General features: G+C 33.2%; 6 protein-coding genes across 7 annotated transcripts; 3 read left to right on the top strand and 3 right to left on the bottom strand.

Annotated features, from left to right (window-relative positions):
* The first annotated feature begins 2802 nt into the window (after nt 1-2802).
* Hmgcl (hydroxymethylglutaryl-CoA lyase) lies at nt 2803-4021 on the top strand. The gene is made up of 2 exons (XM_065501483.1): nt 2803-2924; nt 2981-4021. Exons 1-2 carry the CDS (start codon nt 2871-2873, stop codon nt 3899-3901), a joined length of 975 nt encoding a protein of 324 aa, XP_065357555.1. The 5' UTR covers nt 2803-2870; the 3' UTR covers nt 3902-4021.
* Nucleotides 4022-13505: 9484 nt separating this feature from the next.
* Nucleotides 13506-34224, bottom strand: sip2 (septin interacting protein 2). Of its 2 annotated transcripts, none has more exons than XM_065501601.1 (5): nt 34133-34224; nt 15730-16277; nt 14606-15670; nt 14111-14547; nt 13506-13984 (listed from the first exon to the last, which is right to left on the bottom strand). In XM_065501601.1, the coding sequence occupies exons 2-5, from the start codon at nt 16082-16084 to the stop codon at nt 13661-13663; spliced, it is 2181 nt and encodes a 726-aa protein (XP_065357673.1). In that variant the 5' UTR covers nt 16085-16277; nt 34133-34224; the 3' UTR covers nt 13506-13660. The 2 variants fall into 2 exon arrangements, with proteins under 2 accessions (XP_065357673.1, XP_065357672.1); XM_065501600.1 differs by lacking the exon at nt 34133-34224 and adding an exon at nt 33981-34119.
* Nucleotides 34225-38704: 4480 nt separating this feature from the next.
* On the top strand, nt 38705-40240 carry Coprox (oxygen-dependent coproporphyrinogen-III oxidase). The gene is made up of 2 exons (XM_065501140.1): nt 38705-38835; nt 38897-40240. The coding sequence occupies exon 2, from the start codon at nt 38899-38901 to the stop codon at nt 40087-40089; it is 1191 nt and encodes a 396-aa protein (XP_065357212.1). The 5' UTR covers nt 38705-38835; nt 38897-38898; the 3' UTR covers nt 40090-40240.
* A 16480-nt stretch (nt 40241-56720) lies between these two features.
* Nucleotides 56721-59445, bottom strand: snRNP-U1-70K (small ribonucleoprotein particle U1 subunit 70K). Its single transcript, XM_065499486.1, has 2 exons — nt 59274-59445; nt 56721-59197 (listed from the first exon to the last, which is right to left on the bottom strand). Exon 2 carries the CDS (start codon nt 59094-59096, stop codon nt 57807-57809), a length of 1290 nt encoding a protein of 429 aa, XP_065355558.1. The 5' UTR covers nt 59097-59197; nt 59274-59445; the 3' UTR covers nt 56721-57806.
* Nucleotides 59446-79077: 19632 nt separating this feature from the next.
* Nucleotides 79078-143710, top strand: cup. Its single transcript, XM_065499496.1, has 7 exons — nt 79078-79304; nt 79375-79905; nt 86582-87607; nt 87674-87839; nt 117379-117734; nt 141718-142714; nt 142803-143710. The coding sequence occupies exons 2-7, from the start codon at nt 79396-79398 to the stop codon at nt 143708-143710; spliced, it is 3963 nt and encodes a 1320-aa protein (XP_065355568.1). The 5' UTR covers nt 79078-79304; nt 79375-79395.
* On the bottom strand, nt 129460-131577 carry LOC135952618 (uncharacterized). Its single transcript, XM_065502627.1, has 2 exons — nt 129944-131577; nt 129460-129879 (listed from the first exon to the last, which is right to left on the bottom strand). The coding sequence occupies exon 1, from the start codon at nt 131575-131577 to the stop codon at nt 130099-130101; it is 1479 nt and encodes a 492-aa protein (XP_065358699.1). The 3' UTR covers nt 129460-129879; nt 129944-130098.
* Nucleotides 143711-144179: the final 469 nt, after the last annotated feature.

Genomic DNA, 144179 nt, shown 5'->3' with positions numbered 1-144179 from the left:
AGCAATATCTATATACACTGATGGACAAAAGTCACCGCCATTTCCCTTTAGAATGTTTAAAGGACTACCACGTTATAAATATAATTGAAACACAAAATTTTATTTTTTCAACAAAAACAATAATTCATTTTAATTATACTTCTGTTAAAACAAGTCTTTTTAACTTGCGTGGCGATCCTTTATACGTCCTAAAGGGGAAATGGCGGTGAATTTTGTCCACCAGTGTATATAAAAGAGTAACGTTACTGACTGATTCATCATCGCACAGCCCAAACGGCTGAAGCTAGAATCATGAAATTTTAACTGTGGGTTCCTCCCTCCCCAAAACGATCCACTAAGAATAGATTTATGGAAATTCGAACGTTTAGGGGGTAAAAAATGGTAAATTCGGTAACCTTATATCTTCAAAACTAATAAAGATACAAAAAAACTTAAAATTGCATGTTACTCCATTTAAAAAATAAGCTGACAGGTGTTTCGTACTTTTTCGAAATACGAACCTTTTAGGGGAGCAAACGGGTAAAAACTGTATTTTGGTACTTTTTTAGCACCCTATGTATCTTTTAAACCAATAAGCATAGAAACAAATTTTAAATCGTATTCTTTACTTATCAAAAAATAAAAAATATAAGTTTGGTACTTTTTGGAAATTCGAACCCTTAAGGGATAAAAATTGTGTTTTTTTTTTTGGTACTTTTTCATAAAATAAGTTTTTCTATAATTTGACATAGACATACGAATATTTTATTATGAGCTCCCACAACGATACAGTAATTTATTTGAATAAAATTTTACCACCGCAATGGGGATAAAAAACGTACCAAAAAGGGGATAAAATCGGGAAAATACATTTTATTTGAAATTATTAAGCCAATTTGATAATTTTTTTAACTAACAGGGTGTTATTTGGAACTCGAATGCTAAGGTGTATATTGGGCCAAATCCGGGTAAACAGTTTGGTACTTTTTTAAACTTTTTCTTTATTCTCATGGTTACTTTTTTTGAATTTTCTATAAACCGAAGAATTTCAAAACTGCGGTTTCGGTTTTAAAAAATTGAAAACCGATCGGTTTCGTTCTTTTTTCGGTTTTGTGATAATTTATTAAATATTAAGTGCTTTAGAACCAAATTAGTTGATAATATAGGAAATGATATACAAATTGAATATTCAAACTTGACGGGTTATGGTTTAGTGAATGTGAATTTCAAAAGTGATAATCAGAGGTACTATTTATTCACTGCAATGGTACCTTTCGAATATTTTATAATAATAAACCTAAAAATTTAAAATTAGGCACACATGATTCTGAATGAATTTGAATTCACAAAAGGTGACTTTGGTGGTAACTTTATTTAGCATTTTCTATAATAATGGACCTCGAAACATGAAATTAGACATTTACAATTAGTTTCACAAATGGAGACTTAATAGTGCTATTTCCTTCTTCTAATTGGGGTGGCGAAGCGCACCGGGTCAGCTAGTCAGGTATAAATTAAGGTTGCCAAATTAATATATTTGTGCCGCATTATTGAAATTTTTTTCCCTACGGTCATTTTTTTTGCAGAAAATCCGTACGAATAGGGATTTTTCCCTGCGTATAACATCACTGGTTGGGTCTCTCAAAATAATTAATAATTGCAGGAGAATGGTCAGAAGATAGATCATAGAATTTTTCTGTGGATATTGCATTTCGAATAATATTTCCACATATGGCAAAGTCTATTAGATCAGGAATTTTTCTAGGATCAGTTGGCCAATAAGTTGAAGCAATTTTTGCGATCAACTAGAGCTTTATACAGCTGTCTACCTCTGGGATTTACCAATCGCGAACCCTAATATGTAGGTTTGGCATTGTAGTCTCCACATGCCAGAAACCGATCTCCTAGTGTTATAAAGGATTCTTCAAATTTCTCCTTGGTCATCGAAAAACGTGGTGGGCAATATATACAGCTCAGAGTTAATTCCCCAGTTGGGTATTCAAGGCGAATAGATGTTGCCTGCATATAATCCTTTGAAAACGCATCTAGGGCATAGTGTCTCAATCTCAAGCAGAGTTTGAGGTAGTGCATTAAATATTTAGTGCACTAAGGTTTCCACTAAATCCCACTATAGTGACAACATTTTGATTTTCCACTATTTTTCATCACTATAGTGGTAGTGTAAAATATTTTAACTATTTTAACTATATTTTAATTAAACATTTATGACCGATAAAGTCCAATTTAAAAAAAAAAAAACAAAGTATACATAGGTGTTACGAGACAGAAGATATTTCTATCAACCTCTGTATACTTTGTGAGAAAAACGCGGCATCTGGATGCCATTTATTAATTATATGAAATATGTACAATGTAATTAAACACAATTTTCTTTAATTTACGTTTAGTTTTTCATTTCGCGATTTTGATAAATCTGTTTGGCAATCTTCAATTAAATTAAAAAATTCGATATTATTATCGATGCCATTTTTCTTGACACTACTGTTGTCGTTTTATATTGATAAGAAACAGCTGTTTGATATACCACCACTAGTTGATTACTGAACATTTGCATCAAGGCGAATCTATAGAAGGTGACGACAGAAGAACAGCTGATTATTTTTTTTATTCAGTTGTTTAGACAAGTGAACTGTCAATTCACTTGTGTTTGTTGTGGCGAAAAATACAACAAACCCAAAAGCAAAAACAACCACAGGCAACTTTGACAGTTCACTTATCTTTTTACAAAAACAAAGTACCTGTTGTTTTTGTATATGTTGTATTTGTTGTAGTTCTGTCGTCACCTTCTATAAATTCGCCTTGATTTGCATAGTCAACGGACAGATTGTGCAATAGCTTAAATTAAAAGTTTTATATTTTAAGAAAACAAAATGTTCGGAATAAACAAGTTTCTTACAGTTGGAACTAGGCGTTATTTGGCCACGGTAAATGAAAATTTGTTCATATTTAGTTATAAATAAATATTAAATTATTTTTATAGCAAACTAAAACATTGCCAGCTCAGGTGCGTATAGTTGAGGTTGGACCAAGAGATGGCTTGCAAAACGAACCAAAACTTTTGCCAGCCGATGTAAAAATTTCATTAATTGATCAATTGTCCGAGACCGGCTTGCAAACAATTGAGGTCACAAGTTTTGTCAGTCCTAAGTGGGTGCCTCAGATGGGTGATAACGCTGAAGTATTGCAAGGAATTCGTAAAGTAGCAGGCATTTCTTATCCAGTGTTAACGCCAAATCTAAAGGGATTTGAAAGTGCTTTGAAGGCCGGTGCCAAAGAAGTAGCAGTATTTGGAGCTGCATCAGACGCATTTTCACTAAAGAATGTCAACTGTACTGCTGCTGAGAGTATTGAACGATTCAGACCTGTCTTGGAAGCAGCAAAACTGAATAATGTTAAAGTACGCGGTTATGTTTCTACAATTGTTGGATGCCCATATCAAGGCGCTATACAACCCAAAGATGTCGTAAAAGTTGTCGAAGCTCTATACGACATGGGATGCTATGAAATATCACTGGGTGATACTATTGGTGTTGGTACACCAGGTACAATGCGCAAAATGTTGGAGGAAGTTATTCGCGCAGTTCCGGCAGATAAGCTGGCTGTACATTGTCATGACACTTATGGCCAAGCATTATCAAACATACTTACATCTCTCGAATATGGCATTTCAGTAGTGGATGCATCCGTTTCCGGTTTGGGTGGTTGTCCTTACGCTCGTGGGGCCTCTGGTAACGCAGCCACCGAAGATGTCGTTTACATGTTACAAGGCATGGGTATAGCAACTGGTGTCGATTTGGATAAATTAATTTTGGTTGGGCGTTATATTTGCAACGAACTTGGAAGACAATCCGAGTCTAAAGTTAATCGCGCTTGGAAAGGTCCACAAGCTTCGATCAACTAATGATGTACAAAATATGTGTACAAATTTAAGAATATTGTGATAAAGAAAACGATGGCATTTAATTTTTTGAGCTCTTAGCGGAAATAAAATAATTTTTCAATAAATACTTTTAATTATTAACTGCGTTTTTTTGCGAAAGTTCATTTCCATGCAAATTCATTAACATTATATGGAAAATACCAAAGTATACCAAGTATACAGTACGATTCTTTGACAGCAGTACCTAACTCTAAACATGGGTTAGTGAAAAAGTACCTAGCTCTAAACATGCTTTAGTAACAAAAATGTACATGTGTTAGTGCCTTTTTAACCCAGCGGGAAAAATTATTCAGTTTGTAGGCCTTCTAAAAGGCATTCTTATTCATTCTAAAAGATCCGATACTCATTCCACTCTGCCTGCTCTTAGAAGGTGTTCATGAAGTCCTATGGAACCCCTTCTAATAACAAGTGAGTAAATGAAAATAGTCTACATCAAAAAATTTTCAACAATAACCCAGCGGGAAAAATATGCAGTAAAGAGGCCTTCCTAAAGCTGAATTCACCCATGAGTTTCTGAAACATTTTTTGTTCGGAACATTTTTTTTATATGTAGTTTGACGTTCTATTTTTGAGACTTCAAACTACATATAAAAAAAATTGTTCTGAACAAAAAATGTTTCAGAAACTCATGGGTGAATTCAGCTTAAATGCCTCATTTTGCAGACACAAGGACTTCTAGCCGCATGGCAAAATCATTTAAAATTTACACAGCGTGTCATTGCGAGCCAAGGCCCAGCATACTCGCTGCTGTTAGAGGGCTAAGAGAAGGCCTACTTATGACGGGCTACTGGATAAATTTCATTTTTATTGCTAAACATTACAAAAGGCGCATCAATAAATGTAGAAACCATGTATTTTTTACAAGAAATGGTAAAAAGTTGACAAAAGTCGAAAATAGTCGAAAAGTCGATTAACTAAAAAGTCGGAAGTTCGAAAAGTCGACTTTTCATAAATTACCAAAAGTCGAAAGTTCGAAATGTCGACTTTTAAAAAACGGAAAAAGTCGAAAGGTCGACTTTTTGTTTCAGCTATAGAACCCTATTATGGATGGCAACTGAACTTCAGTTGCGTTGTCAGTTGCCTAAATGGTATTACATATGGCAACTGGCAGCATCATTTTCTGTTGTTAAATGGCAACCAGAAATTTGTGGTTGACCTCTGGCAACGCAACTGAAGTTCGGTTGCCATCCATCAAGGCGAATTTATCGGCGAAGGAGCTATCGGACCACTCATCTACAGTGATCGAAAGACTCCCTTTATCTTTAGTTATTTGTCGAATTTCAGAATCAATACAATTTTTGTAAGTCATTATTACTTATTTAAATTTGGAATTATGAAAAATTTTAAGCAATTTAATAAATTTAAAAAAGGTACGGAAAAACTGTAAGAGGTATTGACATAATTTTTTCATATTTTTAAAAATTTGAAAATGGAGATTCGAAACGGCCGTTAAAAAAACTATTTTTGTTGGCCATACCTGCGAATAGGTTAACGATATCCTAAGAAGACAAAAACTCAAACACAAGTAAATACGGATATATTTTAAATAAAAATTAGCTTTTATTTTAATTTTTCCCGAAATATGTTAATTTTTTTTCTAAATTTTTTGTTCAAGTGGCCTGAAACACGTTAATGGTCTGGCGAATTTGTAATAATTTTAAAATTTTTTAACCAAATTTTGTCATTTGTATCTCATTACAACGATAATTGCAAAAGTATTTATTTAATAGCAAAATTTTTAAAAAAACTGAAAAATTTGCATTTTTCCGAATTTTAGCGATAATACAGTTAATTTCCATTTTTTTTTTATTTTATTTACATTAATATAAATAAATCTACATATTTCTAGAAAACAATGCAGAAAGTTAACGAGTTTCACCTATTTATTCCATATAAATAGTAACATTTTGCATATATCTGAACTTTGGACCTCGATGCGCGCCCAGATTTGTCCGATTTGGCTCAAATTTTCAGGATTTAACTTTTAGGCCTAGTGTCACAACATCCCACCCGGCACTCTTTGAAATCTAAAAAAAAAAATCGGCTGTCACTCTAATGTACATTTATGTGATTATTCTACATAAAATTGTTCGAATTATTCGTTATTCGAAAATGTTAATTTTTAAATTGTTCGAATAATTATTCGTAAGAAATTATTCGATTAATCGATCGATCATTATTCGAATGAATACCCTAGTAGAAGTGTAATAAAGTGGTTCGGTATATATTTAGTCAGAAAATCAAAGTTAAAATATCTAGCATAGTAGAAAAATAGAAGGTAATTTCATTCTCTATTTTTTCAAATTCTATTTCTGACATGCTTAAGGATTGTGAAGTTTTCATAAAAATAGTAATACCATATTAATTTTAAATTTGCCCATCCTTTGAAAAATATAAAAAAAAAAAATTTACTTTCAAATTGGGCTGAAAACAAAGCTAGAGGCGCAATTAGAGTTGTCAAATATTCGACATATTCAAAAAACCGGTTTTCGAATAATTCGAAAAAGCGTAATTTTCAAACACCGGTTTTCGGTTTTTTCTATAAAAAAAAACCTGGGGCCGAATTACCGCACTCGTGATCGAATGAACTATCGTATCGAAAAATAATTTCGATATCGTAATTATAACCAAATGTACTAAATTTCATGCTCGATATCGAATGCCGTAATCTCAATTAAGATAATTACGATCGATTTTACTCGATATCGAATGCGGTAATTCGGCCCCTGTTCGAATAACCGGTTTTTAGCCTTTTTTGTCAATTTAAGAATTTGGGTATAAATTAAGGCCCTAATTTTATAAAACGCAACGCCTCCATTTTCTTTGCGTTGCATTACATTACAGTTAGTAAATCACTGCGTTCAAGCAAGTGACTGCTCGCGTTGTAAAATCTGATTCTTACGTTATTGTGATTGTAGTTGTTTGAAATTGTACATTTTATACAACGCAACGCTTACTTTTTTTGTCACTTTGATTGTCAAAATTAACGCTTCAATTTTCATGGCGTTAGTTTAAAAAGTGGTCAAATATTCTTAAAAATAAAATAACAAATATTTAAACATTTTGAAATATAATTATTTCTGAAATAAACATACTTATGTAACTACTTTAGGCTTTGACTAACATCAAATGTCTGCCCAGTACCGCAATTCTGTAAGATTTTATATATTCCTACCGATGTCGTTAAGTAACGAAAAATATCGGTTGCTCTAACGAATTTAATATTCAGTATTTGATGTTAACGATTTCTCTCGGTAATACATATTAACGACGAATATAATTAAAAATATAAATTTCAATATTTTTAAAATTAAAAAAATCATTTTTATTATTACCCAGTAGGAAAAATCGTCGTAGACGACATTGTCTTTGACGATTTATGTAAGACATGTCTTATATCAAAGACAATTGATGACTAGATTAGCGACAATGTCTTGAATGTTGACGAAACGTTGAGCGACATTATCTTCAATGTGGTCTTCTATTAACTTATAGCCGAACATTTCATGGTTATGATGTAAACGACAAACTGAACGACATTGTCTCTCTTTTAGTCGTCCACGATTTTCGCGACATTTGTTCGAAAAAGTCTTTGACGATTTGTTCTGGCTGTCCCTCATATGTCGTCGACGAATATACATTGTCGTGCACCTATCATTGAGGATGTCTTGAAGACGTGCCCAACTGGGTATTTATTAAAATGTTCACTGTATTTTCGTGTTGGTAGATAAAATTGTAGTCGTGTGGATAAACAATCGCATTTATATTTAAAAATCAAACACAAGAACAAGAGTTTTTTTTCTAAAAATCAAAGTAACCCAGTGTAATCCATGTCTATGCCACCACAAGTGATCATTCAGAATTTAGATATTTGTTGTTATAAGGACCGTCGAAAAATTCGGATGAATTTCCTTTTAAGAAAACGGTCTTAAAAATGATTTTTTAGCTTTTATATAAGTTTATACTCGTATCACAACGCTAAATAAATTGCTCATTAAGAAATTTGAACATTATATACTCCAGAAATGTGTTAAATAAGGATATTATGCCCCATATAAAAGTTGCTCTTAAAATTCGAATACTATTTTTTAAAAGCAAATGATAATTAAGGCAAGTTGATTTGTATATTTAAAACTCAAATCAGTCTGTATCTAACGAACACAAAAAGGTTGACCAATCGTACTTTCAAAGAACGTCTTATTTCAAATATTTATTTTACAAAACTAACTTCTTAACAATTATCGTTATGGCTTAACTAGAACATTTTATTTGTTGTTAACCTGACAAATGTCGTTATTTACCGACTATTTTTAACGAAAATAATCCATATAATTCAATTCGGAGTATCTCTTAACGATAAGTATTGTTAATGCATTAAACACATTCAAGACAACAGGCTACACGACTACACGAACACAAATTCTGCTGGTTACAGTTGTAGTCGTGTGGCAGCTACTGAATTATTTTAAAGACGACAGCTACAAAGTAAACAGCTGATTAATAATTCAGTGGTGCCACTTTAATAAAAAATAACCGTACAACATTCCAAAGTATTTAAGACTGAAACAATTATTTTGAGTAAAAATATATATATGGATATAATTAATTATGTACCTGTTATTAATTTATTTCAATATGGTTATCAGAAACTTCTCTTAATTAAGTAAAAAAAAATATATTTTTTTAAGCACTAATTTGATTTACATTTTTTTATTATATTAGCAACACTATTTCTGTTTTGTAGTTGACAAAAATAGAAATTAGCCTAATTCGGCTACATCGGCATGAGTAGTCGTGTGGCCGTGTAGCTGTGCTGTCGTTAAAATAATCGTCTCCATATAAACGTGTGCATTTTATTTTTGACAGATTGAAGTTGGTAGCCTGCTGTCTTGAATGTGTTTAATGCATAACTTATGAATTTTAATAACTTAACGACAAAATTTTGTCGTTAAAAAGTTATAGAATTCCTGTACTGAGCTTCCACAAGTATCGTTCTCTACCCCAGCAGAAAACTTCACTTTTATGTTTTTAATATTTATTTTGTTATATTTTTATTTTATGGATTCAAAAATAAATAAACGCCATACAGCTGTTTGGCTTACAGCATTGCCAACACGATATAAGTACATCTTTTTTTATTTTAAATTTTAGTATCAACTTATAGAAGTAACATCGTAATATTTCGGCGTTGACTAAACGCAATGCCGTAGTGATTTATAAAATTTTATATTTTTTGTTACGCGTTCACAACAGCGTTGGTGAAGCGTTTAACGCAAGTGATTTACAAAATTAGGGCTAAGCTTTATTTTTTTTTATTAAAACAAATTTAAAAATCGTTCAGTCTTTCAAATATTAATTTAACATATAATTTAAATTTACACATTAAATTGCATTGTATAAAAGATTTAATTCAATATTTTTGAAAATTTATCCAAATAATTAGAATCTAGTTTTAAGTAGCTAGTTCTTGCAATATTAGTTCTTTTGTGTGGATTTTGAACTTCTTTTAATGTTAAACTGAACTGAGCTTCAATATATGATTTGATAAACTTTAATTTAGTTCTAACCAAAATGTATATTAAAAAATGTTACTACATACGGTATAACATGGTGAATTTATTACAGGTGACGTTAAAAAGCCATATTCACCCCTATCGTGAAAAACATGTGAAATTTATGTTCCCATGAAATATCCATTTCCCTCGAAGGGAAAATTGCTATCGTGATATTCCCATAAACATTTCATTCACAATAGTTGATTTTGTTCGTAGCAGCTGTTTATTGTTTACAAAATTCCATCTAAAAATTTCTCAACATGGGGAATTCAGTCGTAATTCAGCTCTGGGTGGAGAAAGAGCTCGCGCGTCATTGTCATTATCGCTTAAGGGCAATCAGGCCGTCCCTTTTTCGCTGCCTTCGAGAGTTTTGCGGCTCACTCTCGCATTGGATAATGATTGGCTTCGTCTAACTGTACCGCGTTACAGTTTCTCGAAGTTTGCATTGTCCACATGCAATCGTTTTTGGTTTTCATAACCTAACTTTTTAATAAATGATTTAAAGTTCCAGCTTCCTATATGAAGATATAGGTCGACTGGGAACTAAAATCAACGTGGGATAACCTGGCAATTTGAGAGTTTTTCAACTCCGCCAACCAAATTTAAAATTCTAAAAAAAAAACATGGGGAATTTTTTCACGTGAAAGTTGATGAACTGAAATGGGAACATATTTCATGTGAAATGTTGATTCGCGATAGGGATGATTATTTTTTGCTCGATATGTTTTCTGACTTCTATGTATCTGTTAAAGTTTGCTTACCTTGGTTTGACCCCTTTCACACTAGGCAAATTAGTTGCGCAAGTCTCTTGCCCAACAAGAAAACAGCATGCAAAATTTTCTTTTCCTTAACCCGACATTACCTCTAGCATCTACAAACACAAGAAACTTGCGCAACTAAAATGCCTAGAATGAAAGAGGTCTTTGTTAATTTAATTAAATTAACAAACGAACAACACGAACACCGGTTTGACAACTCTAGGCGCAACTGAGAGTAAGCTGAGAGTAACATACAAAATATACCAAACATACAAAACAGGTCTTAATTTTTTGAAAGCAGCTATGCGATTAGAGAACTATTGTCTAAAGTTGAAATTTGCAAAATAAGTCTACTTCGGAAGGCTCTGGACGACGCACTAAAACGAATTTTGATATTATTTTGCTTTTATAATATTTCAACAGATGTTATCTTTCAGAAAAATATAAAAACATTATTTATGTATCTTTTTCTTATTTTCTGTATAATTTAAAATTAATGTATGTACTTTTTTCGAAAAAAAAAAAAGGCGAAAAAACCGACTTTTATTTTTTTTTTTAAGTTTGAATACACATAAGGATTTTCTCTTTGCAGATGATATACAACTTTTATTTTCTGGTCATCTTCAGCTTCTTGATGTGTTTCAATATGATATAAATCTTATATTATCTAATGTTTCTGGATGGATGAGAGAAAATAATCTGAAGATAAACCCTGCAAAGACTAAAGCTATGCTTTTTAAACCGCATGGTTCCGAAGTGCATTTATCTATTACAGTTGATGATGAACCTATTGAGTTCGTTGAATGCATCAAATGTCTTGGTATTAAGCTGGATAAACATCTAACTTTTTCCCAACATATTAATTTTCTGAGCTCTAAAATTAATTTTACTCTAAGGAAATTATATTCCTTAAATTTGTATTTACCACTTTCTATTCGAAAAACTATTGCACATTCTTTTCTAATGTCTAACCTATTGTATTGTATTGAAGTTTATTCTGGATGTAATGCTCATGAGTTTAATAAGTGTTTACTACTTTTTAATAGAATAATACGTTATGTCTATCAATTAAAAATGCATATATTCTTTATACATCTTCTTAGAAATTTTTTTAGATAACTTAAAAAGAATAAAAGCTCCTTTTTCCCAAAAAAATAACGAAAAATCGCATTTTTTAATTTTTTGAAATTTAAGCATAACTTTGGACTCAGTCACTATTTTTAATCAATTTTTTCTTTATGTTATATATACATTTATTGTTAGTCCTATAAATTAAAAATAGAGAAAATCGGAAAATATTTGAAACCGCGGTCATCAAAAAACTGGAGTAGGGTGGGTAAAAATGTTAAAAATGTATTATTCAAATGCCAATATCTCTTACGCTATAAGAGATAATTGACAGCTACGAGGTGTTATATGTAGTACTCGACGAGAAGATTCTATATATATCTACAAACGAAGAAATATTATTATTTTTAAAATTGAACATACCCGAGGTCTCCTAGCAAAAGAGGTCTTGAGCTCCAAATCTTCTCGTAAAAAACCGGAAGCACGATTTTGATTTTAGAACCATGGTTTCTTCTAGAAAAGTTCTTAGAATTTTCCGTAGATTACGAATTTGCTATACGCTTAGTAGTCAAAAAAATTGACCCACCCTAATATGCATCCACTAATGTGATTTAATGTAATTATTACTTTTTTCTTAAAGATTGCAATGAATTTTAAAATTATACAGCGCTAATAGATATTATCATATATGAAGTTATTTACACACACATATGTACATATAAGCAATTCATTTTTGTAGTCAGCCTCTTATGTATTAATGAAATTATCTGTAATATTGATTTAAGTTGCCTATTTTAACATATATATTTGCTAGTCTACCAACTATATATGGCCCTATGGGCTCGGTTGGTTTTTCGTAAATAAATAAATAAAAAATATATAAAAATCTTTTAAATCGGATCGCAAAAATTTGGCATAATTTTTAATTTTTGATATACCCGAGGTGCCCCACTTAGAGGCATTGTGGCTCGGCGCTCCTAGGTGTTATAAGCCCAAATTCAGAACTGATCAACACGTCCTCTATAGCCATGGGAATTTTTATTAAAATCGGTCTATTCGCTTAGAAGTTACAGATTTATTTCCACTTTTTTTCTCAGATCCCCCACTGTGTGGCAATGATAGCTGTTGTCAAACTGGCAACCAGAAATTTGTGGTTGCCCTCTGGCAACACAACTGAAGTTCGGTTGCCACCCATTAATTTTATTTGTGGTAGAATTTAATTTATAGAACAGTTTCATTTTTTGGCATTGAAAATAGAAGAAAATTTAAATAAATTTAAATTTAAACATTTTTATAGAACTCTGTGTGTCTGGTGAACATTAAAAAGGCACCAATACAACCTCAAAACTATGTATTAATACATTCTCACGACTTAGGTTTTTGACAACAGACTTAGGTTTTTTCCCTCTCAGTAACGCTTCTATGGATATATTATTCTATGACTTTGAGTGTCTGGTGAAAATTTAAAAGGCACCAATACAACCTCAATACTATGTACTAATACATTCTCACGACTTAGGTTTTTGACAACAGACTTAGGTTTTTCCCTCTCAATAACTCTTTTATGGATATATTATTATATGGGAACTACCTTCTATATTTTTACCCCTTTCACACTAGGCAATTTTGTTGCGCAAGTCTTTTGTCCAACAACAAAACAGCATGTAAAATTTTCTTCTCCTTCACCCGACATTACCTCTGCCATCCACAAATACCAGTGACTTGGGCAACTAAATTGCCTAGTGTGAAAGGGGTCTTAGCAGTATTCACAATGTAGAGTACTTGGCCTGGTAAAAAAAGCAGAAATGAAATGATTTTCTCGTTTTACTTTCGAGTGATTAAAACCTGTTACCATGTACAAAATCTAGCAAATTGCAGAACATTATTTGACAGTAATTCTTTTTGAAATCGTAGAATTTATTGTAGGGTTGGCAATTCGATTAGTCATGACATTTGGGAAAAATATTTTGACAAACTAAAATAACATGAACCGATCATGTAGTCCTAATCCCAAGTAACGTTTTCGTTTTTAAAATTGCGTGGTATAAATCAAATAATCCACACGATTCTTTCGTTTTACTATCGGGAAAACAAACCTGTTTCAATATACAAAATCTTGTCAATTTGTCAATTATTCGTTTTTGAAAATCGGTCTATTTAGAAATCAACCAATCCACTCAAACATTCCGAACATTTAATTTAATATTTATTTCGTACTATATACATTTTTCCGATTAGAAAAAATTTATTAAAAAAGGTAAAGGTAAAACATCCATAAACAGATAAAACTACACGCTAACGCAATAATGCAAAAAAATGGGTGGAATGGATAAATAATATTAAAATTTCTGGGCATCCATTATTGTATACATGGATACATCGCCAGACATTACTGACAAATCAGCAAGACTGGCGTTGTTACGTCGTGGTATGTGCGAGGATGATCTTGATGTAATTATTGAATTTGTATCGGAATTTTTTAAGGGCAATTTAGAGGGGACTACTGGTGAAGATGATGATGGCGTATTTAACTTGTTACTCATTCCGCCTGGCATTTTAAATTTGCCTTCGTGACGTAATACAGCTGGCATCATTGCGTTTTCAAGATATTTTTGTATTTTTTTACCACCAGGAATCGTTATGGGAGTCCGTTCATCAACAATCTACATTTTAAATAAAAAGTTGTAATATTTGTTAATAAATGCCGACTTTATACTTGAATAAAATATATTGTAAAATAAAAAATGCAGTCATTTTGAACACATTGAAAATAAATAATCCATACGTACATGTTTCAAATCAGACGATATGTATGCCTTTTTCGGTAGTGGTCGTTTCGTATCACTTGTTAAACCAGGCAATTTAGGTAAACCCGATGCTTCGCTTCCGTCTGAGTCTTTTACAAACTGTGGCTGATACAAGCGAGATTCATTTTCCAGTTCCAGAATTGCAGTTGAGTTAAAATAGTCCTTAGTTTTGCAATTTATTGAGGACATTAGCGGTGTTTTGGCGGTCTTTTTCATATAGGCACCAATAGGACTAACAATGTGGGAAAACTTTTGTTGTTTGCTTGTTAGCTCTTTAGTGCGAGCATGTACAGCAGGCTTAGCAAATATATCTAATTTCGGAAATGGTCGTATATCGATATCATAACGTTTCGATGATGAATTGTGACCTTTGGTTAAGGGCACATTCTTGGCTGGTGTTGTATGTGTTGATGATTTCACTGGAGAATTAAAAAAAAATTAACGTTTTTTAAAAACGACTTGAAAATATTATTTTACCTTTTGAGGCAGAAGATGATACATGTGAACCCGGCTTCTTATGTGTCATAGGAGAATTCGGTTGAGTTTTGGAAACCTTAATATTACACGCCGGAATAGGGGCTTTTACTTTTGGCGGGCTTTTTTTGGCAGCTGCTTCAGCAGCCATATATTCCATACCCCTTTTGAGCATATACTCGACCTCTTCCATTGTGTCATTGAATTGCATAGACTTCTCCGATGATTGAGGAGTCGCACCACAATTTTCCTTATCATTTTCAAGTGACTCATTGAAACTATAGGTATCGTGATTAATACTGAATGAGTTCGTTTTTGAACTCATTTCCATTTTGATGTTTGTATAATGTATTTGTTCTTCTTCATCTTTACTTTGCACATCATCAGTTTCATCAACATCTTCTTCATCCGAGAGTATTTCAATAATAGAATCTTCTAATACGTCACCATCTTCCATTTCATTTTCATTACATTCAATATTTTGCTCTGGACCATCTTCTGCGATAGAAGAATGCGGAGAGTTTTGAAGTGGACCAAATGTTTTTTCCAAATCAATCAAATCAACCGATATTTCACTTGCATTAGAATTATTTTCACCATCACATATATTAGTTATTGGATCTGATTCAATAATAGTAGCATCCAATTGTTCATGGATAGGAATAATATAGGCTTCATTGTCTTTCATCTGTTGTTCGTTTTTCGCTATTGCTGCAAAAACGATGTTATCAACATCAATGACTTCCAGGTCTTGTTGGCGGCATTTTTTAGAAACATCTGTACGATTACTAGCTACAGTAGAATCATGAGCAGTTTCGTAGGCACTTGAGGAGATATCGCTATGGGCGCCTTTAGTAGCTGTTCGAAAACTCATTTGAGATGATACATCGGAATTTGTCGAGTCATCTGGTGCTTCCTCAATTATTGTAGAAGGTCTTAATAAACCCACCATTTTGATAGGTGAGGTTTGCAGGATAGTATCACCACATATGGTATTTTCCCACATGCGTGATGGTGCCTCAATATCATCCAACAATGTGCAATTATTTAGTTTCATTAGTAATTTATCTGCAAAAATTTTTTTTGTTCTTTATTATCACTTTTTATGATATTTTGTACAAACTTACCTTCTTGATGTTGCCCATCTAAAATAATTCCATCTGCACTACGCTTTTTAACTTCTGCCAAGACCTGTTCTTTGCGATCACTATTTAAATATTGAAAGAGAGTACTATTCGGATCAGATGCTGTTTTGTCACACATCTTTTCTAGGGCTTCAAAGCTTTCATCAGAAGTCTTTTGCCATACCACAACATTGTTGCTTTTTTGTTCCTCATCTTCGCCGTTAAGATATTTAAACAGTGTGCTGTTCGGATCAGATACAGTTTTTTCGCACATCTTCTCTAAAGCCTCGAAACTTTCATCTGATGTTTTTTGCCACATGGGCAGTTCTCCATATGCAGTTTCATCGCATCGATTCATATTTGATTCTTTTTGATGGCTTATACTTTCGTTTGTTGTATTAGGAATATTTATAATTTCTGCATTCAAATTGATTTGAACAGTTTTCTGGTTCTTTTTTTGTTCAATTATATTTTTTAAATCTTCCCCTATATCCAAACTATAGCGTTGACTTTCAGTTATTGTTAATGTTTTTTGGACCACTTCTGGTTTTCTATTTATGTTAAAATGATATTGAAAGCAAAAATATTTTCAGTTTGATATAAAAATCGACATTCTATCCATAGATAAGTACACTATGACATTAACTCTTATTAATAATTTTTATTTTATCTAAGGTTTATAACAGAGCTTCGAAATAATTAATTCTATTTAAGCTTAATTCTCAAAAATATTAATTCAGAATTTCGGCAAACCATTCCCGACATAACAAATTCTTTAGCTGCATTCAAAGGCTTTTATTTAAATAGAGGCGCAATTGGCAACACCTCCACGGCGACCTGCCGAACAATATTGGCGTATTTAGCACCTTCTATCGATCAGTTCTGTTGGTAGGAGGTGATCCCTCTGCCTTCTGAATGTTAGTAGATAACAGGTAATAACGTTCCGTTAATAAAACAATAGTGTATAATTTTTTTCCATTTCGAAATAATTGAGTTTAAAATTTTTGTGTTAGTAGACAACTGGAACAAAAATAATATTTCAATTGAGCTAATAATATTTCAATTGATCTTCACCAAATTTTGACCACATATAGAATCAGTTACGTAGATTCTTATTATGCAATAAAAAAATAAGGGTGTATATGCTTATACATACACTATTGTTTTATTGAGGGGACGATATCTAGCTCCTCGTTATAGAGCAGAGCCATCTCCGCGAACCTTTGAGTGGTACAAGTTTCATCAAGAAAGTCTTCCGACAATCCCCTGTTCACATCACTTAATGTTCCATTATCCTGCATTAATGTCCGTTAACGTAAGATCCTCTAGAGTACTAGCGTCGAACATTGCTACCCCTTCCTTAGTAGTCTTGTCCGTACTGTCCTTCCCTAATTTCTGTTATTTTCTTAGTTCATACGAGTGTGCTCGTTTTGTCGGACCATCTTACATAGTGGCAGCACAGCGTTTTGAACAAAGTCAATTGGCCTATTAGACGGTGCACAGTGGTATGAGAATAAAAAAAGAGGGAAATAAATCTGTAACTTCTAAACCCTTACGCCGATTTGAATGAAATTTCACATGCGCAAAGAGGAAGTGTAGTCGAGTTTAAGTTTTGAATTTGGACCTCATGAGCCCACCAGGAGCGGGACCAGGGGTTCCCAAAGTAGGACACCTCGGGTATGTTCAATTTTTAAAATGATCCTATTTCTTCGTTTGTGTTCCAATTTAAAAAAAATTACACATATAGAATCTCGTCGTCGAGCACTACATAAAACCTCGTCGTAGCTATCAATTATCTCTTATAGCATAGGAGATATTCGCATTTGAAAATTTAATTTTCAACATTTTTACCCAAATATTCCCCGATAGGATTAACAATAGATCTATATATGAAATAAAGAATGAAGTGTTTAAAAATCATGGCTGAGTCAAAGTTACATGCATTTGAATTTAAAAAAATTAAAAAAAGGCGATTTTTCGCAATTTTTTTTGGCAATTTTTTCGACTACACTTCCTCTTTGCGCATGTGAAATTTCATTCAAATCGACGTAAGGGTTTAGAAGTTACAGATTTATTTCCCTCTTTTTTTATTCTCATACCACTGTGCGGTGTTTAATTAAAGCAAATGAAATTAATGTATAAATCGTTAACTGTGTATTCACTACAGTGAAGAAGCATTCACGGAGTGAAGTTTATAACATATTTAATGATATTAAAGACAACGATGAAGTTATTAAAAACTTCGTTTATTATACACGTTGTAAGAACGTGTTTAAATTTAATGAAGTGTCTCTGAATCTTTCGCGGCATAATTGTTACAAAAATTATAAATCTTCAAAAATGTTCCAATGGAACAAATTCAACTGCCTAACGATCTGAAGAAAAATTATAGGCCTTTTATTGCGTAACTTCACAGAAAAATAGTTTTATAGTTTTTTATGTTATTCAAAAATGTTTAAAATTTTTCTTGGAAAATATTGATGTATGTACATAATTTTTTATTAATTTCAGCTAGACATTGAGAAAATATGGGCGAAATTTACTGCATTTTGAAGAAGATAAAATGCTCTAATGTTATTGGATTAATTGTATTCTTTACGTTTCAGACTTTTCGATACATTTAGAAATATTGACCAATATTGGGATATTATACAAAAATATTTGAACTACATAAATCATTGGGTAATGGAATTTATTATTAAATAGTAACAAATTTGTGTAAAAATTTCCTTCATGTACAATTTTATAATATTTATGAACATGTTCTTATTCTAAATGGAAAAAGTTTGGAAAAAATTCATGTTCGATTAATAATATTTATTAAAAAATTCATTCCAATTATGAATTTCTTTTTTCTGTGTTACACTTTATTATTTACAAACATATATTTTAAAAAATCCTTATATTATTTGTTCTAAATATTTAAAAAAAAATATAATGCTAAATAATAATATTTCTCAGATTTTCGCTGTTCAGCAGTTGTGTACAATTTCATTCTACTTTGCAATTTTATTCTGCCTAACAATGCGACACTTGTTAACATAAATTCAACTCAAGCTACCACACATAATAACAGCAACATCAATAGTTATAGGCATGACATGGTACAACACGGTTTTCGTGGCGCGATGACATTGAACAACATGATGTGTGCGTCGACACAACAAAACACAGCATCAAATTTTGAAGTAAGACATTTTTCTACAAAATGTTTACAAGACAACTTAAAATGGCTGGAGCAAAATTAGAAGATGCTGATTTAATTACACAAATTTGTTTGTCGTTGCCTGAAAAATATGATCCATTAGTGACGGCGTTACAAAACATAGATGACAACAAACTCACATTTGGCTTTATAAAGGAAAGATTAATAGCTGAAGAAATTAAACTAAATGATCGTGTTGAAGTTGGAGAAAAGACAACATTTTCAAGTAAAAAACATTTTAAGAAAAAGTTTAATGGTAAGTGTTACAAATGTAATAAGTTCGGTCACCAAGCTAAAGATTGCAAGACTCGAGAAGCTCGTGCTACCGATAAAAAATTCTGTTTTATGGCTGGTAATAGTTCCAATAAAAATTATGGAGGCTCAAAAGTTAGATTTATATTAGATTCTGGTGCTAGGGATCATCTTGCTAACGAAAGTTGGTACATTACTGAACTCAAGAGACTTGTTGTTCCTATTGAAATCAACATTGCAAAGGACAATATATCAGTATCAGCTACAGCAAGTGGTCAAATACATTGTAAAACGGATTCTGATTATGATATTGGAATTAAAGATGTACTATATGCACCAGATCTAAGAGATAATCTTATGGCAGTACGAAAATTAACAAAAGCTGGTGCTGAGGTAAAGATCGTTGACAATCGAGCATTAATTATGAAAGAACTGATTGGTACAGAATATTTGAATGGCAATTTATATGAAATTGAAATAATGCTTGAAAAGCCTGTAGCTAATATGTGCAATAAGGACGATGGAGTAGTGATGATGAAAATGGTGCTGCGGCTCAGTCAAGTACTGAAGTTGAATCAAATGCTGAAAATGGTACTTTTGCTGAATCTAATAGACGAAGTTGTGATGATGAACAAAATAGTCATGAAGTTAGATTAGATGAAGTTGATTCCAGCATTTTAACTGATGATTATGATGTGGTGGAAATTCAAGATTCCGTTTCTACTGAAGCATCCACTGCGCTCCCATCGCAAGAAGAAAACAGTATTGAACCTGTTAGGCGTAGCGGTCGGGAGCGCAAATTTCCAAGTAAGTTATTTGATTATATAACTGGTTTACAAGCGGATTCTGCTGTTAATGTTTTTAAGGCTGTTCCGAATTAGATGTCAAAACGGCTTTCTTACATGGAAATTTAAATGAAAATATATACCTTGAACCACCTGAAGGCGTGGAATTAAGAGAGGGAATGGTACTTAAGCTGAACAAATCATTATATGGTCTTAAACAGTCCCCACGTAGTTGGAACAGCAAGTTTAATGAATTTTTACTGACGCTTGGATTTCGAAGATGAAATAGGGATTACTGTCTATATACTAAATTTGATAAAGATATGGTTCTGATCATCGTTTTATATGTGGATGACTTATTGATTGCAGGAAATCAAGTAAAATCAATTCAGAAACTTAAAAGTGATTTATCGACCAAATTTGAAATGAGTGACTGTGGTACTTTAAACTATTTTATTGGAATTAAGATCGAATATGATGAAGGAAAAATAAAATTATCACAAGAAGCAAGTATTGAAAAGGTCTTAACAAAATTTCTATTGGCTGATTGCAATTCAGTAAAAACGCCAATGGAAAAAGGACTTCAACTGTTACCTGAAGATAAAATAAATGAAAAAGTAAATGAACCCTATCGTGAGTTTGATGTACACCATGCTCAGTTGTAGGCCTGATATTTGTTTTTGTGTGGCTTATATGGGACGTTTTCAACAAAATCCGGTCCAAAGATCAAGAAGCTGATATGTTTACAAAGGCCTTAGACATCAAGAGTTTCAGTGACCTTCGAGATAAACTAGGAGTCAACGATTGAGAGAGGGTATTGAAATATAACATGTTTTTAAATGAACATAGCAATCGTTTTTAAATATGTTTATGTATGAACATTTTGTAAAAATTTTGTTCATTCCGAATCAAACAATTACCTAATAAATAACTGAATTTCCTTTTATTAAATACTTAAAATACTTGAAGTCAATAACAAAAAACAAAAATAATTTGCCATCGGGCATAAAATTTTGCATAAAAAATGCCAAAAATCGAAAAATCGTTTCAAGGATTTACAAATGTTTAAATTTCCTTCGTCGGACATGATACTAGGTCAAATTTGGCGGGAGAAATGTCGAATTCCTGAGAAGGATTTTAATAAAAATCGCATTATATGAACTATGTACATACACATCTGCTCAAAATAATAGATACACCTAATTGGAAAAAATTTAAATGGCGGTAACATTGAAAATTTCCTCGCAAGCGTTAAGAATACATCATATTATTAAAATTTCTATCTGGCAATGTCATGTCAGTCAAAAATCTGGCAACTATTTGCTTTCATGTTGATTTTTAAAAACGAATTTATTTGAATTACAAAAAATTATTTGCTCATAAAAATAGATACACATCAGTAATTTGTAATTTGTTTATATACAATTTTTTTTTTGTGCAATTTTTTGTTCCTATTTACGTGAAACAGTAAGTATAATTTAAATTTTAGCAACAATTTTATAAAAAATAGGACTCTTTTGAAGAAAATGGGACGAAATCATCATTGTAGAAAAAAATTGTTCAAACGATGAGAAATCAAGGAAAATCATTACGGGAAATAGCAAAGAGCATAGGAAGATTATTACATTTTGTCCAAAATGCTTTATCTAAAAAACAAAAAAGAGAAACTCGCGGTAGACCAAAGAAAACCAGTCCAGAAACAGATAGGCGAATCGTCCTTATGGTTAAAAAAGACCCTTTCATATCATCGAAAGCTATTTCTGCGGAGCTATGTAACGAAATCAGTCCACAAACAGTTCGTCGTCGTCTTTTACAAGCTAAATTGCCGGGAAGAATTGCCAGAAAAGTGCCACTAATGCGCCAAAAAAATATCAAGACAAGATTAGAATTTGCTAAAGAGCACTTACAATGGTCCGGGTGTGAAGGCGAAAAAAAATGGAGAAATATTTTATGGAACGACGAAACAAAAATAAATTTGTTTGGAAACGACTGCCAAAGAAATGTACGCCGACCAAAAGGAAAAGAATTCCACGTTAAATTTACAAAAAAGACGGTAAAACATGGCGGGGAAACATAATGGTTTGGGGTTGCTTTTCATGGAATGGTGTTGGTCTGATATTCCGAATAGAAGATACCATGAATGCTAGTGGGTATAGAGACATATTGGAAAACGTAATGCTTCCATATGCATCGGAAAAAATGCCATTAATATGGACATTCCAGCAGGACAACGACCCAAAACATAGTTCAAGATTAGTTAAAAACTGGTTCTTGGAGAATAACGTACCTGTTTTAAGCTGGCCCAGCCAATCCCCTGATTTAAACCCAATAGAAAACTTGTGGAGTGAATTAAAGATAAGGCTTTCGAAGGAAGTTTTCAAAAATAAAGACGATTTATGGGAGAAAACGCAAAAAATATGGTACGAGATTCCATTGGAGAAGTGTCAGAACTTGATATCCAGTATGCCCAGAAGAGTGGAGAAAGTTTTACAAAACAAAGGTGGATATACTGGATACTAGCTTTACTTTAATAATAAACTAATTTTTTTAAGATAAAATTTATTAGCTTTTGTTTAATAAGAATTTTTAAAAATGTATCTATTATTATGAGCACCAAATTTTTCGAAATTTAAGAAATTTAATTTACTTTATAATATTTATTATTAATTATGAAATATTTTGTTTTTGTTTTTTACTCTCCTTTTAACTATAAATAAAAATCGACTGAATTTTTTTTATAATTTTACAATATACCATTATTTTTTTTCGTTTTTAAAAAATAAATTTTGGTGTATCTATTATTTTGAGCAGATGTGTATATACATACATATTTATATTTAAGAACAAACATTTTATTTTTGTAAATATCTGTTTTTACATTTGTGAATAGAAATATAAATAAATTAAATTTATTCCGAATATATGAGAATTTATTTCATTTCCAAACAACATGATTAAATAAAAACCAAACAAAATTCTTTAAGAAGGAATAATAATATGTTTTATTTTAATCTCTATTAAAATATCTTTAATAAGAATATTTATACTGCACAGCTATGAAATAAATATAAAGACCCCAAAAGCATTGGCCACACAACGCTTTAATAAACATAAAATATTTTTTATGAACAAGGCAGTTTATGTTGTTATTTTTATATTCCTATAATTATTTAATTTTATATAAAAACAGCATCTGAATTTCTGTGCGAATCGATATAGTTTTATCTGTACAACAATAAACACATACTCTTGCCCTACAATTACACAATCGGTCACATTTGCTTTTAAGAAGGTTATTTGCACAAAAACAGCAAGAAACTAAATTTTTTATTTTTTTTATTTATTCAAGTAATACAAAGCCTTCAAGCCCAAACTTACATATTACTTAGCAATAATACCTAAGCACAAAAATTAACAAAGTGTAAATGTAAAAAATGTAAAAATTAAAAAGAATTTATAAAAAGCAACAATAATTATAGAAAAAAAAACAAACAAAAGTTCCAATAGCAGCACTAAAAATAGTACTCTATGTAAGAAAAATAACTTAAATTAAAAATTAAGCATGTTCGATAAATATACATTTAAACAGCTCCATAGTTTGCAAAAAAATTCAAAAGTTTAATTCGGAAAACATTATTGGAATGTGAGAAAATACGCAGATCAATTGGTAAGTAGTTCCAACAACGAGCAATTCGAATTAGAAATGATTTCTCATAGAATTATTAATTCTAGGCACCAAAATTTGGGGACTTCTATTCGATCTACTAAAAGTAAATTCTTAAACAACGGTAATGGACTTCCAGTTCTCATTATCTTATGAAAAGCAATCATGCACCGAAGTATAACAAAATTAGAAAAAGTGCATTTTAAAAATTGTTTAACATAAATGGATATATGATCCCTTCGACCTACATTGTATACAAAACGAACAATGGTATTGACAATACGATTAATTTTATATAGATCAGTGGAATTAGTACCTGATACAACCTCAAGTCCATATGTGACTTGAGACATTAAAAGGGAATATGACAACTTATATCTAATATGTTGAGGGTAATATACAGTATTGGCCATAAGTAAAGCACCCCCTCAATGGATTTTTTCAAATCATAATTTTTTGGATAAAAACGGTTTTTTTGGGATGTAGTTTGTATATATTTTATTAACTAATATTGTTAATGTTCATTTAATATTCATTTAGTGAAAGATAATTTTATTAAAAATTAATTTAAAATGATAAATCATATAAAAACTCAAAACGCAACGGACAAAACAAAAGCACACTCTTATAAGATGTTTAAAAATTTGACTCGGTACTGCATATTTGCAATGTGAGTTATCGGGAATCACAATGAATGGACTTAAAAATTCCAAAAGATAAAAATAAAGGAAAACGTGTGCAAAATTTAAGTTTTATACAGTTTATTGTGAAAAAAAAACAATGACAAGGAAAAAGTACTCCAGTGAATTTAAAATTAAAGTTATTGAAGACTGCACGACGGGCTTATAACTACATGAATTGAGTAAAAAATATTCAATTAACAGATCAGTTATTTCCAGGCTTGTTTCAAAATTATTTACAAAAAGATCCTACAGCATCAGCTATTCAAGTAAGAACAAGTTTAAGATTATGCGTTGGCGATAGAACAATCCGTAAAAGAGTAGTAGAAGCCCGATTATTCAGCTGATGATCAGCTAAAAAAAACATTTATATCAGCTAAGAACAAGAAAGCTAGACTGAAATTTGCCAAAGCCCACATCGACTGGAGTGTCCAAAAATGAAAGACAGTACTGTTCCCTGACGAATCCAAATACAATTTAAAAAGTCCCGCTGGAATAAGGCGTGTACGCAGACCAAAAGGAGGAAGACTGAATCCTAAGTATTGCAAAGGAACAATTAAACATGGAGGAGGCAATGTAATGGTCTGGGGTTGCTTTTCTGGTCAAGGATTTGGGCCAAATCATAAAATTTATGGGATTATGGATCGGTTCATGTACCGTGATGTATTGAAAGCTGTAATGTTGCCTTTTGCCAGTGAAGAGATGCCAGTTATAGGGAGCTTCCAACAGGATAACGATCCTAAGCACCCCTCCAAAGTTTGTAAGACTTGGCTACAGAGCAATAAGATTCAAGTTCTTCATTGGCCTGGTCAATCTCCCGATCTCAATCCTATTGAGAACTTGTGGCACATTGTTAATATGAAAGTAAATCGTGAAAATTGCTGAAATAAGGATCGGAAATTTTCACGATTTATTTCATGCCGTTAAAATAGCCTGGGAAGGAATATCGAAAAAAAAAATGTATAATTTTTAGCTCACTAAATAGTTACGCAAATGGTGTGCCTCCACTGATAGGGAGTCTTGAAACAAATTTTATACGTCATATCAAAGAATCAAGGGTGTACATTTCAATTTCAATTCGAATGAATTTAATCAAACTTATTAATTTTTATTTACGTTTTGTTTAACAAATACTTTTGGCTTATTTAAATTGTTTATTAAAAAATATATTGTTAAAATAATATTCATGTAATATAATGTTATGGAAATAGATGTAATACGTATTTGGCCTTGAAGGCTTTTTGTATTACAAACAAATAAATGAAAAATAAATGAAAATGAAATGAAAAACGCCATAAAAACATATTATTTTCTATGCCAAGAGATGTTCTTGTGTCATCCAAAACAAAGGATTTGCAACAAAAAAATTAATTAAATTTTTTTTTTATAGTATATCCTTGAAGGGCTGCTTTAGTTTTGTCCGTTTCATTTTCTACCTTAAAATATTTTTGGATTTTAAGTTACCTCTTATAGAAAGGTTAACTTTGAAAGTATTTGTTTATCAATACTAAACATATTAACAAATGAAAATAATACATAATAGATATTTAAAACTTTGATTTTATACAAAAAAATACCATATGAAAAAAATTCATTGAAGGTGTGCTTTAGTTATGACCAATACTGTACATTAGTAGAAAATATTTTACGTAAAGTCTGCAAAACCCTGGAAACAGTAAGGTTTGTTAGGTTTTTGTTTTATTTTAACGTTTTTAACCCTCTAACCGGCAAGGCTGCCTTTAGGCGGGTATGTTAAATGTATGTAATGCTGCTTTATTTGTTTATTTTTCCCGTTATAACGGTAAATATGTGATAAAGAAGAACGTGCACTTGTCTTTTGTTTGTTTTTATTCCAACGTATTTCATTTTTTTTAAACAATAACCTGGTATATTATTTTACCTCGAAATAAAATTGGCCTGTTAGAGGGTTAATACACACACATACATATACAATAAACCTCTGCATGAATGGATTTGTAGTTAAGTAGTACATGTGTACTTGTAAAGTATGTGCTCTTACTCGAACTATATTTAAAAATAATGTTCATATTTTTGGGAACAACAAAATTATCGAATATGTATTTGTTGTTACTCGCCTTTATGTTTACTAGTTAATTACAGGCAGTGATGTTAACTTTTTAATTTCGATTACCGTACAGTCCTAAAAAAATTACCGTTTTTTAGGTAAAATTACCGTATCCAAAGTCTTATACAAAAATGCTAATATTTTCTTATTGAAACAGGTTTATTTTTATAATTCAATATGTCGAGGGCCTATATTCAAAACTATCTATCTTAAAAAACACTACTTTTCAGGAAAGCCAAAAAACTCCCGTATTACTTGAGTAATTAAAATTCGGTATGCTACAATTATTATAGTAAAATTCATGTTCAGCATTAAAAGTTAGTAAGAAAACATGAATTGCAAGAGGAAATTATTCCAAAAAAATATTTGAAAATTAATTATTTGAAAAGGTAGAGGCTTTACATTCGGAAAAAATTAATTGTATAAGATAGAGAAATAACAAAAATGAAAATAAAGCAGCAAAAAACAATATGTTTGTAAGAAATTCACACCATACACCCAGAGAAAAAATGAACACATCCGTGTACGAATTGACACCATTCGGTCTCAATAGTGTATCAACACTGTATGTGCACAAATTGTACACGAACGGTGTCAATTTGACAACGAAAATATTTCACCATTCCGTTGCCGAATTGACACCATCCGTTGTCGATTTGACACCGTTCGTGTACGATTTTATAACAGACCGTTGACAATTTGTCACCGTTCGTGTACGATTTGACACCAGACCGTTGTCAATTTGATACCGCACCGTTGTCAATTTGAAACCATATGTTGTCGATTTGATACCGTTCGTGTACGATTTGGCAATTGAAATAAATAATAATTCCTTTATGTTTTACATTTATTTTTAAATACAATACGAATAAATACTTAAATATAAAATACATATAAATATTAAAAAATAAAACAAATACTATGTATTGTATTCTACATTGCTGATAATTACATATATACATAGCTCAACTTTCCTTTTATATGTACAAAATCTGAAGGCATGTTTATTGTTTCCAGGAATTTTTGGAGTTGTATGTCGTCACAGGATTCCGTGATCTTCTCATTTCTTACACTGCCTGGATCTTTATCTACATCAACACAAATTCACTATTAAACAAAATTATACTTTCTTTTATATTTTCGTTTTTAAATATTTTCATTTTTTTAATGTAAATAAAATTAAAACTCACTTATAAAAACAAAGGAGAGCAGAGTTTCGCCGCAATTTGACAATGACTTGTCGGCAACTCATGTTGAGATGCGTCGGCGAATAATTTAACAACATTGCGTTGTCGATTCGTACCCGTTTGTTTACAAATTGTAAACGTACGGTGTCAAAAAAAGTGACACCGTATGGTGTCAAAATGAAACCAACAGTTGTCGATTTTGCAACGTAATTTTTCCCTCATCTATAGATGAGGGCTGTTTTATTGAATATTTTACCATCAAAAAGTAATTTTCGTGAATATCAAAAATAGAGGGTTTTGAATATATGACCAAGTTTGTAAAACAGCAGAATGCCATATTTATCAACATCTTTTATTTGGCTTATAAGCATAAATTCCTTATCAATTTCATTAAATTCATCCATTTGAACAGCTTCTGGGAAATGCAAAAAAAAATATTTTTGCAATCAGTTTTAATACTAATTTTTATATTGAAATATCCATACTTGAAAGATTACTTTACCGCCTAGATATATTTTGCCTAGCGGTAGTTGGTTATCATCATCCTCTAAATTTTATGATTATTTTAATGAGAAATGTGTATATCATATGTTAGGTGAATCGCCTAAGCTCTTTGTATCCAATTGTAGATTATAAACGAAAAGCACAACAATTTTTAGGAACAAATTCAATTATTTATTTCTTACACTTTTACGTTTAAATTCCTGAAATTCACATAAATTAATAAACTTATTTTATAAAATTAAGCAACTATGATTGAAATGATTACTAACTTTTTCGTATGGAAACCAAGAGCTGAACTTCTTAATATTTCAAACACGATCTACTGTATTTTATAATAAAAATGGCTTTTTATACGATTTAAAAATGAATTCATTAAAATACCGCGTGAAAATATAAAATAATGCAATCCAAATATTTGCGAATGGGAATTAAGCGATAAGTAATAACTAAACAATAATAACGATAATCGATAATTAGTAATACATAACGATTAGACTGTGGCGCTAACACCCCCTGGTGTTTCCACCCGTGACTGTTGATCCATAGGTCGGTTCAGATCCGATTCGAAGGACCAGATTGTTAGGTGAAGCGCCCAAGCTCTTTGTATCCAATTGTAGATTATAAACGAAAAGCACATTATGGAAATATAACTTTTGGTAGGTATATAATTGATTTTCTCCATTTTACTTTTATTGGATTAACAAAAAATGTATATGGCAAACAAAAAAAGACTTGTTTAAAAATCGTGACTGAGTCCAAAGTTATATGCATTTTAATTTGAAAAATAGAAAATAGGTAATTTTTCGGTAGTTTTTTGGGATGAAAGTATTTTTTATGTTTTTAATTTATCTAAAAAATTTCTTAGAAGATGTATTACAGATTTATACTTTTTGAAAAGCTTACTTCACACCAAATATCATAAATGAAAAAAAAAATTAAAATTTCCTATACCGATCGAACCAGGTCCATCCAAAATACGCCTATTTTTTAAGTAAAATTAAAATTTATGGCAAAAATTCTTAAATCGCATAGTCGGTATTAAAATATAGTAATCCATTTTATATGGCCCAATATGTTCTTAATTATTTTGTAAAAAGGTTTCGATCCCTCCACCCCTATTACGGATAATATAGACAAAAAATTAAAAAATCCCATTTTTGGGATTTTTCAAGACATTTTTTGGGAATTGCGGGATTCCTGATTACAAATTTCAAAATTTGTTTGCCATATACATTTTCTGTTAATCCAATAAAAGAAAAATGGAGAAAATCTTGCAATATTTGGACCCGCTGTTATAAAACAACTGGAGTAGGGTGGGTAAAAATTTTGAAAATTTAATTTTTAAATGCGAATATCTCCTAAGCTATAAGAGTTAATTGATAGGTAGGACAAGGTTTTTTTTGTAGTGCTCGACGAGGAGATTCTATGCATGTATTTTTTTTAAATCAGAGAGCAAACGAAAAAATAGTATTGTATTAAATATTTAACATACCGAGGTGTCCTACTTTGGGAACCCCTGCCCGCGCCCTAGGTGAACTCATGAGGTCCTAGTTCAAAACTTTAATTCGACAATACTTCCTCTTTTCGCATGTCAAATTTCATTAAAATCGGACCAACCGTTTAGAAGTTACAGATTTAGCCCTCTAGCGTGAGTTTTAGGTAAAAATAAATATCAAAAATAGATCCCTCGACCCCAAAAATAGTAAGATACCACAACTTTCCGGGATAATCAAAATAAATAGGCATTGTCTTATCAAATTTTTAATGATTTTTTCTTGTTAGCCAGCGTTCCAAAATCACTAACTTCAAATGCGTGTAAAAAAAATCTAGCGGTGAACTAGAAAAAAGCCTTGAGAGTTTTGTTATGAAAAACGTAAGCTTTCATTTGCTTTTGGTTTCATCCCATTCCGATTCGAAAAGTTCGATTTTGTGTCACAGTGTTATGAATAAAAATTCCCCGGGAGTTTTTCCCCTTTTCTCATTTTTCCTATTCAAATTCAATGGGAAAAAACTCCCGGGAACAAACTCCCGCGGAATTTTTTATTCATAATTGGACTGATAATTTTTTTTTTTTATTATAGAAACTTAAAAGATTTTTTTAAGGCATAAAACTTAAACATTTTGTTTCAATAAAAAATTAAATACAGTACACTATGGCCCATAATCATAGTCAGAAATCTTCAAGATTTTTTGATATTTTTCTCATTTCTTTGAGTTCTAGGAAATTTTGTTCAAATATGTGTTCGCCTTTCGAATATGTACTCTTTAATGAAACAAAAATACGGTTCTTCCAACATATTTTCTATTAAACACTCAATTCAAAGAAAACTAAATTCCAGACTAACGGGACTAGGAATATATAACAAAAAGACAAAGAGTGACAAAACTGGATAAATGCGGTTATGGACAACATATATATTTTGTTTATGTATCTTGAACTAAATCATTTATTTTTTTACTTATAGGTATATAGTAGATAGTACAAGATAAACAATGGAAAAATTACACTTCGATACCACAAATTGATCAAAAGTTATTAATACAGTTTTAAAAATATTCAATTATGTATTTTCTTTAGTCCACTACTGTATATCAATAATAAAACTACATATTTGCAAAATATGAAGATAGCATTTTCTAAAATATTTAGTTTAGTCAGGTAAATGTGTATTTATTTAGTAGTGTTGAGTTCAAAAAATGCCTAAGGGCTCTCAAAACTTTTATTTTCTAATAATATGTGTTAAACTCTGCTTCAATATCATTCTTCCTCTGGATAATTTTATAGCAGCAATAATATAATTTTAACTATTAATTTTGAAATGAATTCATATAGCATTTCTCAAATATTTTAAATTTGGTAGGTTTTGGTAGGCTTTGGTAGTTTTTAATTAGAAATTTGGTAGGAAAAATATTTTATGAGTGGCAACGCTGATCCAAACATCCGTTTAATTGTATAAAAAACAACAACGCCAAAAGAAACAAAACACAAAAGAAAAACAAAATACGCAAAGCATACACAACCAAACAAACGTTTAGTTGTATAAAAAACAACAACAACGCCAAAAGAAACAAAACACAAAAAAAAACAAAATACGCAAAGCATGCACATCCAAGCATACGTTTTATTGCTTTTTTGCCAAAAAAAACCAACACACAACCAAACAAACGTTTAGTTGTATAAAAAACAACAACAACGCCAAAAGAAACAAAACACAAAAAAAACAAGTAAGAAACTATGGTCAGTCAAGCCCGACCATATAATACCCTACACTAAGTAAAAGAGCAAAAACATTTTTCTGTTAAAATTTCAATAATTTATATTATTGAGTGATTTTCGGAAGTGGGCCTTATATGGGTGCTATGACCAATTATGGACCGATCAGCATGAAATTAGGTCGTGTGATTTGTCTATATGAAAGTTTAGTATGTTGAATTTTGTGAGTATACCAACATTTTTAAGCGATTTATGCACGTTAAAGTGATTTTCGGAAGCGGGTCTATATGGGAGCTATGACTAATTATGGACCGATCGTAACAAAATTTGGTGACATGAATTTTGTATATATAAAACTTATTTGGAGCGCAATTTGTAGAGATACATTTATAAATTAAACATTTATGACCGATAAGTCCAATTTCGAGAGGACATTTGTATGGGGCCTAGGTGAAATAATGGACCGATTTCAGCCAGTTTCAATAGGATTGGTCCTTGGGCCGAAAAAATAACATGTACCAAATTTGATCGAAATATCTTCGACCTGTATTCTGCGCACAAGGTTTACATGGACAGCCAGCCAGCCAACCAGACGGACGGACATCGTTTAATCGACTCAGTGATTCTAAGTCGATCGGTATACTTTAAGGTGGGTGTTAGACTAATATTTTTGGGCGTTACAAACACCTGCACAAACGCATAATACCCTCCCCACTATGGTGGTGTAGGGTATAACAAAATACGCAAAGCATGCACATCCAAAAACATACGTTTTGTTGCTTTTTTGTCAAAGCATGCAATACATTGTGTTTTTTGATGAAATTTTCAGAGGTTGTCTCGGATTTTTGCTCATATCTCCGTTATTTATGGACGGATTTTGTTGATTTTAAATAGGAAAATTCTCGAAAGTATGTCTGACAGAATTGTTGAAGATTTGGATCCCGGAGATATCTGGGGCCTTCAGAAAATTGATTTCAACAGACAAACTTATATATACCCTTCTCACGAAGGTGAAGGGTATAAAAAATTTCAAAACTTTTTTTCCAATTATTATTTTCATGTTAAATAAATAACTTTGAAGCCTCATAAATATTGGTGCCATTTTGCTTCATCTTTCATGTTTAAAAAAACTAAAATTCTTTTTTTTTATTTTTTTATGAAATTTGCGCCCCCCTGTTGTGGGTTTTTGGAACTATTTTTAAGGATTCAAAAAACATCAATTGTATTAATTTTTGATGCAGAATGGACTGGTGAAATCAGATTTGCAATATATTCAACCGTTTTTGCTCTACAGAAAAATGTGCTCAAAATGCGCGTCTTTAGGTGCGTTGAACCCACCACAAGGAGTGAAAAATTTCCAAAAAAAAAAAGGACGCCATTATTTTTATTTACGCAAATACGTTCAGAAAAATGATGATACCCGCAAATCAGATTTTTGAAATTAACTCCAATGTACATGCTGCACAAATTTACAGAGAAGGGCTGACTTCATAAACGCAATTTGCAAAGCAACACTGCAAAGAAAATCGTTTACAAGGCAAAGCAATACTGCTTTATCAAAATATATGACATTTTATGTAAATACATTTATGAACGCATAAAACTTTTTTGTTTTGAATTTAACAATTTGAAACATTCCAAAAATTACATATTTACATAAACAAAAATTCAATTTACCATAAATCCGTCATTACTACTAAAATATTAAATTCTTGCCTCCAAGATAATTCTATAAAGAACTCACAAAAATTATTAAAGAATCATAAACTTATCATAAATAAAAGCAATGCTCAAATTTGACAAATGTTGCGCATTGAAAAGCATTGTCATGCAATAATGAACTTGCGTTGCGACATTACCTAAACAAAATCTATTGAGTTTATGAACACTATTATGCATTGCAGTGTTGCTTTGCAAATTGCGTTTATGAAGTCAGTCAGAGTGTCCAATTGTGAATTGGACAAATATGTATGTATTGTTGTTGTAACAAACATATGATTTGTTTTTTGTTTGACAAATCACTATTAATAGTGAAAAAATAAAAAAAATCACAGAGTCTATACAGATTAGATACCTTACAGCAAGAATATTTAAGCCTTAAATCGGATAACATCAAGGGTCTGGAATCAATTTTCGTAATTTTATATCAACAAGTCTAAGATTTTTGGCTATGGGACCTAATTGAATTAAGTACCGAATTAAACGATATACTATGTAAAAGTGGTTCCACTTGATAATAAATAAATTTATGTCATTGCATGTCATCACAATTGTCCTTAATTTACTAGACGCTAGCTACTAATAGTTATTTTTAGCATGGTGTACGTAAATGCATGTTTACAAAGCTGAAGTACTTGAAAAGTAAATTAATTTTTCTTGTTTTATTTAAAGATTACATGTTAATTTAGGCTGACTTCATAAACGCAGTAATGCAAAGCAATTACAAGGCAAATCAATACTTTGTGACATTCATGAACACATAAATGTTTTGTAGAGAATCATAAATAAAAACAGTTCACAAATTTGACAGATGTTGCGCATTGAAAAGCATTTCCATACAATAATGAACTTGCGACAATGCCAAAACCAAATCTATTGCGTTTATGAACACTATGCATTGCAGTGATGCTTTGCAAAATGCGTTTATGAAGTCAGCCTTTATATTTTCAAAATTTACCGTTCCATAAAGAGAAACTTCTTAAAATTCGTGCGCCAAGCTTCACTTGCTTGAAATTTTTCCAAACCCGACATGATTCACAGCAAATTTTAGTACACCAAATGAAAAAAGACAAACACAATACACTGTTTACTATTTTAGAAAATGCTTACTTGAATAAGGGTATTGAATTGCAACTCTTTAATACAAAATTCTTGCTTTTTTACTATGGCATCTGCCTCACACGTTAAAAACTTTTTTGAAAGTGCCACAAAAAAAATTAAAAGCACTGCTGCCAACAATGATACAGAAAATATCAACATACAGCGTTGCATTAACTGAGATGTGTTCATTAAATATAACAATACACTGTAAAAAATATAGAGTAGTTTTCGAATCATAAGATTACAGGATTATTCGTTAAACTGAAAAGTTTTATTTTGGAACAAATCAAGAGTAACAGTTTATATTTTTATATATTTTTCTGTTAATATTTATATTTTCTGTATTGCGGGCCTTCGTCCGGCCGGAGGGTCTTTCAACTCTGAGACTTTAAATTTCTATAACTCAAACAAATAGACAGCGGGCAAAAATTCTAACGTTTTTGTGCTTATAATTATGAGACCTATCAACACCAAACAAATTATTAAAATGCAAGCTGTTTCAATGATCTTGATTTCTGCCCAAATAAGTCAGCTGGTAAGAAGCTATTCAGCCACTGCCTCCAATCCAGCTACCACATATATTACCCAAATTAATATACTTGCTTTGGACAAAATATCAACCCAGTCCAGCCGTCTACAGCAGATATTCTTTTAACAAATTCGTGTCTCAATTTTTCATGAACCATGTTACATACCAATATTTTGTATTATTTCTGGATATGTTCAAAATATGACATATTCTGTTTCCCTGTATTATCTTGCAGACTGGTCAGTAATCAGATGATAAAATGAAATCAGGTGTCAGAACATTGACCAACCTGTTACTAATAACAAAATTCTTGACAGATCAATCTTGGAATTTACCAATTTATCTGAAGTTAAATGGTGTATATTTTTATTGATATACTAGCTGATCCGACAGACGACCTGTCCAAATAAAACAAAATGTTTGTGTACGATTTGTGAATTTATGAGAAGCTGTTTGAAATGTGTAGAAATAATTAAAACAGAAAAAAATTTATTTTTGAATTTAGGCCAATGTATCTTAAGGCATAGACAACAACTAGATAGGTAACTGAAAGCCAAAAACCTAAAGGCCCAACTATAATATGCATAAGCTAGCTTAAGTTAATGTCAAAACCGAACGAAAAGACTGTCAAATGCTTAAGATAATTCGAAGAAAGTTTTAGGTGGCCATAATGAGCATTCAAAACAATTTAGCCCCATTTGCACATTTATGTGCAACACGTAATTAAAAAAAATACGTATTTCTTATTATTTTATGAAAATAAATTAATTTTCTTTATCCTTTAAATTTTTTCTTTATTTTCTTTGTATACAATAAACATTACGGAATGTGCGACCAGCTTCGCTCTTTGCTTAAGCAAATAAAATTTGACGAAACTCTCTTAAGTACATTATATTTTGCCAGATACGTTTTATATGTATTCGAACAGTTGCTTAAGCTGACTTAAACTAGTGTATGTATATTATATTTGGGCCTTAAGTCTGCATGTATTTTGTTTTTGTATCACTTGTATGTGTGAAAAGAGAGTAATATTTTCCTCTCTCCTTCCGTTCTATGCGTTTATTCTATGTCTTAAGGTGTTCTATTTACATTTTGATTGATAGGTCGATCTTCAGGTAAAGGCCCAACTATAATGTGCATAAGCTAGCTTAAGTTAATGTCAAAACCGAACGAAAAGACTGTCAAATGCTTAAGAAAATCCGAAGAAACTTTTAGGTGGCCATAATGTACTTATGTGCATTCAAAACAATTTAGCCCCATTTGCACATTTATGTGCAACACGTAATTAAAAAATACGTATTTCTTATTATTTTATGAAAATAAATTAATTTTCTTCATCCTTTTCATTTTTTCTTTATTTTCTTTGTATACAATAAACAAACTTACGGAATGTGCGACCAGCTTCGCTCTTTGCTTAAGCAAATAAAATTTGACGAAACTCTCTTAAGTACATTACAGTTTGTCACATACGTTTTATATGTATTCGAACAGTTGCTTAAGCTGACTTAAACTAGTGTATGCATATTATAATTGGGCCTTAACCAATTAAAATAAAGAAATACTCGATTGCTTTGCTGTGTTATCATAATATCGTTCATTGCAATGCTCTATGATACACATTTTTTGTTTTGTTGTCTGGCGCGTAAACAAATAATGCGAGAAGCATGGATTTTCAAGGTTAAGAGAATTGGTTCCCTTAAGGCATAGCAATCATCGCTACACAAATAAGTCGGTTTTATTGGCATGTTTAGATAAATATCGAAAACAATGTTCGTATTTGATGAGCATTTGACGAAAGCATAGCTTATCCGAGCGGTATTCCCAATGCGTGTCATTCTCTAACAATCCCAAGCGTTGACACGAAAATCTATACGTGTCTAATAGCAAATTGAAACACTCATCGTTTCTTGGATGGACTGTGTAAATGCTACCTAATGCATCGGTGAACAATAAATAGGGGAAACCTGGAACTGGATTTCCTTCTTTCCGCCGATGAAATTTCTTTGACGATTGAATCCAGAGAGCGCGCAAATCTGGTCATTGTTGTATATGGCGATCGATCAACACGTTCTAATACATTCTCCTCAGTAAAGTACACTCTTTGACCATTTTCCAAATGTACGGCAATATGAACAACAGTTGGATGTCTTTCATGAATGGCAAATGAAAAAATGCATCAAAAAGGTTCGTTACTGCTAACATAGCGGCCCATTTGAATTTGAGTGACTTCATCGTTGGAATTATCCGCACTAACTCAGCCATGTCACTGCCTTTGGTTACATATTTGCAGATATGTTTGATAAGTGGGCGTACACAATTTTTCTTTCTGTAAAAAACGTTTATGGACTATTGCGAACATTAAAAAAAAAATTACACAAATCGGTCCCAGCGTTCTGCGATTATAGATATATAGAAAAAAAAGTGGGCCTGGTCAATTTTTCATTCAGTATAAACATAAATTGGATTACTATGAACATTTAAAAAAAATTGCCCATAATCATAGTCAAAAATAAAGTTCATTTTAAGAGAATTAAACTAGACTTTACTTAAGAGTGGGCTTTAGGTCTATCATAGACAAGTTAAAGTATACTTCTGACGCTGAAGTCGACTCTAAATATAAAACTAGCTAAAGTTGTTTTTAACTCGTTTAACAACAGCATCAGCTGTTCTTCGCCGAGTAAAAAAGTTCTTCACAAAGTAAAAAATTATTAAGATATTGGTAGAGATTTTGCAATTATTTAACAGTTATCAATAAAATTAGTAAAAATATCGTAATTATGATATTAATCTTATCTTTTCCATTTTTCCACCACAAAGTATACAGAGGCGACACGGGGAAAAAATATATTTGTCTCTTTCGCTCGAAACAATTTTAACTGGTTTGGTTATGTGCTTATTTATATAGTTGTTTGTTTTAACGCACTATCTGTATTAAACCGCAAATTTGTTTTCTCTTTCTATCGAAATAATTTCAAAAAAAACTGAATTTAGTGTTTTTGAACTGTCAAATTTGACACCTCTGTATACTTTGTGTTTTCCACAACAAACAACTTTCTTTCTTTAGATGTCCCGGTTACCACAAAGTATACTTTGTGCCGGTTACGTTTATTGTTTACGTTTTTTTGATTTTTTGAATTTTGTATGTCAGCTGTTCAGCGTTGCCAATTGTCTGTTTTTTGTTGTATATTGTATGAAAACATTTTCTACATTTGCGGTGGCACCCAGTTAAAGTCGGTTCAGTTTAATATTTACTTTATTTTACATACATACTATAATTTTGACTATGGTTGCAAATTAATAAAAAACAGGTTTTTATTTTAAAGTTGTTTTTAAAAGAACCGACTTTAGTGTTTGAATATGATTATGAGCCAATGTTTCTAAATCGGTCCAGCCGTTCTCAACTGATGCAACTACCAACGAACGACATTTGATTTTTATTTATATACACAGAAAAAACTGAATTTCGTATAAAGCGCACCATACACTATCAAAATACTCATCAAGCACTATGGTAGTATTAGTGAAAATGTGTTTGTATGTGTGACACCGACAACGCTTGATGGAAAATCAAAAACATTTTGATTTTTAGCATGCTTGATGTCACTTTTTGATAGTGTATGGTGTTTTCTCATCAATCACGAAGTCATTTACAAAAATATTTCAAGGCGTGAGGTTGATGAGCGTGTCGGATGAAGAGAATAATTTTTTTATATTACTCGTTATTGCAATTAAAGTTGCATACGATATTGACATTTTTAAATACATTTTAGTGCAAATAAAAATTAAATATAATTCCCGCTATTGGTGTTAACACCACAAAATCGAAAATAAAATGCAGATTGACGAGTCATCAATCAAGTGTACATCAAAGCATCAAATTACACGTACACGAAAGTGACATCAAGCATTTTGATAGTGTATGGTGCCCTTAAGAAATAAAAATGAGTGAGAACGAAGAAGAAATACCACTGGGCTTCAGAAAACGTAACGCTTGAATATTTTATTTAGGTAAGGCTGTAAGCAGTTTTATTGACATATTTTATCCGGCAACACTTTCGACACCGGTTGCACATAATCTGTATTGTTTTTTTTTTTTGTATTTAAAGAACTTTGGAGCTAAAAAAGTCAAAACGATATCGATATATTTATAAAATATATGAAAATTTAAAATTATAAATCTTAGGTAACAAAAAGAATAAACGTATAAATATTTTGCAAATAACAGTATAAAATCGTCTTTGCAGCAATGTCTTTTGCAAATCATATTCGTCATGCGTTGCAAAATTTGGCCTCATTAAGTACGTACCAATTATCACGTAGGACAAGCAAGCGTCATGTAAAAGGTTTTCTTATCGGCACTGGATTAACAACTTTCGTGACGGTGTCAGTAGCACAATTGGAAAGTGGTCATCGCCGAAAACTGAACACATCAATGTATATGGCAGAGCCAATAACAGACGCGGCGGATTTATTAAATAGTGAAGATGATATGAAAGCAAAAATGGAGCTAATGATTATGAAGATACAGGCTGATTTTTGCAAGGCTTTGGAGGCGGAAGAATATGCGGGTCAAAAATTTCAAGTTGACAGGTGGTTACGCAAGGAAGGTGGAGGTGGTATCACATGTGTACTTCAGGACGGCGAAGTTTTCGAAAAGGCTGGAGTAAATATATCTGTTGTAAAGGGAAATTTGCCACCACAAGCCGTACAACAAATGCGTAGTCGTGGTAAAAACCTTAGCGAAGGATCTTCATTACCGTTCTTTGCTGCCGGTGTAAGTGCTGTCATACATCCTCGCAATCCAATGATCCCCACAATACACTTTAACTATCGTTACTTCGAGGTCATCAATAATGATGGATCAAAGCAGTGGTGGTTTGGCGGTGGTACTGATTTAACACCATACTACTTAGACGAATCAGATGTTGTGCATTTTCACAAGACTCTTAAAGATGCTTGCGATCAAAGTGACACCAAATATTATCCAAATTTTAAGAAATGGTGCGATGACTACTTCCGCATAACTCACCGCAATGAGAGTAGAGGCGTAGGAGGTATTTTCTTCGACGACATTGATTCACCGAGTCAAACAGAAGCTTTCAAGTTTGTCACGGATTGTGCTGAAGCGGTCATACCATCTTATCTGCCCATTGTACGACGACATAAAAACGATGAATATGGCGAAAGAGAGCGTCAGTGGCAATTGTTACGTCGTGGTCGTTATGTAGAATTTAATTTGATATACGATCGTGGTACAAAATTCGGTCTTTACACACCCGGAGCTCGTTACGAAAGTATATTAATGTCATTGCCCTTAACAGCTCGCTGGGAATATATGCATACACCATCCGTAAATTCTGACGAAGATAAATTATTTGATGTTTTAAAGAATCCAAGAGATTGGGTAAAATTAGAAGTTCCTGCTAGAGCTGCTTAAAGTTGTCGTAATCGATAGTGGAAATCGATTGAAACAATCGCATCCCTTCAATGCTGCACATAATTGTTATACAAAGGAAATAATGTTTATATTGGTTAAGTGCTGTTTATTTGCATAAGTTAAAAAAAATACACGGTTATACAGTGAAAAACACTTGCCAAATGATTTAATCAAGATTGACTATTTCGTCGCCTCATTTAGGAAAATATCCCCAAATTCTGGTCTTATAGTGCATTTACATACTTAATTTTACTTTAGTGTAATTTCATATATATTTTGAACTTTATTGACTACGAGATTGAACATCTATGGAGAAGAATTAAAAAAGATTTACACAAAATTTTAAATTGTGAATACTCTTGTTAATTCTTCAAAAAGTTTCCATTTAATTTTCACAATGTCTAATTGTTTTTTTTAACCTAAAGTTATACAGTTTTAAGTTAAGAAATAACCCTAGATCACTTAAAGGAATAAAATTTATTCGTTTTTGTTGTTTTTTAATGGTTTGGTGTGAGATAAACAATTCATTTGAGCTTGTTCTTATAACTGTTACTTTCTCTTTTATTTACATACAATAACATATTATTAGTAATTTTTAACAAATTATGGAAATAATATGATATGAAATAATTTTGTTTAAATTGTTATTAATCTTTTGATAAATTTTATATATTTAAGCGTTGATTTGCATCAAATACATTTTTGCGGTTTATTTTTCATGTTCGCAAATAAAAGTCACAAGCTGACCTTTACGAAAAAAATAAATTATAAATCACTCATCCAGATTATTTGTGTTTGTTTCTTTTCTGTTTCTCTCAACCCCAAACATAAAATTTTCTCGAATAAATCACTCTCTCAGTGATATCAAAGCGAATTTATACAAGGTGGAGTCAGTCAAACAGCTGCTAATTTTTTTTTCGCTTTTTGGTTTTAACTGTTGTCAAAGCTTGTTTTTATATTTAAATATCTACATATTCTAATCGTATTAACAAAATATTTATTTTTTACATAAATAAGTAAAGCCCTCACTATACAATTATCTACACTACATTAAGTTTTAATAAATATTTGTTTATTTTTTCATTTTTGTTTTTTGACATTTGTTAAGACCAATTGTTGTATTTGTAGAACTGATAGCACCTTGTATAAATTCGCCTTGAGTGATATGTTACAAAAAATTATTTTTAAATGGCTGCGAATGAGAATTTACCATTGAAATGAAAGTGAACCCGTTATTTTCGGTCTCTGAATGAAATTTAAAAACTAATTTGCTGTAGCATATTCATATGTAGGTATTATTTTTTTGTTCAATATTTCTTTCTTTACGCTAATGAACTTCGCTATTAACGAACTTTTTTCTCTGGTCACACAAAGTTCCTTGTAAGTGAATTTCACTTCTTCAAATTTTAGAAGCTTTTTTAAACATAATTTTAAATTTTCAGAGTACATACATATATGTAAAATTCTAAAAAATGTATGTACTCAACCTGACCCATAACATGGAATATGTCATTGGCGAGTGTATTTAATTTTTACTTTGTATCACCGTGTTGTTAATAATCGAGCCCTTAACGCCAAATTATCGTAAGCGACATTTTTAAATTTTTTTTGTTGCAAAAATTAAAATTTTATGGACCGACTGATGTTTTAGCGTTCTCAGAATATCAAAATTGTTAATAACTTCAAAATTATAGGGGGTAAGATTTTATCGTAAGTCAATGTTTACATTTTACAGTAAACGAATTTTATCGTAAGCGACACACAGTGGTATAGAAAAAAAAAGAGGGAAATAAATCTGTAACTTCTAAATGATTAGATCAGTGATGTTCAAAAATAAAAATGAAGATATTTGGTGAGAGAGCTACCCAGCAAACATAATGTCAAACACTTAAAATAATAACAAAATGAAGAAAGTTTAAATTTAGAATTTTTGTCAAATAAAACCAATTTATTAAATGAATATAATTTAAATTTTAAGGAAATGAAAGAATATACATTATACGGCCGAAATACTCTCAAATTTTTTATTTATTTTTAACTTTGTTTTTTTGTGTTCAATTGTAATTGAAACGCGTGTGTTTGCTATGCTTCATCCAAAAACCAACTAACAACAACAATTATTGAATTTCTGAAAAAATGAGACATTTATTACGCTCTTTAAAAGAGCGTAACAAATGTGTTTAAATTTTTTAAACAATTGTTGTATGGGATGAACATCACTGGTTTAGATCAGTCATGCCCAAGGCGAATTTATACAAGGTGGTGGTAATTCTACAAAAACAACAAATGGTCTTAACAAATGTCAAAAAACAGAAATTAAAAATTAAACAAATATGCATTAAAACTAAATATAGTGTAGATAATTGAATAGTGAGGGCTTTACTTATTTATGCAAAATATAAATATTTTGTTAATTAGCTTTGAATATGTAGATATTGAAGTATAAAAACAAGCTTTGACAGGTGTTAGAACCAAACAAGCGAAAAAAGAGTAATCAGCTGATTGACTGACTCCACCTTGTATAAATTCGCCTTGGTCATGCCCAAGCCCTATACTCTTGGTACTCTTTTGTTTTTGTAATTGCTCTTAGCTATAGGCTTTGTGTTTTGTATACTCACTAGAGCACTCAGCACTAGCAATACAAAATACACAAACAACTTTGTCTTATTATTTTTTTTGTCGTTCTTCACTGATTACACGCATGTTGAAAGCAACAACACTTTCGTATGCTTTGCTGGTAAACATTGACGACTGCGATCATCCATGTAGATTTTGTTTTTGTTTATCGTATGATATTTTAAAAATGTGTGTGTTGAAAGTGAGTTTTTTTTTCATTTTTCTTTGTATGAATTGGTTTTAGCAACAACAAATATTGAATAAAAAGTAGCTTTTCTTTAAATGTGTTGGTGTTTACTCTTCCATAAGGAACTTGTGGGCACCCCTGGATTAGATTGTTTTGAATGACATTTCACATGCGCAAAGAAGAAGTGTTGTCGAGTTTAAGTTTTGAACGTGGACCTCATGGGCCCACCAGGGGCGCGACCAAGGTTCCTCAAAGTAGAACACCTCGGGTATGTTACATTTTTAAAGCGATCCTATATCTTCGTTCGTGTTCCGATTTAAAAAAATTACACATATAGAATCTTCTCATCGAGCACTACAGAAAACCTCGTCGTAGCTATCAATTATCTCTTACCAGTTACAGTGGAAGTAACTGAACACATTTATACGTTTGCACTAACACAATCACTATGCATGTGTAAATTTACACAATTGTGTTAGTGCAAAAGTATGAATGTGTTGAGTTTTTGCAACTGTTACTTGCATGTGTAAACGCTAGGTAATAGCTTAGCAGATATTCGCATTTGAAAATTTATTTTTCAACATTTTTACCCACCGTACTCCAGTTTTTTGATAACAGCGTCTCCAAATATTTCCCGATTTTCTCCAGTTTTCCTTTATTGAACTAACAACATATGTGTCAAATAGAAAAAGAAATGTTTAAAAATAATGACTAAGTCCAAAGTTATATGCATTTGAATTTAAAAAATTTTAAAATTTTTTGGGAAAAAAGAACTTTATTTTAAAATTATGGCAAAAAATTTCAACACTTTTTTGGGAATTGCGGGATTGCTGATAATAAATTTCAAAATTTATTTTTATTTTTCCATTTTAAATAGAAAACTCTACATAACTTTGAAATTTCATTAAAATATTTATTTATTAGCATATTTCATCAGGAACATAAGCTGTTTACATAGAACCTCCATTCGTTTCTGTCTGTTGCGATGTATCTAAGTTCGTTAAAAGATTTCCCCGTCTCAAGGAGGATAGTGCGTCTCCAAGTAGTCTTCGGTATTCCTCGCAAGCGTGCACCCTGTGGGTTCCATTGTAGTGTTGTGTGGCATATTTCGTCGTATGGCTTACGGAGAGTGTGGCCTAGCCACTTGTATTTTCTTCTTCTGATTTGCGTATTGATGTCTTCCTGCTCAGAGATTTGTAGTAGTTGTTCATTTGATATTGTTCTTGGCCACCATATTTTTAAGATATTCGTGAAACTTTGTAGTTTACGTTTAATGGTTTGGTTTACCAACCATGTTTCGGAGCCATAAAGAAGTATCGATTTTATACAAGCGTTGTATATGCGTATCTTCGTTTTTGGCGAAAGGGCGTTAGATGCCCAGACGTTTCTCAGATTGTAAAACGCTGCCCTTGCCTTATGTATTCGCATATCAATTACGCCGCCGTCGGGTGTGATGTTGCTTCCAAGATAGCTGAAGTTATTAACATGTTGAATTGGGTTGTTGTTTAGAGTAAATGTTGTTGGTTGATTACTTTTTACTGCGATGCACTTAGTTTTTGCTGCGTTTATACGTAAACCAAATTGTTCTGCTCTTAGGGATAGGTCATCAATCTTCCTCTGCATGTTGTCCTTCGTCGTGGCAAGTAGGACAATATCGTCGGCGTATTCTAGGTCTTTCAGTTGCTGGTTTATTCTCCATTGGATACCCATGTTTTGATGATTAGTATATGCCAGAATAACATCAAGGGTTGTAATAAAATGGAGCGGAGAGAGAAGACATCCTTGCTTTACACCGCTTAATGTTTTAAAAGTACGCAGTACGCTCATTTTCGCATCGGTGTTTGGGCCTTGATTAGGTTAATTAGTTTCTGCGGGACGCCCTTACTTTCCAAAGCTCCCCATATTTTTCCTCTGTTTATCGCGTCGAAGGCCTTTTCAAAATCAATAAACGTTAAGTATAGCGTTGTATTATACTCGTTACATTGTTCTATTATGAGGCGTAGACTGTTTATTTGGTCTACACAAGAGCGTTTGGGGCGAAAGCCAGCTTGTTCTTTTCGGAGGTGTTCATCCAAAGGTACGAGCATACGGTTAAGTATCACCTTGTTAAATATCTTACATACAGAGGGTGTCAGTGCGATACCTCTCCAGTTACTGCATGCTTTTAGATCTACTTTTTTAGGTATTTTAATTATAATACTTTCTTTCCATTCCTGGGGGATAGTATCAGTCATCCATATTTTCTTGAATAAAGGAAGTAGTATTTCAGCGATGGTAATAGGCGCAGATTTGTAGAATTCGGCGGGTAGGTTATCGATGCCGGCGGCTCTTCCGTTCTTTAGCTGTGTAATGGCTTTTGAAATTTCTTGAAGAGTGGGGGGATCTATGCAGATTGTTGTTAATGGGAGTGACCTTCTGGTATCGGTTGTGTCATCACTTTGAGAGGAGCTGTCTGCATTACAGGTATGATTTAGGGTTTCCACAAAATACTCCTTCCATCTCATCAGTTGCTCATCAGTAGAAGTTAGCATATTTCCATTTTTATCCTTTATAGGTATATTCGTGTTGGGTTTCTTACCGGAAAGTTATCTGATCACATTGAAAACGGTTTTTATTTATTTTTTTATTTAATTATTATTTTCAACAACCTAGCTTATTGGCCATAATCGGTTATAAATTTCTACTTAATAAAAAATTTTTACAAAAAATTTAATTAATGAATTTAATTAATAAAAATATAAATTATAAATATAAATAAAGCTTCTGTGGCGAGGGTATTGAAATAGTTTCTTTTATCGTTTCTGGCTTGTCTCTTAACTTTCTTGATAAGGTTTGATAGTTTGGCTTGTAGTTCGTTTTTACGAAAGGGTCTTTTTCTGATAGCATCGATTCTCTGGTTTTATGCCGTTCCTCCAATACGTTCCAAAAGTCAACGGACAGCCATTCCTTATTTTCCTTTCTGGAAAAACCAACAATTTCCTTAGCGGAGTCACTGATAATGGCCATAATCTTCATCCATTCGTGATATAAGTCAGAGCTTAGCTAATATATTGGTGGGATATTTTCATGTTTTTCAACAATGCAAGAAACTAATCTTCTATTTACGTTCTCTGCTTCAAATTTCATTAAAAACTATTTATAAATAAAAATTTTATTTCAATTCGAAGAATTTGTATCTATGCAAAAATTCAATAAAAAACATTTTTTGTCACATTTTTCAATAAAGTATTCCATGATTTTTTAATTGTCAAAAGTTATAAATATTTTTCAAAAAAACCTTCTCCTGTAAAATTTGTGTTATGTCGCTTACGATAATTTGGCGCTAAGGACTCGATATTATATACTTTTCTTTATCTTACGCCTTCAGTAGAAGTACTAAAATTTATTATATAAAAAAGATTTATTACATAAAACGATTATAGCATTTTTTTATAGCCGAATGTTTTTTAGAGTCCGACCAAATCCTTTTTTGGGCTGAAACCTAACCTAATATTCTGCTTAATCCTAAAATAAAGGTCGAATTTGAAGGCTGTTTGTATGAAAAAATGAAAACAGACAATACGCAAAGTTTTTTTTAATTTTAACCAATGCACTATGGTTTCAAATCCAGTTTTTATGGCATAAATTAAAATAATCATGTCAGAGCTTTTAATTTCAGCACATTTAATGTACATGGCATATAAAAAATTTAAACAAAAAATATTCAATTGAACCACGCCCACACTCTACGCCCACTAAATGGGAAGGTATCCAAACTGAAATCTTTTTTTATATGTAAAAGAAAATTATATATATTTGTTTTATTTGATTTTTTTTGTTAATATTCAGATTTTTATTGATTTTTTTTAAAGAACCCACTCTATTAGTACATCATATTTGCGCCCGTTAGTTGTCCAATCCGAAAGCATTTCGGTACGGGTAATCAAAAATTGTGCAAAAATAAAATGAAAATTGAGGGTGTTTGCTGAAAAATGCTGGCGAGATATTAATATACACTCAAAATACACACTTTGTCGAACACTTCCACATTTAAACTTCCATGCAAGTTCGTGCCCAAACACAACTTTTGGTCCACGGAACTTATAGGTTATGGCTAGACTATAAAACTACACAATCACAATATCAAGAATTACGACAAGGACTCAACAAAAATAAAATTCAAAAATATGCCATAAAACTACTTAACTTGGGCTACATTTGTCATTTTTGAAAGACTTTATAACTTTATTTTTTAAGGTTTGCTCGTTATACAATTGTAATACTGATTTAACACTTACATTGCCGGACTTAAATATTCACACTGCATACAGATTTATCTTTAATCTTCCATATTTTTTAAACGAAGGCCACAACTTTCGTACGGCTTTCAAAAAAATATTTATTTACATATAACTTATTGAAATATATGGAAAAACTAAACATAAGTTGGAACATTTCAGAAAAAAAATTTAACTTATGTTTCGAAGTTCGATTTTAAGGGGACAAAAATATTCACACAGTTTCTAATTTTTAATAGGAATATAGTTTTATAATATTTTTTGGAGTAGCCTATCTTTTTAATGACTTATTTTAATCGTCTTGGCATTGAATCGACCAATTGTTGGTGACGTCAGCTCCAATATTTTACCATTCTTGTAACAGGACTTCTTTAAGTTGAGTCTTACTAATAATATGGTGCTTTCCTACACGTTCGGCCAATTTATCCCACAAATGTTCTATGGAATTCATGTCAGGTGGTTACGGAGGAGTCGGGAGAATGTGGGGAACTTGATGCACTACCCATATTCGGACGTCATGAGCAGTGTGTTTGGGGTCATTTTACTGTTGATAACAGAAATATTCCCAAGCTTTAACTTTAGAGCATATTGTAGTAGGTTTTCTTTTAAAATATTAAGGTACACTGTTTTGTCCATTGATCCGTCGATGAAAACTATGTTTCCTACACCAGATGCAGCCATACAACCCCACAACATGACCCATTCTCCACCATGTTTGACAGTGTTTACTACATTGTTATTTTCCAATTCAGTGTTTGGCCTTCTCCAAACTCTTACTCTGACGTCCGATTGAAAAATACTTACAAACAATCTTACAAAAATAAATCTGAAGATTTCTGGAACGTAATACTATTCTTAGATAATATTTTTCAATAATATTTTTAAATCGGACAGCAGGGTAACAGTTTGGAGAGGGCCAAACACTGAATTGGAAAAGTACAATGTAGTAAACACTGTCAAACATGGTGGGGGTTGTCATGTTGTGGGGTTGTATGGCTGCATCTGGTGTAGGAAACTTAGTTTTCATCGACGGATCAATGGACAAAACAGTGTACCTTAATACTTTAAAAGAAAACCTACTACAATGCGCTCTAAAGTTAAAGCTTGGGAACGTTTCTATTTTCAACAGTACAATGACCCCAAACACACAGCCCATGATGTCCGAATATGAATAGTGCATCATGTTCCCCACATTCTCCCGACTCCTCCGCAATCACTTGACATGAATCCCATAAAATATCTGTGGGATAAATTTGCCGAACGTGTAGGAAAGCACCATATTATTAGTAAGACTCAACTTAAAGAAGTCCTGTTACAAGAATGGCAAAATATTGGAGCTGACGACTAAAATAAGTCATTAAAAAGATAGGCTACTACATAAAATATTAAACTATTAAAAAAAACTATATTCCTATTAAAAATTAGAAACTGTGTGAATATTTTTGTCCCCTTAAAATCGAACTTCGAAACATTAGTTAAATTTTTTTTCTGAAATGTTCCAACTTATGTTTAGTTTTTCCATATATTTCAATAAGTTATACGATAATAAATATTTTTTTGAAACCCGTACGAAAGTTGTGGCCTTCGTTTAAAAAATATGGAAGATTAAAGATAAATCTGTAAGCTGTGTGAATATTTAAGTCCAGCACTGTATTTAAGAATACGTGCAAGGCGTATTTAACAAGGTGACAGCAGTGGCGAATTGAAATAAATACAGGCGAATTCAATTATTTTTTATATATAGAGTTTGACATACGGACGTACGGGCGAATATTTTTTATATATGTAGTTTGACATTTGTGCGTGCTATTTCTATAATCAGCTGTGCTGCCGATGGCACCTTATTAAATGCACCTTGAATACGTGTTTAAAGCAAGGTGCATTTAATAAGGTGCCATCGGCAGCACAGCTGATTATAGAAATAGCACGCACAAATGTCAAACTACATATATAAAAAATATTCGCCCGTACGTCCGTATGTCAAACTCTATATATAAAAAATAAGTGAATTCGCCTGTATTTATTTCAATTCGCCACTGCTGTCACCTTGTTAAATACGCCTTGGTTTAAAGTTTCAACCAAGGCGAATTCATATAAGGTGTCCTCATTAGCCCAGCTGATTGATCATCAGCTGTTTTATCCGAACTGTCAAAATTTATGTTTGTGTTGGTGCGCGCCATATATGTGTGTTTGTATGTGTGTGTTTTTAATGCGTCCACTTTTTTCTGTTGTTTTATATTCAATTTCTTCTGTTTCTCCACGCGTTTGAACTCATCATCGAACATTTTAACATCCTCCACATGAAATGAAGCAATAAAAATATATATTACACTAGTTTTTTGTTAAATTCCACTTTAATATTGAATTCGCCTTACTTGTGTTTTTTGACAGATTGGGTAAAAAGCAAAAACAAAATGTATGTTGTTTTTGTATTGTTGTACTTGTTGTAGGGATGCATACACCTTATATGAATTCGCCTTGGTTTCAACCAAAGTAAATTAATAAAGTAGCGACAGTATTACAACAAATACAACATTTGCAAAAACCATAAGCAATTTTGTTTTTGGTTTAAGGTCTGAGCTGTCAAAGTTGCCTGTTTTTGTTTTTGCTTTTGGACTTGTTGTATTTTTCGCCACAACAACCACAAGTGAATTGACAGTTCAGACCAAGGTGCATTTAATAAGGTGCCATCGGCAGCACAGCTGATTATAGAAATAGCACGCACAAATGTCAAACTACATATATAAAAAATATTCGCCCGTACGTCCGTATGTCAAACTCTATATATAAAAAATACGTGAATTCGCCTGTATTTATTTCAATTCGCCACTGCTGTCACCTTTTTAAATACGCCTTGGTTCAGACCATTGGTAGGCAAAAAGAGGCATTTAATTTATGTGCTCTTTTGGATAAAGAATAAAATATTCACAACATCAAGAAACTGAATGAAATGTGTGTACTTTTACGCTCTTTTGTTCACATTCGGGTTGTTTGACGAAAATCATCGTAACCTGAACAGTATGAACGCCTACCATGGGTTCAGACTGAATAAAAAAAATAGTCAGCTCAAGGCGTATTTAACAAGGTGACAGCAGTGGCGAATTGAAATAAATACAGGCGAATTCACTTATTTTTTATATATAGAGTTTGACATACGGACGTACGGGCGAATATTTTTTATATATGTAGTTTGACATTTGTGCGTGCTATTTCTATAATCAGCTGTGCTGCCGATGGCACCTTATTAAATGCACCTTGAGTCAGCTGTTCTACTGAGTCTACTTTATTAATTTACTTTGGTTTCAACTTTGAAAGCCTAGCACGAGGCGTATTAACAAGGTGAGTGCATAAAATCAGCTGTTTCTTAATTCGCTGTGGTTTTATGTACACTATATGTCAAACTTTGTTTATGTTTACATTTGTTATTGTAAATAACATAGTAATATTTTAATTCGCCTTGATTTTGACATTTACCGTACATTTTAACAAAAACAAATTGCCTGTTGTTTTTGCATTGTTGTATTCAAGGCGTATTTAACAAGGTGACAGCAGTGGCGAATTGAAATAAATACAGGCGAATTCAATTATTTTTTATATATAGAGTTTGACATACGGACGTACGGGCGAATATTTTTTATATATGTAGTTTGACATTTGTGCGTGCTATTTCTATAATCAGCTGTGCTGCCGATGGCACCTTATTAAATGCACCTTGGTTGTATTTGTTGCCGGGACGCACTCACCTTGTTAATACACCTTGGCCTAGCAGACCAGCAGTGTTGTCAACTGTTTTTTTTAAATATATTTTCTTGATTGCTTGGAGTATTGTCTTTAGGAAAATTAATTCTTTTTTAACAATTTAAAAAAAAAAAATTTTGAATTTTTGCCAAAAAAAAATCGATTTGGGACCATAGTGCAATGGGTCGAATATGGATGGCAACCGAACTTCAATTGAGTTGTCAGTTGCCTAAATGGTATTTCTTTTGCCAAACTGTCATAAAGAAATTTGTAACTAAAGTTCGGATGCCATCCATACAAAATGTTTAATAAAAATTTAATGATCCAAAAATTGTTTTTTAGTCTCGTTTTATTTTGTCAAAATTTAATTCATGTAATTACTCTAAAATGTGCGTTTTATTACATATAAACCAAGATTTTGTATATGCTACATAAATAAATAAAAATTTAGGATCGAATAACTTTGGAACATTCGATTTTAACAGGTTTGGTTGGATAGAAAAAGTATTCAGTTTTATTTTTACAAATATTTTATAATTTGTAAAATAATAACTTGAATTTCAATGATATCGGAGTTAGTAAAACTGGGTCGAAGTGAAATCACATGACTTGTAAATGTGAAGTATGAAGCATTGCTGTGTTGACTAACGTACATTGTTAGTTAGATCTTTAGAAATAATAAAATCGCAAGTTTGTGGAGATCCAAACACGTTTTCAAAATCCTTAAAAATTAAAATATCTACACGTAAAATGAGTCAACGAATGATCAATAAAACGTCTTCAGAAAAACGGAAACCTAGCCTATGTTACGCCATAATTGATTACTATAAATTAACATAAACAATACAAATTTGAATTTGATATACAGAACACCAAATTTGCGAATTCGATTTAAAAACATTACTCGAATTCGGTTTACAGAACAGAGGGGAACATTACTTTTCAGTTTTTTGGTTGTAGATCCCCTTAATGATGATACATACATATAACAATGGTCTTTGACTTCTCTGTATGTTGAAGCTAAACATATTTTTTGACATTTATGTAAGAAATAAAGATCATTTAATTTTGAAAATTGGAATAACTATTCATTGTACTTTGTAACCAATTTTTTTAATAAACCCCTTGGTTCTGTAAACCGAATCCGAGTAGCGTTTTCGTTTCTAAATAAATTCACATATTTTGGTGTTCTGTAAATCGAATTCACATGATTTACCTTGTTTTTCTTTCGAGTAATTATTCTACTATCACTCGATTTACAGAACAACAATGATTTAAACTCTTAAATTTGATTCTTTCCCTTTCATATCCATTGCCCTTTTTTTTGCATATTTAATAGTTTTGAGCTTTTTGAAACTTACAGGGTAAGGATTTCAGAAAATTCAATCGACAAAGTACCACCAATTATCGCCTGTGTTCACTAAATCGAGGGAAAAACGATTAATAAATTTATGTTGCAAATCTCACGATTTAGTACATTGAAACAGGTTTGTTTTTGGGAAAATAGAACAAGTAAATCACGAGGATTCCATTTTTAAAACACCAAAATAGTGAATTCGATTTACAGAAAAGGGGGGGTAGTATTAGGGTTTTTAATTTCCCGACCTTTTTTGATTCCCGGGAATCGGGAAATTTTTTTCTATATTCCCGGGTACCCTGCTATTCCCGAAATATATAACGATACTGTAAATTAGGAATATTATAGCCAAATTTCATATAAAAACTTAGTGTTATAATTATTAAATATCAGATCTTCGAATTAATTAATAAAATTTAAGCTTAATTCACTAAAATCTTAATCCGTAATTAAAGAATGTCAGCCTTTCATTCCATAAATCCATTCCTAATATTAAATTTTTTAGATTCATTCCAAAGCCTTTATTTAAACTGAATTAATTTTAAAGTTAATTAATAACAGAATTTATTCAAACTTTGAATGATTAAATTTTTGTTAAATCAAATCATTTACAAAATTAATTGAAAAAATTGTCTTAAGCCTTTTGTAATCATTTAATAAATTTTTGAAGCTATTTTGTTATGGATTTGAAGAAGATATCTATAGAAATTAGAATGATTCAATAAGAATTAAATTCTATAAATAATGAATTCTCTTTTTAAATTTTCATACGAAAAACCCCAAATAAATAATAATTGCCAAGATATAAAAAAATAGAGTTTTAACTTGTTTTCTATGTATTTTCGTCAGTTTTTAATTCCCGGGATTCTCGACTAAAAATACCGGGAATCGGGTAGTGAAAAATTGGCAAAATTCCCGGAAAATTTGTACCGGGGATTCCCGGGATAAAAAGCCTAGGTAGTATATATGTATACAAAAATTAAAAATTTATCAGTAAGAATATGGAAAATCGATCTTAACTTCTGTGAATATCTTCCTTTTACCAAAAAAAAATTCCGAATCACAGTATAAATGCAAAAATCATTCAATGCAGTAGTGAATCAAGAAGGTAGCATCGAAAATATTTAATTATTGAAATTCATAGTACAGGCAAATCCCGGTATAACGAACGATATGTTGTCAGGCCCATTCGTTAAATTGAAAAATTCGTTATATAGAGATGTTTTTTTTTTTTTTTTTTAATTTTGGACAACTTTTTAGTATTTAACCAAACGTATGTAGTTTTGATCCCTAGGTTGGATGAGCGGTGTGACATTAGGAGGCATGAATATCGTCAAAATTTGTATATATTTAGTAGTTTTTACTAATTGTTTTTCTGGAAAATGATTCAACCTGTAGAAAATTAAACTCAGGGACAAACATTTAAAAAAAACCGATTTTGAAAATTCCAGATTCCACTTAATTTGCGTAAAGATAATTTACAGGAAAAACTTAGTTACATTAAATTTTGTTATTCTATATTTCATTCATTCTACTAAATTTTTAGTTTTTCATTCAATGAAATTCTTCTACGGTTTCTCATATTTAATTCACGTGAATTATAGCCTGTTCCACAATATCAAGTGAAAAATTTCGTTTGCATTCTAAGCGAACGAAATCTTTCATTCGATATTGTGAAAAAAAGCAATTAAAACCACTATAGAAAAAATTACAGCACCTATTATTAAAGAAAGTAACCATTGAAAACGGTACTGTAACGACTTATTTTCTTATTTCTACATTCTTTACTACTTTTGTTTTTTATACTTTCTGTTCGTTATATTGAGTTTAAAATTTTCGAAATATTCCCTATATAAGGTTGTCAATGTTAAAAATGTCGTTTGTTTGATTTTGTTAGTTTTTTCTCATCATTCGTTATATCGAGCATACAATTTTTGAAACGTTCGTTATATAAGGTGATCAATGTTACGAATTTCACCGTGCGTTAAATCGGATTTTCGTTAAAGTGAGAGTCGTTATACCGGGATTTGCCATATAAAAATTCCCTTTGGACCAAAAGAGGCAATATTAAAACATTTTGAATACATAGGCTAAGTAACAATTATGCAGTTGCTAAACATTAATGTTCAGTTTCGTTGATTTAGGATCCTTTAACTAAAAAATAGGAATTTACAACTATGTATATTAATAAACTTGTATATCAGAAAATTTAAGATAAATTTTAAATTTATTAACCCCCAGTAACACGAAGTCTGGTTATGTGTTAACTAATAGTTATACTGACAAAAACAATAATTTTAAACGACAGTATAACTATTTGTTAGCACCTAACCAGACTTCGTGTTAATGGGGGGGGGGGTAAGAATAAAATATAATTTAAAGCTTACTTTTTCGACTTGAATTACATTCAAATTCATTGCATTAAACACTTAAATTTCTCTATAAGTCAAGACTTAAATTGACTTGAATTCAAGTTTACTTTTTACTGGAGAATTCTATTGAAGTGTATTTCATTCACCCCTTGAAATTTGAATGGATGGCTGGAATTCATTTGATTTACACTTGAATTCCAGCAAAAATGCTTAGATCAAATAAATAATTAACCTGTCTACGCTCTTATATTTATGTGGCTAATAACATTTAATGAATCATACTGGGGAAGGAATATGAAATTCAGTTGAACAACGCTACCTTTAGATTACTAAGCAATTTAATACTTATTACTAGTACTAACAATGAATCCACTAGAAAATACATTACCAAAACTTGCTGTTACAATATAGTAGTTGTAGAATGAAATGTTTTGTTTCACACGTTCGTTATATTACCTTTAACAAATCTTGTCTTGAAAGATAAATAATAACGAGATTGGTATATTATATTATTTATAAAACATTATTTTATTCAAGAGTTGATCGTTTTTAACAAAGATTTGAAATTTGAGAATAGTTTTTTTATGAAATGGAAAAAAACCTTACCAAAAATATGTATGCCAATTTGTTGTGTTTTTGGGGCCTCGAATAAGACACGAAATCTTACCATATTTGATTTAAAAAAAATTAAAACAAACCTTTAGTTTCAATACCTCACACAAATTAAAAAGTTTTTCTGTGTTGAGCTTCACAATTCATACATTATTTATAAATAACATTTTGTTTACCAACTTATTTTGTACATTTATAAACACAAATCCATTTTGGGAAGTTTAAAAAAAAAAACAAATATTGTGTGCATAGAAATTAAAAGAAATTTAACAAAATGCTTACCCTTGCATTAAACACAGTTATTACCTTTTTTAACAATTTACCTAGATTCTCTTTTAGGAACATATTTTGACTTATGATCTGATCACTTTATTTTAATGATCAATTCTCAATCAGGATCATTTCATTCTAGAAACATTTAAGGAAAACCTCATTTTTAATTTCACTTACATAATACACGCATGCAGAGTGGAAGTGGTGGAGATGGCGGACATAAGTATCGTTTAGTAATCTGCTTTTCCACAAGTGAGAACCACCAACCATCTGTCTATACCATTATAACTTTAGGTTTGTATTGGGTGGGCGGTAAAATGCAAAACACTCTGGCAATGTATTGGCAAGTCATAGAACGAGCCCCTAGAATAGGAAATTGTGTTAGTCAATGTTGTAACAACAAACAATTTACCTTTAAACGCAACCACTTTTGTTGATTGTCAAAACAAACAAAAATTATGCTTTTAGAATATTTTTACAATTTGAAATCGGATTTGATTATAAATCATAATTTAATTATTTTTATAAATGTATTTTTTTTTTTGACAAAAATATTTAAGACACAAATCAAAATTAAAACATCTTATTTCAAATTGCAAACATTCCTAAAATGCTTATTTTACCATATTTAGCTTTCAATATTTCTATCATTGCTGTAGGTCTCAACACGAAACAACTTTTTGAAGTACGACTGACTTACTGTTTTATCATTATTCCCCAGTGTTCAGTTAGATTAACAAATGAACAGAATTTCAGAACAAAATCTTTTTCATAAATATTGTACATTCAAATTTAAACTGTAAAAAGAAAGAAAAAATTGGATATTACTAAATGTTCTTATCAACAAAGACAAATTAGTTATTGGTGGACAAACATTTCTAACTAAAATTTAATAATTTTAATAAATATATTAAGAAATTAGGAGAAATGAAAATATTGAGTCAAATAAATAATCAAACCCACGTACCACCATGGGATCAAAAACAATAATGAGCACCAACCTGATCAATGTATTATAGTTTTTGTTTGTCTTTGTTTGAGACGAGTTTGTTTGCCAGACCTCTCTAAAATTATAAACGTAAGACCATATTGAATAGAATCGAACGTTGACCCCCTCCCCTTACCTGAGAGGGAAAACTAAATTCATATGTAGTTTACCACATACATATAAATACATACATTAAATATACACATACGACGAGGTTTATTTTCTTATATTTTTCTTTTTTTACTTACTTTTTGTTTTTGTTCACACTCACACACAATGTGGATTCATTACTTAATATTTAAATTTCTTACATTTGTTATAAACTATTTTTTTTTTTTGTTTAAGAATAAGATTTTTTTCTATGTAAAATAAGCTTTTAAAAAATCACCGAAAATCACATATTTTTGTGCATTTTTATGGTAGGAATTATTTTTAAGGAATATAAAATCAAGAACATTTAAAATCTTTTTTAATATGTAAAATTAAAAGCTTATTTTTTGTAGAAAACATTACAATTAAATGAAATTTGAAACACAATTGTATAAATAATAGTAAGAAGATTGTACGTAATATAAATACCCAGAATTACAAAACAAGCCGGTATGCTAAGTACTTTATACCATACATTGAAAATAAGTTTAATTTGCTATTACTTGATTTTATATCAAAAGCAAGTTTTGGTTTGCTTCACCTGTTAGGCTTCCATATTATTGTTAAGAACAGTTTAACATTTCTTCACAATCTATTTTTAAAAACACATTTGAGTTTCTTATTCAATAGTAAGGTAATTGACTTCAACGGTTTTTAACTTTGCGAAAATGTGAACTTTCGCAGAATCACAACAACAACATATATAATAAGTATAGGTGATTGTGCCAAAAAACACTTATATTTATGATTTAAAAGTAAATTTTGAACACATCTCATCTGGGTATGTATATATCACATAAAGCAATAGAAAACATTTTATAACCGATTATGGAATACAGGCTAGGGTTGTTGAAAACAAATAAAAAAAAGATTTAGTAAAATCAAATAGTATTTTCAAATTTCATTTTTTGTCTTCTGTTAAAAAACTAAAACTATCAAATCTTGTTTTTACCAAATTGGTAGGAGCAAATTGAAACTAATGTAAATGATACATAATAAAATATTTTTTGTTTGTCGTTTTAAATGTAACAATCAATTTCCATTTTCTTTTGTGGGTGTTAAGTTGTTATTGATGTTACTGTAATAAATAATGTTCAAATAGAGAAATTCAAGCCTTACAGGACTAACAATATTATGTATGATTGTTTTAATGCCACCATGATTGTTGGCTGTCACCGGTATTTTGACCATTCTCATTGGAGCCACTTGCTCCACTACGACCAGGTATGGGTGGTGGAGGCACACTGAACATATCGTGTGGTGGTCGGAATTTTTCTTCTTTCTCTTCGTCAGTTTCGCGCTTTATGGAGGCTGTTGGGTACATTGGATATGTTGGATATCCATCGTCTATGGGCTCTTCTTTAATCTTTATAATATCCATTTCACGGAAGTCTGGCTTACGTTCCTTGCTGTCACGACGATCACGTTCACGTTCTTTGTCACGTCGTTCACGTTTTCTTTCGCGTCGTTCACGTGATGGATCTCTTTCGCGTGACTTGGAGCGTTTCTTTTTGCGATCGCGTTCACGATCACGTTCGCGATCTTTTTCACGCCGATCACGTCTTTCGTAGTCGTCGTATTCGCGTTCACGACTACCGCGACGCTTTCTACGCTCACGTGACCTACTGCGTGAACGGCGGGGTCGTTCACGTTCTCTTTCTCGCACACGATCTCTTGAACGTGACCGACGGCGAACACCTTCGCCAAATCGTGGACCACCTCTCTCAATGACTCGAGCATTCTCGCGATCTTCTCTTTCACGTTCCAAGCGATAACGTTCACGTTCCCGTTCGTTGTCTTCACGACCCGAATGTTTAATGTTAACATCGTTGCCTCCACGACGAGTACCACCCAAGCCACCACCTAAGCGTCGTGGCAACCATCCTTTAACAGTCCTAGCTCTTTCCACGTCCACTAACACTCGTTTACCATCAATTTTTTTGCCATCAGCATGTTTGTAAGCAGCATGCATGTCACGTTCATGTTCATACTCAATAAAAGCGTAACCCTTGGGCTTACCAGTCTCCGGATCGGTGATCATAACTATTTTCTTGATAGGACCATAAATTTCAAATTCTCTTCTCAACTTCGACTCTGATGTATCGTAATTGACACGAGCCACAAACAAAGTGCGAAAGGGGTCTTCTGTTGCATTTTTAATTTCTTGAGGATCCCAAAGTGCTATTTCACGTTCCAGTTTATACGCTACCTGTTCAGCTTTTTCTCGTCGCCGCCTTTCGAGACGCTCTTGGCGTGTCTCCATCTTTTTGGGTGGTGGGGTATCCTTGGGGTCTTCGAAGTCATTGAGGAAATTACCTACACCCAAATAACCTCGAGATTTCTTTTCATGCGGCAACTTATCAGCCGGCGGCATAAACGGTATGGGGTCCCGTGCGGCAAATAGTGCCAATAAATTTGGCGGTAGGTATTGTGTCATTTTGGACTTCTTTAATAGCTTACTTTTGGTTCAGTTTTATTTTGTTTCAAACGCCCTTTGAAATTGTGGATCCTTTTTCCTCGCACAATATTTATACAAACCTGAGTAATGTTTTTATTAGTTACAATTTTTAGGTTAGTGTAAAGAAAAATTTTTTCATCGATTTTCTCATCTTACCTCTTCATTGCAAAGTGCAATACACAATTAGTTTATTAATTATAGAATCGATTCTATATTTTACACCCACTTAAGTTTTTCTAACTCAATTAAATTATAATACATTTGAATTTACAATTGTATAAAAAATACTTTTTTTATTTTACAAGCGAAAGAAAAAACAGAAATGGCTGCCCGACGTCAATCTATTACAAAATGTGGCATATCGAATAAGTGCTGCCAAGTCAACAGAGTAAACAATATAAAACGGCATTCCAACAAAAATTTTGTTTAGCTTTCATCCAAAAAATCTAGCGATTTTTAGCAGTAGAAAAAAACTAAATTGATTTTTTTATATCATATTATATATTAGTTTAAATGATACCCGAATTGTTAAGATAATTTGTTAATTTTAAGAAATGTTTACTATTTTATATATAGAAAATGTGACTGAATTAAAAGTTCAATTATCAATCAAGTTTTATAAATTCGCCAAGGCGAATTCATACAAGGTGGTGTCAGTTTTACAAAAACAACGATTGGTCTTAACAAATGTCAAAAAACCAAAATGAAAAATTAAACAAATAAGTATTTAAACTTAATATAGTGTAGATAATTGAATAGTGAGGGCTTTACTTATTTATGTAAACAATAAATATTTTGTTAATAAGATTAGAATATGTAGATATTTAAATATAAAAACAAGCTTTGACTGTTGTTAGAACCAAAAAGCGAAAAAAAAATTATCAGCTGTTTGAATGACTCCACCTTGTATAAATTCGCCTTCAATTAATCGGGTTTCTGGTTCAATCGGTTAATCGAGCAAATAATTAATTGAGGTTTAGATTTATTCGGTTAATAATCGGTTAATTTAAAATTATTCGATTAACCGAATAATTTTTATTTTCATTTTTAATTGAAAATACAACAACGAATTTTGGTTACAAAAACATAAAAAACAGCAAATAAGGTATTTGAGATCATTTTTGTAAACATATCGCCTATTTGCTGCAACAACGTCATAACTCAAAATCCGTGTTTTATGAACTGAGTAATACAAAATATGCGCTGTTCTATAATCATTCAAATAGTTTTAAAAAAAGTCAATTATTTTTTGTGTGAGTGTTTTTTTGTTGTTGTTGTAAACATCAAAATTAAAATTCATGTTTTCTCGTATATTTCATAAGTAAAAATACAGATTAGAAATATATTAACATCTACTATTTATATTTCTGAAATCGCATGATTTGTTGAAAATTTATTTAAGAAATAGTAATATGTCATAAAACATTCAAAGACGTTTTTCTCGAGCACGATAAAGAATATTCCGTTTTAGATTGTTTTAGATTTTGATTAATTTAAAAAATAAATACAAAAAAATTGTTTAAAGTGCAAAAAAAAAGGAATTTCGGTTAATCGGTTAATCGACTCAAATTAATCGGTTTATTTGTTATTTGAAAATAGGCAATTTCAAATTATTCGAACAGTTAACCGTCCAAAATTAATCGGTTAACCGATTAATGGTTAATCGATTGAATACCCTAGTATACACGTTACGATAAGTAGTACGATAAATCGTATAAGTATGAAATTAGTAACGTGTATCATGTTGTTGTACTAACGAAGCATGAAAATCAAAAATTTTTGATTTTTGTGATATTTTTATTACTTGTCATTTTTTTCAAAGGAAATAGTACGATTTGTAGTAACGTCTATCACAAAATCGTACTTCAACTCAAACTACGATTAGTACGAAAAATAGTATCGTGTATACCCAGCATTAGACACAACAACTTTTATAAGGTGACCATAGGTCCTCTTTTTTAGAGGACAATCATCTATTTTAACTGGCTGTCATCTATAAAAATTGTCTCCTCTTTCTGTCATCTTTTCCAATAACTTGTCATCTTAATTTTTAAAAGCATGATCAATATTTATTTTTATAAATTAAAAACTAATTTTATTTCACGCCGGTCATTAATTAATAGAGTGACAATTAGTTGTATGGAAAAAATGTTTGTTTGAATTTTGAAGGGCCGGAATATTGTGACACTAGGTCTAAAAGTTAAGTGCTGAAAATTTGAGCCAAATCGGACAACTATTTCGGGACGCGCATCGAGGTCAGATGTATGCAAAATTTTACTATTTACATATATGAAATAAATTTGTGGAACTCCTTAACTTTCTGCATTATTTTACAGAAATATGTAGATTTATTTATTTTAATGAAAATTACAGTAAAAAATCTTTTGCAGATTAACCCTATATCTCCAGATGAACGTAAATTTTTGGTCGCCTTAACTTTTACCCCCATTTTCTCAATCTCGGGTTATTTTTTATCGTGACGATATAGTATATCGAATCTCTGATGTACTTTCACTGCATTCCTATCCTTCACAATACAACTACATACCTCAGATTCTTCATTGTACAATTATATTTTTTTTAGCATTCTATACTTTTTTTATTTTACTCCTGTTACAAACGCTCAGCCAATCATACTCATTTGCATTTCAGATTGCGCAAGTTATTGTTGACTTTTTAATTTTCTACATTAACAGTAAATGCAATTAATTGTAACGGTACTCCTTCATATTGTGACACTAAAGGTAGGATCACACGATTGCCGCAATGAACCAATTTAATACAAATTTTATTGTGCTGAATTGGGGCCCAATAAAGAAATTGTCCCAATCAAATTCTCTGCAGTCACATGATTGCTTCATTTTATATAAATTTGATTGTCGTAAATTGGCGCAAAGCGATTTAGTGGCAATAATTGTCGCATTTCAGTCACACGATTGTTCTAGTTTACGGCAACTCAGAGAAACAGCTGTTGTGCTAGATGTTAAATTTTGTTTTGTTTACATAAATGTAAAACCAATGTTTTTGAAAAAAATATTTGTTAAATAAAAAAAGAAAATTGCGTCGGCCTTAATTATCATATAAAAAAATTAATAAAGAAATGTTAAAAGATGTATGTGGGTCAGAGAGTGGCTCACAAAAACAATATTTCATTTACAAAAATTAATATTGGCGCTAATTGTCTTCTTTGATTGCCGCACTAGAACACAATAAATATTGGTGTATTTTTAACTTTTTTATTGGTGCATGTTGCCTATCAAGGCGAATTTATAGAAGGTGACGACAGAACTACAACAAATACAACATATACAAAAACAACAGGTACTTTGTTTTTGTAAAAAGATAAGTGAACTGTCAAAGTTGCCTGTGGTTGTTTTTGCTTTTGGGTTTGTTGTATTTTTCGCCACAACAAACACAAGTGAATTGACAGTTCACTTGTCTAAACAACTGAATAAAAAAAATAATCAGCTGTTCTTCTGTCGTCACCTTCTATAGATTCGCCTTGTTGCCTATCAAGCATTCACATGATTGCCGTACCAGGGTTGCATTTGATTGGGCCAAATAAGCACAATATTGTTGTGGTTTGACATATGAGCCAATAAGTTGTGAAATCACACGATTGACGTATAAAATAGACCAATAATTGGTGCATTGCGGCAATCGTGTGATCCTACCTTAAGTCTAGAAATTCCTTTGCTTTGTATTTGTTCCTATTTTTTGCATGTGTTGTTGTTGCTTTATGCATTAAACACATTCAAGACAACAGGCTACACGACTACACGAACACAAATTCTGCTGGTTACAGTTGTAGTCGTGTGTCAGCTACTGAATTATTTTAAAGACGACAGCTACAATTAAACAGCTGATTTATAATTCAGTGGTGCCACTTTAATAAAAAATAACCGTACAAAATTCCAAAGTAATTAAGATTGAAACAATTATTTTGAGTAAAAATATATTATGGTTATAATCAATTATGTACTTGTTATTAATTTATTTCAATATGGTTATCAGAAACTTCTCTTAATTAAGTAAAAAAATATATTTTTTTAAGCACTAATTTGATTTACATTTTTTTATTATATTAGCAACACTATTTCTGTTTTGTAGTTGACAAAAATAGAAATTAGCCTAATTCGGCTACATCGGCATGAGTAGTCGTGTGGCCGTGTAGCTGTGCTGTCGTTAAAATAATCGTCTCCATATAAACGTGTGCATTTTATTTTTGACAGATTGAAGTTGGTAGCCTGCTGTCTTGAATGTGTTTAATGCATTATGCAGCAAGATGACACACATACAACAGTTGTATTTCACAATTAGTCCCCATTTAAACTGTAAGATTTTATTATTCTTCTTTAAACTTGCATTCGCGTTTAGACACAAAGATTTTTATTGCAGACAGTTTGTACATTAATGTGCATGTTTGTGTGTATGTAGGTATTACGAACGAAAACACAAAACGAATTGCAAGTACATCAGAGTGTGTACCCTTTTCTATGCCTCTTGCCTATAAAGTAAACTTTCATGCGAGGAAAATCTGCATGTGTAAACAGCGACTTAAGCCTAGTACTCTGTTCATATATGCGAAAAATTATGGTTTTTTCATACGAAAAATTTTACATGCTGTTTGACAGCTAGCTGTTGGTTTTAATTTCGTGCGAAAGAAGTGCTGCGTATAGCTAGGTACTCTGTTCAAAATTTCGTGCGAAATGCTGTCAAACTCCATATAAAATATTTGGAATGAAATATATGCGAAATAATTTCGCAAAAGCAGTACTCTGTTTTTATTGTGGAAAACATGTGAAATAAATCTGGCAACCTTATTTTTCCACACGAAATAACATACGCAGCACTTCTTTCGCACTTCTTTTACTAGCTGTCAAACAGCATGTAAAATTTTTCGCATGAAAAAACCATAATTTTTCGCAAATATGAACAGAGTACTAGGCTTATAGCTAGGTACTCTGTTCAAAATTTCGTGCGAAATGCTGTCAAACTACATATAAAATATTTGGAATGAAATATATGCGAAATAATTTCGCAAAAGTTGTACTCTGTTTTTATTGTGGAAAACATGTGAAATACATCTGGAAACCTTATTTTTCCACACGAAATAACATACGCAGCACCAAGGTATATTAATTATAAGGTAGTGTTATCAGACCAGCTGATCGTTTTTTGCTACTATGTTAATTTTTCGCCGTAATGCATTATAAATGTCAAACTTTGTTTACATTTTGTAAATGTCAAACTTTGTTTTGCTATTAAATTCGTTTATGTTTTAAAACCAATAATAATACTACAGGAAATTAGTTTTATTTTTAAAAACATCAAACTAAATTACAAACAGATTCAAATTTATAAACATTTTTTGTTTAACAAAAATTCGCTTTGATTTATTTGTGAGCTGTTTTTGACATTTTTCCCTGCCAGCCAATTCGCCTTCAAATGCAGGCACAATGTCAAACTACATATAAAAAAAATATAACCAATTCGCTCGGTATTCTGAATTCGCCGATGACACTACCTTATAATTAATATAGCCAAAGTAAATTAATAAAGTAGACTCAGTAGAACAGCTGACTATTTTTTATACTTTGGTCTGAACTGTCAATTCACTTGTGGTTGTTGTGGCGAAAAATACAACAAGCCCAAATGCAAAAACAACAACAGACAACTTTGACAGCTCAGACCTTAAACCAAAAACAAAATTGCTTGTGGTTTTTGTAAATGTTGTATTTGTTGTAGTACTGTCGCTACCATGGTGTAATGATGTACAAGGTGACATTATTCAAACAGCTGATTATTTTTTGCTCGAGTTTGTTTACAACTTCAATCTTGTCAAAATTTTTTTTTTCCTGTAGTTTGTATACATTATGTCAGTTGTTTTTGACACTATAAAAGTTATTTGTTTTTGTATTGTTGTATTTGTTGCCGTAACGCATACACCTTATAATCATTACGCCATGGTCGCTACTTTATTAATTTACTTTGAATATACCTTGCGCAGCACTTCTTTCGCACGAAATTAAAAGCAACAGCGAGCTGTCAAACTATTTCGTGTGGAAAATTAAGGTTGCCAGATGTATTTCACATGTTTTCCACAATAAAAACAGAGTACTACTTTTGCGAAATTATTTCGGATAAATTTCATTCCAAATATTTTATATGTAGTTTGACAGCATTTCGCACGAAATTTTGAACAGAACACCTAGCTTTACTTGAGGGTATAATTCATGAATGAAATAAACAAGATTGCGCCATCGACAATTCCGTTATTTTAGTGTACTCTTTTACTATTTTTTCGTGGCGTCAACAGTGCCCCTTTTCATATGTTTTGAATGTAAAATACTTTTTATATCAAATTTCAAAACAAATAGTGAAAAATAAATAAAAAAATTAATTAAATATTAAAATGTGGTGTGCAGTAAAAAATTGCAATAATAATTATAACTAGGATCGCCCGGTAGCCGAAATTCGACCACTTTTAAACGCTTTATACCAGTTTTATGAAAAGAACTTTTTAAAAAAATTATGTTCTGCAAATCTAGAGAAAATAACCTTTTAAACCATATATGTTTCATCAATATTGGTGGACAATAACATACTTAAAAGTGTACCACAAAAAAACGTGTGGTCTATTTATACAGTGCCGGACTTAAATATTCACACAGTACACAGATTTATCTTTAATCTTCCATATTTTTTAAACAAAGGCCACAACTTTCGTACGGGTTTCAAAAAAATATTTATTTACATATAACTAGTGTTTATAAAAAACTGACTTTTTAAAAAATCGGTTTGTCGGTTAACCGAAAAATGGTCTTTTTTAAAAAACCGGTTTTTCGGTTAACCGACATCGAAAAAACCGGTTAACCGTCATATATGTGTAGAAAACATAAAATGTACAAAAAAGTACTTTCTGATATGAAAGACAAAATGTTCCAAGTCCCAAAAAAATACCTATAAGATGTAAACGTACTTCCACTTAGCTGTGATTATTTGTTATTATTAAAAACTCCATTATCAGATTTCATAAATATTTCAAATAATGAATTTTAGAACGTTTTTTGTCTCTCCTGTAATATTTCTGAAAAGCTAACGAAATGATTAATAAATTAAAATTTTAAGAACAAAATACACTAATGAAGTCAAATTTATTGAAGGAAGGTATGTACATCGAATTCAATTTAACGTTTGGTAAGATTATCACTAAGTTTTTAATGAATCATTAGTAAGATTTAGCCTAAACTTATAGAATTATGCGGAATTTAATTTTAATTTTTAATAGTTTCATTATGTGCAAAAAAGTTTTTAAGTAAACTCATCGTCCTCTATTATTTAGAATCATTGTAATTCTTAAAAATATTAATCTAAAGAGTTTTGTATTGTAAATCAGCAGTTTAGGTTTCAAATCAGACCAATAATGTGTATACAATGAATATTAAAAATGCACAAAAACGTGAGATTTATCAATTTTAGTCCCAATTAAACCGAGTGATAAAAACCGGATAAACCGGTTAACCGAAAATCAACATTTTAATTAACCGGTTCGCAAAAAACCGAGATTTGGAAGAAAAACCGGTGTTTCGGTTAACCGGTTTATAAACACTACATATAACTTATTGAAATATATGGAAAAACTAAACATAAGTTGGCACATTTCAGAAAAAAAAATTAACTAATGTTTCGAAGTTCGATTTTAAGGAGACAAAAATATTCACACAGTTTTTTATTTTTAATAAGAAACTGTTACTCGTCCGTCCGATTAAAAAATATTATTGAAAAATATTATCTATGAATAGTATTCCTTTCCAGAAATCTTCAGATTTATTTTTGTTAGATTGTTTGTAAGTATTTTTCAATCGGACGGCAGAGTAACAGTTTGGAGAAGGCCAAACACTGAATTGGAAAAGAACAATGTAGTAAATACTGTCCAACTGGCTGCATCTGGTGTAGGAAACTTAGTTTTCATCGACGGTTCAATGGACAAAACAGTGTACCTTAATATTTAAAAAAAAACCTACTACAATGCGCTCTAAAGTTAAAGCTTGGGAACATTTCTACTTTCAACAGTACAATGACTCCTAACACACAGTCCATGAGGTCCGAATATGGATAGTGCATCATGTTTCCCACATTCTCCCGACTGCTCCGCAATCACCTGACATGAATCCCATAGAACATCTGTGGGATAAATTGGGCGGACGACTAGGAAAGGACCACGTCACAAGAATGGCAAAATATTGGAGCTGACGTCACCAAAAATTTTTCGATTCAATGCCAAGACGATTAAAAGAAGCCATAAAAAAATTAGGCTCTCCACAAAATATTAAACTATTAGAAAAAACTATTTTCTTATTAAAAATAAGAAACTGTATGAATATTTTTGTCCCCTTAAAATCGAACTTTGAAACATTAGTTAATTTTTTTTTCTGAAATGTGCCAACTTATGTTTAGTTTTTCCATATATTTCAGTAAGTTATATGTAAATAAATATTTTTTTGAAACCCGTACGAAAGTTGTGGCCTTCGTTTAAAAAATATGGAAGATTAAAGATAAATCTGTATGCTGTGTGAATATTTAAGTCCGGCACTGTATATAATATAATAAAAAATCAAAAGCGTGAACTAAAATATAGCAAAAATATTGCAAATTAATAAAGTAAAATATGTCTAATAACATAAAACCTAAAATACATTTTATTTTATTAAACATAAATAACTTTTAAACATAATTATTGACTTTTCCATTCTAAATCACATACAATTTTCATATATTACAATCAGTTTAGGGCAGCGAAATGCAAACTCACACCACTACAGTTTTTAGATCTTGTAGTTGTATGAGTTGAGAATTATTCTCTGGCAAAAACAAAAACAAATAGCTGAAATAATGAAATAAACAAACATAAAAGCGTAACACAACCTGCTTCTATCAATGCTCATGCGAGACTGACTGTTTTTATACAATGTGTGTGCTTGCGTACATGTGAAAATAAAAACAAGAGAGCTCATTTGAGAGCTCATTGCATTTCGCTGGTTTAGGGCAGTGATGTTCATCCCATACAACACGGATGTTCAAAAATAAAAATGAAGATGTATTGGTGAGAGAGCTACCCAGCAAACATAATGTCAAACACTTAAAATAAGAACAAAATAAAGAATGTTTAGATTTAGAATTTTTGCCAGATATAACCAATTTATTAAATGAATGTAATATAAATTTTAAGGATATGAAAGAAAATACATTATACGGCCTAAATTCTCTCAAATTGTTTATGTAATTGAAACGCGTGTGTTTGCTATGCTTCATCCAAAAACCAACCAACAACAATGCTTAATGAATTTCTTTAAAAAATGAGACATTTGTTACGCTCTTTAAAAGAGCGTAACAAATGTGTGTACATTTTTTAAACAATTGTTGTATGGGATGAACATCACTGCCATACAACAATTGTTTAAAAAATGTACACACATTTGTTACGCTCTTTTAAAGAGCGTAACAAATGTCTCATTTTTTAAAGAAATTCATTAAGCATTGTTGTTGGTTGGTTTTTGGATGAAGCATAGCAAACACACGCGTTTCAATTACATAAACAATTTGAGAGAATTTAGGCCGTATAATGTATTTTCTTTCATATCCTTAAAATTTATATTACATTCATTTAATAAATTGGTTATATCTGGCAAAAATTCTAAATCTAAACATTCTTTATTTTGTTCTTATTTTAAGTGTTTGACATTATGTTTGCTGGGTAGCTCTCTCACCAATACATCTTCATTTTTATTTTTGAACATCCGTGGTTTAGGGCACTCTTGACGTCACTGAGCTTAAGAGAACTTTTTTAAGAGAGCCATGTCGCCATCTGTGTTTATTTCTTTATGGGTATAAGTCATGAATGAAATAAAGAAGATTACGACATCGACAATTCCGTTATTTTAGTGTACTCTTTTACTCTTTTTTCGTGACGTCAGCAATGATTGTTTTCTTATGTTTTGAATGTAACATACTTACTTTTTATATGAAATTTCAAAACAAATAGTGAAAAATAAATAAAAAATTAATTAAAAATTAAAATGTGGTGTGCAGTCAAAAATTGCAATAATAATAATAACTAGGATCGCCCGGTGGCCGAAATTCGACCACTTTTAAACGCTTTTTACCACTTTTATGGAAGGAATTTAAAAAATTGTATGATGTTCTGCAAATCTAGAGAAAATGACCTTTTAAACCATATATGTTTCATCAATATTGGTGGACAATAACATACTTAAAAGTATACCACAAAAAAAACGTGTATCCTATTTATATATAAGATAATAAATAATAAAAAATCAAAATCGTGAACTAAAATATAGCAAAAATATTGAAAATCAATAAAGTAAAATATGTCTAATAACATAAAACCTAAAATACATTTTATTTTATTAAACATAAATAACTTTTAAATATAATTATTGACTTTTCCATTATAAATCACATACAATTTTCATATAATACAATCAGTTTTAGTCAATGTTGACGTCACTGAGCTTAAGAGAATGTTTTTAAGAGAGCGAAGGCGCAATCTTGTTTATTTTATTCATGGGTATAAGTAGTTGTTGTTGTATTTCCTTTTTCTCCTGCTGCACTCGTGCCTATGTAAAAAAATTGTTGTGCCTTCGTTGCATAATTTGTTCTCTGTTGCTTATTTGTTTTTTTGTTCTCCTGTTAGAAATACTTCGAATGGATACATATCGCACACCCAGTTCAAAAGTGAAACAATTCAAAATTAATTTGTCGGGTTATATAAACCCGAAAAATTAATTTTTCGCTTAAACTATGCACAATACACTTGTTTATCTATACAAAAGACGTCAGTGTATTCAGTTGTTGTTAATTGTGGCTAAAAAAACACTAATGTCTTTCATTATGTTTCAATTGGTATATATTGTTACGAAATTGTACTTGAATTCAAATATAACGATTTAAGGGCTGATTTAAAAGTAGCATAATGCTTTCAAATGACAGTGCTGTAATACCAAACTGTAACATATCTGTGGGCATTATTAAATAAAAGCTTTCAGTTGATTTGATCGTAAGTTGGCAACGCTGTATTCGAATTCGAATATTCAGTTGAAGAACATTGTAGAAAGTACACCACAGATGGCGTATGTATTAGTAAGATCTAGAATTATCGAATTTTGACAGTTAAAGAACAATCTAGAGTGCAGATGGCAGTGTTATAAATGGTGGCAGAGGTTGCAGTCGTGAGTGCCTTAAAGTGTGTTGTGTTTTTCAAGTAAATTCGTGTACATTATAAATTGTGTCTGTATTTCTGCGAATTTACAAACGTGTATAAAAAACATTGAGTGACTATTTAATTCTGTTGTTGTATATTTGAATAAATAAAGAGTTGTTACCATTTTCAAACTACTAAACGGCTTTTATTTGCAATCAAAAGTATCCGGTTTATTTAAAGGAAATAAACTAACGTTTTGAAAAGGTTAAAACGTAACAATATTTATTTACGATTTCTGAAAAATTTAAATTTTGAGTTGTGTCACTGTGCGATATGATAGAGCATTTAAATTTTAAAAACACAAAGTCTCACTTGATATTTGTATAAAGTAAAATTTTCTTCAATGCATAATTACATTTTCAGGAACTTTCTTAAATTTCGTATCTCCTGTTATTTATTACCTCTGTGTAATCATTTGTAGTGATAAAATTATTCTTGCTTTCATGCATGTGTCCTTCCATAATCTTGTTGTTACATTTTCTGTCCCTTTTTAACTCTTTTACTTTCTTTTGTCATATCATGTTGATGCTTACATTTTCTATCATTCCTCTTTATCCTTTTTTCTCCTGCTACATAATCACTCATGATCATCATTGAACCTATTTATTGATTTGTTTATGATTTTTGCATAAATTGTTGTTGCATTATGCAGTTACAGAACACATGTCCACACATACAGCAGTTTTCTATATATATAAAAGAGTAACGTTACTGACTGACTGACTGAATGACTGACTGATTCATCATCGCACAGCCCAAACGGCTGAAGCTAGAATCACGAAATTTTAACTGTGGGTTCCTCCCTCCCCAAAACGATCCGATAAGAAGGGATTTTTGGAAATTCGAACGTTTAGGGGGTAAAAAAGGGTAAAAACGGGTAAATTCGGTAACTGTATATCTTCAAAACTAATAAAGATACAAAAAACTTAAAATAGCATGTTACTCCATTTAAAAAATAAGCTGACAGGTGTTTCGTACTTTTTGGAAATTCGAAACTTTTAGGGGAGAAAACGGGTAAAAACTGCATTTTGGTACTTTTTTTGCACCCTATGTATCTTTTAAACCAATAAACATAGAAACAAATTTAAAATCGTATTCTTTAACTAACAAAAAATAAAAAATATAAGTTTGGTACTTTTTGGAAATTCGAACCCTTAAGGGATAAAAATTATGTTTATTTTTGGTACTTTTTCATAAAATATGTTTTTCTATAATTTGACATAGACATACGAATATTTTATTATGAGCTTCCACCACGATACAGAAATTTATTTGAATTAAATTTTACCAAAGCAATGGGGATAAAAAAGGTACCAAAAAGGGGATAAAATCGGGAAAATACATTTTATTGAAATTATTAAGCCAATTTTGATAATTTTTTAACATTGGTTCCTGGATTCGTACAAAAATTAACTAACAGGGTGTTATTTGGAACTCGAGTGACACCTTGGCACTCGAGTATATATTGGACCAAATCCGGGTAAACAGTTTGGTACTTTTTTTAAAACATATTTTTTCTTGGGCACATTAACACAGATTTTAATATTTTGAGACATGTCTGTAGCATAAACAATTTTGGCAAAATGGAATATTTTTAAAGTTCGAACTTGATTGTTTCAAGGATGAAAAGGGAAATTGGTACTTTTTGTTAATATTTTAAATTATTTCACTTATCGACATTAAAGTTAGCTGATATGTATCTGAGTGAAGTTTGTGTTAGGAATAGGGTACAATATTTAGGTACCAAAATGTGAGAACTGAACTATTGGTACTTTTTTATTCATCTAATGGTACTTTTTGAATTTTATATGACAATGGACTTAGAAACATGAAATTGAGCATATATGGTCCTAAGTGAGTGTGAATTCTAGAGGGAGACTTTTTGGTACTTTTTCTTTAATCGAATGGTACTTTTTGTAATTTCTTCACCAATGAACCTAGAAACATGAAATAAAGCTTATATGGACCGGAGTGAGTGGGAATCGACAAGTGCCTGATTTTTGGTACTTTTTATATATTGTAGCGGTACTTTTTTGAATTTTCTGTAATAATGGACATAAAAATATGAAATTAATCGTATATGTTCTAAAGTGAGTGAGAATTCTAGGGGGAGACTTTTTGGTACTTTTTCTTTATTCTAATGGTACGTTTTTGAATTTTCTGTAACAATGAACTGTAACAATGGTCCTAAGTGAGTGAGAATTCTAGAGATAGACTTTTTGGTACTTTTTCTTTATTCGACATTTTGTAATTTCTTCACCAATTAACCTAAAACCATAAAATTAAGCTTATATGGGAGTGAGTGGGAAACCACAAGTGGGTGCTTTTTAGTACTTTTTATATATTCTAATGGTACTTTTTGAATTTTCTGCAATAATGGACAAAGAAATATGAAATTAGGCGTATATGGTCCCAAGTAAGTGAAAATTCAAGGCCATTCTTCTTGGTACTTTTTCTTTGTTCTCATAGGTACTTTTCTGAATTTACTATAATAACGGACCTAGAGTTTCCAAAAAACCGAAGAATTTCAAAACCGCGGTTTCGTTTTTTTTCGGTTTTGTGATAATTTTTAAATAAACGTTATAGAAACAAAATTAGTTGATAATATAGGAAAGGCTATACAAATTTAAAATTCAAACTTGACGGGTTATGGTTTAGTGAGTTCGTATTCAAAAGTGATAATCAATGGTACTATTTGTTTATTGCAATGGTACTTTTTGCAATGGTACTATTTTATAATAATAAACCTAAAAATTTAAAATTAGGCACACGTGATTCTGAATGAATTTGAATTCACAAAAGGTGACTTTAGTGGTAACATTATTTTGCATTTTCTATAATAATGGACCCAGAAATATGAAATTAGACATTTACAATCAGATTCACAAAGGGAGACTTAATAGTACTATTTCACTCTTCTAATTGGGGTGGCGAAGCGCACCGGGTCAGCTAGTATATTATAATTACGTACTAGTGTGTATAAGTTGATGTTGTTGCAGTTAATTTCCTTTTGCTCCTGTTGTACTTATGCCTGTGCCTTTTTTGCATTTGCATATATCTTACACATAAAATTGTTCTTGCTAAATTATTTTCTATGCTGCTTATTTATTTGTTTGTTCTCCTGTTACAAATTTTACGAAAGGATACATTTGAATGTATAGATTGCATTTTATTTCATTGGCTGTTGTTGTCACATTTTGTTGTTGCATTATCAATCCTTTTTACATACAAAATTATTTTTTTTCTTAAGGTATTAATAGACGGCAATACTGAGTATTAACACTTTTAAAATTTTAAATATTGTTACGTTTTAACCTTTTCAAAACGCTGGTTTATTTCCTTTAATTAAACCGGATACTTTTGATTGCAAATAAAAGCCGTTTAGTAGTTTGAAAATTGTAACAACTCTTTATTTCTTTAAAATGTACAACAACAACAGAATTAAATAGCCACACAATGTTTTTTATACACGTTTATAAATTCTCAGAATTACAGACACAATTTATAATGTACACGAATTTACTTGAAAAACAAACACAACACACTTTAAGGCACTTAGATGATGTTTCTTCGAAAAGCGTCTCTGATCAACTCACTCACGACTGCAACCTCTGCCACTATTTATAACACTGCATTACCATCTAGAAAGCTCTTTAACTGTCAAAGTTCGAATATTCTAGATCATACGCCATCTGTGATGTACTTTCTACAATGTTCTCTAACTGATTATTCGAACTCGAATACAGCGTTGCCAACTTACAATCAAATCAACTGAAAGCTTTTATTTAACAATGCCCACAGATATGTTACAGTTTTACAGCACTGTTACTTTAAAAGTAGCATTATGCTACTTTTAAATCAGCCGTTAAAATCGTTATATTTGAATTCAAGCACAATTTCGTAACACTGCCCCCCGCTTAAGCCTGTTCATCCGGAATAGGCATAGATTCACTTTTCCCATAGGCGGCTAGTCGTTTCAGATGTTCAACTTTAATTCCCGATATCGGTCTTCCACATTTTCGTATTCTATAAACCATGTCGTCCAATTTCTTAATTGCCCTATGTGGTCCTTTGCAGTGATTCCTTAATTTGGATGACAAACCCTTATTACGTTGTGAGCTATATCTGGTTTTCATTTGGTCATTTGTCATTTTAATTCGTCTCCGAAAGAGTTCATGCATTTCTTTTTCTGCTGAAGCACCTTCACCCATCTTGGATCCCGGCCTGATGATCTTTTCTCTGCGGGACAGACCAAGCACTCCAACAGGAACCATTCCGTCGTTGCACTGTTCAACGAGGGCCTCCATTGTTACATGGCCACTTCTCACATCCGCTGGTTCCAACACCAACAAACCATAATCCTCCACTTCCTCACGGGCCCATACCAAATCCTCTGACTGCGGTGGCAACCTTTTGTGCTCAACAAAAACTAACTTTCTTACTTGAGACTTGCTCTCATATCCGACGTCAAGGGGTATTTTAACATTTCGCCAATTCATGACTTTTTGTCCCATATCCAAAGTAATGCTGTGATTAATCATAAATGCATTAAACACATTCAAGACAGCAGGCTACCAACTTCAATCTGTCAAAAATAAAATGCACACGTTTATATGGAGACGATTATTTTAACGACAGCACAGCTACACGGCCACACGACTACTCATGCCGATGTAGCCGAATTAGGCTAATTTCTATTTTTGTCAACTACAAAACAGAAATAGTGTTGCTAATATAATAAAAAAATTTAAATCAAATTAGTGCTTAAAAAAATATATTTTTTTACTTAATTAAGAGAAGTTTCTGATAACCATATTGAAATAAATTAATAACAAGTACATAATTGATTATAACCATAATATATTTTTACTCAAAATAATTGTTTCAATCTTAATTACTTTGGAATTTTGTACGGTTATTTTTTATTAAAGTGGCACCACTGAATTATAAATCAGCTGTTTAATTGTAGCTGTCGTCTTTAAAATAATTCAGTAGCTGACACACGACTACAACTGTAACCAGCAGAATTTGTGTTCGTGTAGTCGTGTAGCCTGTTGTCTTGAATGTGTTTAATGCAAAAGTCTGCACCAATGATTACTTCGTCCACAATATCGGCAACAACAAAGACATGATTTACGCTAATACCACCAATAGTTAGTTTCACATTAACTTTACCATGGACAGTGGCAGGCTCTCCAGTAGCGGTGCGTAGACTTACATTGCAAATTGGTTCCATCGATTTCTTTACTAAATCTGTTCTGATGATAGACTGCGACGCTCCCGTGTCCATAGTAAGGATGTGCTTCCGACCGTTGATGTACCTACTAGCAGTAAGATTGTTATTTTCCTGCTGCAGTACTGATATGGAGATGGTAGGGCCATCAGGTGTGGGTGTCAGATCCTGTCCCTCAGTGCAAGCTCGCTTTAAAGGTGGCTCCTGTAATGCTTGATGATTCGCCAGCTGGTTACTTCTTGATGCTGAAACATATCTGATTCGCTTTTTTGGTGCTCTGCAGTTTCGCTGAATGTGACCCATTTTTCCACAGTTATAACATTTAACTTTGGCTTTAGTTTGTCTCTTACTTAATACCTCTAAAACTGCCTCTATTAATTCCTTTAATTCGTTGACCATACTTCTATCATTTTCAGCGACAACCTCGATTTTCCGCACATTACACACCTGGGGTTTTGAAATTATCTTTGCTGTTTCTTGTACCAGCGCGAATGAGACGGTTTCAAAGAATGATGACTTTGGTGTGGCACATACCGCATATTTTATCTCTGGATCGCGAATACCATTCACAAATGCCTCTATCTTCAAATGCTCCAAAATCGGATGGTTCTCCCCAGGATAAATAAGCTGTAGCAAACGCTCGATTTCCATCGCAAAATCTTGTAGCGTCTCATTGGCATTCTGCACTCTACCACGCAATTCCATTCGGTATAATTCTTTCTTATGCTCGCCACCGTACTTACGTTGTAGCGCCTCCATTATGTCATCATAACAATTTCTGTTGCTTGCTGGCACGCTTTCAAGAACTACTGCGGCATTCCCTTTTAATGCCAATATCAATTCTATAGCTTTTTCTTCATTGTTCCACATGTTTCTAATGGCAACTGTATCAAACTGGAACTTGAAAACATTAAATGGTGTGCTGCCATCAAAACTAGGGGCCTCTATTCTGCTAGATGCTTCTGAAATAACTCGCACTGGTCCATCTTGGCATTGAAGATTATTAACCTTTGTTTCTAGGTCATGCAGTTTATTGTCGACACCAATCTCTAAGTCGGAGAGTTTTTTATTGACGTCTATGGCTTGTATTTCTAAACAGCTTTCTAAGTCGGACACCTTTTTCTCAATGCCATCCACTCTGCTGTTTATAACTTCCGACATTTGATGAAGCTTCTCGTCTGTCGCTCTAGAAGTTTCTTCAAATTTCATTTCCATTATTTTATTTTCTTCTTTAACTTCCGCAAGAAGTTTCTCGTTGTTTACTTTAGAAGTTTTATTTGTTTCATTTGCATTCCTTCCATCTTTTCCATCATAGCCGCAAACATTGTGCTTAAATCCATGCTGCTTGTTGCTGAAAGTGTAGAAACTTCCATTTCTTCCTTATACTCGAACTCGTAAGTTCCAATATCAATATCACGCCGCTTGAATTCATCTATGAGCCTCTTCTGCAATTCTGCTTTGTTACCTGCTGTTGGTAACTCCAACTTACTCAATTCTTTCTTGAGTTGTTCAACTTTTAGTTCCTCAAACTTCATGCTTATTATTTTGCAATCCCACTTCTGACACCAATTGTTACGTTTTAACCTTTTCAAAACGCTGGTTTATTTCCTTTAAATAAACCGGATACTTTTGATTGCAAATAAAAGCCGTTTAGTAGTTTGAAAATTGTAACAACTCTTTATTTCTTTAAAATGTACAACAACAACAGAATTAAATAGCCACACAATGTTTTTTATACACGTTTATAAATTCTCAGAATTACAGACACAATTTATAATGTACACGAATTTACTTGAAAAACAAACACAACACACTTTAAGGCACTTAGATGATGTTTCTTCGAAAAGCGTCTCTGATCAACTCACTCACGACTGCAACCTCTGCCACTATTTATAACACTGCATTACCATCTAGAAAGCTCTTTAACTGTCAAAGTTCGAATATTCTAGATCATACGCCATCTGTGGTGTACTTTCTACAATGTTCTCTAACTGATTATTCGAACTCGAATACAGCGTTGCCAACTTACAATCAAATCAACTGAAAGCTTTTATTTAACAATGCCCACAGATATGTTACAGTTTTACAGCACTGTTACTTTAAAAGTAGCATTATGCTACTTTTAAATCAGCCGTTAAAATCGTTATATTTGAATTCAAGCACAATGTCGTAACAATATTATTGAAATCTTTAGGTATGTCAAGAAATCGTTTCGAAAAATACATTTCTTGTTTACACGATAGTATTACAAATATTTTATTTGTTTGTTGATTGATATTTTTCTGCTAACTTTTTTATTTTAAATTTTCTTTACATTTTTGTTTACCAGGGCACACTTAGAAAAGTGACTGCGATGAAACAGCTGATTATTTTTTTTATTAAGTTTGAATTGTCAATTCACTTGTGGTTGTTGTGGCGAAAAATACAACAAACCCAAAAGCTAAAACAACAACAGGCAACTTTGACAGTTCACCTACTTTTTAACAAAAACAAAGTACCTGTTTTTGTATTGTTGTAGTGATGCAGTCACCTTTCTAAGTGTGCCCTGCCCGATACATATGAAAATAAAAAGTTTTTGAATTGTTTTAAACAAATTTTCAATACCGACCGTAAATCAAAAAAATCATTTGTATTTTTTGAAAATCTAATACAAATTTTGTTTAGACGATGAAATTGTATTATGATACTTGAGTTTTTGACAAATATTAATACTCAGTATTGCCGTCTATAAATACCATTACTAATTTTTCTGGACTCCTATTACCACCAGCATGAATACATTTGAATTCGTATTTCAATAAAAAAATTTAATAATAAATTCTCCGCTATCCTTTGTCCACAATCTTATTTAATGTATTTTCATTGTATTCTTTCACAATACAAATATATACCTCAAAAAATAAAACTGATAGTGTATGGTGCCCTTAAACGACCATCAAGAAAAAAAAAGCCTAGAATTAAAAATTTGTTTAGCATCTAAAAATAAATTTGGCTGGTTTTTAGCTATTTTAGTTAAATAAAGTTATCATCACTATTTGTATTATGAGATACCCTGTGAATCAAGAAGAATTTATATACAAGGTGGTGTCAGTCAAATAGCTGATTACTTGTTCGGTTCTAGTGTCTGTCAAAGCCTGTTTTTATATTTTATTATATTCATATTCTAAGCTTATTAACAAAATATTTATTTTTTACATAAATAAGTTAAGTCAGCACTATTCAATTACCGACTCTTGTTTAAGTTTAATACACATTTTATTTTAATTTTTCATTTCTGTTTTTGACATTTGGTAAGACCAATTGTTGAATTTGTTGAACTGCTACCACCTTATTTGAATTCACATTGGAATTAAGCTTATTGGAAATATTCGCATTAAAATTTGAAAATAATCTTATTCCAAGAAAATTACAAAAACATTAACGTTAAATAACGGCATCCTTATTTGTTCTAAATGTAAAAGTTGAAGAAACCTAATACGAATTTCAGTTTTTCGCGACCTTCATTTTGTAATTTACTAAAAATACAAATTTTAAGTTAATTTTGTAAAACATTACTTTCTGATAAGACAACAATCGTATTCATTAAAAAATTAATCATTTGTAATAAAAAATCTTATTGTGTTTATCTAAATATCTGTCTAGAACAATTTTTCGTACAAAAAATTGCTTGGTAAGTCTAATTTATTAAATTAAAAATAAAGTATTTTGTTTGTTCAATGACGTTTATTATATTAATTTAGCTAAAAAAATAATACGATAAAATGTCAACTTGTGGAATGTTGGAAAATAGTCTATCCAAGATTGACGAGAGTATAGAAGTTGAAAAACAACAAAAAGAAAATGGCGCAGGCGCCATGTCATCAAAAGATGATCATGTTGTTAATACACCACCAAATGTAAATCGAAAAGTTATTGGAGATGTTTCAAAATTTCTGCCCAAGCAGACGACAATTACTAAGGATGATGTACATATGACTCCACCGCCACCACCACCAACGACTCCAGTTCAACAAAAACATGTTGCAAAACAGCCAGTTGATGCAAATACATTAAATGCTCAACTAGAGTCTGAAATCATTGATGAAACTTCATCCTACGATAAATGGGAGAATACTTCTACAGTTCCACCGCCTCCTCCAATGCCACCAAAACAATTGACGTCTGTCAAGGATACAATAGTTCAAAGAAGTGTTAACTTTAAATCCGACATTAAAAAGGCCAAGCTTGCTTTGAAATCTTCTAACACGAACAATCGGATTCAAAAGAAAAAGGTGAGTTGTTACAAATAAAATTATCTATTCTGCTTAATTAAGTAAATAATTAAAATTATTGGAATAGGACTTATTTTGGAACAAATTAAGATCCCAGTAATACAATTTCATAATTTGTTTACATAAATTTACATTTTATCTAACTCACTGATCTTTAAAATTGTTCACCATTTATAGTAAAATTAATTAATTAAAATATATTACAAAATCCATTTATTCTATAAGTAAACTTAAAATCAATTATAAGGTTTTATTAAATACCCAGATTTTGTGTTTAATCAAAATAATAGCACCATCAAAAGAAATTGAGAAAAATTTAGAATATTCTTGATTCCGTTTTAAAAAACTTAATTTAAATGTATTTATTATAATTTGTGGTATTTACATTGAATTGAGCTAAAATCAAATATTTGGGGGATTCAAACGGTCTGCTATTAGGTCGTACTGTCATAATGTCGCAAAATATTTTTTTAGTTTAAACAAATTCTTGTGATGCAAACAAAAAAAGTGTTATTTTATGACAAACCAATAAACATAGTTCTAAATTATTAATTAGTTTAAAACTTTTTTGTTTGAAACCCAACAAAAATTTATTTAAACTAAAAAAATATTTTATGACAATACGACCTAATAGGAGACCGTTTGAATCCCCCAATTGTTTCATATGTATTTATTAACCATGCAGTGGATGAAACAAAATATTTCCTATGTGGGCTCTAGTTTAAAAAAATTATAATTTCTGAACATATAATGGGGCCGTGTTCAATAAAAATATTTATAGCTTTTACAAAATGACATTAAGGCCCTAATTTTATAAATCACGTCACCAAAGTGATATTCACCCTTATTCTATTTGGCGTCATCGACACCGTCGTCAATATCGAGTAAAAAAATGGTATATGTTACGCCGATATCGATAACAATTGGAAACTTTTGACAGCGTTTTCTACTTTAACACGACTTATAAAAGTATAAAATTCTGTCAAAAGTTTCCAAAAAAAAAATCAAAAATTGTAAGTCTTGAGTTAAAAAATATTTATTTTGATAGATATCCCACTCGCATCCCACTAAGCGACCAAAAGGGTCTTCAAGGATAATATCTAAGCTTTTGTTTGACCTAAAAAAAAAGATTAAAAAAGGGTCCATTTTGAAAAAAAAAGTCAACAAAGTTTTTGATTTTGCAAAAAAAGTCAAAAATTTTATGTTTTGAGTTACAAAATATTTATTTTGATAGATATCCCACTCGCATCCCACTAAGCGACCAAGTAGGTGTTCAAGGAAAATATCTAAACTTTATTTTAAGAAAAAAAAAAAAAAAAAGGACCCATTTTAAAAAAAAAGTCAAAAAAGTTTTTGATTTCGGAAAAAAAATATTAAAAATTTTTTATTTTTTTTTTTAAATATTTTTTTTCGAAAGATCGAAGAAATAGCTGTCTATACTATTTGGGACACATTTTGCTAAGAACAATAGGTAATAAGTTACATGGATAAGAAAAAACCCCTGTTTGACCCAATTGTCAAAATTTTACCCCCTATAACTCAGAGAGTTCTCGACCGATGTTGTTGAAAAATTGTGTCTGAGTTACTATCCAATAGAGCTAACCTTGGTGCAAATTTCATCCCGATCGGAAGACATCGATTTCAAAAGTTGGTTAACTTGACATGAAATGCCCCATATATATAGGCATTTTCTGGGGTCACCAGCGTACGTTCGTACGCTTTTGATGTACAAATAATATAGAAACCAAAACTTTTCCAAGCATTTTATCTTTTGCGATTCGATAGAATTGTGGTAGCTCTATGTTTAGTGCAAAACATGGATTTCATCAAGTTTAAGTTTCCATAATTATAGTTATAAACGAACGTACGCAAAATGGATGTCAACTTTGGCTGGCAGTTGTGAAATGCAAAAATCTGCGAAATGGAACGGAATATTCAAAAGCGATTAATTTATTTTAAAAGTCTCTATCCAGTAGCCCGTTTCTGTATTTCTCTAATCGTAAAATTTTCAGCATGAAACGATTGAATTGCAACAAAACCAGTGTAAAATGAAACAAAAAATGTTTTTTCTCACACAAGTGTTTCTGTATAATTTGAGAATTATTTTTATTTTATTTTTATTGATTTCAATACATAATTATTATTATCTGTAATTTAAATAATTTTTCAGCAATTATTGGAAGGAAGTGAGAAAAAGTGTTTCTGTAACATTAGTAGGTTCGCGTACTTGATAATTTTTATAATTTGTACAAATTATTACTGGAAGTTACGGGATTGCCTTCGTTTACTTTTAAAAACTTGTAACGAGAGAGCAAGAGAGTGTTATAAGTGACAGTTCATAGATAGAGAACAAAAAATGTTCAGTAAAAAATATCAACAAGTTTGCAAAGAAAAGATGTAAAATAACACAAAACAAACGATTTGAATTGATTTATAATAAAATACAACTTATTTTTACAAATTGTCGTTCGCGTACTTTTTTTTTTTGTAATTTTTCAGATTGAGAGTAATTTATTTTTACTCTCTAAAATAAAGTTACTGGATATTTTTTACTGGAAAGTACGCGAACACACCTAATATTATGCGAGAAGTTTCTCACAAGAACTGTCAAAACAAGTCACATTTCAAATTGGTGCCGGTCAAAATAATAGCACCACAGTAAAGCAATTAACATGGGTAAAATTTTTATTTCCATAGTAATTTTAATTAAAGTTTTCTTTAAGAAATAATAACCTTTCAATCAATTATTTGGTATTTTTGAAAAATACCCAGATTTTGTGCAGTAAAAATAATAGCACCATCGTAAGAACTTGTCGAAAAAATATAGAATATTCATGTTTTTGTTTTAAAAAATCGCCATAAAATTATAATTTTAATCTATTTATATCGAAATGAATAAAATTAAAAACAAAAAAATTAATTTTACTTTTCTATTTTTTTTAGTAACAAGAAAAGTGGTACATGTGAGCTCTAGTTTTAAAAATTATGATTTCTGAACATACAAATTAGTTTAATTCAGAATAAAACTATTTATAGATATTTAGAAATGGTTTTAAAAAACATTGCGTTGAAATAAAAATATAAATTTTAGGTTGCGCAACCGCTTATCGCTTTTAATCATAACACTCTTGGCCCACCGTTTCGAAAATCAGGCATTTAAGTTCTGCACAAAAGTGACGACTAGTGTTGCAGTTATTCGCTGACCATTGCAATAAAAAAATTTAAATTATTTAAATCCTAGAAAAGGTTCACCAATAACAATATAACATTCTCTATTGAAGTTAAAATTTCCGAAGTCGCATTACCATTTTTCAACATTCAAGTACCAAAACACTTTTTGGTCAAATAATTAAACAAATTATATTGTTTGATATCAGATTCTATAGAAAGTCCTCCGAATCCAATTTCAACCAAAATTTAAGATAATAATTCATCTTATCTTAAAACACACAGATTTTAAAATCATAGTTTTATTGTGGTTTTTCTATTATAACATTTGAAGAATATAATAGGAATTATATATCGAATGATAAACTGATATAAATTTGGGTTTCAAGCTAAAAGGTCAATGTCGTGGGACAGGAAAGTCACAAAAAGGGTAAAAGGAAACCAAAAATATTTAAGAATTTATTTTGGGGAATGAAAAAATATATTTGGCATACAAGTTCGATACAGAATTTTTAAAATTTTGGAATCTTTATGGGTAGGAGGTGTTCGAAAAACAATATTTTATTTTTAATAATAACGTGTTAAGAACGTTACAAACCATAATAATTGTTACTAAATTAAATTTTGTCCTGGTTAATTTTTGTTTATTTTAATCGATTTCTATCTTGGTGCTATTTTTTTGACTGATTAATTTCTTAGGTATTTATATATTATGAAGTTTTTTTTAAAAATTAGCGTCTAACTTTCAAAATTATATATTATATTATATAGTAACACTTATAACAAGAATAGACTATTTTATTTAATATTAAATAATGAAATTTTAACAATATGTATTTATGTTATTTTTATTTTTATTGAATAGGCCGTTAGAGCTGTGCTTAATTTAAAGTCCTCATCACAGAAAATCGAATGCATCATTCTGATACCTGGAATCAACTTGTGTAGATTTTTATTTTGGTCATTTTCCGGTTCGATATACACTCAGGTCTCGTTTTATGCGGATTTTTTTTTTGTGGATTCAAATTTATGCGGTTTTTAAATTAACGACTTTTTGGGAATTTTAACAGATTTTAAAATTTTAGATGTTTTTTTTTTTTAAATTCTAGTTATGAAAATGATATTTTACAATCTGATGATATGATTATATCATCCAGTGATGAAAGTGATGCATTAAACACATTGAAGACAGCAGGCTTCACGACTTCACGAACACAAATGCTGCTGGCTGAAGTTGCAGCCGTGCGGCAGCCGGTGAATTCTTTTAAAGACGACAGCTTCAAAGTAAACAGCTGATTTATAATTCAGTGATGTCACTTTAATTTTTTACTTTAATAAAAAATAACCGTACAAAATTCCAAAGTAATTAAACGTTAAACAATTATTTTGAGTAAATATATATATGTGGTAATAATTTATGTACCTGTTATTAATTCATTTCAATATGGTTATCAGAAACTTCTCTTAATTAAGTAAAAAAAAATATATTTTTTTAAGCACTAATTTGATTTACATTTTTTATTATATTAGCAACACTATTTCTGTTTTGAAGTTGACAAAAATAGAAATTAGCCTAATTGGGCAGCAGCAGCAAACGAAGTCGTGTCGTCGTGAAGTTGTGCTGTCGTCAAAAGAATCGTCTTCATATAAACGTGTGTATTCTATTTTTGACAGATTGAAGTCGGAAGCCTGCTGTCTTCAATGTGTTTAATGCATGACGTTGAACCAATTTCTAAACTATGGCAAATCACCAATCCTCAAACAAGCTCCACGTTTGTATAGGACTATGTCTTATTTAAATACGTGCAAAGTTATTTTACTATCGCACGGTAAATAATGTCACAGTAGGGTATTTTCTAAAAATGCTCTGTTTTGGAACACATTTTCCCCATTTTAGGAATTTTGGTATTTGAAAATAAAAGGTGTCAAAAATTATAATGCCATTGATTTAAGGATATTTCGTCCCCTTAATAAAACAATAGTGTATTTTTTGTTGTCATTTCGAAATAATTGAGTTTAAAATTTTTGTGTTAGTAGACATCTAGAACAAAAGTAATATTTCAATTGATCTTTTGACCCACTTTGTGGAAGTAGAATTTCACCAAATTTTGACCACATATAGAATCAGTTATGTAGATTCTTATTATGCAATAATGGCGTATATGCTTATACACTATTGTTTTATTGAGGGGACGATTTGAATCTACACTATTTTCAAATTTTGTTATAATATGATAAACCGTTAAAATTTTACATAAATTCAAATTTTATATTTTTGTTCATGAACAAACCCTATATTATAATTTTTTAGTTTCTAAGCTAAATGAAGTCCGAAAAATTCTTAAAATTAAAAACCTTGCTCACTTTTGAAAAATTTTAAGATTTTTTTATACATTCCATGCAAAATGTGTTTTGGAAAAAACGTAAAAAATACGGCCATTTTTTCTGTTCCAACTTGGATGCGTGTAACTTTTTATAGGGTCGAGATAACTGTTAGCAAGTTGTTTTTATTGTTTTCGAAATTTTATCGCAAATATAGTTGATATTTCGAACCTCCGTAGGCCCGCCATATTTAAAAACCCAAAAAAAGATCGAGCAGAATTAAAAAAAGTAAATAAATAAATGTAAATATCTCTTGAACTGAAAGAGATAACTTACATATGTATGCATGTTTTTTGTAGATCTCCTTAAGGACTATTTATATTGTAAATTTCTGATCATTCGGATCATACTTGGATTTTTGGAGATATTTTTAAAAAATTTTAGACCCGAGATGGCGTGTAATTTTGCTAATTAAGCATAAAGTTCTTTATTTACTACTTTTGTATCTTTGTATTTTCGTAGAATATTTTATTCCTTAAATGTCATTTTTAAAATGATTTTTTTTGATTATCTCGAAATAAGGGTTGACCCCTAAATAGAGGAGATAGAGGGTTAAGATCTTCCACGAAAATGATCCCCATAAAATTCCACAATATAACTCTGACAATAAGAATTGTCTCAGATATTATCTTACAACATTTTTTTTTCAGTTAGTATAATGTATAATGTATAATATAATAATAAAAAATTAAACTTTGACCCACTTTAAAAAAAATTCAGACCAGCTGGTCTATAAGTTTATTCTACAAAAATTATCTACTCAACATGCCCTTTCAGAATTATAAGATCGCTATTCTGTTCCAAAAATGCTGTTGGACAGTGTAATTAAAACCATAAAGAAATATACATAAATATAATGTTTTTAGACTAAAACTCTTACATTAATTTTTGAATTCTGGAATTTAAATTGTTTTTATTTAATTATATAAATCTGTTGCTGAGTGGACCAATTTTAAGCATCAAAGTAGTGTAAACATTTTTGAACTCATTCACGCCGAGTTAAAACTACTCAAAAATATAGTTTTTATAAATAAAATCATTTTACTAAAAAGTATTTTTTAAATGTGTGTTTTTAAATTTAAATTAGCTTGTTTTATATCACAATGGTTTTGTTTGTTAATTCCAGGTTGAAGTAATAGTGGATGTAAGCGAAAAACAGCATGATATACAATCGTTAGCATTGATGGAAATACCGAAAAAGTCTAAATTTGATGAGATTTTAAAATTAACAGAACGAACTTGGAAAATTCAGAAATTACTAGAGAAACAATCGATGATTAAACCATCGGTCATTTCTGTAGCGATACCACTACCACCACCAACATCAACATTGGTTTCTATGGACATTTTATTGACCATGAATGGCGGAGAAGAAAACATTGCAGTTGCCGAGAAAAATAGCAATGAAATATCGAAGAAGGCGATCGCATGCAATCAAATGCCGACAACATGTCTTCATCATCATGATAATAATCATCACAATGAAGAAGAGGTGTTGTCACTGCAGATTCTATCTGCTCGCTCTTCTACACCTTATACTCAGCCAATGTCCTGTACAGCCGCAAGTTGTGATTTGGAAAACGTTTCTGAACATGTGAGCCCAGTTAAAGATGATGGCGGTAATATTTGCAAGCACAATGTTAGAGAAATTCGTCAGAATCTAAAAGCAAAAAAGATTGCAGTTACTGCATCTAAATCCGTCCCATCTGTACCAATTACTAATGGTTGTGGTAAAATTGTTTCTAAAACTAAATCCGCTATGCATACAATTAACGTCGATTCAGTTATACACTACACACGACCTAATCTTCACATGATTCGTAACGAAATGTCTAATTCAAAATTAAAACAACATCTTTCACCTTTTGTGCCACCGAACATTGTTAATTGTGATGTAATCGAATTGGAAGCACGTCTCAAACGATTTAACATCTGGAAATTGCCTTCTGATGCTGATTCCGCCTTATACGGCACACGTAATAATAACAACAACACCCATAATAACAGTAACGTTGGTCATAACAACAATATTAATAATAATGGTAATAACTTGAAATCTCGATGCAATGACATGATGCCGTCTTTTGTAAAACGTAAATTTATGGATGAATCAATTATTAGAAGCCAACCGCCACAGCCACTTGATTTTAAGGCAAGTTATTGTTATTTGAAAAAGTCTCCATACATATTTATATTAGCTTATTGTTATGTGTATTAGGATCCTGCAATCATAACGAATCAACGCCGTATTGGCAGTGGTCGCCTATCACATAATAAATGGTCTGGTAACTACCAACCACAGTATGACAATCAACATTACCATCCAAAATTATCGGAATGTAGCCAATTTAACAAGCAACTGAACGGCGATAATAACGTAACAGGTAAATAAAATTTAATTTGAATTTCGTCAAACTAATAAGTTATTATATATATATTATATATATTATTGCATCTGCAAAAGAGTAAATGATAAAGAGGTAGGATGAAAAGAGGATGGGAAGTATCAAGTAGAATAGTCAGAAGAAGAGGAGAAAGTTCCAGTCACTTGACAGTGACTGGAACTTTCTGCATACATCATCTGCATAGGCAACAGTCTTACAACTTTTGATATCAGTTTTCTGAGCAGACAATGGCCAAATTTCACGGAATTGGTTAAAAGACGTCTCCCCTTATGGCCATTCTGGAGATCTTGGTCGTTCCTATTTTAGAACGGATGATCCTATTACAAAGTTCAAGTTCTCGTTTTGGTTAATTGTGTTTTATATCTAAGGTCATCTTCTCTTAACAATTTATATTTCTAGGAGTAATTGCACTTTTACCGCAAACAAATAACAATTAACGGTAAAAATTTGATTTGCTTTTAATGATATTTTAAGATAACGTCACGCCACACAGTGGGGGATCTGAAAAAAAAGTGGAAATAAATCTGTAACTTCTAAACGAATAGAGGATGTGTCGATAAGTTTAAGTTTTGAATTTGGGCTTAAACAACCAAGGGGGGGCCGAGCCACAATGCCCCAAAGTGGGGCACCTCGGGTATATCAAAAATTAAAAATGATGCCAAATTTTTGTTTGCGATCCGATTTGAAAGATTTTTATACATATGGAATGTACTAGACGAGATCTACAAAAAACATTGCCTTAGCCATATATTATCTCTTATTATTACGAGTTATTTGCATTTGAAAAGTAAAATTTTATTTTTTTTGCCTACCTTGGTCTGCCATTTTGCTAATAACGGATCCAATTCTTTCCCGATTTTCTTGAAGTATCTTTTTTTGAATTAACAACAAATTAATATTATAATCTTAAGAAAGAATTGTTAAAAAATATCTACTGAGTCAAAAGTTATGTGCATTCAAACTTAAAAAAAATAAAAAAGTCGTTTTTTCGCCATTTTTTTTTTTCGAAAAAAGTACCTACATTAATTTTAAATTATACAGAAAATGAGAAAAAAATAAATAATGTGTTTATATTTTTCTGAAAGATAACATTTCGGGAAATATTATAAAAGCAAAATAATATCAAAATTCGTATTATTGCGTGGTCCAGAGCCTTCCGAAGTAGACATATTTTTTTATGTAAATTTCAACTTTAGACAACATATTCTAAAATCGCATAGCTGCTTTCAAAAAATTAAGAACAGTTTTGTATGTCCCAATCTGTTCTTCAATATCATGCAAAGGGATTTCATAGCCCCGAGCTTGGTACCTTCAATAGATCCAAAAACCAAAAAAATCCCAATTTTGGGATTTTTGAAAAGTTTTTTGGGAATTGTGGGATTCTCAATAACAAATCTAAATCCAAATTTTCACTTTTGCATTCCGACAAAAAATGTCTATATAATTGTAAAATTTGATTAAAAAATATTCATAAACCAAAAAGTTATAGCAGTTTAAAAATTTAAATTTTCAACAAAAAATAAAAAAAAATTTATCTTTTTTTTTGCAAAAACTCTTCTATGAAGTTTTTAATTTTCAATATATTTAAACATTTTTGAAAAGAAGATGCAATTTCCAAAATATTGATGTATAATATGTCTACCTTATTTTGTCCACGTGTCACAGTAATGAACGAATGATTAACATGTTTAGTGAAATTTCATCACCAAGTTATTTTCTTCCATAACAACTTCAATGTTAGGTACTTACATATATAATACATAAGTACAAACATTAAGCGATTGCAACTCTTTTTTAACAATGAATCCCAGGTATAATATGAAATACCTGGGATATCCCTAAAACATATTTCATACATAATACTAATTTTTTACTACAGGTAATAGAACAGGTAGATTTCATAGCATACATTTCATGTGAAATATTTGATAAATAAACAAAAAACTAAAGAAACAAGTAATGTTTTTTTGGGAAATATTTTTTATTTTTAAATTTATAATTAGCTTAATTTAGTAAAATAATCAGAAACAGAGCAATACATATCTAAAAGATAAAGCAAATCTTTAAAGTCATGACTATTTTCAAACGTCAAACTTCTGTAGCAAATCCAACGTTTCCTCATAGATGATAAGACTGGATCTGATGATAAAATTAGATTATTCAAAATGTCTTCATTTTGAGATTGTCGAGAACAATTTCTGGAGCTGAACTGCTGAACATACTTGAAGTCCCTATTTCTCGATTCTTGGGGTTCTTCTGTAAGTTCTCCAAAGGGCAAAATATTATGTTCAATTATGATTTTTCCATGACATAATACTTTATGTACTGTTGGTGTCATTTCTTTCCAAGGGTACAACGATAATAGAAGTTTTGAAATTTCTGTGGAATACTCGCCAAATTTTGTTGCATTCACTTTGTGCTTACTATTTATTGCCATTAAAATAATATTGACTTTTTCAGTAATTCCATATTAATTCCCGTTATATCTGAGGTTGTTTCAAAATCTTTGAAAATCGTCTAGCTGTGTTTCCATCATTTGTGCTTCCATATCCTACGAGTGGTTTATCTATGTTTAATCCAATCTGCTTTTTGAATTCTTCTTTTCTCCGTGGCTCTCATTTCCATCAGTTCTTCATTTTTATTTACTGTTTTATTGATATTTTTTGGTATGCTTCTATATTTTAAATCATATGCCAGATGTAGAAAATGTTCAAGAAATCTTATACGGGCATGTAGAGGAGATATTCCGAATTTGAGCACTTCCTCGTTAATTGTTCTTTCATTGGATATATTCGAAAATTCCGATTTTTTTTCACCACATATGGAACAGTTCCAAGTAGATGATGTTCCTGTTTCTTTTGTATATTCGAGTTGAATTAATCCATATATCCTCAAAACTAGTTGATGGAGGATCACTGGCAGCATACTTCCGAATTCTTAATGGATCCAATGATGACATAAATACACTTTTATACTCTGATGATGTTTGACTCGATGTAGTTTGCTTATATTTCGAAAGTGATGATAAGCCATCACATCCCCACTTACAGATTAGTTGCAGATCATAAGTATTTATTTTGTTTAGCTGTTCTGTAGAAAAGTCGCAAGCAATCCTTAATGCTGTATTTTCGAGTAGAGTGGAGAGTCCAATTCTAGCTTTCCGATCAGTAACTTCAATAGGTGATGGTATAATACTCTTTTTCTTTTCCTGAATTGAGCCATAAAGTTATATTGTCATTTCCTTTCTTAAAGTTATATAATTATCACGGCTTACTCCCAGCTGCAACATAAGCGCAATAGCCTCTTCTTCGGTAAAAGCAGTATTAGATGATGGTGTAGGTATGCTCTTAACAATTCGTTTTAATCGTCTAGGCGATGCATTCGGAAGAATATCAGCGATTTTAACAGCTTCCAAAGGCTGTTTTTCAACATAGCCTTAAATGTATCCGAAACTTCCTCAGTAGACAGGGTTGATAGTGAATCCGATAACCGTTTTTTCTTGGATTTTGGGCACAATTCCATGTATTCCTTACGGGGAGCACCAAAGGCAGACGTGGACACATAAAATTCTATATTTTCATCCAACCAATCACAATATTTGGATTCAAATTTCGTAGCAGAAAATTTTACGGTTTTCCATTTTATGTCAAAGGATTTAACAAACTTTTCGATTTTACATAATTCCGTTTTATCCACTTTATTATTATGCGTACTTTCGACAAATTTCAATACGAGGTTGACTTTATCTTGAAATTGATCAGTTTTATGTTTAAGTAAAATGGAGGACAAAGTTTTTTTTAAGGTGATCGTCATCTTTAGCTAATTATAACTAATGTCAATTGTGGATTGAGTATGATTATGTATTAATTATTCTTCATGAGTTTCATATAATAGGTTACCTGTAGTCAACGTTTATATAGGTGAAGGTATATTTGGAAATTTACCTGTTCTATTACCTGTAGTAAAAAAATAGTATTATGTATGAAATATGTTTTAGGGATATCCCAGGTATTTCATATTATACCTGGGATTCATTGTTAAAAAAGAGTTGCAATCGCTTAATGTTTGTACTTATGTATTATATATGTAAGTACCTAACATTGAAGTTGTTATGGAAGAAAATAACTTGGTGATGAAATTTCACTAGACATGTTAATCATTCGTTCATTACTGTGACACGTGGACAAAATAAGGTAGACATATTATACATCAATATTTTGGAAATTGCATCTTCTTTTCAAAAATGTTTAAATATATTGAAAATTAAAAACTTCATAGAAGAGTTTTTGCAAAAAAAAAGATAATTTTTTTTTTTATTTTTTTTGTTGAAAATTTAAATTTTTAAACTGCTATATCTTATTGGTTTATGAATATTTTTTAATTAAATTTTACAATTATATACCCATTTTTTGTCGGAATGCAAAAGTGAAAATTTGGATTTAGATTTGTTATTGAGAATCCCACAATTCCCAAAAAACTTTTCAAAAATCCCAAAATTGGGATTTTTTTGATTATTGAAGGTACCAAGCTCGGGGCCATGAAATCCCTTTGCATGATATTGAAGAACAGATTGGGACATACAAAACTGGTCTTAATTTTTTTAAAGCAGCTATGCGATTTTAGAATATGTTGTCTAAAGTTGAAATTTACATAAAATATATCGTCCCCCCTTGGTTGTTTAAGCCCAAATTCAAAACTTAAACTTATCGACACCTCCTCTATAGCTATGGGAAATTTTATTAAAATCGGGCTATTCGTTTAGAAGTTACAGATTTATTTCCACTTTTTTGTTCAGATCCCCCACTGTGCGTCAGTCAAACAAACATTTATTCTCATATTTATGCTGATGATCGCAAGTGAGTGAAATGTGGTATTTTAACAATGCACAGTGGGGCAGAATCGAAATTTTTTGGAAATAAATCTGGCATTTCTAAACGGCTGGTCCGATCGGGATAAAATTTGAGTTGAGTGTAGCCAAGGAGTATTCGAGTTTAAGTTATTAAAATGGGCCCTACAAATAATCCAGGGGCGGCTCTATGGGGGCTCAAAGTAGGGTATCTTAGGTTAGGTTTAGAAGGGTGTACACTAAGTGTACTTCCACCCAGAGACCTTGATGTCCATTGTGATTCCCTTCGATAGAGATAGAAAAAGATAAAGATAATAGCATTAGAATAAGCAAAAAAAAAAAAAAAAAAAAAAAAAGAAGTCCAAAATTCCGTCTGATAAAAAGAAGAAGAAAGAAAGGAAAGATTAGTCTTTTCACGGATTTGGACCTGCCGTAGAACGTCCCTTAAATAGCCACCCTATTCCCTTAATGAAACCTAGTATGTTGCTTAGTTTGCAGCCAGCAACATTACCAAGTTCATCCAGAAATCTATTTCCTAGCCATTTAAGTCTATAACCCTGTAGCATAGGGCAGTTGCACATAATGTGCTCTACTGTCTCTATCTCCTCTGCATCCCCACATACTCTACAGAAGTCCTGTGTGTCAGTATCCCACTTTCCCTTAAAGGCTCCAATTGAGCAGTGACCGGTTATCACTCCTACTAGAATCCTGAGATTGTACCTATCCAACTCTAACAGTGTCCCAGTCGCGTTCGCATTCAGTCTTGGCCATAAGGCCCTGGACACTTTGCAATCTGTTCTACTGCACCAGGATCGATTCGTGCAGTCCCGGAATCTTTCGTAGATTACCCTGTAGTAGTGACAAATGGGTGGTCTAACAGCCCGTTCCCTAGTGTCATGGTCCAAATCGGAACCATGTCTAGCAAGTTCATCTGCTACCTCGTTACCCTGTATATCACAGTGCCCTGGCACCCAACACAATCTCACTGAGTAATGTGCCAATAGCTCCTCCAGAGCTCTCCTACAGTCCTCTACTAGGTTGGAGTGTATTAAATGACATTCCAAGGCCTTCAGTGCTGCCTGACTGTCTACATATATTGTCACTGCAGACCCCCTATTTATGTGTGTCCCTATCAACTCTGTGGCTTTCCAGATCGCGAAGATCTCTGCCTGGAAGACGCTACACTCGTTAGGGAGTCTATATGAGCGCTTGATGTCTTGGTCGACCAAATATTCCCCGGCCCCCGTACCAGAATCCATTTTGGAACCGTCTGTGAAAACTGCGCACCCATCAAACAGTTGATCGGATCCAGCCCACTTATCCCTAGTGGGGAATTCTACTGGGGGTGAAGCACCAAAGCTGAAGGTTGCGACCTTATAGTCAGAGATTCCAGATGGAGTAATGCCCTGACTAACAAGACCTGCTTCATACAGTATCATAGTGTGTCCCATCCGCAAGGATTTCACTAAGGAAGACTCAGATAGTCTGAGTAAGTTCCTTGCTGCCACACTTTCAACATATATCTCAATGGGTAGTAGGTTCAGGATTATATCCAACGCCGCCTGCGGGGTGCTGCCTAGGGCACCTGTGATATCCAGACATGCACATCTTTGAGCCTTGTTGAGTATAGCCCTGTAGCTACGTTTCCTCATTGCCTCCCACCACACTGTGCAGCCATAAGTAATAATAGGTCTAACAACAGAAGTGTAGATCCAATTAACCATACTCGGTCGCAAGCCCCAGTTTTTGCCAATTGAGTTCCTACATGTATAGTAGGCATTAAGGCCCCTTTTCAATCTTTCCTGCGTATTTATTTTCCATGACAGTTTATTGTCAAGGAAGGTTCCTAAATACTTGGCTCCCCCTGATAAACTCAGCTCGACGCCGTCTAGTTTCGGCAATTTGAAGTTCTCTACCTTATACTTCCTAGTAAATTCACTAGAAAGTCGTCGACCCCAAGTTCTACTAACGAGTTCCTAATTGCCTCTGTCCTGATGTTGTTAAAGGCACCTTCTATATCAAGAAACGCAGCTAAAGTATATTCCCTATGCTTCAGACTGTGCTCTATACAACCGACCACTTCATGAAGCGCACTCTCAACGGATTTACCCTTGAGGTAGGCATGTTGAGCGTTGCTAATGAGATGGGTATCTATATTGCTCCTTAGATGTAGATCTATCAGTCGTTCTAATGTCTTCAAAAGAAAAGACGATAGGCTAATAGGTCTAAAATCCTTTGGTTTCGAGTGGCTGGCCTTACCGGCCTTTGGTATGAAAACAACCTTGACCTCTCTCCACCCACGCGGCAGATACCTTCTACTGAGACAGGCCTTGAAGATATCCGCCAAAAGGAATAATGCCGTATCCGGGATATTACACAGCATCGCCGGAAATACTCCATCCGGACCCGGTGATTTATACGGGTCGAAAGATTTTACCGCCCAGGCTAGTTTTTCCCTAGTGACTATTCCCTCAATTTGTCTAGAGTCATGACTAGTTCCCTCAGGCATGTTAGCCCCCTGATCGTCAGCCCTAGTGCCTATACTTTCACAACCAGGAAAGTGTGTTTCCATAAGCAGGGAGAGTGTTTCCGAGCTAGATTCCGTCCATGAGTTATCAGCTCTTTGAATATACCCTATGACCTTTGGGTCTTTGGATAAAATTCTCCGAAATCTTGACATCTCATTGACGCTATCAACGGATTCACAATAATTCCTCCATGAAGTCCGCTTCGCTCTTTTCAGATCTCCCTTGTATTTATTGAAGCACACCTTGTAGTTGTTCCAGTCTCCTTGTAATCCAGTGAGCTTTGCCCTATTAAAAGATTTCCTAACCGTCGACCTTTGAACTTGAAGTTCCTTAGTCCACCATTTTGGCTGTTTACGCCTACCGGGAAATTTCATTGGGCATGATGACTCATAGCTCTCATTTAATAAACGGGTGAAATTGTTCACCGTTATTTCCAAATTGGGTGGTATCAGTTCACATAAATTAAACTGTTCAAACCCAGTACGTACCTTATCATAAAAGGTTCCCCAATTTGTCCGCCTAGGATCCCTAAATGGTACCCTTAAGGACGAGTTAAAATTCAAAGTGAAGGTGATCCTACTATGATCCGAAAAGGAACAGTCCGTGGATACCCTCCAATCTCTAACGAAATTATCATCTTGGTTCGTCAAGGTCATGTCTATAACCGCCTGCCTATCTTTGTTCCTAAACGTGGGCATATTGCCCTTGTTACAGATAACTAGATTATTGACAGTTATGAAATCATAGACGCACTCACCTCTTTTATTGATATCAGCACTGCCCCATTGGCTGTGATGAGCATTTGCATCACATCCCATAACCAGGATAGCACCTCTCCTTTTTGTATACGCCGTTAGCTCCTGCACCTCATTGCCTGGTGGATCCACTGCATCATACGGCATGTACACCGAAGCCAAAGTCAGCGTCCGCTCACCCCTGGTTTCCCTATTCACAACAGTGATGTCACCGCCCCTAAAAGAATGAGAAATTATTAGTTTGAGTTCTCTCCTTGCCAGGATACACGTTCTTACCTTGTCCTCAGTGGACGGGATAAATAACGTGTATCCCGCTATCCCTAACCCGCAAACCTTATTTTGGTTAATCCAAGGTTCTTGATTCAGGGCCACATCGGTCTGGGATTTGGTGAGAAAGTTTGCTAATTCTGTTGAGGCCGCTTCACAATGATGCAGGTTTATCTGCACCACCAGCAGCCTCTTTGGTAGTGTCATGTTTCGAATACCGAAACCTGACAGTGCCAAAACCAAAATTGACAACCCCTTTCACCTTGTCCAAAATCTCGAGGGATTTACGATCCACTGCGAACCGGAAATCCCTCCCGTTGTTCTCCTTACACACCATGGAGGCTACCGCCTTCCATTGGTCTATAGGGAGATCAACATTCTGTTTTTTCAACAGTGCCAATATGGTTTCCACCGGTCTTACGGGTGGAGGAATCCATACTGTCACTATTGACCTTAATGGTAATTCTGAAGCGCGTATCACTTCAAGTTTTAAGGCTGGATTAAGGTCGCCAAGTTTCCCAACTACGGTCCTTAAGAATTCAAATGAATTTTTATTTCCGCAGTTTATGACCTTGACTCCCTTAGCCCAGTCAGCACCTTTAAAAGATACGTCTTCAGAGCTACCACTATGGAAAGCCATCTCATCCAAGAGTCTAGCCTCAAGCAGCTGCCATTGATCGGTACTGATCTTCCCATCCGGATCATTCCGATCAATAATCGCTGCCTGAAGATATACGTCCTGACTCAGGGACTTCTTTAGCTTCTTTGTTGACGAGGAAGGCTGGTCGTCCCCAGATCTAGCCCTCTTAATGGTCTCCTTTTGGGTACCCTTAAGAGTGCTAGATGGGGTTACACCAGCATTCCCCGAAGCCTTGCTGCATCCTGGTGCCTTCGATGACGAGGTTTGAGGACCACCGGATCCGTTTCCCTTAATGTTACCCATACGGGCACCCTTAAGAGAATCGGCCGGAGGATTCTTCATTCCCTTCGCACCTGACCCCATTATGGGAGGCTTCTTGTTACCATCCACAGTTCTAGCCGAGCACCGATTTGTAGGATGGTAGAAGAGCCCCCCTCCTTAGTTGTTACCGCACTGCTAGTGGTTGGAGCTGTCGACCTTATACCCTTTTGGGTGTCAGCCAGATCCATAGCAGCTACCACTTGCTGCTCAACAGGAGAAGACTCTCCCAAGAGTACACTAACAGGGCCGTAGATTCTTTCAAATCTAGCGACGTCCTGTCTGTGTTTCTTGAGAAGGTACTTCTCCTTTGCAGTTAATGACCCAGGATCTCTCTTTCCCATCTTTGCCAGAAAGGCTAGAGATTTCCTAGTGCCATTTTTTGCCCTATCCTCTTTCGTTCGGCCTGGCTTATCAGTGTCTCGTGGAGTGGCATTAGGCAACTCCTCCACGGCGGCCTGCCGAACAAGATTGGCGACCTTAGCGCCATGTGGATCATCTTCTGCCGAACGGCTCCTTTGGTTATCCTTGTCACTAGCAGTGGGAGGGGATGTTTCCGTTATCTGATTCTGAGCAGCAATCATAGTGATCTCATGCTCATCATCAGATAACAGAGCCAACTCCTCCAACCTCTGAGTGGCACTAGTTTCCCCAAAGGAGTCTTTCGACAGTCCCAAAAGACCATCCACATCCAGTTCACTCACCTGTCCTTCATGCTCTAGAATCCGAGCATGTACGTCTGTCAGGGTTAATTCACCCTCTAGGGTGCTGTCCGAAACCCCCCTTCCGATTCCCTAGTTTCCCTAAAATCGGAAGTCTCCTCTGTAGTTGTTTTTGAATTTTTAGGATCTATTTTGTTCCCACGAGTAGGCACGTAAAGACGGACCATCCACGCAGTGACGGCGTGCGTGGACTGGGCAACTACATTACAACAGCGTATTACCCTGACGCTGAGGGGAGCTGTTAGCGGTTAGTTTCTTTAGACACTAACTAACCATCCAGGTCCTCGGCACTGCTACCACTCACCTTGACCTTAAGAGTGTATATGTTTCGTGACCCCCCAGGTAAAGCCTCTACTATACAAGTGGCGAACTCAAGCGTGGATATCACGAGACGATATATGTCATAATAATTGACGCGACAGCTACTGGACACACTATCGCCCCAATATCTTGACAAGATGAGTAACCTTTGGTTAATACGCTCCTTTGAAGTCGCGACCTCCTTTGCGAAAGTGCCAGGAAAACATGCTCAATCGCAAAGGAGGTCTAGACCACAGAGTGTATATAAGCCCTCGCATCGCTTCAAGATCGTTACCCAGGCGAAGGTAGGGTATCTTCGACATGTAAAATTTTTAAACACGTGCCATTTTTTTGTTTCTCATCCGATTTCAAAGAATTTTATATTTTTGGAAAGCGCTCGGCTAGATGCTTGCGTGTGCTATTTATCTTTTATAATTTCCTAGTTATAGGCACTTCAAAATTTAAATTTTAAAATTTTTGCCATACCTTGGTCCGCTTTTTTAAAAATATAGGGCGCACTTTTGGACCGAATGGACTCGAATTTTTTTTGTTAGTTAGACAACTAAATTACCAACAACATACAAAAGATTTCAGAGCAATATCAATTACGAATCCAAAAATAACAGATTTTCAATTTAAAAATTCAAAAAATAGTATATTTTTTGCTGTTTTTTGGACAAAAAGGTGACATAACTCTTTTTTTTTATTAAAAAACAACTTTCTTTAGAACATATAACAATTTTATGTTTTTGTATAAAGTTTCTTTACGGATAACATTTTGGTATAAACAACATGTCCTATTTTTCGAACATGTCGGCCCTACGCCCTTTGGAAATTGACCTTTTTTTTATCAAAATTTCAAATTTGGGCCACATGTTCTAAAATCCCAAAGCTGGGATCAGAAAACGGAAAGCAGTTTTGGAAACCCTGATGTGTTCCCTATTTATCCCTAAAGTAATTTCGTAGCCCCGAAGGAAATGTGGACCCTATAGACAGAATTGTAAAAAATACCATTTTTGGGATTTTCGCTCCAATTTTTAGTAATTGCGGGATTCCCTTTGACCTTTTGACAAGTTTTTTTACACCTTGTTATTTAGAATGAGAAACTTAAAAAACGCTGAAAATTTCATTGAGTTTCGTTAATAAATAAAGATTTTATTACATATTACATATTCATTGAGTTTCTAAAACTAAAATTTATATCAAAATTTTAATAGGATTGCAAATATTAGGAACAATTTGATCCATATTTTTTCCGAGCTATATTTTTTGTTTAGATAAGTTAATTTTTGGTCTTACAAAAAAAATTTCAAGTCAATATTTCAATTAGATTCAAAAATATGCCACTTTAAAATTCCGTGCTTTAAAAATATTGCACTTTTTCATACTAAATTTTTTTTATAATGTTCTTTCTTTGGCTAAAAAATGGCTAAAAAGTGGCTAAAAAAGGGCTAACAGTTTTAATTAAAAAAATACATACATTTGACACAAAAAACATTTGACACAACTTAGAATGTTACATTTGGCTATGCCGAATAGACAAACAAAAATGTATGAATAAAACATACGTTCAAATGCAAGAAAATAAGAATATTTATTCCTGTAAGTTGATTCTTAACTTTAAAATAACGTAATATGGGGCTACACGTATATCATATGCCAATGTTTTTAAAGCAGCGAGCTGCAGGGAGCTCTCAAATGAGCTCTCTTGTTTTTGTTTTCACATGTACGCAAGCACACACATTGTATAAAAACAGTCAGTCTCGCATGAGCATTGATAGAAGCAGGTTGTGTTACGCTTTTATCAGGGTTGGCAAAATTGATACCATCGTACTTTTTTTGATACTATTTGATGTTCAAAAGTACAGTGGTACTCCCGAGACTCATTTGATACGCACAAATCATATTGATAGGTTAGGTTAGGTTAGGTTTAGAAGGGTGTACACAAAGTGTACTTCCACCCAGAGACCTTGAGGTCCATTGTGATTCCCTTCGATAGAGATAGAAGAAGATAAAGATAAAAGCATTAGAATAAGCAAAAAAGAAGTCCAAAATTCCGTCTGATAAAAAGAAGAAGAAAGAAAGGAAAGATTAGTCTTTTCACGGATTTGGACCTGCCGTAGAACGTCCCTTAAATAGCCACCCTATTCCCTTAATGAAACCTAGTATGTTGCTTAGTTTGCAGCCAGCAACATTACCAAGTTCATCCAGAAATCTATTTCCTAGCCATTTAAGTCTATGACCCTGTAGCATAGGGCAGTTGCACATAATGTGCTCTACTGTCTCTATCTCCTCTGCATCCCCACATACTCTACAGAAGTCCTGTGTGTCAGTGTCCCACTTTCCCTTAAAGGCTCCAATTGAGCAGTGACCGGTTATCACTCCTACTAGAATCCTGAGATTGTACCTATCCAACTCTAACAGTGTCCCAGTCGCGTTCGCATTCAGTCTTGGCCATAAGGCCCTGGACACTTTGCAATCTGTTCTACTGCACCAGGATCGATTCGTGCAGTCCCGGAATCTTTCGTAGATTACCCTGTAGTAGTGACAAATGGGTGGTCTAATAGCCCGTTCCCTAGTGTCATGGTCCAAATCGGAACCATGTCTAGCAAGTTCATCTGCTACCTCGTTACCCTGTATATCACAGTGCCCCGGCACCCAACACAATCTCACTGAGTAATGTGCCAATAGCTCCTCCAGAGCTCTCCTACAGTCCTCTACTAGGTTGGAGTGTATTAAATGACACTCCAAGGCCTTCAGTGCTGCCTGACTGTCTACATATATTGTCACTGAAGACCCCCTATTTATGTGTGTCCCTATCAACTCTGTGGCTTTCCAGATCGCGAAGATCTCTGCCTGGAAGACGCTACACTCGTTAGGGAGTCTATATGAGCGCTTAATGTCTTGGTCGACCAAATATACCCCGGCCCCCGTACCAGAATCCATTTTGGAACCGTCTGTGAAAACTGCGCACCCATCAAACAGTTGATCGGATCCAGCCCACTTATCCCTAGTGGGGAATTCTACTGGGGGTGAAGCACCAAAGCTGAAGGTTGCGACCTTATAGTCAGAGATTCCAGATGGAGTAATGCCCTGACTAACAAGACCTGCTTCATACAGTATCATAGTGTGTCCCATCCGCAAGGATTTCACTAAGGAAGACTCAGATAGTCTGAGTAAGTTCCTTGCTGCCACACTTTCAACATATATCTCAATGGGTAGTAGATTCAGGATTATATCCAACGCCGCCTGCGGGGTGCTGCCTAGGGCACCTGTGATACCCAGACATGCACATCTTTGAGCCTTGTTGAGTATAGCCCTGTAGCTACGTTTCCTCATTGCCTCCCACCACACTGTGCAGCCATAAGTAATAATAGGTCTAACAACAGAAGTGTAGATCCAATTAACCATACTCGGTCGCAAGCCCCAGTTTTTGCCAATTGAGTTCCTACATGTATAGTAGGCATTAAGGCCCCTTTTCAATCTTTCCTGCGTATTTATTTTCCATGACAGTTTATTGTCAAGGAAGGTTCCTAAATACTTGGCTCCCCCTGATAAACTCAGCTCGACGCCGTCTAGTTTCGGCAATTTGAAGTTCTCTACCTTATACTTCCTAGTAAACAACACCAATTCTGTCTTTGATGGGTTTACACCCAGCCCGTTAGTCTTTGCCCAGGATGAGAGATCGCTAAGCGACTCCTGCATGATGTCACTGATAGTTGAGAGAAATTTTCCCTTAATCAGGATCACCACGTCATCCGCATAGGCGACTATCTTCCTACCCTTAGATTCGAAGGTCCTGAGAATAGGATTAACCGCCAGTAACCACAGTAGAGGAGAAAGAACTCCACCTTGTGGTGTACCTCTGGTAACCCGTCTTCTGATCACATCGTCCCCTAGGGTTGAATTGATAATCCTGCTTTCCAGCATTAAGATTATCCAACTCACTAGAAAGTCGTCGACCCCAAGTTCTACTAACGAGTTCCTAATTGCCTCTGTCCTGATGTTGTTAAAGGCACCTTCTATATCAAGAAACGCAGCCAAAGTATATTCCCTATGCTTCAGACTGTGCTCTATACAACCGACCACTTCATGAAGCGCACTCTCAACGGATTTACCCTTGAGGTAGGCATGTTGAGCGTTGCTAATGAGATGGGTATCTATATTGCTCCTTAGATGTAGATCTATCAGTCGTTCTAATGTCTTCAAAAGAAAAGACGATAGGCTAATAGGTCTAAAATCCTTTGGTTTCGAGTGGCTGGCCTTACCGGCCTTTGGTATGAAAACAACCTTGACCTCTCTCCACCCACGCGGCAGATACCTTCTACTGAGACAGGCCTTGAAGATATCCGCCAAGAGGAATAATGCCGTATCCGGGATATTACACAGCATCGCCGGAAATACTCCATCCGGACCCGGTGATTTATACGGGTCAAAAGATTTTACCGCCCAGGCTAGTTTTTCCCTAGTGACTATTCCCTCAATTTGTCTAGAGTCATGACTAGTTCCCTCAGGCATGTTAGCCCCCTGATCGTCAGCCCTAGTGTCTATACTTTCACAACCAGGAAAGTGTGTTTCCATAAGCAGGGAGAGTGTTTCCGAGCTAGATTCCGTCCATGAGTTATCAGCTCTTTGAATATACCCTATGACCTTTGGGTCTTTGGATAAAATTCTCCGAAATCTTGACATCTCATTGACGCTATCAACGGATTCACAAAAATTTCTCCATGAAGTCCGCTTCGCTCTTTTCAGATCTCCCTTGTATTTATTGAAGCACACCTTGTAGTTGTTCCAGTCTCCTTGTAATCCAGTGAGCTTTGCCCTATTAAAAGATTTCCTAACCGTCGACCTTTGAACTTGAAGTTCCTTAGTCCACCATTTTGGCTGTTTACGCCTGCCGGGAAATTTCATTGGGCATGATGACTCATAGCTCTCATTTAATAAACGCGTGAAATTGTTCACCGTTATTTCCAAATTGGGTGGTATCAGTTCACATAAATTAAACTGCTCAAACCCAGTACGTATCTTATCATAAAAGGTTCCCCAATTTGTCCGCCTAGGATCCCTAAATGGTACCCTTAAGGACGAGTTAAAATTCAAAGTGAAGGTGATCCTACTATGATCCGAAAAGGAACAGTCCGTGGATACCCTCCAATCTCTAACGAAATTATCATCTTGGTTCGTCAAGGTCATGTCTATAACCGAAATCATATTGATACCGACATTGTAAATAATTTCAGAGAAAATTGCAAACAATTTTATAAAAAGTTTTGTCAAATTCTAAGAGAACGTTTAGATTTCGTTGACTATATTTTGGTCTGGTTTAACAAATTTTCTCCAGAAAATGTTTTGAATGGAAAAACTAATAGTATTATTCCGTTTTTAATGAAAATGTTTCCAAACGAAAAAAATTATTTGAGTCAATTAACACTCAATATAGAGCATTGGGCTGATATAATTGAAATTAAACATTATCTAACGAAAATATATGTAATTTTTGTTTAATGGTATCGCAACTAAAAAACAAATTAAATGAATTAATATTTTAGTAAAATTGTTTTTATGCTAAATTCCCAATTTTATTGATAAATTCACTGAAATTTATTGTTGGGCGCATTTCACTGGGGGTTATTATGTAACTCCTTTCGAAAAGAAATTCGTTCGAATTTGTATACTTTATACTTTATATTTCGAAAGTGTTTTGATTTGAATCGAATTACATAATAACCCCTGGTTGCTTAGGCCAGATCATCAGGAAACCTTTTCCCAAAAGGCTTTAGAAAATTAATTTTTCCTGACATTTCTAGAATTGACTGGAATTTTGTCTATACCTCATTCATCGGCTAATGTCGAAAGAGTATTTTCAATTCAAAACATTATAAAAACAAAAGAAAGGAACAAACTTCATTGTATAATCTTATTCAAACCAAAGATTTACTTAAATCTTCAAATACTTACTGTTTCAATTTATTTTATGTGTGTAAGTTTTTTGAAATCGGAACACAAACGAAAAAAGAGGATCGTTTTAAAAATTTATCATACCCGCACCTCTGGTAGACTCATGTGGTCAAAATTCAAACCTTAAACTCGTCAACAATTCTTCTGTGTACATGTCAAATTTCATTCAAATCGGACTAAGGGTTTAGATTTATTTCCCTCTTTTTTGTCTATACGTCTGTGCACTGCACGATGTAGCCAATTATTACGAGTTATGTATTTTGATAAAATATTAGGGGATATTTGTATTAGTTTTTGTGAATAAAATGAAAAGTTCTGGACAGAATTTAATTATTTAGAGCTTATTTTATTTGGAACTTCGCTTTCTAAATGTGTAATAAAAATTAAGATCGTATATGCATATAAAGCTAAAAATTTCGAAATTTTTCTAAAAAATTATTTTTTTTGCCAACAAAATTTATATTTCTAAAACGACTGCGAAGATTATAAACATGTTAAGCTTTACTTGAAGGTAATTTCGTTTTTCTTCAGTTTATTCAATAAACTAAACTGTGTTTGAGTTATGCGACCATATGTTGTGCAACCTCCTCCATTTTCGAAAATACGAGCTAACCTAAAAAAACGGTTAGCACCACTGAATTCAGCGTACCCGAATTAGTTTAAGCCACTGGGTGCCCCTCTTGGCAGAGCTAAAGTGTCAATTTCGTTTATAGTGTTATTATCCAAAAATACATAAAAATTTTATATTTGTATTTAATATTTACAACTACTTATGATCTCAATTTGTTTTATGTTATTTATATAATTTTTGTTTTTATAAACTATGTCTATATGAATTATAAAAGAATATTTCATAAACAAAAATGTTATAATTATAATTAAACAGAACTGAATTAAATTTTAAGTTATTATTATTTCTAAGCTTTAACTGAATTATTATACGTTTTTCTTGTTTTTTTTGTTGTTAATAAATACTAACAAAAATTGTTTTAGTACCCTGGGGTACTCTAAATAAAATATTTTGATACCAAAAGAAAAAATCATTTACTATCCCTGGCTTTTATGCTTGTTTATTTCATTATTTCAGCTATTTGTTTTTGTTTTTGCTAGAGAATAATACTCAACTCATACAACTACAATATCTAAAAACTGTAGTGGTCTGAGTTTGCATTTCGCTGTTTTAAAGCCTCGTATTTATCACATGGCCTGCAAAATGCTCCTAGGCAAATTTTTTTATATGAAAGACAAATTTTGTATAAAGTAATCCTTTGTGATAACTTCGATGGAGAATATTTTGATAAGTGAATATATGGCATATTTGCCTCTCACGCAGAAAAAAAATTCTAAAAATTATACACGTCGCCGGACAGAATTGATTTTCATTGGCAAAAACATAAATTTTAACATTATGTTAGTAAACATTTCAAAACTAAGGTAGCCAAAATATGTAAACATAAATATTTAATTTAAATTTATCATAGCTAAATTATTATCGATAATGAACTGATTTTTTCTTTCTAAATTGGTTGTATTGTAGTCTTTGAAAACGGTATATTACATGACATGTGTTATAAAATATTTGTTAAAGTACTATATTTACGTCAATACATCGCCCAGATAAAGTTAAAAGTATTCTCTTTAACCCTCATTAACATATTTATTAACAATTTTTATTCAAATAACGTCCATTTTCTCTATATTAGTTATGGCATTTTTTTAATGTGTGGAAGGTCCAACAATTTGTATGTGCTTAAATTGTTAACTGGTTCAATATTTTTAGTTAATTTTTGTCATAATATCCCTACCAATTTTTTTGAACTGCTTTTACTAATTTTCAACAGCAAAAATTTCAGATCATTAGGTTAAATATATAAGTTTTGATTTAGGCATAAAAATGGCTAAATGAAAATAAAAAAGGCTAAAGGCTAAATTAATTTTTTTGTGGCTAAACAAGATTGAAAAGGGCTAAATTTAGCCTAAAAAGAGCTAAATTGTCAACACTGGTTCTGACTCAGTCACATTAAGAAAATTTATACAAATTCTTTAGTATGAAAAAGTGCAATATTTTTGAAGGACGGAGTTTTAAAGTGGCATATTTTTGAATCTAATTGAGATATTGACTTGAAATTTTTTTAGTAAGACCAAAAGTTAACTTATCTAAACAAAAAATATAGCTCGGAAAAAATATGGATCAAATTGTTCCTAATATTTGTAATCCTATTAAAATTTTGATATAAATTTTAGTTTTAGAAACTCAATGAATATGTAATAAAATCTTTATTTATTAACGAAACTCAATGATATTCAGCGTTTTTTAAGTTTCTCATTCTAAATAACAAGGTGTAAAAAAACTTGTCAAAAGGTCAAAGGGAATCACGCAATTCCAAAAAATTGGAGCGAAAATCCCAAAAATGGTATTTTTACAATTTTGTCTATAGGGTCCACATTTCCTTCGGGGCTGGGAAAATACTTTAGGGATAAATAGGGAACACATCAGGGTTTCCAAAACTGCTTTCCGTTTTCTGATCCCAGCTTTGGGATTTTAGAACATGTGGCCCAAAGTTGAAATTTTGATAAAAAATAGGTCAATTTCCAAAGGGCGTAGGGCCGACATGTTCGAAAAATAGGACATGTTTTTTATACCAAAATGTTCTCCGTAAAGAAACTTTATACAAAAACATAAAATTGTTATATGTTCTTAAAGAAAGTTGTTTTTTAATAAAAAAAGAGTTATGTCACCATTTTGTCCAAAAAACAGCAAAAATATACTATTTTTTGAATTTTTAAATTGAAAATCTGTTATTTTTGGATTCGTAATTGATATTGCTCTGAAATCTTTTATATGTTGTGGTTAATTTAGTTGTCTAACTAACAAAAAAGTACGCCCTATATTTTTAAAAAAGCGGACCAAGGTATGGCAAAAATTTTAAAATTTCAATTTTGAAATGATTATAACTAGAAAATTATAAGAGATAAATAGCACGCATGTTTTTTCAAGATCTAGCCGAGCGCTTTCCAAAAATATAAAATTCTTTGAAATCGGATGGGAATCAAAAAAATGGCACGTGTTTTAAAATTTTACATGTCGAAGGTACCCTACTTTGAGCCCCCATAGCGCCGCCCCTGGATTATTTGTAGGGCCCATTTTAATAACATAAACTCAAATACTCGTTGGCTACGCCCAATTCAAATTTTATCCCAGCCGTTTAGAAATGCCAGATTTATTTCCAAAAAATTTCGATTCTGCCCGCTGTGCAATGGTTAATAAAATAAACTTATTAAACAAATAGTTAATTTTATATTAATTTTCAAAAGTGTGTAACGCCTCGCCACATTGTGAGTAATTTTCTTGCATGGTGTTATGTTTACTTTAAATTTCCATTAAATTATGGAAAAGGCCATAAGCCGTGAAATGGCAAAAAAAGAGAATCGAGATATAGAAAAACAAGTAAGAAAGTATGGTCGGTCAAGCCCGACCATATAATACCCTACACCAAGTAAATGAGTAAAAATATTTTTCTTTTAAAATATCAATAATTTATATTTTTGAGTGATTTTTGGAAGTGGGCCTTATATGGGAGCTATGGCCAATTATGGACCGATCACCATAAAATTAGGTCGTGTGATTTATGTCTATATTAAAGTTAACTATGTTGAATTTTGTGTGTATACCAACATTTTTAAGCGATTTATGCACGTTAAAGTGATTTTCGGAAGCGGGTCTTATATGGGAGCTATGACTAATTATGCACCGATCGTAATAAAATTTGGTGACATGAATTTCGTATGTATAAAAGTTATTTGGAGCGAAATTTGTGTAGATACATATATAAATAAACATTTATGACCGATAAAGTCCAATTTCGGGAGGACATTTGTATGGGGGCTATATGAAATAATGGACCGATTTCAGCCAGTTTCAATAGGGTTCGTCCTTGGGCCGAAAAAATTATATGTACCAAATTTTATCGAAATATATTCAAAATTGCGACCTGTACTTTGCGCACAAGGTTTACATGGACAGCCAGCCAGCCAACCAGACGGACGGACGGACGGACGGACGGACGGACGGACATCGTTTAATCGACTCAGAAAGTGATTCTATGTCGATCGGTATACTTTAAGGTGGGTGCTAGACTAATATTTTTGGACGTTACAAACATCTGCACAAACGCATAATACCCTCCCCACTATGGTGGTGTAGGGTATAAACAGGTTAAAGTAAAAGCACAAAACCGTAACATAAAGAAACTAAAAGAAAAAGTCAGTCCGCAAGGCAATTAACCCTACAGATGCAAACAAAACTTAAGAATTTAACGAGGATTTAATGTACATATCCTCGGAACAAGTCTACTTGTTTTCTACTTTGATTACTGAAAAGTGGAAGGAGTTGCCGAAAATGCCAGGTATACATCAAATAAAATAAATAAAAGCAGCTAAACTGCATTTTCACTTAAAAATATTATATTATGAGGGTACAGACGGCAAATATTTACTAAAAAAACCGTAACCACTTTATTCAGAACAAATTTGTTTGACGTTGTTTACTCTTACAAGTGTTTTGTAAGATCAAACATCGTTAAATAAAATAAAACTAAATATTTTTTTGCGTTTTCCTAAGTAAATTGAGTTTTTGAAATAAATAAAGGAATTCAAATATATTTTATTTAGTGGTTACGTCTTTTTCGTCAAATATTTGCATGTGTTGACCCTACCTTAAGATATACAGTGGCGGCTATTTAAGACAAATACTTGAATTTTTTTCATCAACTGAATTTTAAATGCGATAAAGCCAAAACAAAAGGAAATGCCGATGATTTCAGACTACAGAGAGCCATGTTGAGACAAGGATATTCGGTTCGGGTTAATCGATGAACGAAGGTTCAGATCAATCAACCTTTCCATGGTTTTTAAGCGGAAGGACGATAGACTAATAGGCCTAAAGTCCTTGGGTCTAGTATGAGATGCCTTCCCTCCCTTGGGAATAAAGGCTACAGTGCATCTGGTCCATGACTCCGGAATATATGACCAAGTTAAGCAGCCAAGTTAAGCGGGCCTTTTGAAGTCACAATTATGAGAATTGTGGCCCAGCAGAAGATACCGCAGTGTTACCCTCAGATAGGGGAACACTGCCAGGGAAATGAGCGTCCATCAAAATCTCTAGGGTTTCCTTTCCGCTAGTAGTCCTATTAAAAGTTATTGAAGTATAAATGAATTCTTGTTATCAAGTTAAAGTTATGAACAGAAGTGAAGACAATTTTATTAAAACAAAATTCATATATAATTTTATATTCAAAACATATTTGATTTGAAATTAACTAAGTAGAAAATAACAAGTTCATTTTCAACATCTTCCCTGAACATGTTATTTGGTTTTAATAAAAAATAGCAAGTTAAAATAAAGAATAATAAACAATATTATTTTAGGCCAAACTTATCCGTGAGTATTTTTAGTTTTGGAAAAGGAACACCTTTGGTTAGTAAATCTGCTAACATATTATTTGTGGGCAAATATTTTAAATTAATTATCTTATTTTCAAAACATTCACGAATAAATTTTACCCTTACATCAATGTGTTTAGTTCGAGATGAATATGCATTGTTTAGAGCAACATGTATGGCACTTTTATTATCACAATGCAGATTCATCGTTTTCATAGGATTTAGAGAAATCTCATTTTCTAATCTTTTTAGCCATATTGCTTCTTGTATAGCTGCAACCATTGACATAAACTCCGCTTCAGTTGTGGATAAGGCAATAGTTTTCTGACGCTTAGTGCACCAAGATATAGCACCAGATTGAAGAGTAAATAGGTACCCTGTTGTTGAACGGCTTTCGTCAATATCACTTGCCCAATCTGCATCACAATACCCAGTCAGTTCATCATCACCTTTAGTGTATATAAGACCTTTATTTAAACTACCCTTGAGATATCGCATTACACGTTTTACTGCTTCCCAATGTGCCTTTCCTGGATTCCAACAATATCTGCTTAAAATATTTACATCAAATAAAATAAATAAAAGCAGCTAAACTGCATTTTCACTTAAAAATATTATATTATGAGGGTACAGACGGCAAATATTTACTAAAAAAACCGTAACCACTTTATTCAGAACAAATTTGTTTGACGTTGTTTACTCTTACAAGTGTTTTGTAAGATCAAACATCGTTAAATAAAATAAAACTAAATATTTTTTTGCGTTTTCCTAAGTAAATTGAGTTTTTGAAATAAATAAAGGAATTCAAATATATTTTATTTAGTGGTTACGTCTTTTTCGTCAAATATTTGCATGTGTTGACCCTACCTTAAGATATACAGTGGCGGCTATTTAAGACAAATACTTGAATTTTTTTCATCAACTGAATTTTAAATGCGATAAAGCCAAAACAAAAGGAAATGCCGATGATTTCAGACTACAGAGAGCCATGTTGAGACAAGGATATTCGGTTCGGGTTAATCGATGAACGAAGGTTCAGATCAATCAACCTTTCCATGGTTTTTAAGCGGAAGGACGATAGACTAATAGGCCTAAAGTCCTTGGGTCTAGTATGAGATGCCTTCCCTCCCTTGGGAATAAAGGCTACAGTGCATCTGGTCCATGACTCCGGAATATATGACCAAGTTAAGCAGCCAAGTTAAGCGGGCCTTTTGAAGTCACAATTATGAGAATTGTGGCCCAGCAGAAGATACCGCAGTGTTACCCTCAGATAGGGGAACACTGCCAGGGAAATGAGCGTCCATCAAAATCTCTAGGGTTTCCTTTCCGCTAGTAGTCCTATTAAAAGTTATTGAAGTATAAATGAATTCTTGTTATCAAGTTAAAGTTATGAACAGAAGTGAAGACAATTTTATTAAAACAAAATTCATATATAATTTTATATTCAAAACATATTTGATTTGAAATTAACTAAGTAGAAAATAACAAGTTCATTTTCAACATCTTCCCTGAACATGTTATTTGGTTTTAATAAAAAATAGCAAGTTAAAATAAAGAATAATAAACAATATTATTTTAGGCCAAACTTATCCGTGAGTATTTTTAGTTTTGGAAAAGGAACACCTTTGGTTAGTAAATCTGCTAACATATTATTTGTGGGCAAATATTTTAAATTAATTATCTTATTTTCAAAACATTCACGAATAAATTTTACCCTTACATCAATGTGTTTAGTTCGAGATGAATATGCATTGTTTAGAGCAACATGTATGGCACTTTTATTATCACAATGCAGATTCATCGTTTTCATAGGATTTAGAGAAATCTCATTTTCTAATCTTTTTAGCCATATTGCTTCTTGTATAGCTGCAACCATTGACATAAACTCCGCTTCAGTTGTGGATAAGGCAATAGTTTTCTGACGCTTAGTGCACCAAGATATAGCACCAGATTGAAGAGTAAATAGGTACCCTGTTGTTGAACGGCTTTCGTCAATATCACTTGCCCAATCTGCATCACAATACCCAGTCAGTTCATCATCACCTTTAGTGTATATAAGACCTTTATTTAAACTACCCTTGAGATATCGCATTACACGTTTTACTGCTTCCCAATGTGCCTTTCCTGGATTCCAACAATATCTGCTTAAAATATTTACTATATAGCAGATATCAGGACGTGTTACTTGAGCAGCAAACAGTAAACACCCAATTGCCTCCATATATGGTACATTTGACATTTGTTTTTTTGCATCATTGTTCTTTGGACAAAGTTCAGCTGATATTTTCTGATTACAATCGACAGGTGTATTAACAGGGTTACAATCTTCCATACCAAAACGAGTCAATACATTAGAAATATATTGAGATTGATCTAACTTTATTGAATTTTGAGTACGAGTTATTCGAATTCCTAATATAGATGAAGCTTCTCCCATATCTTTCATTTTAAAGTTGCTCATTAATTTTTGTTTAACATCGTTGATTGTTTTATTATCATTTGCAAATATTAAAACATCATCCACATAAATTGCAATAAATAATATTTTGTTTGCTGTTACATGATAATAAATACACTGATCAACTTCACTTCTTTTAACATCCAAATCTAATAAAACTTTGTTTAGTGTCTCATTCCATACACGACTTGCTTGTTTAAGCCCGTAAATAGATTTCTGAAGTTTACATACTTTTCCTGAGCCATCATCCATACCTTCTGGTTGCTTCATATAAATTTCTTCTTTTAATGTACCATTAAGGAACGCAGTTACAGCATCCATTTGGTGAATAATTAAATCATGACCGACTGCTAATGCAATTAAATATCTAATTGATTCATACCTTACTACTGGAGCAAAAGTTTCGTTATAGTCGATACCTTTTTCTTGGCTGTAACCTTTAGCCACTAATCTTGCTTTCCTTCTAATAACTTCACCAGCTACATTTGTTTTAGTTTTAAAAACCCATTTAGACGAAATTGCTTTTTTATTAGTAGGTAATTCTGTTAATGTCCAAGTATTATTATCCATCAATGAATTATATTCTTCTTTCATTCCTTGTGACCATTCTGCTGCATATGGCGATGATAATGCTTGCTTAACTGTAGTGGGATCTTCGGATACAAATTTTGTAGCACAAAAGTTATATGAATGTCTTGGTTTTTTAGAAATTCTCTCTGATCTTCGAAGTTCAATCACATCATCTTCTCTTGATCTTTTGTTAGTTCTCTTGGGTGGATTTACTATATTACTTTCGATAATTACGTCTTCTTGTTCGATATTGTTGTCTTCTTCAGAAAATCCCACGAAATCCTCACCACTAAATATGGAGTCTGTTTCAACCTCTGTAGTGTTAGACATATCAATATCCTCTTCACAATTTAATTCTTCATTCTGATTTTCGTCAATCTCATTAATTAAAATTGGAAAATAAAAGTTATTATTTTCGCATCTTTCTAATTTTTCATTTTCAAAGAAAACAACATCTCTGCTTGTTATAATTTCTTTTGTATTTGGATTAAAAATTCGATATGCTTTTGATTCTGAACTGTATCCCACCAGAATACCATTTAATGATTTCTTGTCCAACTTCTTCCGTTTATTTTTTGAAATGTGAACCATAGCTTTGCAACCAAATACTCTCAAATGTTTTAACGTAGGTTTCTTATCTGTCCAAATTTCTTCAGGTGTTATTTCATTTCCACAGCCATCACTAAAGCACGGAAATCGTCAGGAAGACCAGCAAGCATTAGAGATGCGGTTAGTTCGTCATCAATGTTAAGACCAGCATTTTTAACCTTCAATGATGTCATTACCATAGCATTCACATAATCTTGCATTGAATTAAAATCTCCAAGTTTTAGTTGCACAAGCTGTTTCAATAATTCAACCTTTCTTGTTAATCCGTTATCTTCATATGCACAAACAAGAGAATCCCAGGCTTCCTTAGCTGTTGTTGCCGTTGCAATGTGTGCAAAATTGGTTGGTTCAATCATCAGAGTTATTTCAGCAAGAGCTGGTTCTTGGATGAGTGCAAGCTCCTCCCCTCTTTCAGACATCCGGAGGAGCAGGGCAGCCGAAGCTGCTTTGGAGTCGTGAAGGTTAATTTGTGTGACCTTCACCAACTCCGAGTTTTGGTACGATTGTGACGTGACGTTGACGTTTTCTTGGTCCGAGGGACTCGAGTCCAAGAGGGCGTCCTCGTGACGTTGACGTCTTCTTGGCCCGAGGGACTCGAGTCCAAGAGGGCGTCCTCGTCAACTACCTCGTCCAATGGCCCAAAAAATTCATCCACCATTTCAGAGTTGGAGTGGGTGTCCTCTTGAGCAATAGAACTGGTAGTCTCATCGCAAGACATGTCTTCGGGGGTAGGTTCATTGTCATCCTGAACCGGTTTGTCCCTATCGTCCCCTCGGTAAACTCTAAGAAAGATCGACTCGAAACCGTAGTAGACCTTTCCCAGATTTTTCCGAAGAGGCGCCAGGGACTCTTGGTTCATAATGACCGTGATCCTTCTGTATCCACCTTCGGATTCGGAGACCCTGGCAACCATCAAGTTGGGATGTCAGGATATCCGATCCGAAGGAGTTCCAGAATTCCCCTCGGTTTCGACGGTTCGTCCGGAACACGGGCAGTGGACCTAGGCCGACGTGATATTTCGTCAACAGAGACCACATCCAGTCTAGCTCATTCCCAAAGGCCATCCAACAGGGCGTCCGCCTGCTTAAGAAGCAGGGCAGATCGCTCGTTTGAACACAGCCATTAGTTTTACCCGACCCCGATGCCAACCGGCATCGTCACACTGAGGGGGTCGCGGGTTCTCCTTGAGAACTCGCCAGAACACTCCCATCAGTTTTCTGCGCACCAGATCCCAATTTGAATGGGATATGGAGGAATCTGAGTCTCTCCGATCGATGACAGCGCGAACAAGATGACCTTTGGCCACCTCGCTGAAGGATCTGTCAAACGATCGTTGAGGCTTCGGCCGTTTCCTCTCGGGCTGCTGACTGCGTTTGTGTCTCCTCCTCAGAACGTTGCCGTTTAGGCGCGTCCTTCGACGCAGGAGGACGATTCTGCAGGTCAGCCAAGATGGATTTTGCCCAGTTGAGCGATGATAAATCATCGGACGAAAGTGATTCGGCAGGTTTATTACCTAGCCGATCGAAAAACTTCTCGGCGGCTCGCCGTCTCAAAAAGGCCCTTCTGGCTGGTGTTACGTGCCTGGTGGTGGGGTTTTTGTCGCCCTGTTGGTCTGGAGGCACATCTTGGGAACCCGAAGACTTGTTCGCAGTTCCTTTGCTGACAGGGAGAGGTGAAGCATGAGTACCCGAAATCTTGTTCGCAGTACTCTTGCTCACAATCGGCACTGGGTTTACTGTAGCCTGAGTTTTCAAGCTAGCAGCTCCCAAAACAGAGGTTTTTACCGATCCTCTGTCGGTACGGGCCAAGGCAGCTTTCGAGTTGTTTGGGTTGAAATTCAGAGGCACCTCGCTGCTTTTAGTCTTGCATCCTTTTTTAGAGGATGCATTTGTTGCGCATTCAGATGATTTAGGTTTCCCTAAATCTCCTGCTTGTTGTTGAGCGCCAGTAGCTAGCAGATTAGCTAGGCCCGGTGTCGCCACCGAACTAACCTGGATCTCAGTAGCTCTCGATTCACCGCGACCTGAAATCGTCGCCGCGGGAATAGGCTCTCCGGAGATTATGAGGCCCCCGACCGGATACATAGGGCTCTGTTTGTCGTCATTCATTATCGGACGGACAGACATAAAAATTGCATTTTATACCTATCTGCCAGGTGAAAGAACTGCCGCCCCACTGGGGTCAAACAGACCACCAAACCGCCCAATATGGGAACAGACGCTGGTGGATTTCGGACTCTGTAAGGTAAAGGGACAGAGGACCCAGGGGTCCAGAGGAACGGACATGTACTGTCAAAAAGGCCCAATCTCATCGAAAGGGAAAACCTCCTGACAGTAACGCACATTGGTTGAAGTTCATACAACGAGCGGCTAAAAATAGAAGAAGTTGTCTAAGGACAATGAAACTTGGCACATAGGCATTTTTTGTTTGAATCAAGAAAAAATTGAAAAATCAAAATGATCCGCCCACTTTTACGCCCACCTCCCATACAAAGTGAAAATAAAATTTTGACCTACGGCATTGTTTTTTGGCACATAGCATTCTTAAGCACTCAGAATCAGTTGTGTGAAATTTTAAAAATATCCGCACACGACAGCCGGTTCTACGCACCGGAATGACCCGAGTTCACTCGGCCAAGGTTTGTCAACTCAGCAAACACTGCTGCTACAACAACAACGCCCACTTCCCATACAACATGTATTGAAAAAGTTTCATAACTCCCTTGATTTTTAATGCATCAACTCAATTTTCTCAAAAAATAAATATTATAATTGTAGAATGGGCTCCTGAAAATATATACCTGATCCGCCCACTTTTACGCCCATCTCCCATAGAAAAAACATGAATAAGTAATTTAAGCATAGTCTTTTAATATTTTTTTAAAACCATTATCGTACTCCAATTTTTTGATTTGCAGCTTTGAGCGAAATCTATTTATAAATGGGTCTGAAGACAATAAAAGATTATGCATTACGTCTTCATTAGTGGCTACACTAATGAAGACGTAATAAAGACTATAGGCTCTATAGTCTTTATTCCTCGCTTCCTGAGCTTCCTCGGATAGCATACCTGATATAAATAATCAATTAAAATGTAAAAATTTATGCTCAATGATCTTTTGTTTTTCTTTGTCTCATTCTTTTACTTTCGTAATAACTCATGTTATCACTCAACTCTCATTTACTTCTTAAAATACCGTTAATCCTGTATTATTTTGAATTGATTTATTTTGAAGCTTAGCTATAAATATTTTTTGAAATAAAATTCATTCGCTTATGTACTGTCCACTGGTAAAGTTGACCAAATTAAAAAGCGGCGTTTTTTTAAATAATAAAAAATAATACAAAAGAGGACATATTAAGACTTTTATAGTCCGATTTGTCCCTTTAAACAAATAAATAAATAAAAAGTATTACCCAGCTTTGACATTGATCGACTGGCTTGGATTTACTTAATAATTTAAGTATAAAAAATAATAAAATAACAAAACACCCAGGAAAGGAGATAAATTTCTTCTTCTTACAACTAAAGAATTATGGCAACAACAACATGCATGAACGAAAATTCATGTTTTGTTACTTTATCACTATATCACTTTATAGTTTTTACTGTTTTTTTGGACTTTTATCTGAGACTTCAAGCTGTAATTTGACATCTTTCGTTAAACAGCGCTCCACAGCGCTAAAAAGATGCAGTCCACTCATCTTTTTAGCGCTGAGTTTTGTGAATTTGGATTAATTATTGAAATAAAAAAGAAACACATTTAAAATTTGTAAAAATGGTTTTACATCATTTCCAAAAAATTGACTAGTAGTTCTACTATTTTCATGTTCGAAACTGTATATGTTTCAAATTTACTGTGATGGCTGCATCGGTATATGTAATGAATTCTTGTTCCTTATAATGTGGAAATTTAAATTAACATTAATTAATTAACTTATATGGTTAATAAAAGCTACTAGCTATATATAAAAACTACAATTAACAAAAATTTCATTGTATTTAAAATATATTATAATAAAATTCATACAGTTTAAAAAATTATTTAATTTCATTTTGTTCATTAAGCTAAAAGAAATTCCAATATCTTTGTGTTTCCCTTTAGTTTCGAATGAAAAGTCTTGCAAAGATCGAACGGCTGCTGTGGATGTTGGAAAATCGAACTATGTGAAACGGGTCATGTCTGGATTTTTAGTTGTTTCTAATCCAAAGGATCGAGAAACGGAAGAAAAATACGAACAACATTATAAAAATCAGCAAAACGAAGAACCCGAATGGTTTAGTTGTGGACCAACATCACGTTTAGACACAATTGAATTGTGTGGCTTTGATGAAGACGATGAGCAACAACATTTAAATAGTGAAAATAATAGTAGCAGTGGTAGTACTGGCGGTGCTTCCGTTGACGTTGCTATAAATAGCGAAGAATGTAAAGAAAATCGCCAACAAAATTCAAATAAGGTAAATAAATACAGAATTGTGAACATCTTTCAACGTAGCACTATTACCATTTCAATGCCCAGCAAAAAAATTTTCTGAAATATGAAATACAGCATTTTTCATACAAAGTAGAATTACGTTCATCAGTTACGATTTAACTATTCTACTACAAGGGGATTATTATGTAATTCGATTCGAAACAAACACTTTCGAAATACAATGTATAAAGCATACAAATTCGAAAGAAGTTACATAATAACCCCCAGGTCTTTTTCACAACTTATAAACGATTTAAAATTTTTAACTGCAGTTTCAAAACTCCAATTTAAAATTTTTAAAAATTGTGTTAAACAAATTTCAGAATTTTTTGATCATCACATTGGGATTTATTGATAACATAATAGGGAATAAAAATATGATAAAATTATGACAATACCTCCTATATTTTGTTATCATAACATTGGGATTTATTGAAAACATAATAGGGAATAAAAATATGAAAAAATTATGACAATGCCTCCTATAGTTTTTCCGTACCTGCGTTTTAAATTTTGCGATTTTCGAGAAAAACTAATTTTTTCGACATATTTTGGCGAATAAGCCTAATTTCCTTACTGTTATGACTTTTAAGTAAAATCTATTCAGAATAAATTTTTAAATATAAGGAATTTCGACATGTATAAAAACATAATTTCCATTTAAAACTCATTTAAAAACAAATATTTAATGCATTATTGTAACAGAAATATAATTATAATTTTATTTTAAGTGTTTGTTTAATACTATTTTACACTTATTCATTTGAACAATTACAATATTTTTGTATTTTAAGTTTCTTTCCTTTTTTACATTTGAAAATATACAATCATTTGTTTTAAACATATGTTTCTACATATTTTGTTATTTTTGGACAATTTTTGTCCAGTAATAAATATCAAATTTTAGCATTTAGTATGTCCTTGAGTCGACATTGACATACCTAGACGTTTGATATCATTCTCCAGCAGCATTTTTGGAACATAATAGCGACCATATAATTCTGAAAGGGCATGTTGAGTAGATCATTTTTGTAGAATAAACTTATAGTCCAGTATATAAAATGTATATTAAATATTATATTGATGTTAATAAAGTAAATCAAAACAAAGAGCTGCTGTGCAGAATTGTTTATTTTATTTTTCATCTGTTTGTGCTTTGGCATTTTATACTTAGGTTAAACTCACCTATGATGCTCAGTTAAACCTAGATTATATAGCATATAAACAATAAGTGAGAAACACAATTTTTAGTTTAATTTAGGTTTAAACGAAGAATGTAGATTATCTTTATCCCAGAAACTAGCTCTTAGAGAATTTAAATTTATCTATAAGTTTTCTTATAAGAATCATATGATTGACTCGATCAAATGCCTTTGATAGATCCAGAGAAACCATTGTACAGTTTTCATGGCGGTCAAGTTTAGTTCTTATTGAGTCAGTTAGAGCTATTAGTAATGAACTTGTGCTATGATTCCGACGAAATGCATATTGATTGGAGTGCAGTAATGAAAAACGTTCACAGTGGGAAAGAATCTGTAGTTTAATAATATTTTCAACGATTTTCGAAATTGATGGTAAAATGCTAATAGATCTTATATTATCTGTACAGTAATTATTATTTTTTGCAATTGGTACCACTCTAGCCAATTTCCGTGCATTAGCAAATTTAGAAACTGTAAAATTTGTATTCATCAAATGACAAATATATGATGAAATCAGTGGAAATATATTCACCCCTATCGTGAAAAAATGTGAAATTTGTGTTCCCATGAAATATCCATTTCCCTCGAAGGGAAAATTGCTATCGTGATATTCCCCTAAACTTTTCATTCACAATAGTTGATTTTGTTCGTAACAGCTGTTTAATGTTTACAAATGTTCCCGTGAACAAAGTTTATGAACGAAAAATGGGAAAAGGGAAATTATTTCATGTGAAATATTGATTCGCGATAGGGGTGATTATTATTATTATTAATTTATTTAATCCACAGAATGAATTCTAAGACTAAATATATATTATGAGCATTGGCTACATAGACCATCAGCTCTAGATTACAATATCGAACTTATTGAAGTGTTATATATGCATATAATTAAATATTGATACAGTATAATGTTTGTTAAGTTTTTAATTTAGTTGTTATAATAAAATTGTATATTTTGTTAATGTTTTTGGGTGAGGGGTCCTTGAGAAGATCAATGGCTGATGTGTTGCTGAATATTTTGTTCCTTTGATTCTGGAATTGTGGGCATTCTAACAAGACGTGTTTGATAGTTAAATAGCAGTTACATCTGTTACAACTAGGACGTGTTATTTTCCTTAGTAACCATTCATGTGAGAAGTTGGTGTGACCCAGATGAAGTCTTGAATATGTTTTAATTTTGTTTTTTGAAACGTTGGTTGGATATATAGGAGGATTGTGTTGCGGGTTTATTGTTGAATAATGATAATGGTTTATAGGGCTTTATTTAAGTTTGAGTTTGATGTAGCTTGCGATGTGACGGCGAATGTCTACTTTTTCTACTGTTAAATTCATTATGATTGGTGCAAGAGAGGCGTATTTAGCTGCGACGTCAGCAGCTTCATTTCCAGCGATTCCGATGTGGCTAGGTATCCAGTATAATTTAATTTTATTTTCACTGCCAATAAGGGCATTTCTGATATTTGTTATTGTATTCCATTTGTTGTTATATGGGTTATTTATGGCCTTTAGAACGGATAAGCTGTCTGTAAATATAGTTGTTTTCTTTTTAGTTTTTAATGCAAAATGGATGGCCTGATAAATAGCACATGATTCAGCTGTGAAAACTGATGCATGTTCGTGTAGTACCCCTAAGATTAAATTTTTTCCTCCTTCGTCTACTACCGCATAAGCAGGCAGGTGGTCTTGGGATTTTGTGCCATCTGTGAATATGAAGCTCCAGCCGTTGTCTTTAAGATCGGTCTTCAGTTCAGACATTATGTTGCGGAATACATTTTTAATAAAGTTTTTTTGCAGTTATTAGAGGAATATTTAACTCAGATGATAATCTCTTAGAGCGTTTGGCATTTATAGCTGAATTTATATCATGGTCTATTATTGAATTAGTACTGTTAAGTAGTTTCGGAAGGATTCTAGCTTTCGAATAAAGTATTCTGTTTTCTATTGATGGGGAGATTAGTTTCCTCAAGTATATTGTTGATGGGTGTTGTTCTAAAAGCGTATGCCGAAGCTCTAGCAGCTTGGTGATAGGTGGGCTTGATGATATTGATGTTAGTATTACTGCTGGCTCCATAAATGTATAATCCGTAGTCAATTTTGCTAAGTATTAGGGTTTTAGTAAGGTAAGACAGTGTGTTAATGTGGACGAACTCTTATTTGCCAGATATCGGATTATGTTCACTCTTGAGATTAGTGAGATTTTCAGTGCTAATATAGGTGGTATTTCCAGGTGTAATTTGATACACCTGGAAATACCACCTATTTTTTCACGTTTCGATCTGGTGATTATTGATTTGAATCTTGTGAGAATCGGAGTCGCAAAGGTTTTTTTGCAGATATGTAATTTTTTTGTTTTTTGAGTGGAGATTTTAGCACCGGAATATTTGGTCCATTTATCGATATCATGTAGAGTCTTTTCTAGAATTTTTGTAGTCTCTTTGTGTTGTACTTTTAAATGTATATAAAATAAAAGACAACGTTTAATATTTAACATAAACTATATTTATTAAAGAGAATATGAAAAGACGCTTAGTTGAGATGGACGGTTAAGCTACAATACTGAAAAGCTAAATTCTTCTTTAAGTTTGCTGAGGTCATCCGGAAATAGGTTCAACTGGTTCTCTGCGGGAAACTATACGTGCAGGATTCCAAATCACTGGTGAAGTAGGTGGTGTTATAAAATCGTCTGGATCGACTGGAGTTGCAATCTGAAACTCGTTCAGTAATATATCCAATGGTAATTGGGAACTTATATTCCGTGATGTAGTCTCCGTTGGAGTTCTCGTTCGTAGTTGATCTGCATGAGCTCTTACAAGAATCTTGCGATCACCAACATCGATCAAAGTGTTGTAAATGACATTGCCGACTTTTTCTATTATTTCTCCTGGTACCAAATAACTTGTGTTACGTTTAAAGTTCTTGGCGTAAACTAAGTCTCCGGCGTTGAAGCTTCTATTTCTAGTACCGTGTATGTCGTTGTACTGATTTTCCATTTTGGTATCGTAACAATTTGCTTGGTACAGGTTTCAAAATTACATCGAAAACAGTCCTCATTTTACGCCCTATAAATGATTCTGCAGGAGAGAGTTTGTTTGGTGAGTTGGGGTTAGGAGTTGAACGGTAATCTTCTAAAAATCTATTAAGGGTTTCTGCCGACGTTCCTTCCTTATCGGATTTTCTTAGAGCTCGCTTGAGGGTGTCGACAAATTTTTCCGCTTGTCCGTTAGAACTAGGATGAAATCTTACGGTTCTGGTGTGCTGAATGCCTCGTTCATTGGACCACAATTCAAAATTTTCGGAACAGAACTGTGTCCCATTGTCAGAAACGATTTGTTCGGGATTGCCGAATTGTGAACAAAATTCGTTGAGCAGTTTAGTTGTGGCAAATGTTGTCATTGTGTTTGTCTCGTAAATTACTGGATACTTTGAGTAAGCATTTACGATGACCAAGTAATATTTACCTTTCACTGGTCCAGCATAATCGATATGCACTCGCTCAAGAGGACGAGTTGTCAAAGGCCATGAACATAGATATGTTTTTACAGGATTTGAGGCATTGAGTTGGCAACTAGAGCACTTCCTATTGTAGTCTTCAATTTCCCTATCGATATTCGGCCACTAAACATAACTTCTAGCAATTGATTTGCTTCTTTCAGCCGAGATGTGTCCTTTATGCAGTTGTTTGAGGATTCTGGGTCGATATATTTTTTTTTTTAAAAAAAGAGAAGTAACACTCAGGCAATTAATATGCCTATATATAATTGTGTTACTTTCTTTGGAAAGGGGATAGAGAGTAGATGGTGAAAGGAGAAGAAAAGCTTTTTAATTGACAACTCTGCAATTGCGCGTTATGTTTGTTATTAGTGCAGGTTGCAGCGCCTGTGGTGGTGAGATGGCGCATTAGTCAAGCCAACAAGCTCTATTTAATTATTTTTTATGTCCATGTGAACGACTGCTCCTTTTTGAGTAGATCAACAAGGGGTTTGCGAAGGTTTCTCATATTGCGGACGTATTTACCATAGTGGTTTATAGAACCCAGCAAGGATCGCACTTCAGTGATGTTTTCCGGAATCTTGAGAATCTGAATTGCTTTGATCTTATCGGGTCCGGACGAATTCCTTGACTATCTATAAATTGACCCAAGTATCTTATCTGTGATTTAAAAAATTTCTCGAATTTGAGACGGAATCCATATTCATGAACACGCTGCAATAATTTCTCGAGATTAATTTTATGTTCCGAAATAGACTTACTTGACAACATTATATCATCTATATAGGCCTTCGAACCATCAATTCCGGCAAAAAGTTGATCCATTATACGTTGGAATGCCCCTGGGGCGGATTTTATACCAGGTGTAAGGCGGTTGAATTTATTAGACCCTTGTGGGTGTTGACTGTAAGTAGTTCCTTACTTTCGTCGTTAACTTCAACTTGTAAATATTCGTCTGATAAATCCAAGTGACTAAATATGATGTTGTCATGACAATCTGATAATATTTCCTCGGGTGTAGGCAGAGGGTATTGGTTTGGCTCGATCATATCATTGAGACCCGTGGAATAGTCTCCGCAAATTCTTGTCTTTCCATTTCTTCTGCAAACAACGATTGGTGCAGCCCATTTAGATGTATCAACGGGACTAATAATGCCGCATCCTCGAGTCTCTGGAGCTCGGTTTCAATTTCAGTCCTAACAGCGTAGGGTACAGGACGTTTGGGAATGAATACCTCCTTACAATTCGGTAGTAATTGTATGTGAACTTTGATTTTCGTGCAAAGTCCTAAAGACGAATTATCAAATACGGCTTGGTATTTTGTCTTGAGTTCGGAAATATCATCTTCAAATCTTATTTGGCGACACCAAGCTGATATCGGTTTATCCCAAAGTTTAAATGATTCGATCCAATCTATGTCCATGATGTTTAATTCCTCGATGTCAGTAATATAGCAGTGAAGATATATAGTTGTGTCACCGAGAGAAATGTTGCAACCAAATTTGGCAAGAAGATTGATCTTGTTGGTGTTCACGTCATTGGCACTGTCACTGGTGGTGAATGCTTCAGGTTTACCAATGGCTTCCCAAGTTGATGTTGATATTATTGATATGTCGGATGCAGTATCAATTTGTAGTTTAACTACGTAAGTACATTTTCAATTCAATGTACTTACGTAGTTCTTGAAATTGTAACCGTTTTGTAGAAAATACGGCGTTAGTGTGGTAGTTTGACTTCGAAGTGTAGAACTTCTTTGATGCTTTATTTTCGTTGTTATTGTTGGTGTCAACGTGAGGTGTCTTGGGCTTGTATCCATTTTTAGCACTAGTACAATAATTGTCCTTGTGTCCCATTTGGTGACATGTGGAACATTTGTGTTTGTTAAATGGACAGAATCTGATATAATGTAAATCTCCACAAAGCCAGCATGGTAGTTTTGGAATTTTAGTAGTATACGGAAATTCCCTTGTATTTTTGTCTATGGCACACACAACTTTTGTCTGATGTTCAATCATGATGTTATCGGTTTTGAGGTCGAGAATTCTTTGTGTTTCATCGACAAGTTGGTCTAGGTTCATGGAAACCCTCGATTCATCCATCAGTTTAAGTAACCGTATGCGAATATCGTTATCATGGCTTGATTTTAGTCCCAAGATGAAAATAAGACATTTAAACTGGTCAATTTGCATTTCACTCAATCTAAACAATTCACACTGCAGGTTTACTTTACTAGCGTATTCTCGGAAATACTCGTTATCGCCTTTTGTTAGTTGTAAACATCTATAGCGTTGGCTAACTTCGGTATCGACTTTACCAAATAGTTTGTTGAGTTTTTCCACGGTCTCTGTGAGAGTCATCTCAGCCGGTTTCCTTGGTAATACATAGTTCTTAAAACGTTCGTGTACGCGATCGGGCATTTTTCTCCAGAGAAGTGCAACTCTGTTTTGTTCGTCAAGAACGCTTGCCTCCCTTTCGAAGACGTGTATAAAACGATTATACCATGCCTGAAAAACCAATCCGCTTTCTGGCTCGTAGACAAAGTCAGTCATGGAGTGTGCGAAGGACTCCATTAAAGCTGCCCTGGAGGTGCTTGCATGTTGGTCTGTTGACAACGATTTTGTTAATTCCTGGTTTTGTAGGAGTTTCGTCAGAAAATCCATCATCTGCGCCTGTTGCTCCATAAGTTGGACAATTTTGTCGTCGGACATAATTGCGTTGTTCCTTCCTCGTATTAGTAATAATAGGAAATAAGATACGTTCTTGCAAAAAATTAAGTCATTAATTTTATTTTTCACTCGTCGCCACTTTTGTTGTATATAAAATAAAAGACAACGTTTAATATTTAACATAAACTATATTTATTAAAGAGAATATGAAAAGACGCTTAGTTGAGATGGACGGTTAAGCTACAATACTGAAAAGCTAAATTCAAATGTGACAGTATATAATAAGGATGCCAGATTGTGTACTGGTTAACAGGGTTACCCCTAACACTTTGTAATCGTTTCTTTTACAAAGAATGTACATATCATCCGCGTAAAGGCAATGGTCAACGAAGCGTTGTTTGTTTACAATTTTGCTGATTTCATTGAAGGCTATTTGGAACAAGATCACTGAAAGTGGTGAACCCTGAGGAATACCGTTTTTGAGGAGAAATGATTTTGAAGTGTGGCCGTTAATTATAACCTTGAATTGTCTATTCGATAAAAATGACAACTGACCATGATTTTAAAATGTCTAAAATAACATGGGGGCCGATTCTGTCAAAAGCTTTTTCAAAGTCGATTGATAGAATGGATACAAGATTTTTTGCTGATAGGGCTGTTGTTATATAGTAGTCCATGTGTAGTAGTGCATCATCACAAACTTTATTTGATTTGAAGGCGACTTGTTCAATTGCAATCAGTTTCTTCTTTGTCATAAACCAAGATAATCTAGTGGCTATAATGCGCTCGATGATTTTCGATAGGTATGATAGCAACGATATCGGCCTGTATTCTATTACTGAAGATGCATTTTTATTTTTTGGAATTGGTATTATAATGGCAAGTTTCCAGATGTGTGGTATAACTCCGCTGTTCAAAATAGTGTTGTAAGTTTTTAGCAGTTTGGTTTTACTGAGGTAAGTAAGGTTTTTTATCATGTGGTAGGAGATGCGGTCGGAACCGGGCGAAGTACCCTTCACTTTACTTAAGCAGTTGCAGAGCTCCAACATGGTTATTTGTTCGTCCATAAGGCAGGCATCTTTGTCTTTAGTGCTATATAAGGAGTGAGATCGAAAAATTCTTAACATACATATATGTTTATAAAAAAGAAACCACTAAACTTACAGCTTTAATTTTTTTTTTATTTGATTGAAATTATTATTACAATTTACAAAAAAAATTATTTTTATAGTTTTAATCACTAGTGATGAAATTTTGAACCTTTTTCGGAAACCCTTCCATTAACGTTTTTATAGTGCTTTCTGTCACTTTGCTCGAACATGTAGTCCATCTCCGTTTAAAATCTACCACACTTTTGGACACCTTTTTTGTACTCTTCAATTCTCTTTTAACAAGAGCCCATTATCTCTCCACTGGCCTTAGCTCCGGGCAGTTTGGAGGATTTGCCTCTCTTGGTACAAATACCACATTATTGTTCTTGTACCACTCAAGGGCTTGTTTGCCATAGTGACAGGATGCCAAGTCAGGCCAAAAATAAGTGGACACATTATGAAGTCTTATGAATGGAAGCAGCCTTTTTTGTAAACATTCCTTGATGTAAATTTCGGTATTTATAGAGCCCGTTGTAACAAATGAGTGGCTTCTTTTGCCGCAACTGCATATTGCTTGCCATACCAAGAACTTTCTGGGAAATTTTGTCTGCTTTTGGGTCCTAAACTTTTCTTCAACATTCCCTCGAGCATCAGCAACATAAAATTTTTGACCTGGAAGTTGCGAAAAATCTGCCAGAACATACGTTTCGTCATCCATTATGCAGCAAGAATATTTTTTTATAAAACTTGACTTCAATTTCCGTGCTCTGTTTTTGGCCTCTAAATTTTTAGTAGCGTTCCTGTCAGGAACTTTTTGAGCCTTGTATGTTTTTAAACCTGCATTAGCTTTAACTTTTCGTACCAAATAGTCCGAGCACTGAGCTAACCGGGCTGCTTTCCTACCGGATGTGTTGGGAGCTCTTTTGAAAATGCGTTCTATTTTTTTGGCTTTAGAAACATCATGTGGACCATTCCTTCTACCTGAACCAGGTTTTCTATCAACTGACAAGTTCTCCCGGTACTGTTTAATAACATTGGAAACAGTTTGACGGCAGACCTTTGTATGCTTGGCCAACTTTTTGTAAGACCAAGTTGGGTTTTGTTGAAAATATTTAATAATTTCAGTACGCACTTTTTTCTGGTCACTCATTTTAATCAGATTAACAAAAAAATTAATATAATTGACATTACACATAATAACTGACATGTTTTTCAAAGGTAACTTGATCAAAAAAAAATTCAAATAATACTTGGGTTAAAAAATGTAATGAAAAACGTGTGTTAAGAATTTTTCGATCTCACTCCTTATGTCTGTTATCGGAAAGTTTTTGGCTGTATTAGGTTAGGTTAGGTTACGTGGGTTGCTCGCAAGTTAGCGAGTTCACTCGGAGGCCTTGCGGCCCATTGTGGTACCCTTAGAAGTACTATTCCCTTATGCTGAAAATGTCACACATAAAGTGAGAATAGTTTCCCTCCCTAGTTTCGTCTATTATGTGATTTCTGTGGTCCCTATGGGAACCAGCCGGTACTTCTAATAAACCCAATCATATTCACTAGTGACACATCCCTGAGACAGTCCAGATCATGGAAAAGAGCTCTACCAAGATGTAGTAGTCTATGCTCTTGTAAGGCTGGGCATTCACATAGAAGGTGCTGTACCGATTCCTCCTCCTCTTCATCTAAACAACTTCTACAATAGCCATAACGTGGGTAACCCATACGTTCAGACATATGTCCAATCATGCAGTGCCCAGTAATTATACCCGTGAGAAGTCTAATCGAATTCCTACTAAGAGACAAAAGAGTCTTAGTTCTATCCTCTGTCAGATTGGGCCAGAGCATTCTGGATATTCTACAAGTGATGATATTTGACCACCTGAGTTCCGTCTCGCTCAAAGCCCATTCATCTATCAATTTTGATACTGTCACCAAGGGAGTGTGAATATCCCTTTGCGCAAGAGATACGTCCAGGGACGACCCGTTGGTTGCGCACTCATCAGATACTTCATTTCCCCGGATGCCCGCATGTCCTGGAACCCATATCAACTCCACTTGATGTTGTGTCAGTTGTGCCAGTGATTTGATACAATTGAGAAGACATTTCGACCTAATCACGTTGGAGTTAAGAGCCTTGATTGATGCCAGGCTGTCCAAGTAGATATGTATGGTCGAATTTTCGAGATTCAGTTCCCGGATTCTTCTCGCGGCTGTATCAATAGCATAAATCTCTGCCTGGAAAACCGTGCAGGTATCGGGTAATCGAAGAGACATCAAAAGGTCCAGCTCATCTGAGAAGATTCCCGAGCCCGTGCCTCTTTCTGTCTTTGAACCATCAGTATAGATTGAGATCACGTCATCTCTTAGGACAGAGTTCGCGGCCCAATCATCCCTTGTCGGTATTCTGATCCTAAATGTTCTATCAAAATTCGGTGTGGGTATTATATAATCCGTTTCCCTCCCTATGATTGGCCTGCCTATCTTTTGTAGGATGGTGCCATGACCAATACGATCGTGCTTCAGTCCGCTCGACTGTTTGAGTCGTAGAGCAGACTTAGCAGAAATGCATTTGATATATATATCAAGGGGAGTTATATTCAGCATCGTCTCTAGACTGGCCTGAGGTGTGGAATTCATAGAGCCAGTAATTGCAAGACATGCTAATCTTTGTACCTTGTTTAGAATAGAGAGGTGAGTCTTAGTGTCCACCACTCTCCACCAAACAAGAGCCCCATAGGTCAAAATCCATTAGCAGTTCCAAAGTTTCGATACTACTTTCAGTAAAGTTACCATCCGGTTTCATCAGGAATCCAGGCGTACCAGGATCCTTGGATAGTACCTTTCGTAGACGCGATGCCTCCGTGGTATTCTCCAGTTCCCCACAGAAACGCTCCCAAGATTCCCTCTTTGCCCGTCTGGTTTCCCTCTTGAAAGTGTTGAAGCTTTGACGATAATCGTCCCAGCTTAACAAGTCTTGGTCCCTCTTTGCCTTATTAAAAAGTTTTCTACATTCCTTTCTTAGCTGCATTAGTCTAGGATTCCACCATGGTTGCCGGAATTTCCTAGGTCCCTGCCGCTCCCTACACGAAGCATAGTAGGCTTCCCTTAATGACCTGGATAGAAAATCCACCGAGTCGTCCAAGTCCCGTGTACCATTTAATCTATCCATTGCTGGATGTGGTATGGTGTCACTAAGATTACAGAATTTGACCCAGTCGGTTTTCCTAGGATTTCTAAAGGGTTTCTCCCTATCCAGTGTAAGCTGTATCGTAAACACTATCCTGTGGTGATCGGAGAATGAGCACTCGAGTGAAACTCTCCAATCAAGAATTCTAACTGAGTCAGTGTTCCCTACCAAAGTAATATCAATGACCTGCTCCCTGATCCTATTGAAGAACGTTGGTATATTACCCCTATTGCAAACACTTAGGTTAGTAGATAGAAGGTATTGAAGTAAACACTCACCCCTGTCATTTATATCCGAGCTCCCCCACAGAGTATGATGGGCATTAGCATCACATCCTATGATGAGATCATGGCCCCTTGTGTTACACCAGTCTACAAGTGTGCGTACGGCACGTGAGGGCGGATTAGCTTCGTCGTATGGTAGGTACGCAGATGATATGATTAGGGTTGGTAACCCTTGTCGCTCTAGTGCAACTACCGTTAAATCACCAGAACTGTAATTAGATAGAAGGAAAACCTTAATGTCTTTCCTGACCAAAATACAGCTCCTTACTTTACCTTCAGGGTTCGGAGAAAGGAGCACATAGTTTCGTGACCGGACGCCTCGAACTTTACTGGCTACAAGCCAGGGTTCTTGGATTAAGGCCACGTGGATAGCTTCCTTCTCCATGAAGCGCAGCAAATCGTCCGATGCTGCTTCGGAGTGGTGCAGATTAATCTGTACCACTCTCAGGCCGCTTGGGTTCATCATTGCGCTTCACCGCGGGCAAGATCAACCGGAGTTGGTTTAGCCCGTATTTGATGACGCCTTGCGAAGAACGCAGGAGTCGGAGGGATTCTGAACCAATTTTGATCCAGAGATCCTTGCCTTCTCCTTTGTCCCTAGAGCGCCCTCGTTCAATCGTCCAGTCCTCTGTACCAAGTTCCTTATTCTGACGCTTTATAAGTGTTAGCGTGGCTTCGTCCTCCAAAAGGGGAGGAGGGACCCACACTCTCACCGTCGTACGAAAAGGTACTTGATCCAGTGGGACGATTTCGATTCTTGCATTGGGCCAGAGTTCGCCAACTCCTCGGATACAGTTACTGAGAAAGCCTAGGGCCTTCTCGTTACCGCACCCGATGATCTTGACACCCTTTAACCATTTGGCGCCATCGAATGCAGTGAAGGAATCATCCTCACTGCATGCGAGTTCGTCCACTAGTGCCCGCAAGATCTTTTCCTCCAGAAGCAGCCATCTGTCCGTAGTCATTTTCCCATCAGGTTGACTACGATCTATGATGGCCACTTGTAGCTCAGGTGCTGATGTTAAGCTAGTTGATGGTTTCAGCCGCTTACCCTCAGACACCTGCGTTTCACCTGACCTTTGCCGCTTAATACTAGGCCTGCTTGCTGTACCTTTGGAAGCCATCGCGGTTCCTCGAGTAGAGGAGATTGCGGACAGCACCTTGGGTGTTGTGCTAGCAGACTTCGTCGTGCCGCATTGGTCATCACCTCTCTTTGGCCCCGACGTGGCCCTCTTTGATGTAGATGGGCGTACGTCAAGATCCTCCGAGACGATGATCGTGTTCGGTCCAGTGCTGGCATGGGGCACATGTTTAGATGTGATCACCTGCCTGCTCTGGTTTGGTTCGGTCTTAGTCTTGGCTGGCCTTACCTCCACAACAGTAGTATTTAGCATGGCCTCATACTTCTGTATGTGGTAGGTATGTTTACGCCGTAAACGCTTTTCCCTGGTGGTCAAAGACGCGGGATCTCGCGAGTCCAACGTCCTGACATACCGGAGAGAGCGTTTGTAGCCCGCCAACCTTTTCCGTTCGTCCTGTTCTGAGTCCTGTTTCCTGTTTTTCTGTTCTGTGTCTCCCTTTGCAGGGTCATGGGCCTCCGGATGTACGTCTTCATTCGCTTTTAGCGGCTCGGAGGACACCATGAGTAAGTCCTCCTCATCAGTCTCATAAAGGTTTAACCCTTTCAGACCTGAGAGGTTGTCGTCGCTATCGTCCATAGTCACTCTTTCCTGTCTAGTCAAAAAACTATTCGTTTTGTTTACCCCAGTAGCATCACCGACTACCAGACCCGGGGTATTCGTCTGATTCGTCGCAGTCACAGTAGCTCCAGTGGCACTCAGACCTGTGGCTTCCGCCTGAGTACTCACGTTACCCTTGGAGATTTTAGCACCCTCGACCAAGGACATAGGGCCGTCGTTAGAAACTGACATTTCATGGGGGGGGGGGGTGTTTTGGCAGTTTATACCTCTACCATAGGTAAGAAAAAGACACTGCCGCTCCACTGGAGTCAGACGCAGACCAGGATGCCGCTCAATGTGAGACAGACGCATCCTGGATTTGAGTTTTCACCAAAAACATTCGGACTGACAGAACCAGATTGTAATTTCCAGCCGCCCTTAACATAGGGAACAGACGCTAGAAGGTACGGTTATGTTGCCTAGGTAACCCAAACCACAGTCCCGGACCGACATCAGAAAATGCAGACAGAGGAAATTGGTAGCCGCACTAACTAAGGGAACAGGCGCTACCAAGTTGAGGTCGTGATCGCTAGGCGACCGAAGATGGTCATTTACCCCACAGCCGCTCTTAACATAGAGGACAGACGCTGTGAGGTATGGGGAGGGTAGTTCTTAGATCACATCCTTAGGATGCTTAAGCCCCTGCACCGTGCCCGAAGACTCAAGGTGACTACCCACAGCAGGGGTGACTACCCACAGCAGGGGGACTACCCACAGCAGGGGGACTACCCACAGCAGGGGGACTACCCACAGCAGGGGGACTACCCACAGCAGGGGGACTACCCACAGCAGGGGATAAATAATGCTGGAAAGTTTTCGTCCGAGGCATATTTAGCCCATTCTTTTCCGAAGTGGTTTGCGATTTGAAGTGGGTCAGTTAGGCTATCGTTATTTGTATTGATGACTTTTATGGTGGTAGAGGAGTGCTTCCGTGAAATTTTATTAATTTTATTCCACATGTCAGACGTTGTTGTATCTCGGTTAATTGTTTTAGTGAAGTTTTCGAAGCATAGATGTTTGGCTTTTTTCATTTCATACCTGAACTTAGGATTTTGTTTTTTGTAAGTTACGAGGTTTTCCTGAGTAGGGTTGGATTTGTATTTTTTCCACTTTTCCATTTTCAGTTTACGCAGATTTGCTAATGTTAGGTTTCACCAAGGAATCGGAGATCGATCATTTTTTATGCTACCTTTCGATTGGCGTATGTAGAGATTTGCTGCTGTGCGTATCGCTTTAGTTATTGTGGCCGCGTCTTTGTTACTCATTAATGACAGCCATGTTTTAGACATTTCACTTTCTGCTTTGCGGGAATAGTTAGACCAGTCAGCTAATTGAGTTAAAAATCTATTTGTTTTTTTTTTAGGGTTTATAATTATCTGATAGTTTTATTGTGATTTTGATTGGGAAGTGGTCGCTGCCGTGTAAGTCGTCAAGAGTGTTCCAGGAGGTTAGTGGGAGTAAATTTATTGAGCAGAATGATACGTCTATATGGGAGAAGGTGTTATGTGTTGATAAGTGGGTGGGACTCCCATCATTTGGCACACACAGCCCAGCAGCTGTTATTATATTTTCTAGAAGTGTTCCTCTTTTATTGTTGGAAGTGGATCCCCAGATAGTATTCCAACCGTTGAAATCTCCAACGACTAACAGAGGAGTGGTGAATGATGTTAGGATATTTGATAGTTCTCGAACAGAGATGTCCTGAGTGGGTGGAATGTAGAGAGACAGGATGGTGAATTTTATGTTGAGGCTTATTTCGACAGCTACAATTTGGTACTCGGAGTTTGTGTGGAATATCCGATTTAATGAAAATTCCTGTCTTGCTTTGATGTGGTGATTTGGGTTGAGTTTGTAAAGTAGGCATTGTAGTTTTTAGGGGGGATTGGTGTGGTGTTGTGAGCGTAGTGCGTTTCTTGAAGAGATATGATGCTGGGGTTTAAATCTTTTATGAGTAATTGAAGCTCAGTATAGTTGTTCTTTACACCATGTATATTCCATTGCAGAAGGACTAAGTCCATATTAAAGAGTTTCATTAATGTAATACGGGTAAACTTTGTTGATTGTTGTCTATAGTAACCTTGGACTGAGCTAAGGGGCATCTTAATAATCCAGACCGAAAGAAAACTCCCCCGAACCAGCGTGTAAATGACACACCAACTCGGGAAGTAGTCCCTGGCCAAATCACAGAGCAGCCCCCTGGTTCAAGTATTAGGTTGGCGTAGTATTATCTTATATAGTTACGTTTCTGTTAGGTCCATTGTGACCGCGTCGAGAGACTCCTCGTCACTAAACGTTACAAAATAATTATTCTCATCTATAAGAGTTTGAGTTAAACAAGAAATTGGAGACATGAAAGCAACGCGAATTTATACAAGGTGGAGTCAGTCAATCAGCTGATTACTCTTTTTTCGCTTGTTTGGTTCTAACACCTGTCAAAGCTTGTTTTTATACTTCAATATCTACATATTCTAAGCTAATTAACAAAATATTTATATTTTGCCTAAATAAGTAAAGCCCTCACTATTCAATTATCTACACTATATTTAGTTTTAATACATATTTGTTTAATTTTTAATTTCTGTTTTTTTACATTTGTTAAGACCATTTGTTGTTTTTGTAGAACTACCACCACCTTGTATAAATTCGCCTTGCATGAAAGCGTTGTTGTTTGTTTCAATAGTAGAGTTTGTGTTGTATATGTTGTTTTTTTCTGTTATTGTAAATATTTTAATTATTTTTTGATATTGTGTTTGCTTTAGTAGAGGTTGTAGGTGTATTTGTATCATTAAGAAGTTGGTTTGTTTTTGTTGTAGGTTGATTATTTAGTTTTGTAATTTCTGTAGATGGTGTGAATTTTTCCGTTTGGTTGTTAGGTATTTCCTTGCGTTTAGTGGGAGAATCAGAGGTTGCGGCTGCATATGTGTTTTGTTTATTTGTTTGGGTTGGGTTGCTTTCACTATATCTGCGACGAGCTTCTCCTATACTGCAATAATTTATTGTTTTTATTTTTAATATCTCTTTCATGTGTATAAAACGTCAGCTGATGAATGATCTCCCCAGCAGTTGATGCAAAATATGCGGGTGCATTTTTCTGGTGTGTGTGGTGGTAGACTGCATTCAGCACAGGTTGTGTTTCCTCTGCATCGGTTTTTAGTATGGCCAAGTATCTGGCAGTTTTTACATCTCATCGGTTTGGGTATGTAGTGGTCCACCTTACACTTATACCACGCAACGTCAGTTGTAGGTAAACGATGGAGGTCAAACGTTAATATCATTTTGCCGGTTGGCGTGCGTGAGTTTCCGTCTTCGCTGGGTCTAGTAAATTTATAAACGTCGGTTACACCTTGGTCTTTCATCTTCTGTATAATTTCAATTTCTGTAACATGTATTAAGCACGGTGCGCATATTACTCCTTTTACAGAGTTGAGCGTTTCGTGAAGTTTACATGAGATCGGGCATAGATAGAGATGCCAAACGGGAAATCCCGTTCCCGAAAATGCCGGGGTTTTCGGGATTTTCTAAATATCTAAGCCCGGGATTTTTAAATTTTAAATCCCGGGGTTTCGGGATTTTCCAAATCCCGTTTTTCATAAATAAATAGGGGAAATTGTCATTTTTGTGTGCATTTTTCATTCATTTTGACATTCTACATGCCCGAATATCGCAAAGTGATGTTCAGCAAAGTTGTTAAGCTCAACTCCTGCTACAATACAGTTAATAAAGGAAAACGATATTTTTGGTTTTCCTTGAGTGGGGCTCCAGAAAATCAATTCTTCAACTTTTTTTGTAAGTTATCTAACAAAACTCAATTTAAATCCTCTTCAAATGAAATTGATTTTATCTCAGATGAGGAGCTCGAACAAAATAAAAATATTTCGATTGCTAAAAGGCTAAAAGATATTATTATTAAATGTAAAAACCACAAATAACAATAACGAAACCAAATTATAATGTAGATTTTCAACTTGCAAAAGAAATATATAATTTTATTTTTGAAGGAACAAGAGGAAAATACTTGCATTAATGTGAAAGATGGAATGTGAAAGATGTTTTTCGGCAGCAGCATATGTCGATTTGTTCACGAAAAATCGTATAGCAGAAACGCATTCTACGGAAAATTCTAAGAAATTATCCCCAAGAAACAATACGTCTAAAATCAAATCCTATCGCATTTCGTCTTTTATCGAATGATATTTCTGTATATATTTTGTTTTAATAGTTTTTTTTATTGGATAAAATACGACATGCGCAAGATAGGATTTTAGACCTATGGTATCTTGGGGATAATTTCTTAGAATTTTGCGTAGATTGCGTTTCTGCAATACGATTTTTTACGTTTTGATCGTCCATACAAATCGACCCGACCTAATGTACATTCTTTATTGTTATTTCTTCTTATATAATGTACTCATGCAAGTATTTTATGCTTTTTAATGTCTAATAAAAATTAATTGCTAAATAAAAAATTTATTTTCAATTGTAAAGATATAATTATGTACGTTTCATTCTTATAATTTTCGGGATTTTAGATTTCCCGAAAATCCCGAAATTCTTTAACAAATCCCGAACCCCGGGATTTTTAAAAATCAGTCCCGATTAGCATCTCTAGGCATAGATTAACTAGATGTTTTGTTTTTAGAAACTTGTCTGCAATGCGGGCTAGGACTAGAAGACTTCCGTCACGGAGCGACGATATCGAGTTGATTTCAGTAATACTTTCTATTCCTTTTTTGATAGCAAAAGGGCTTAGTTTTGATAGTTGTTTATCAGTATCACTGAAGGATATTATAACATATTTCGGAGTGTTTTTGTTGTTGTTTATTGGAGTAGGCAAATCAGGGAATTCATTGAATTTCTTCTTCTTGGATGGATTTTCCATGAAATCCCCAAGAATGTGGAACCTGTTATTAGATAACTTGTCCGGAGGGCCCGGAGTCATGATTAAATTAAATTGTAATCGCCTCTATGTGTAAAGATGTAAGTTTACAAGAGCGAAATGAGATAAGGTAATAAATAAAAAAAACTCTTGTTAATAGTAAAATATTTAACAACCGTTATTCTACGATAGAGTGTTTTTGTTATTTTTTTTTTCTTTTTTTTAAAGACAAGATCAAAAACAACCGTACGCTTTGAATGTTAGTCGGAGACTGCAGTGGAAATATAATTTTTAAAAACTTCATAGGAATCATATCATAACCTGTTGCATTAGATTTAATGGAATTCATTGCAATGAAAACATCAGATTCTGTAATATTTTGAAACGAAAACATTCCTGGACTTTCAATAATATTATCAAAATCAAAATTACCAAAGTGATTAGGATTGAAGTTATTCACAAAAACTATCTGCAATCAACTCAACATCACATTCCAATAACTCAGGTCGTTCAGTACCTACACAACCAATCTCAAGCACATTACGCCACATCTGGGCGCTGTCTAAATCCTTAAAAGTACTAACACCATAATTCTTACACATTTTTCTAATGACAGATTTTGCCCTGTTTCTCAGTTTACAATAATTTTGCCAGCTATCCACCGTACAAGAGAAGAAACTTGTTCATGGACGAATCATCAAATTGATTAATGGATTGTGCAAGCTCATCAAAATTTATGTGATTATAATTCTTAAGGTAAATGTCATTAGCTAGCAGTTGTGGACAAAATCTGTAAGAAATTAAAATTAAACTATGATTAGATAATAAGAATGGGAATTGCATTTGACCACTATATTCTACTAAGGCTGGTTGACTTAAGACAAAATAGTCGATTAACGACGTGCTATTATTAGCTACAAACAAGTGTGTTGGTAAGCAGTTGTGTAAACATGTTAGTCCACAGCGGTAAGCTAAAGAGCGAAAATTGTTAGACTTAGAAACATTAAATAGGTCATAGTTAAAATCTCCTGTTACGACAATGTTACTAAGGGCCATTATTACAACTTGCCTTTATAGTTAAAGGTAACTTTAAGCAATAGAAAAAGGTACCCTTAAAGTTAACTTTAACTATAAAGGCAAGTTGTAATAATGGCCCTAAATCTATCAAATAAATCACCATGCATTTGCTCAAACCAGAGACCGAAAATAACGGGTTCACTTTCATTTCAATGGTAAATTCTCATTCGCAGTCATTTAAATATAATTTTTTGTGATATATCACTGAGAGAGTGATTTATTCGAGAACATTTTAGGTTTGGGTTGAGAGAAACAGAAAAGAAACAAACACAAATAATCTGGATGAGTGATTTATAATTTATTTTTTTCGTAAAGGTCAGCTTGTGACTTTTATTTGCGAACATGAAAAATAAATCGCAAAAATGCATTTGATGCAAATCAACGCTTAAATATATAAAATTTATCAATAGATTAATAACAATTTAAAAAAAATTATCATTTCTGTTACTCAAACTTCATTACTTCATACTTATCATATTATTTCCATAATTAGTTAAAAATTACTAACAATATGTTGTTGTATGTAAATTAAAGAGAAAGTAACAGTTATTAAGAACAAGAACAAATGAATTGTTTATCTCACACCAAATCATTAAAAAACAACAAAAACGAATAAAGGTCATACCAAACCATTTAAATAAAAATCATTTTATAACTTATTTTCCGTGATTTATTTTTATCACAAAAATATAAATCACAATTTGGGTTTTTTGGTGTATGGGCAAGTCCCAGTCTACCAACAAAAAATTTTAAATGAATCAAACTTGGAATTCTTAATTGTAATATTAGACTAGATATGTATATTATATTTTATATATATACAAAATGTATTTCGATGGTCATTCATACAAAAATGATTACCAAATCCAACACTAGCTCAGATATCTTAATATTCCACAAACAAATTTTAATTTTTTAATGTGTTTTTATCATTACTTAAATGTTAACAAGATGGTTCGATTGACAGCTATATTTTTGACCATTCAATTTAAATACAAATTAATTTTGAGTAATTTCACTTTGAATGGAATTTTTCGCAACTTCTCACGGAAAAGGAGATAATTTTCTAGCATCTGTATAATTTGTAACGAGCGTCACGTAACGTGCCTCACAAAATGTTCTCGGCTTTTTATGAAAACGGCAAATGTTTTTTCATGCAAATAAGTTATATTAGAATTCTCTTTCATTCCTCTTTTAGGAATAAGATTTTGTGTGCTTTATTATGCCAAATTCGCTAAAATTACGAATAAAAACTTAAAATTTTAATGTTACTTCCACATTTTGTAACGTGCGTCACAATTATGTGCTCAATTATTTCGCAAGAAATGGCAATTAAAAGGAAATGTCTTATGCCATTTGGAATTGCACTTAAATCTCACTATAGCGTATAGTATACGTTGGAAGTATCTTATTTGAAAAGTCAAAACATTTTCATATTTAAATATGAAAACGTGTACGAATGAAACGTTCGTCACGCAGGATTTGCCCATATGGACCAGTTATTTTCGATCTCTGGCTCAAACACATCAAACACATCTTTCCATTGGGGAGATAAATTACGCCTACAAACAAAAATTTCAATAAATAGATATTCACATATACCACACATATTTCCTCGAAAAACTATTTTATAATGTAATCTTTCAGAAATATTTATTTTTAGTTCGATTTCAATAGGATGGCGACCCAATGTACACGTCAAAATTCGTTAAGTATGGTGTTCCTAGAAAAATTTCTTATTAATGCAGTTATCAGCTCAATGTCCTGAGTTCAATCCTATTGAGAATTTTTAGTGAGTCGTGAATTGGCGGTTGAAACAATACCGATTAGCTCCTACCAATTTGTACGAGCTTTAGCAGCGGATTGAGCACGAGAGAGAGAGAGAGTATGCCAAATAAAGTTAATCAAAAATTGGTAGAAAATATGCCAATGCGTGTAAAAATTTATTTACGTAATAACGGATTTTGGAAAGTTATTGTGGGGTGCAAAATTGAGTACATGCAAGTTATTTTAGTTTTGTCCATAATATAACAATAAAAGGTAGAATCACTACAAAATATGTTCTCAATTCTACATGCCTTGAATTGTCAGACTAATATAAAATAAAAAATAAAAGTACAATTGAAAAAAAACATCAAAAATTAACTAAATTGAAAAATATTTTAAATTCAATTTACATGTTTATATGAGTAAAATGTCGTAAGATTTATAAAATGTCCTGAAAATAAAATTAAAGAATGGAGTGCAGTCTGCGGTGTTGAGCTGAAGACTCACGGATTTGCATGCATCATTTCAATGACTCCGATTATATTGAACTGTATTTCAAATATAAACAAAATATTTCTAAATTTTCATTTGTTATTATTCGTATTTTTTGATTTCTGTTTTTTATTTTTCTATTATTTGACGTAACAAGGCATAGCATTTTAAACTCTATCCCTAGTGATTCTACCTTCTAATGGTTGTATCATGGTTTTGTCTGTTTTTTTTATATTTAGAACTGGATGTTTTTTTTTTTGAATTGTAATTCATTTTGTTACATATTTAACATAAAATAAATGACAACAAATTTTTGGATTTGATTTATTAGTTTTATTTTTATTCCATAAGAAGTGCACAAAAAATCAATTGCGTTTCCGCTATACGATTTTTTACTTTTTGATCGTCCATACAAATCTAATGTACATACATATTTTCAAAAAGGTAAAAAAATATTTTGGATAACAAAATCACTCTTGCTGTGTGTCGGTCTATCATATGTACGTACAATTCAATGTGGAATAGAACAATGAACAAATCATCGCTGCGCTTATGTGTTTTTATAGGAGATTAAAAATATTTTTTTTTATCAAAAAGTTATACGGGAATACAAAATTAATTTTTTTTGTTAAAATATTAAAAAGTTGTAAGGATATTTCCACGAAATTTATTATTATATGTCATACATGAACAGAAAGAAGTTATTACAATATTTGTAGAGTATATAATTTAACTATGTATTAAGCTCATCAACCCCCCAAATGCATCATTACATCCAGGCACAACTTTTTAATGTAAGTCCCCATCCCAAAATAGAGTCAGAGTCAAAAGCGTCCAAACCCTTATAACCCTAAAGGCCCTACCCCTGCCTCCTTCCCTACTTCTTCCAAATTCAGCAATCACGTATCGTTTTGACATATAGGACATACAATACAGATTGGATCATGTTTGTAGCACTTGGGCTACAAATTCCTTATACAATGGACATACATACAGTGACGGACATTACAATAGAATCACTACCAATATTTCATTTAAAACCAGGAGCAATCATAAGGATTGGTGTGGGCCAGAAAATATAAAAAAGTGGCAAAATGTGTTGTGGACGGACGAAACGACCATTAATTTAATTGGTAGTGATGATAAGACATGGGTTAGACGTCCAAAAAATGGCAAAAACCAAAAACGTTTAAACATGGTTGGGGAAATATTATTATATGGGGATGCTTTTCTTGGTATTGCGTTGGTCCAATTTATTGGATTAAAGAAAATATGGATAAGCACTTGTATGTAAATATTTTGGAGAATGTTATAAAGCCACATGCAGAATGGAATATGCCCTTAAAATGGCTTTTCCAGCAAGATAATGACCCCAAGCACACGTCTTGCCAAAAAATGGTTTTTGTATAACAAAATTCATGTTATGGCCGTCTCAATAACCAGACTTAAATCCTATGGAAAATAGTAAAAGACAAACTCGGACCTGAAAAATTGAAAAACAAGGAAGAACTTTGGCAGAAAATTCATGGAATATGGTATGCAATTCCCGATCTACATGCGAAAGTTTGTTAAATTCAATCCCCAAAAGATTTGATGCTGTTATTAGAAATAATTGATATGAAACAAAATATTATGAAAACAACGAATTCTTATGATGATTTTTTATTTTTAATCATTTTAAGACTGATTGATTATATTTGAATGTCGCATATTTTATTTAGTCTTTTAGATTTGATATCGTTTTTAACATAAGAATGTGTTATTTTTTTATTTTATTTTTTTCTATTTATTGTTTACGTTATGAGCATTAATATATAATGAACAAATTTTAAAATTTTAAATCAAATTTTGTAGTTTTACCGCTTTAATCGAATTCATATGTAGTAATTCTATTGTATTGTCCGTCACTGTATGTATATATTTTCTTGTCCATGTTTCGAACACTATCTGCGGGAATATATCACCAAAACATGCCATTATTTATACTAGATTTCATAAAATATTTTGCGTTATGATTCGCTTGTTGCAGATGACGGAAAAATATAAACTATTTTATATAATTGGTATTAAATGTCACTATGTATTTATATTTGCAGATTGAATTGTCTGGTAAATCAAAATGGCCTGATAACTTTAATAAATATAGAAAATTCAATGGCAAAAGCGATTCAAATAACGTTCATGAAAATAAAAATGCAGATGCCTCAAAACCAAATAACCACCATGAAAAATCTGATCATGGAAATAAGAAATCGATACCATTCCAATACGATCAATTCTCTGGTAACTCAAAGTCACGTTTACACATGCCACAGAATCGTAATAGTGGTGAAATGAGCGGTTCTGGTGCACATCACTTTCAAAATCAAAACGGAAGTTCACGATTTTTACCATTCTTTGGGGCCCATCCATCCAGAAATAATTTGAGTGAGCAATTGGAAAATAGTGGTTCTTCTGCGTCGCTTAACGAATTCTTCAAGCAAGCCATGAACTCCCAAAAAAAGACCGATCCTCTACATTTGATGATGCCGCCACCTCAGCAACAAAATACAGGTACTACAAATACACGTTCTTCATCAAATATTAATATAACTGAAATACCTTCTGTTGACGAATTGGAAGCTAAATGGCGCCAAAATTCATCAACCGTAGGAAATAGTGTTAAAAATGTGGAAAACTATTGCAATGATGCTAACAATAACAATATTAGTCGTGACTCGGAAAATTTCAAAAAACTTATTGGTCAATTGAATAACTACGTTACAATTGCTCCATCTTCTGCAATGACCACCACCAAATCTGATCAACAACAGCAAAATAAATCTCAAAATATTTTGTATACCAATAATAACAACAATACAAATAATGAGAATCTTTCGACTATTATATTTAAACAACAGTTGCAACAGAAGCAATTGCAACATCAACAACAATCCACATCAGGAATGCAACAAACAAATCCTTTACAACAACAGTACAACAAACAAAATGTTTTCATACAACAGCAACAAGCGGCTCTTCTTGCCAATTTGCAGCTGAAGGCCATTTTAAGTCGTCCCGAAGCTCAAATGCTGTTATTAGGATTAGCCAAAGGTAACTAAATTTATTATACATAATATGTAAAAAAATAAAGTTAGTCTAGTTTAGTAATGATAAATATTTTGTTTAATTAAAAAAACAGGTGATATTTCCAAACATGGTCTCGTAATACAATTGGCAAATCCACGTTTGCCTCAAAGAGATCGTGAAGCTATAACAGCAGTACTTACATTTACCTCAGCACAGCAGCAGCAGCAACAACAGCAACAGCAGCAACAACAACAGCAATTTGATGCATTATCAAATAATTTAATAATAAATCAATTACAGAATCTTCAAAACTTAGCTATTGTTCAACAGACTTTGGCAGCTCAACAACAGCAGCAACAGTTGCAAGGTGGCAACAAACGTTTAACGACAATGCAACCTATGAGTCAAGAAGAACTTCAAACTCATGCAAATATTATAATGCAGAACGCTTTAATCAAGCGTAAAATTGAAGAACAAACAAATGCTTTGGGATTGCAAAAAATCTTACAATTGAATGCTGCTGCGCAAGTAGCTAAACAGCAGCAACAACAACACCAAACTCAAAATCGTAATATCAGTGGTCCTGGTAATCAAAGCTCTCAAAATATGAATCGCGCTACAGCTGGCAGTCGTCGACTTCAAGCTCTTCAAAATCTATTTAATGACTCAAATGGCATGGTAGATAATGTCCAACAGCAACATAATCTGAATGCCGCCAATATTGGTGGTAATATTAACAACAATAGTGGTACAAATTATCGCAACAATCGCAATGCTAATATTCAAAATCAACGTCGACGTTCATCTGGAGCCACATCGGGAATACCTCAAAAGTTGGCGCCAGAAGTTGAAAATCACTATCAGCAACAACAACAGCAATGCCAGTTAATTGATCATCAGACACATTATCCAACTTCAGTTATGTCAAATCCTCATACGCATCATTCAGGACGAACGAATAAAATTCACATTCCATCACAACAACCAGCAGTAATTCTTTCAGGAGGTGGAAGTAAGTAGCATTTTTTTAAGTTATATTTAACTTTTTTTTAACTTTTATTCAAAATAAAATTTGTCGTTCGGTGAAACTATAACAAAATATAATCAAAATAACTATAATAATTACCTAGTATTAACTTAAGTTTTTCGTGATAAAATCGACTGCAGTTTTTAAAATATTGTTTGCAATATAATACATTTGAGAATATAATCAGCCCAATTATGAATAAAAAATTCCCCGGGAATTTTTTCCCATTGAATTTGAATAGGAAAAAATTGGAAAAGGGAAAAAACTCCCGGGGAATTTTTATTCATAATTGGGCTGAATATAAGTATGGTTATTCAAAATGGCCGCCGTTTGTTTTCCAGCACGACCGAAGTTTGACAAACTAATCCAATTCCAAATTCATAGGAACATTGTCCACTGCCCGAATAAGGACACGCTTTAGGGATTCCAAATTTGGGCGAAAGTAGAGCAAACCATGCTCTC

Source organism: Calliphora vicina, chromosome 2, assembly GCF_958450345.1.
Source record: "Calliphora vicina chromosome 2, idCalVici1.1, whole genome shotgun sequence".
NCBI lineage: Eukaryota > Metazoa > Arthropoda > Insecta > Diptera > Calliphoridae > Calliphora > Calliphora vicina.
Note: the sequence above shows the minus strand (reverse complement) of the source record. Positions and strands in the feature narration are given on the sequence as shown.

Excerpts from the sequence above, each read along its gene's own strand:
- Coprox (XM_065501140.1), top strand. The coding sequence starts at position 38,899 with ATGTCTTTTGCAAATCATATTCGTCATGCGTTGCAAAATTTGGCCTCA.
- LOC135952618 (XM_065502627.1), bottom strand. The coding sequence starts at position 131,577 with ATGTCCTTGGTCGAGGGTGCTAAAATCTCCAAGGGTAACGTGAGTACT.
- Hmgcl (XM_065501483.1), top strand. The coding sequence starts at position 2,871 with ATGTTCGGAATAAACAAGTTTCTTACAGTTGGAACTAGGCGTTATTTG. Across the intron at positions 2,925-2,980 it reads CTAGGCGTTATTTGGCCACG|CAAACTAAAACATTGCCAGC; the intron begins GTAAATGAAAAT and ends TTATTTTTATAG.
- sip2 (XM_065501600.1), bottom strand. The coding sequence starts at position 34,054 with ATGTCGGGTTTGGAAAAATTTCAAGCAAGTGAAGCTTGGCGCACGAAT. Across the intron at positions 15,671-15,729 it reads AGATGGGCAACATCAAGAAG|ATAAATTACTAATGAAACTA; the intron begins GTAAGTTTGTAC and ends AAATTTTTGCAG. Across the intron at positions 14,548-14,605 it reads ATCATCTTCTGCCTCAAAAG|TGAAATCATCAACACATACA; the intron begins GTAAAATAATAT and ends TTAATTCTCCAG.
- snRNP-U1-70K (XM_065499486.1), bottom strand. The coding sequence starts at position 59,096 with ATGACACAATACCTACCGCCAAATTTATTGGCACTATTTGCCGCACGG.
- cup (XM_065499496.1), top strand. The coding sequence starts at position 79,396 with ATGTCAACTTGTGGAATGTTGGAAAATAGTCTATCCAAGATTGACGAG. Across the intron at positions 79,906-86,581 it reads ATCGGATTCAAAAGAAAAAG|GTTGAAGTAATAGTGGATGT; the intron begins GTGAGTTGTTAC and ends TGTTAATTCCAG. Across the intron at positions 87,608-87,673 it reads CACAGCCACTTGATTTTAAG|GATCCTGCAATCATAACGAA; the intron begins GCAAGTTATTGT and ends TATGTGTATTAG.